Source organism: Thrips palmi, unplaced genomic scaffold, assembly GCF_012932325.1.
Source record: "Thrips palmi isolate BJ-2018 unplaced genomic scaffold, TpBJ-2018v1 HiC_scaffold_1, whole genome shotgun sequence".
Lineage (NCBI taxonomy): Eukaryota > Metazoa > Arthropoda > Insecta > Thysanoptera > Thripidae > Thrips > Thrips palmi.
The window spans coordinates 6,353,686-6,475,921 of record NW_023144620.1 but is presented as its reverse complement, the minus strand read 5'-3'; the positions used below and the strand labels follow the sequence as shown (position 1 = coordinate 6,475,921).

At 57.8% G+C, this 122,236-nt stretch overlaps 9 protein-coding genes across 12 annotated transcripts; 6 read left to right on the top strand and 3 right to left on the bottom strand.

The window, feature by feature from the left end:
• The first annotated feature begins 17,028 nt into the window (after positions 1–17,028).
• Positions 17,029–21,176, top strand: LOC117639913 (protein giant). Its single transcript, XM_034375961.1, has 4 exons — positions 17,029–17,256; positions 18,767–19,140; positions 19,245–19,362; positions 19,471–21,176. The coding sequence occupies exons 2-4, from the start codon at positions 18,805–18,807 to the stop codon at positions 20,319–20,321; spliced, it is 1,305 nt and encodes a 434-aa protein (XP_034231852.1). The 5' UTR covers positions 17,029–17,256; positions 18,767–18,804; the 3' UTR covers positions 20,322–21,176.
• Positions 21,177–21,785: 609 nt separating this feature from the next.
• LOC117643388 (transient receptor potential cation channel subfamily V member 6) lies at positions 21,786–26,111 on the top strand. Its single transcript, XM_034382254.1, has 16 exons — positions 21,786–22,267; positions 22,453–22,543; positions 22,611–22,977; positions 23,065–23,218; positions 23,296–23,446; positions 23,524–23,627; positions 23,693–23,775; positions 23,847–23,986; positions 24,065–24,217; positions 24,266–24,336; positions 24,409–24,630; positions 24,705–24,856; positions 24,933–25,042; positions 25,121–25,302; positions 25,374–25,616; positions 25,801–26,111. Exons 1-16 carry the CDS (start codon positions 21,998–22,000, stop codon positions 25,936–25,938), a joined length of 2,631 nt encoding a protein of 876 aa, XP_034238145.1. The 5' UTR covers positions 21,786–21,997; the 3' UTR covers positions 25,939–26,111.
• LOC117642671 (serine/arginine repetitive matrix protein 2-like) lies at positions 26,044–36,473 on the bottom strand. 4 transcript variants are annotated; one of them, XM_034381118.1, is made up of 12 exons: positions 35,945–36,470; positions 35,120–35,383; positions 34,937–35,036; positions 34,786–34,854; positions 34,510–34,703; positions 32,149–34,438; positions 31,746–32,068; positions 31,572–31,630; positions 31,413–31,474; positions 30,978–31,067; positions 30,503–30,645; positions 26,044–26,881 (listed from the first exon to the last, which is right to left on the bottom strand). In XM_034381118.1, the coding sequence occupies exons 1-12, from the start codon at positions 35,972–35,974 to the stop codon at positions 26,876–26,878; spliced, it is 3,630 nt and encodes a 1,209-aa protein (XP_034237009.1). In that variant the 5' UTR covers positions 35,975–36,470; the 3' UTR covers positions 26,044–26,875. The 4 variants fall into 4 exon arrangements, with proteins under 4 accessions (XP_034237009.1, XP_034236983.1, XP_034236991.1 ...); XM_034381092.1 differs by having other exon boundaries at positions 26,409–30,645; positions 35,945–36,472; XM_034381100.1 differs by lacking the exon at positions 35,945–36,470 and adding an exon at positions 35,821–35,940 and having other exon boundaries at positions 26,409–30,645.
• Positions 36,474–36,653: 180 nt separating this feature from the next.
• Positions 36,654–40,033, top strand: LOC117642702. Its single transcript, XM_034381159.1, has 8 exons — positions 36,654–36,827; positions 37,724–37,860; positions 37,944–38,208; positions 38,397–38,617; positions 38,689–38,917; positions 39,001–39,260; positions 39,334–39,477; positions 39,569–40,033. The coding sequence occupies exons 1-8, from the start codon at positions 36,809–36,811 to the stop codon at positions 39,653–39,655; spliced, it is 1,362 nt and encodes a 453-aa protein (XP_034237050.1). The 5' UTR covers positions 36,654–36,808; the 3' UTR covers positions 39,656–40,033.
• On the bottom strand, positions 39,943–42,791 carry LOC117642690 (zinc finger protein 382-like). The gene is made up of 2 exons (XM_034381132.1): positions 42,523–42,791; positions 39,943–42,437 (listed from the first exon to the last, which is right to left on the bottom strand). Exon 2 carries the CDS (start codon positions 42,221–42,223, stop codon positions 40,205–40,207), a length of 2,019 nt encoding a protein of 672 aa, XP_034237023.1. The 5' UTR covers positions 42,224–42,437; positions 42,523–42,791; the 3' UTR covers positions 39,943–40,204.
• Positions 42,792–43,119: 328 nt separating this feature from the next.
• LOC117642696 (actin-histidine N-methyltransferase) lies at positions 43,120–71,173 on the top strand. Its single transcript, XM_034381146.1, has 10 exons — positions 43,120–43,517; positions 43,666–43,764; positions 43,846–44,064; positions 44,141–44,332; positions 44,425–44,489; positions 44,576–44,634; positions 69,784–69,898; positions 70,011–70,338; positions 70,419–70,567; positions 70,756–71,173. The coding sequence occupies exons 1-10, from the start codon at positions 43,376–43,378 to the stop codon at positions 70,906–70,908; spliced, it is 1,521 nt and encodes a 506-aa protein (XP_034237037.1). The 5' UTR covers positions 43,120–43,375; the 3' UTR covers positions 70,909–71,173.
• An 886-nt stretch (positions 71,174–72,059) lies between these two features.
• Positions 72,060–113,250, top strand: LOC117654260 (probable cationic amino acid transporter). The gene is made up of 14 exons (XM_034400676.1): positions 72,060–72,190; positions 91,762–91,944; positions 96,053–96,206; positions 97,125–97,361; positions 97,452–97,660; positions 99,408–99,579; positions 99,657–99,840; positions 103,566–103,690; positions 104,206–104,354; positions 109,159–109,328; positions 109,734–109,941; positions 110,018–110,256; positions 110,343–110,470; positions 110,654–113,250. Exons 2-14 carry the CDS (start codon positions 91,762–91,764, stop codon positions 110,968–110,970), a joined length of 2,475 nt encoding a protein of 824 aa, XP_034256567.1. The 5' UTR covers positions 72,060–72,190; the 3' UTR covers positions 110,971–113,250.
• LOC117654263 (asparagine synthetase [glutamine-hydrolyzing]) lies at positions 112,738–117,364 on the bottom strand. The gene is made up of 11 exons (XM_034400691.1): positions 117,201–117,364; positions 116,803–116,934; positions 116,603–116,728; positions 116,278–116,515; positions 116,004–116,186; positions 115,739–115,914; positions 115,471–115,648; positions 115,185–115,392; positions 114,899–115,072; positions 114,668–114,811; positions 112,738–114,582 (listed from the first exon to the last, which is right to left on the bottom strand). Exons 2-11 carry the CDS (start codon positions 116,926–116,928, stop codon positions 114,453–114,455), a joined length of 1,683 nt encoding a protein of 560 aa, XP_034256582.1. The 5' UTR covers positions 116,929–116,934; positions 117,201–117,364; the 3' UTR covers positions 112,738–114,452.
• Positions 117,365–117,569: 205 nt separating this feature from the next.
• On the top strand, positions 117,570–120,016 carry LOC117654266 (haloacid dehalogenase-like hydrolase domain-containing protein 2). Its single transcript, XM_034400707.1, has 4 exons — positions 117,570–117,851; positions 118,129–118,431; positions 119,467–119,680; positions 119,768–120,016. The coding sequence occupies exons 1-4, from the start codon at positions 117,739–117,741 to the stop codon at positions 119,948–119,950; spliced, it is 813 nt and encodes a 270-aa protein (XP_034256598.1). The 5' UTR covers positions 117,570–117,738; the 3' UTR covers positions 119,951–120,016.
• The last annotated feature ends 2,220 nt before the right edge of the window (positions 120,017–122,236 follow it).

Below are 122,236 nucleotides of genomic sequence, written 5' to 3'. Positions count from 1 at the left end.
ATGTACTCTGGGGTGTACTACACCTTGCGCTTACAGCCGCTCGGCTGGCTTACAGCAGGTTACCCGATTTAGTGGCAACCTGGGATCGCCTGCGATGCAACGCCATGGCAACGCCCAGCGCCACCCTGCGTGCGAGCTGGCCAAGCCGGCCCGTCGTCTTCGCGGGAAACGAGTGGAGTGGCTCAACACGCCCAGAAACGGCCAAACGGCTCGCGACTTTCCATGTTGTTTTCCGAAAACTTGTTGGCGCGTCTTTGCGGCCGGCGCGGCAGTGGCGCGGCAGTGGCGCGGCAGTGGCGCGGCACACCCGCGGGTCGCGGCATCAGATTTCGCGCTACTGCGCTGAGCGTTCCGCGGACGGCCCCGCGCGCTGCTAGACTGTTTGTGAACGCCGTTTCGTACTCCGCCATCCGGACGGACCACACCATGAGTGCGAGAAAGACAGAGCCGATCAGGCTGCAGGTGGAGCCACCTTGATGCGGACCGGGGCGCTGCAACAGGTGGAGGTCGTGGAGGTGCAAAGCTCCCCCACCCCGCAACCCTCGCAACGCAACGCGGGCAAGTGATCTGTTTGGCCCACTTGGAGGCCACTGCGGTGGCGGGGCTGGCGACGGAGCGCGACAGAGCGACACGGCACGCGCCATTGCCGTTGCATTGGCCCGGATCGCCGCCTTTGTGTGCGCACAATGCGTTGTGTCATCGTTGCATGGCGGAGCGGGGCGAGCGGGGCCGCCACCCACTGCACGGCCATGGCAGGCACTGCAGGCACGCAGAGGGGGGATCCGGGGATTCTATTGGCAGATGCTGCTTTCTCCTTTTTGTGGCATCGTTTGGCCGTGCTCGGTCCTCCAGCAGGCTGCAGGCTCGAGTCGACAGATTAGCGCGTGTTGTGTCACCGTGTGGTGGCAGCACTGCCCTCATATTTCAACCCCATTGCCCCCTTGTCAACACGGGGTGCGGCGGACAACGCGCTGGCGTGTGCTGTGGGCCAGTGGGCCGGCCTGGAGCACCTCATCGACCCCATCCCCATGGTGGCTGGTGCCACCGCTACCCGCTTCTTATTAACCTGGCCGAAGAGCGAGAGGCGCCAGGGCGCCACCCTCTCACACACTGTAGTACATGCTGCACCTGGTGTTTCTCAAGTACCACTGCCCTCCTCGCACGACGCCCCCGCGGAGAGCGCGCGGGGAAGGAAAAAAATATCGGGTGGAAAAATAACAATTTGTCTAAGGGTAACGACCGCGGCCCGTTTGCTTCATTAAGCCGGGCTAAGAGAAAAAGAGAAAAGTTTCTTTTTTTTCACGTATATTTTTTTTATTCCGTCTGTTGATTTTTAACGACAAGACAAAGAGATAGAGAGAGGCAATGATCCCCACGGGGCACACAGCCGTACAACGCCGATCCGTACAGTCGCACAAACTACTACGCAGTGCGGGCACCACGGCCTTCCAAGAAATGCATGCAAAATAAAGCAGAGCCACTTTCCACTTGCAAGTCGCCTTGTCGCCTTCCACCGGCCGCCGCGGCCACGCGAAACGAGTCTGGTGAGTTTGCAGGCAGTGTATACACTTCGATATGTCGAAATGAATGACACATAACCTAACTTTTTGGCCGTTGGTTAGGCACATGTTTTTGTGTGTTTTTCTTTCTTTTTTAGGAAAGGGGAGAGGCACACGTTCGAAGCGAGCGAACGAGTACGTTACAGTGTGAGGAACAACCGGAAGACAGCAGCGCTACTCTCGCGAACTGACCTCATGTTGGCCGAACCCAAACGAACCACCCCCCGTGCCGCGCTGCTGCAGCAAGTCCCATGCTGCCCAGTTCGGTTCACACAAGCCGATCTGATGCGATGGCAGCGCGCTGCAGCGGGACCTTGGGTGCACTGATAGCATCTGGTGGACGACTTGATTGCCACACGGTGTGCCACACGGTGTGCCGCACGGCGGTAGTGGCGAGTGGCGGTGGCCGGCGGTCCGAGCCGAGGCGTGCCGCGGGCGGTGAGACAAGACGCGACGCAGCACCACCGCAGCAGTGTGCTGCCAGCATCATCAGGGGGGTCACCGCCTTGCCGCCGTTTCGGCCGTGAGTCACGTTGGCGTTCGCCGCGTCCGCGGAGGGTGGTGGGTGCCGCGGGTGCGACGAGGATGGCTGCCCCGGCCGGCACGGCACGCGGTCTCGCGGGGCGCGTCCGGGACTACCACCCCGCCGTCAGCCGTCTCCGTCGCGCACCTCGGCCGCTCTTGGACTCGCGGACGCAGCCCGCGGCCGCCACCGGAGCCTAGGGCGGTCGCAAGCGGTCGCAACTCACAAGACACCGCCCCGGGACCCTCCCGCCCCGCAGCAGCCGCCCGTGCTCACGTACGCCATGCGCCGCGTCGCAAGCGAGTCGACCCCGCCGCCCGGCAGTGCGAGAGAGAGGCCCGCGGGCGCCGCCCCGGACGCGGCACTGTGGGAGCGGACCGCGCCAGGCAGCCCATATTGCAGACCTGGGCTTGTTTTGCTGCCGGGGCCCCGCGGGGGCGCCGCCAGCCCACCGTGGGGCACTCCGCCCGGGGCCCGCTGGCAACGGCGCAAGCAGACTGGGGTGACTGACTGCCGGCACTGGAAAAAGCTAAGAAGGAAGACACCTGATACATTTGGCCCGTTCGCACGGGTGATAGCCCGGTCCATACTATTCTCCTAGAGAAAGGATACTTGGCGACTCCGGGAACGGGGTCATGCGCTTACTCTAATAAATTAGGCGTCAACCATTGATTCATTATGGGCCTAGCCCGCTGCCTCGCTCTTCGCCCGCTTCTCCCGCTACCCTTTCCCCAACCCGCTGCAGTCCCCATCCCTACCCGTCCGCTACCGCTACAGCCAGTCCACAGCCCCCACCCCTAACTGTCCGCTAACGCTACCGCTACCGCCAGTCCACAGCCCCCACCCCTACCCGTCCGCTACCGCTACAGCCAGTCTACAGCCCCCACCCCTACCGCCCATGCCGCCCGACGGCCAAAGGCGGCCAAAGCCAACGGCCAAGCCGACGGCCCAACGGCACTCCAATTTCGTAGAATCGCCCACTAATGTCGTGGCCGCGAGTTCGTTGGCCGGTTGACCGGTTGGCCGCTTGCGGTGCATACGTGAGCGGTGCGGCTGGGCCGGCTAGGCTGGGCTTGGCGCCACAAGCCGCCTCCGTCCACCGCTGCAGGCACAGCACCCCGTGCTGCCTCCGACATTATTTTTTTTTGTCTGTTTTGACGCCCGCCGATCCGCTGGTGGAACTTTTCACTTAAATTATTTGCGTCGCTGGCGCGGAGCCGTATTATTTTTTCACCTTTTTGTTTCTCGGAGGCGGAGAGGCCGGGGACGTCCCCTGGTACTTCATTTTTAGCCTGGCCATTCATTCGCCGCTCGACGCCACACCTGCGGGGCTGCGTGCTGCGTCGGGCACTCCAAGGAGTGCGCCAGCGTGGCCGGCGTGCGGGCAGGATGCGTCCCCGGCGTCCCTCCCCGAGGGAGTTGCACACCCGCAAAAGTGGCCTGCTTATTAGTGGGCCATTCAAACATCATCTTTTCACGCGAAAACTGCTCAATGCGCGCGTCCGTGCGAGCTTCGGTGCAACCCCGCCCTGCCGCGGCGAGTCCCCCCCCCCCCCCTCCCCCTGCACTCCTCTGTTCCGCGGCTCGCCCCGCCCCCACCCCGCCGGAGTGTGAATAATAAGCATCAGCAGGACCACCGCGCGAGTGGCAGAGCGGCATGCCGTCAGAGGCTCGAAGGCGTTGGCGCACTCGGAACGCGCTAAACCCTTGACGCATAATTTTCAAAAATCGTCGAAACGCGGCGGCGGGGAAATGAAACTGATGAATGGCCCAGCAACGTAAAGGACTCGGAGCCCTAAAGAAGAAGGCACGCGTCCAATTTCCCTTGCTTTTTCGCTTCCTTCCTCCGATCCGAAAACGCGAAGACCGGGCTTTCGGCGCCTTTGTGCAGGCCGTCGTGTCGCGGCTTCACTTTGGACACTCTTTTAGTTTGTCGAGTCACGGCCTCACGGGGCACCTGGACGATCTGGACGACCTGGACCGGGCGCGGAGTGGAGCGGTCGAGTGCTGGGCGCGTGTCTTTATGACGCCCGCGCGTCTGCGTGCGTGCGTGCGTGCGTGTGTGTGTGTGTGTGTGAGTGCGCGTGCGCGGCCAATCATATCACGAGATGATCGGAGGGCCTGCACCTGGGCCGCCGCCGCCCCCGACCGTCGACCCTCTCTGTCGCACCCCTCGGCACGCCGCGCGCGATGCGGGACCCTTCCTGGTGTCCGAGCGAGACGGAGCAGTCGCAAAAAAGTCAGGTGCAAAGGCAGACGCAAATCCTGTGCCGGCCTCTGAGGCTTTTCGGCTCGACTCGGCCACGCTCCAGAGCAGCTGCAGAAAAGTGGACGCGGGCTGACCTCGCCCCCCCCCCTCGGATTCATTTCTCAATTCATATAAATCGGTAGGTAAGAAGAATGCGGGGGGAAAAGGCCGCGGCGCGTGGACCTCTTATTCAACTGCACACGTCACGCCAGTGTACTTACTAGGCCGAAAAGTCACTCACCAGAAAATCGAGGCTTTTAATTTTTTTTCTTGGGCAAGCCTTTGGTCAGGCGTCATTGAGCTAAAAATTAATCGAAAAAGAAAGTCAGCCCCACGGTGTGGGCTCCAGATGTGCCAACTGGACACTGCCGGATCCTCCCCCGCCCCCGGTCCGTGGAAATAGTGACATATGAAAACAGCGACGCGGACCGGCCTGCCCGGCCTGCACGCGGGACGTCCGACTTCCACGAACGGTGTGTGTTGTGCATGTGGGGCTGCGTCCGGGCCGCGCGCTAGTGTGCCGACCATCGCGCCAGAGCCGTACACCGAGTGGTCGCACTCTCGGACGCGCACTCCGGCGCTGCTTCTTTCACCGAGAATCAGGTCGCCGGAGGATTGCAACCGGAACATTTCCGGTCCGGGGAAACTGGAGGACTCCGGGCCGGCGCCGCTTCAAGGAGGAGGTGGGGGGTGCAAACGGGGCTAGGAAGACGTTACAGTGCACGCGCGGCGTCTCCATGGAGGCAGGGGTTCAAATCCCGGTTCGCGGCCACCCTCTCGGCGCATTGCATATCAAGGGTGGACGCCGGCAGCTGCGGCCTGTGTATTAGGCCAGGTGTGATGGGGGTGTCGGCGTGCGTCCGTGTGCGAGTGCGTTCGCGTGTGTGGGGGTGACTGGTCAGTTGACGCCCCTCGCCGCCACAGTGGCTGCTGTCCTGGACCCCGTCCTTGATGTCCTCCACCACCTCCGATGGGTGTTTTCTGATTTCACGCAAAACCTTCACGCCGAAGCCGTAGGCATGCCGACCCATTTCTGGAGTGGGCACCGTGCAATATGTAAGAAGCTCGCCGATTGTGTGAGGAGTGTGTGTGTGTATGTGTGTGTGTGTGTGTGAGAGAGAGAGAGAGAGAGAGAGAGAGAGAGAGAGAGAGAGAGAGAGAGAGAGAGAGAGAGAGAGCAGTGAGGAGTGTGTCCTGCACACGCCCACTTTCGTCCTGTGTTACAGTCTCAAACACTTCGTGCTTTATCTAGAAATTTCTGGTGCAGTTATTTCAGAAACATTTGAAGAAATAAAATAAGGGTTCCCATGAAACAAGATTTTGTCACTGTTCCCCTCCTAAAGCATTGGGCCAGCCAGGTGGATTCGGTTCCGTAATTCGAGACGTTGTCATGTGTATGCGGCCGGCACTGCTGCAGCCTCTGCAGATTCCCTTCCTCTCTTTCTTTCGCTTCCTTTTTCCAGAACGGGGTCAGCCCGGCCCTCCGGGCACCTCCGGGCAGGTGACCACACTACCTGGTGACACCATCGCAATGGCCGCAGCGGTTGCGGGCTTTGTTAAAAAAGGAGGAAATGGATTGTGTGTGCGACAGCGCGTAAGCCTCGCGCTGCACAGCGCTGCATTGTAAGACCAAAACAAGTCATCCATCCCAACGTGCCAGCGGCCCGGCGGCCCAGCGTCCGTATCCGTTAGGCCGCGCTGTGTTCCGCCAAACCCGACAAAAGCCGCTTTCAGCCCTCCAGCGCGCTTCCAGTGTGCTTCCAGTGTGCGTCCAGCCGCCTGGAGAAGAGAGGCTCAAGCCTCCGGACCCACACTACTTCTGAATCGCAATGCGAACTGCAATGAGCAGTCGCGGAAGGCGGGACCATCTGGAGGATCGTCTGTCAAAAATTGAACAGAACTACGCATGAAAAATTAATGAAATTCCGGGGATTTGATCGCCAGTCCCCAGGATCGGAGATCAGCGCCCTTACGACCGCGACCACGGTGACCGCAACCGCATCATCCCCAGACGATCCGGCCTATGGCGCCAATCTCGCGCCGATCGCGGGATTTGAGTCAAAGTAGCCTTCCGAAATCCCGAACGTCTGAATTTCTCGGCAGATCTGCCCTCGGTCGCGATGTCGCGATCTCCAGTTACCCTGCCCCCTGACGATCCTGCTGACACACTGGCCCATTGGCCGTGCCAATCAGGGGGTCACGAAACAAAACCCATTCGGGGAAGTGCCCCCGTGCCCCAGACCACAGTGTGCCAGTGCGACACTGCGACACTGCAATACGCGCTGGGCGTGGCGCGGCAGGCTGGCAGCGACCCGGTGGCCCCGTCGTATATCACGGCCTCCTTTGTGGCGTCCATCGCCTTCATAACGAGCGGGTTCCGAGGAAGGGTTGGCTGCAGCCAATGGGGGCCGAGAGCCGTGAGGCCGAGACGGCAGAGACAATGAATCTGGGTGACTTTTCTTGTTTCGGGTAAAACCTCGCCCGCGGCCCCGTCGAGCCCCGTGGCCCTGCGGCCGTGTTGACGCGCCAAAATAACGGAGCCTGCCAGCGCGCCCAATTTACAACCCCACTGCAATACTGCAATGCATGGTGTTACGGTATTATTGCAAACACGGCGACACGCCGGGGCTGCGGGGGCTCTTCGGGGAAGCACTCAATATATTAGGCGGGGCGCAGCACTCGCGCAGCACTAGCGCAGCGCGGCGGACAATCGCTGGGAAAATGCGGCAAACGTGTGGAACGGCGAACCGCGTCACGCGGCCAAAAAAGGAACAGGGACAAACACCGAAAAAGGTTTCATTTGTTGCAAGAGAAAGGTGCACACACTGCTACTCCACACGCGAATATTTTTTCATTGGGGGGGGGGGGATTTTGTGGTTTTATTGGTTTTCAAACGAGCGAGGTGTTGATCAATAAAGCGCTACAATGGCCGAGCGCAGGACAAACACAGTGCCAGCCAATAATGGCGTCGCCTGTGGAGTTTTAAAGAAAACACCTCGCCTCTGTGAGCGTGTGTGTGTGTACTATGCGTAAAGAGAGCTTGAAGACACCTGCAGCCTTGCCCGCAGCCCGGTTATAAAGTTTTTTTTTTTTTTTTTTTACAACCGACTCATTGCCACAGCAGCAGCAGTGTGCAATAAGGTTGGACTCTCCCGCACCAATGAATATATTTTTCCGTGCACGTTTTTCGTCACGTGTATGACACACCGCCAGTAGGGGGTTGCGCTTCGCACCGCTTTCGCATAGGCATGGCACAGGTAAGCCGCGGGGCGCCCTCTGCCGTCCCTGGGGGAACTATTCCTCGCTCGGCCTACTTGTGAATGACAGGTTGTGCCGCATCCAGGCCCCGCTGGCCAGCCAGGCCCGCCTCAGGACATGTGTGGCATTTCAGAGAAGTGCTTTGTGGCCGTTTCGGAATGCACTGCTCGCTGCGCGCACCTTTTTCCGCTGCGTTTTCTGGAAGGAATTATCGAAGCACCGTTATGAGATCTGTTATACCGATTGCCGCACCCGCATAGGGAGCAGCGGAGCAGAGCGGAGCAGAGCGCTCGGCCGAATCAAGGGCTCGCGGAGAAACAGAAATCCCTTATAGAGGAACGTTCGTCTATTTGTTTTAATTTTAGAGCACACTGGTAACATCCACATTCCAGGTGTCAGCAGAATGCAACCCTGGCACCTGGTGGCAGACTCTCAAGTTCAGGATTTACAATCGCCCTAGTGCAATATTTCATTCATTAAAACACAATTACTGCATAAAGAATGTTGATTTTTTTCCCTGTTACGCCCCTGTTCCGTTGCTCTCCTAAGTTTTCTCCTTTGGCAGCAGCGCGGCCAGTGCCCCTCAGCCTTGCGGTTTCGCCACCCGTCAGAAAGAAATTTGTTATTCTGTCACCCTTTCTTCCAGCACTCCTTTTTCCGCTGCACGCACACCGCTAATGATGTTGTGTGTGGCCCCATGGGGCCCCACGGGGGCGTGGGGTCGCCGCCGAGGCCACGGGGGCGTGGGAAGACACGTCGACAAGATAACGGTTCTTCTTTCCGTTCGGCCGACAGACCGAAACCTCGTGTGTTCGGCAACCCCACCCCACCCCTCACTCAGCTCACCGCCGGTGACTTTGAAAAAAAAAAACAACAACGACTGTTACTTCCGATATGAACATTGATGCAAAAATCGGGCGTTTTTGGAGCTGCGGAGGTTTTGACCTTCCCTGGTCGTGCCCGGCGCTACCCCCTGGTCGTCACCGCTCTTGCGCCCGTGGCCCGGCAGCAAGACTCTACGAGGCACAGACCGAGCTGGCGGCCAGCCTTACGCCCCGGCCGGGCTGGCCGGGCTGGCAGGGCTGGCAGGCCGGCTGCTTTACTCTTACCTGTCCTGCTACACGGTACCACAGTGTACCACACGGACTGTCCTTTTGTTTCGTTGTGCAAGATGGCGGCGCCTTTGAGGGCTTTCGGGGGCTTTGCGCGCTTTGCGGAGAGAGGGCTCCACCAGGATGTGCACGTCGGAGGCGAGGCGAGCCGAAGGGACACGGACGGGGACGCTCGACTGAAAAATGATTTCTTTTCCTGGAAAAGGGACGAGCCCAGGCAACCGCACAAAAGTAATGATGTTGTGTTTTGCAATTTCGGTCGGCCGGCTCGGCGGGTCCCGTTAGGCCGGGCCGGTGCAGCACAACAAGTGCGCGGGAGGAGCTCTCTGTGCTCATCGTGGAGCAAGCTCGGCCTGCTGGCGCACACAAAGGCGCGGTCGTGTGCAGTGCAGGGCTTGCCGTCGGCTTGCCGGCCGTCGTGTGTGGCCGCCACTCTGTGACCACATGGTGACCACTTTGTGACCACTCTGTGACCGCGCCGACAAAGCGCACGCCACAATGCCACCGGCCCGGCCGCGTTCCACTGGAAGATGACGATAAGTAATGCAAAGAGGCCCCACCGCGGCCGGGCCCACCGACAGTGGCCCACCGACAGTGGTCCACCGCGCCGATCTCAGGCCGGACCGCCAGACTGCCTTGGCTCGGGGGCTCGGGCTTCTGCCGGCCGGTGTCGCGCCGGCGCCCCGGGCACCAAAGGGGGAACACGGGGCTCAATCAGCCAACGACCCGCCGACAACCATCCGCTGGGCATGTGTGTGGGAGAGAAAGCGTAAAGTGCGTTGACTTTATTTTTCAAGATTTTAAGATTTTTCGAAGATAATAATTGTTTTGTCGTACGTCATGTGACGGTGTCCTTGCGTCTTGCCTGCGTCGCGTCGCCGGAGAGGGGGAGGGGGGGGCGTCGAGTTATGAGGAAGGTCAGGCAGTGCTTTCGCTGGAAGGTGCCCGAAGATGCCTCGCTGCTGACGTCCATCCCTTTCCGAGGAAGTCTTCGAGAGTCGCCGCCGAGACGCGGGGCCGCCGAGACGCGGGGCGACACGAAGCAAGGCACACAAAAAAAGCCGTCCCGTCGCCGAGGGGCTTACCCAAATTGCGGCCCGGGTCAAGGCAGCTTGTGGCAGGACATGTGCACAGCAGCGACATTTCAAATTTATTCTGCCGTGAAGGTTTGGACGTAACGGAAAAAAAGATGCATCTGATAAATATTCACATCGGCTCATTTTCATTCCGATAGATTTCGACAGGCGCTTGCGCCGTTTATACAATTTAAAATTTGTCTTGTTTGTGTGAGTATGTGGGCTACCGCGCTTCTTAGCTCTGTCTCTCTCGCACCCCCTCGCACCTCTACGGGAGCGAGAGAGACAGCGACGAGGGCACAGCCTGCTGGAGAACTGGAGAGAGGTGCATCACGCAACGCGGAGGACTAATCCGGCCTTCTGGAAAGGCGAGTGTCCGCAGCATGCAGCAGGTAGCTAAAAAGTAGGATTCCACGTCAAGGCGGACGAAAGTGAGGAGAGAGAGAGAGAGAGAGAGAGAGAGAGAGAGAGAGAGAGAGAGAGAGAGAGAGAGAGGGGCACAGACGAACGATCAGGAAAAGAAATGCTGTAATTGCAAAACGACGGGCAAAACAAGCGTAGCTGTATTCCTAGTTCTAGTGTGCAGGTCTTTTTTCGTTTCCCTTTGGCTGCCCTTTGGCCCCACAGCGGTTCGAATCGCCGCGTGGCCCGCAGAAGTGCCCGCAAGGAGCACGAAGAAAGGGCGAACGCGGCACAGAACCGCCTCGAACGACGCAGCCCTTTGTACCCCTTTGTTTCAGACTTTGACTCCGAGAGATTCCGCGGATCGCGGACACCACAATAAACAAACTTCCCGGAACTTTCCCTCCCTCCCGCAGTTTCGAGTTTCGCCAATAACGGGGTCACGACACTGTCACGACCACATCAGCGTCACGTCGTGTCACAGTGTCGTGGCGTGGCCGGCGGGGCGAGCTCGTCTCGGTGTCCTCGTCCTGGCCGTGTTGGCTGTCATAAAACATAACAAGGGAAGGGAGCTTACTGGGCAGTGCAACACAGTGCAACACACTGCAACGCTCTGGAGCAGTGCGTCTTCCGGGAAGCAGCGTGTCCTGCTCTCCGTGGCGAAGGACTCCTCCAGCGTGGTGGCGCGTGGCGTGGTGGCGCGTCTCGGCCCGAGCGGCGTCCCCTTCACCGCAGCTGGCGGCGCCATCTCGCTGCCTCCACTAGGAGCTTCTGATCCGCCACCGCCAAGCCGGAATAGCAAAACCGTAACTCGACACGGCGCCTGACAGTGTACCCACCCAGCGGGAGGCCTGGACCAAGGGGAGGGCGACCGGGGCGACGCGGAAGCCGGGCTGCATCACCCGGCATCACCCCTTCGTCGCCATCGCCGCGGCACGCGCCTCGCCTCCCCTCCCCCTCCGCCAACGCAGCGGCCATTGCGCGCGTCGCGGTGGCGTGGCGGACTCACACACACGGACACACACGGACATACACGGACACACACGGACATACACGGACGCCGCAGAGGTCGATTCGCGCTCGCCCCACGCTAAACATCTTGCCGTTGGTCGCAGAGAGCGAGGAGAGAGAGAAAAGGAAGCACGGCGCCCAGTGCTCAGTACGTATAGGAGTGGGACAGAGACAGAGGGTTCGTCTCGGGCTTTGGACTCTACAAACGTCTCATCGGACTAGAATCAAAACCACACAGTGGTACTAGGAAGGGCTCGAGGACCCTAGAACCCAGAGTCTTGCTCGCCTCGAAGGTTCGGCGGCGGCGGCGGCATAGTCGCGACTGGTCTTACAGTGGAGCGACCCGGAGCGCCTGCAGTGCGGCGGGCGGGCCACCCGCTGGCGTGCCTCTTCGGCGGGTTGCGTCCGCGCCTGCAGGATGAGGTCATCAAGGCCGTGGAGGCCGCCATGCCGCCGAGTTGCGTGGCGGGTTGGGGTGGGGGTGGGGGCGTGGCGGCGGGAGGCTGCGGCCTGGCCTGCCATTGGTCGGCCTGGGTCTCGGCCGGGGTCGCATGCAAAGCAGCCGAGGGAGCACTACTGTTGCGTCGCTATCTCTCTCGCCTCCGCACGGGCCGCGCTATGAGTGCGAGAGAGGCAGAATGACGACAGTCTTCAGGACGAAAGACAGTATCTCAAAAAAGCGGTGCGCCGCCGCCGTGGCTGACCAGCGCGCGTTTCGCGGACCCGATTCCACTTTCCGCGGTTCGAATCCCCACGCCGGCGCGCCGTTTTCCTTCTCGCCAGCCCGGTGCAGCGTGGTGCAGTCCGTTATTGATGGCGCGGCACACTGTCAGATTGGCAAATGCGCTCTCTAAGTGGCGACAACACACGGGCGGCTGGTGGCAGTGTGGTGGCACTGCGCCGTCCCTGCTCGCTCAGGCTGCTCACCGAACCCTTGGACCCTCGTCGTTGTCGTGCGGCCAGATCGCAGATCGCACATCGCAGCTGCCACCCCCAGCCCCGGTGGCGCGTGGCACGCGTGGCATGCCCGCAGTGGCGACTCGGAACGGACCGCTCTGTCTCTCTCGCACTCGAGGGGCGTCCCGCGTGCGTGCGAGAGAGACAGAGCGACGAGGGCGCGATCGCGATAAGGCGGGGCGCCGACAGCATTTTGGCCGGCAATTTGTGGAATTAGACGAGACGGCCGCCATGATGCTCCGCCCCGCCCCGCCCCGCCCCGCCCCGCCCCGCCCCGCGCTTTCTCCTTATCAAGATGAGGCTGCGCGAGGCTGTCCGGCCGCCCCGCCGTGGGCGCCTCCATTACGACCCGCACGTCATCTTGCGGCCGGACCGCGGCCCGGCCGGGCCAAGTGATTGCGATATTGGATGGAAACAGAAAACAGCGGCGGACAGCTGCGGGGGCCACCGCACTGCAACGCCCCGCCCCGCCCCGCTCGCGCCCCGAAAATGGAAACGTCAAGGCGACTGGACACGTGTCGGCGAGGGGCGCGCGGCACGGAGCGACACTCCGGGGAGCTCGAGCTAGCACAAGGAGTCCTGTTTTCAAATCACACTGCAAGACTGCGGTGGCGGCCCGGCGGCGCGGCGGCGGCGCGGGGTGGGCTCCTCTTGTGTGTGAGCTGACCGGTGAAATGCTGAATGGCGACGAATGCGAAAGATGTGAAAGCGAATGGAGTGAAGGCGGTAAAGGCTACGGCCGGCCGAGCCGAGCCGTCCGCCAAGCCGGATGCGTTGGCGGTGCCATGGCGGTGCACTGGGCTGCGGACAGGACAGCTGGCTGACCCTTTGCTTTCGCGCATTGTCCACACACACGCGCCGCGGGGAGGGGAGGGGCTCGTATGACACACGCGGCGGGTCCTATTCCTTCCTGGTGACTGGACTTGCGCCTGCACGGCGTGCAGCGAAGCCGTCGACAAGCCGTGCTGCAGATGGACAATGTTCCAATCAAAGCACCAGCACACGGCCAGAAAAAAAAAACTTTAAAAAGTATATTGAAATAAACAGAAAAATAGTCTTTTATTATTTTTAACGTTGACTAGAATTTGCCGAGCTGCTTAGCAGCTAAAAAGGGGCTAACCCTGCATCGACCGCAGCTCTCGATAGCGAACCTCTGAGCTAGAGGACCGGCGTTCAAATCCCCACGTGTCGACTCATTTTTGTTTTGTTTGCACCAGGCCATAAGTTCAACCAGAAGTCAAGCACCCGTCCCCCCTCGAAACGGGTATAGGCGCTCCTGTTTTTCTCGCAGTTGGAAATGAACTTAGCCAGGCAACTGCTGAGCGTGGTCGCGTCGTTTTCGCGCACCGCTTCCCTACTTGGCGCGCAAGATGGCGGCCTGGCAGTGGACTGGCAGTGGACTGGCAGTGGACTGGCAGTGGACTGGCAGTGGACTGGCAGTGGACTGGCAGTGGACTGGCAGTGGACTGGCAGTGGACTGGCAGTGGACTGGCAGTGGACTGGCAGTGGACTGGCAGTGGACTGGCAGTGGACTGGCAGTGGACTGGCAGTGGACTGGCAGTGGACTGGCAGTGGACTGGCAGTGGACTGGCAGTGGACTGGCAGTGGACTGGCAGTGGACTGGCAGTGGACTGGCAGTGGACTGGCAGTGGACTGGCAGTGGACTGGCAGTGGACTGGCAGTGGACTGGCAGTGGCACTGGCAGTGGACTGGCAGTGGACTGGCAGTGGACTGGCAGTGGACTGGCAGTGGACTGGCAGTGGACTGGCAGTGGACTGGCAGTGGACTGGCAGTGGACTGGCAGTGGACTGGCAGTGGACTGGCAGTGGACTGGCAGTGGACTGGCAGTGGACTGGCAGTGGACTGCATGGACTAGTGGACTGGCAGTGGACGGCTGGCCAGTGGACTGGCAGTGGACTGGCAGTGGACTGGCAGTGGACTGGCAGTGGACTGGCAGTGGACTGGCAGTGGACTGGCAGTGGACTGGCAGTGGACTGGCAGTGGACTGGCAGTGGACTGGCAGTGGACTGGCAGTGGACTGGCAGTGGACTGGCAGTGGACTGGCAGTGGACTGGCAGTGGACTGGCAGTGGACTGGCCGTCCGCAGCTCGCCACAGCGTGCCACAGCTGTCACGGCACGTCACGGTGATGTCACTCACTTAGGGTGGCGTGGCACGGCCCGGATTACAGTAGCGGCGGCACCTCTGACGGGTTCTTGGCCCCACAGCCCTACCTGTGCCCTGTGCCCCGGCAGCGCGGCGGCCGCCCCGCAACCACCTTGCTTGCCAGCCTTGCCAGCCCCCCGCGCACGGCGAGCACGGCGTCATGCGCATACCTAGCCGCAGGTCCAGCATGTCCAGCCACTCCGTCTCTCTCCCACTCCCGAGGTGCCCCACAGGCGCGCGAGAGAGACAGAGCGCCGAAACGCCGTCCCGCCAGCCAGGCCAGCCCTTCCTCGAAGCCGCTCCGCTCGCCACTATTGCGAAGGGAGGGTCACTGCGCCAGCCGAGCAGCGCAGCCAGGGCAGCCACCACACTGCAAAGCACTGCAAAGCACTGCGAAGCACTGCGAAGCATGTCGCCAACGCGAGCACAATGTGTGGACAGCTCGTCCGTTTGTTGTTTCGCGGCGCTTTGCGCAGGAAAAGAAACAACAAAAAAACGCACGGCCGAAAAAAACAAAAGAACCGCGTGCGCCCCTTCCTTTTCCTTTTTAGCCGAGAATAACGGTAATTTATGGAAAATGATTCCGCATGGCTTGTGGCAAAAAACAACAAAAACAAAAGGAAAGTCAGTTACGCCGCGTTACGGTCGCTCACTCGTGGGCTACAATAGGACGACGGGGACCGCGAGTCGATGCGATGCAGGAAGTGGCAGCACGACGGTGAATGTGTGTGTGTGTGTGTGTGCGCGCGAGAGAGAGAGAGACAGCGAGTGTGCGTGGGCGGGGGAGCGTAAGAAGAATAATTGTGTGTACAGAGACATGTGCGCGCCCCGGGGCTGGCTGCCTCTGGCTGATGGTGCTGCTGGCCTCGGCCACGGCGGCGAGGGTGGCCGCCGGAAGGGTTGTCGACGGGGTCCGCCAATCAGAGGGGAGGACGGCGATGACGAGGAGGAGCGGGATGCTACCGGGATGACAGCGCGGTCTGTCTCTCTCGCACCTGTATAGGGGCGCCCGACGAGTGCGAGAGAGAAATTGAAATTGAAATTGAAATTGAAATTGTTTATTTAAAGATTATATACAATAGGGCTATGGGAGCCCCGTTCCCGTACATAATCTGCTCTCTTTAAAAAAACTTAATAGACATATAGAACAAAAACAAAAACATATTTAACATAAATAAACCTATCTTGCAGCTCAAAACGGAGATATATACATCAACTCAAGAAAAATATCAAAAACCTAATCATAATCACAGCAGGCTAAGGCTCCCAGAGACAGAGAGACCTCCCGCTGGACACCCGGTGGCGCTGCGCCGCGCCAGCCGCGCGACACCCTGTAGCACCTCGGTGTCTTGGGTGTCCCTGCCACGGCGCGGCAGCGCGGCCGAGTGGCCACGCCCCGTAATGAGCCGAGCAGCAGACTGATGCCGAGAGTCGTCTTCGGCGCTCTGTCTGTCTCTCTCGCACCTATGCGGGACGCCGCGTGAGTGCGAGAGGGAGAGAGGGACAAAGTCGACCCTCGGAATCACTCTGCAACCGCGAGAGAGGAGAGGAGTCGCCGCGCTGCAATCCGGAATCTGGCCGGGGACCGGTCGGCGATGCGGTCGATTCAATTTATTTCGAGAGCGAGGGAGCTGCGCAGGAAAGCCGAGGGTTCGAGAGCAACACCGTCGTGTGTCTCGATATTTGGTATTGGCCCGAGTGTGCTGTCTAGCGATTCGCAATCGCCGCCCGTTGGTTTGCAACGCGTGCTGTAAGAGACGGTCGGGCCGTTTGTGCGTTACATCGTGTGCGAGACACTGCAAGACCCAAGCGCGGCTACACACTGGCGCGGCGAGGTCGGGGCGGCCGCTGCACGCCGCGCCGGCACCGCAACCAAAACAGGGAAGAGAGATGGAGACGATAAAAGGAGTGAGGGAGAGAGAGGGACGGAGAGAAAAGAACAAGAAGACACACGAGACGTCGCAATTTTCCGCCGAAAGGAGCACGCTCACGCAGCACTGCCTCCACTCGGCGCCGGATTCGGCAAAGAGTAGAACACAAGAGAACTAATGAACGCACTCGGACGCATCTGTCGCAGGACAACAACACATGGACTCCCATGCTCGGACTGACTATACGTAGCTCATGCACACTTGCCAGCCGTGGCGGTCCAATGGAAAGAAGGCGTAAGAAGTGTCTGATTTGCGCAAGATCGGCAGAAGTAAAGCCCTGTTTTTGGTGGGCTTTCGAGTGGATAAGGATGACAGAGAGAGACAGTCCTGCCTCGCAGCGTCCTCGCACCAGGGAAGGGGTTGTTCGGCAAACTGCCGAACCGAGTCGAGCCCAGCCGAGCCGAGCGGATCGCAGCCGAGTCGAGCCGAGCCGAGCCGAGCCGAGTCGATCGTCGTTCGGGTCTTCCACCGTTCGGCCCTTGGCCCTCAGCCCACGCACAGACAGCAGATTCATACCGAGAGTCGCTCCCGTCGCTGTCCCTCTCGCACTCATCGGCCCTGCCGTATGGATGCGAGAGAGACAGAGCGACGAAAACGACCCTCGGAATCAGTCGGCAGGTCGGCAGCGTAGACAGCGCTACGCGGCGGAGCGCACTGCACTCAGTGTGCCGGAGCCCCCCTCCCCTTCCCTCGCCCGCGCCGCCCTCCGGGTCCCCACCCCCACCCCCGCCGCGGTCCACAGGTTCGGCTGTTCGGCCGGTGCGGTGGTCAGTCCGTCCAGTCCAGTCATCTTGGCCCGTCCCGCCAGTCAGTCAGTGGAGCTCGAGAGGAGAAGACGTCTTACACAGCCGAGCCGTGCCGAGCCGAGCCGAGACGCGCACAGCGATCCGAACAGTGTCGCGACCAGTGAACAGTGAGCCGTCCGCCCGTCCGCCTTCAACTTCTAGGACCTTCGCCACCCAAGCTGGATAGATTCGCCGCAGCCCGCCCGTCGCACGGACTATGAATTTATAGGTGAGTGTCAACTAGAAACATGCATTTTTAGAAACCGTGAAAATGATGCGGGGTGGAAACGTTACTGCTTGGTTCTGGGCATCGCGGAATTGGACAGAATGGAATCAACTCATCGGGGGCATCTTTTCCTCTTTGTAGAAATTTGTTGGGTTTTGAACAGAAGACCGTTCCGGTGGGGCGTCTCGTGGAGAGCTGAACGCGCTGCCCCGTGGGGCCCGTGGGTCAGGCCAGGCTGGCGGCCTGGCGTTGAAGAGGGCGCCCGTTGCGCGCCGTGTTGTTGACCTGCTTCATGAATATGCAATCGCGGAGAAAGGAGGAGAGGCCCGCGTGGCCGGTGCGGTGTGCGAGAGAGAAAGAGCGCCCCGTTCCCGTTTCGCGCGTATTCTTCCGGTGGAGCATAAAAGGGCGCGCCGAATCGACGACCGTCGTCGTCGTCGTGTCACCGGTGAGGTCATTCCCGCGGGGGTCGGCCCGTCTCTCTCGCACTGCACGGGCGAGTCGCCTGGGTGCGAGAGAGACAGCGACAGAACGCTGTGCGCGATTGCTCTGCTGGCGGGGGCAGCCAGGTAGAACCGCTTTACACCTGCAGGCCGGCCTCGGCCTCGAGGGTCACGATGTCGGGCCACTGCCAGGGCCAGCGAGGCCGGGTGAGGTCGACCGACCTTCCAGTGTGGCGGCGCGTTGCAACGTTGTTGCGACCGGTCCCGTAACACTGCCGGGGGTTGTATAACTGCAGGACGGTGACCCCGGCCCCGACCGTCCCGGCATAGCGGTATAGCAGTGGTGCATCATGGCCCAGTCGGGCAGCCCGGTCATCCCGGCGTTGCATTGTGACGGTGTTTGTCTGTCCGCTTGCCTCCGGCCACGCCGCGCCACGCCACCCAAAGCGCCGCACCCCGCCGCAGTCCATGGCCCCTCCCCCTCAGCCTCCGCAGCCACGGCCCGTGACGCCCCTAGTGTCAATCACGGTGCGGGGCTGCGAGGTCATCGGCGAGGTTGCCGTTAGCACTCCTTTGATGGTCCTCCCCCGCACCGCGCGTCACCGCGCGTCACCGCGGGGGACTCGACGCGCACCGGCCGCGGCGGCCAGGCGGTGCCGGAGTCCGGCCCGGACACGCCGCAGCGTCCGATTGTTTGCCGGAGGATGAGGTCCGAAACCAATGCAGCCCCGCCCCGCCCCGCCGCAGTGTGTCGCCGTGGATTAGCGCGCTTTGTCTGCCACCGGGAACATCTTCTGACAGCAGCATGACGCGTCGCGCCCTCGCGTTCGATTCGCGGCTCCGTGAGAACGTTCCGCGGCGTTCCGACCGCCAGCCGGCAGCCACCGCTGGGGCCGCCCCTTGCGTCGCGTCATAGAGTCCGCGGCAGGGAGAGCGAAGCGCCCGACGGCAGCGCGATAGGCAGCACGCCGCGCAGGAACGCGTTGCGCAACGGAGAGTTGCCTGCGCGCACGGCGCCCTCGGGGAGCACAACGACCTCTCTCTAACCCTGTGCCTCCCTCTGCTTGCAGGCTGCCCGCCAACCACCGCCCTCGCCCCGACCGCCGCCATGGAGGTGTACCAGGTGCTGGACTTCTCCAGCAACGCGGGCCACATGGCCACCATGCTGCCCCACAGCCCGGCCAGCCCGCCGGCCCACCAGGACAGGCCGAGCGTGCTGGACCTGTGCGTGCGCCGGTCCAGCCCCACCACCAGCCCCGTGTCCAGCCCCGCCAGGATGAGCCCCCGAAGCCCCAGCAGCCCCCGCAGCCCGCTGTACCACCCCTACCTCAACAACAACAACAGCAAGGCCGTGAACCACAACGACATCAAGCCCGCGGTGCGGCCCAAGATGGAGATGGACTACCAGACCAGCCTGCCCAGCCCGCCCGCCTACCCCCACGCGGTGAGTGTCTTCTCCGTCACAGAGGGCACTGTTGGCGTTTCAACAAAAGTAATTCAAGAATTCAGTTGGCGAGCGGGCTTTATAGCGAGAATCTCTGTCTACAGGAACTGCCTGACGCCAACCAGATGTCCGCCGTGCCCCCGATGTCCGTGCTGCAGCAGCGCCTGCTGCCGCGGTCCGCCACGTCGGCCTTCGCGCCGTGCTCCACGGCCTCCGGCATGAGTGCCGTCATGGGCGCCGGCATGGGCGCCGGCATGGGCGCCGGCATGGGCGCCGGCATGGGCGCCGGCATGGGCGCCGGCATGGGCGCCGGCATGGGCGCCGGCATGGGCGCCGGCATGCCCACAGTGCCCGCGCCGCGCCGCCGCCGCACGTCCTCGGGCTTGCCGGACTCACCGCTGGGCTCCTCGGACGACCGCAGCTCGACGGCGGCCTCCCCGTCGCCGTCGCCGCCCAGCATGGACATCCTGGGCCCGCTGGGCCATCTGGGCGGCCTGCCCGGACTGCACTACGCCGCCCCCACCGCGCTGCCCACCGCGCTGCCCACCACCAGCCCCACCGGCAGCCTGCCGCTGGGGACGCCCCACCAGGTCAGCCCCGCCAGCCCCGCCAGCACGGCGAGCCGCAACGGCAAGCCCACGCGCCCCTTCAAGGCCTACCCCAAGGACCCGCTGAGCCTGACCGCGGGCGTGCAGGTCGGCGGCGTGACGCTGGGCGCCGCGGAGGCAGCGCTCGGCCGCGCGTCCAACGAGGCCTACGCCGAGTTCCGGCGCCGCATGCTGGCGCAGGTGCAGGCCGCCATGCCGTCGTCCGCCAACAAGGCCAGGAACAAGGACGCGCGCCCGCCCAGCCCCACGCAGCAGCAGCCCGCCGACTCGCTGACGCACGGCGAGACGACGCCGGCCGGCGCGGCGGACAGCAGCAACGCGTCGTCGCCCGAGTCCGGCGCCGGCGGCGACTCCAAGGACGGCAAGGACGCGGCCTACTGGGAGCGGCGCCGCAAGAACAACGAGGCCGCCAAGCGGTCCCGCGACGCGCGCCGCGCCAAGGAGGACGAGATCGCCATCCGCGCCGCCTTCCTGGAGCAGGAGAACCTCAAGCTCAAGTACGAGGTGGCCGCCCTGCGCAACGAGACCGCCAAGCTACGCTGCATGCTGTACCAGGGCGCCACCGAGTGCTGAGCTCGGACCTTGTAAATAGTGTAGTTGTCTCGCGACCAGAGTCTCTCATGACTGACCCATAGACTTGAAGATGTTGACGACCGTGTTGTTTGAGATTATTATTGTGATTTTAGCGATTAGGGATCGTAGTTTAAGTTTGAGTGCCGGATTGCCGCTGAGTTTGGGCTCTGCACAGAAGAACTATGCTCACCATTAGTTTGCCATAAGGATGCTTCTTGATTTACCCTAGTCCAAAATAGTTCGTGCAGGCTCAGGCGAGGGGGTTTGATAGTGTTTGTGCGTGTATGACGTGTGTATATGTATGAGAGAATGAATGAATGAATGAATGAATGTGTGCGTGTGGCACACCCTGTCTGCCAGTGGCTCCAGGAGGGACACAACCCCAGTTATTCTTATAGTTTAAGGCCTTTATTACTTAATTTAGTAGACACACCCCTGTCGGTACGCTGTCTACTTAACTCTCTGCTGTGACCAATGGACCAAGCTTGGATTTGCCTGTGCTCTCAGAAGCCTCGGGCTCCGATGCTGTCCAAATTTTTAGTTTGTACGTTATTTTATTTCATTAGCTGGTAAGGAAGAGTGTTACTGGCACGACCGGACGCTCTCGAGTCGCACCGCACTAGAGCTGCTCTCACATGAACCGGACTGCACTCCGACGTCGAGGAGAGATCTGCTCCAAATAGGAAACAACATGTACAAAAGATCTTTTATAATTTAATTTTAGGTACTTTCTACGGGTTTAGATTTTGATAAGTATAGATAATGACAGAACTGTTTTTAAACCAAATATATCTATTTTTATTTAAAGCCCTTCAGCGAAGTGTATTTTGGTAGTGAAAGAAATATATCAGTATCTCGAAAACAACACATTTTTATTTCTCAAAAACATTTTTGCTATGCCCTCACACTTACGATCAAACCCAGAAAAGAAACATAGGATTTCCGAGTGAATTTCGGTGACGCAGTGAGACTCCTAAGTCAACATGACGCCGTGCCTGCATACACATTCCAGGAAGCGTGGCACGCGGGGGCGTTCGAGCATTCCAGTGCGGGGCGCGGCAAACTGTTGCTCGGCCGCCGCCAAGGCTGCCAGGGCTGGCGCCTTGCAGTGCAGGGCGCCGCGCTGCCCGTGCCATTGAGACGGTGCCGCGGGTCGCGGGGGTTCCCTGGTTCCCCGGTATGCCTGTTTGATCGATGTGGGCCGCGCTGCCGAGCAACAGCCACGCCGTGGCCACGCCAGAGCACCGCGTTCGAATCCCGGCCGCGCGCCATTTTCCGCCTCACTCACACTCCCCGCCACGGCCCGCGAGAGAGAAAGAGAGGGCGAGCTTCTCCACCGCGACGGCGGCGGTCGCGGCGCAGCGGGGTCAAAGCCAACACTGCATCGTCGCGGTGGCAGCTGGCGGCGCTGCGTCGGGCTGCCTGGCTGCCTACCCCGCAGCGCGCGGGGGCAGTGTGGTGACGTCGCCCTCCGAGGAAATGCAGTCGCATCCTCAGCCGCCGCCGGGAGTCGAACCGCCGACCCGACGGTCGCGACAGCGCGCCGCCGCCACCAAGTGAACCATGTTCCAGACGTTTCCGCGACGCCAACGCCTGGGCGCTCCTCGACCCGCACGCTCTTGACGGCGACCTACTGAGTGTGACCCGCGAGCCCCGCCAGCACCGCCAGCACCGCCATGGGAAACGCGGAGAGCAACGTGACCAGCGGCGTCAAGAACCAGGCCGGGCCGTCCGTGCAGGCGCTCTACAAGCTGGTGGACGTCAAGGGCGGCGGGCTGCTCGTCGACATGATGAAGCGCGCCACGCAGAACAAGCAGTACGCCGAGCTGGACCACGCCATCAAGACCAAGGTGGAGCCCTTCCTGTACAACAAGGGCAAGGGCAGGCTCATCCCCGTGCGCATCCTGGTGCTGCTGCGGAACAAGGACCGCGGCAGGCACAAGATGGTCAGTTACAGTGCAGTGCCTTGGTCACTGTTACACTGAGGCTGGTCTCGCGAGAAGGGGATGAACCGGGCGTGGATAGGCCACCCAACGGGCACCGTAGGCGCACAGGAGGTCGTTGGGTTGCCTACCCGCACGGCGTTTCCGTGACAGTTGGCGGAAAATAACTCTGCGTGGTCGTGTTGCAGTTGCCGCCGCTGAAGGCCATGGACGACCCCAGCGAGTACAACATCAACAGTGCACTGGCTCAGCTCGACGCCGAGGGCGAAACCACCAAAGGTTAGAGGAGGCCGTGTTTTGGTTTAACTGTGATTGCGACTTTGCATCTTATTTTGTACTGAAACAGACCCCGGCGGCTACCGCGACGTGTGCTGGGACCTGGCGGAGCGCGGCGCCGTGGGGGAGACCATCCTCCACCTGTGCATCCTGGCGGCGTCCTCGCTGCACAACGACCTGCTCAAGCGCCTGCTCCGCTTCTACCCCAAGCTGGTCAACGACATCTACATGAACGACGAGTACTACGGCGAGGGGCTGCTGCACATCGCCATCGTCAACGAGGACCCGTCCATGGTCAAGTTCCTGCTGGACGCCAACTCCGACGTGCACGAGCGCTGCTACGGCAACTTCATGAGCCCCGAGGACCAGAAGGCCTCGCGCACGGACTCGCTGGACCACGAGTGGGTCAACGTGACCCCGCTCACCAACTACGAGGGGTGAGTGGGGTGGGGTGGGGCAGGTTGCACTCCACGAAATGGCGTTGCTGCCGCGGCGGACCCTTGACCCACATTCCGGCCGTGCAGGTACGTCTACTGGGGCGAGTACCCGCTGAGCTTCGCGGCGTGCCTGGGCCAGGAGGAGTGCTACCGCCTCATCCTGGCGAGGGGCGCCAACCCCGACAACCAGGACACCAACGGCAACACGGTGCTGCACATGCTGGTCATCTGGAAGAACCCGGTAGCGTACTCCTTTCGTTGCAATTTTCCTTTTTTTTTAAAGGACAGTTCAAAATAATACTAATTTTGGTTTTGTAGCAAATGTTTGACGTGGCCTACGAGATGGGGTCTTCCCTGGCGGTGCGCAACGTGCTCAACCTGACGCCGCTCACCCTGGCCGCCAAGCTGCCGCGCAGGGACATGTTCTTCCACATCCTCAACATCGAGCGCGAGATCTACTGGCAGATCGGTCAGTGTGAGGGCTGCAGTAAGGGGTGTTCGTTTGTGAAGCCAGGCCTAACCTCCAGCCTAACGGTGTGTCGGCAGGCAGCGTGACGTGCGCGGCCTACCCGTTGTCCCAGATCGATACCATCGACATCCAGACCGGCAACATCAACAAGGACTCGGCGCTCAATTTAGTCGTCTTCGGGGTGAGTTTGAAGTCTGTTTCGACACTTCCGCCGACACTTCACCCATTCCGTCACCCTTCTCGCAGGACTCCAACGAGCATCTCGAGCTGATGGAGGGAGTCCTCGTGGACCTGCTCAACGCCAAGTGGAACGCGTTCGTCAAGTTCCGGTGAGATGTGCTGTTCATGGACATCGTGGCGGATTTCAGGCCACAGCTTACGCTTGCTGTCTGTCTCGCAGGTTCTACCGCCAGTTCTTCCAGTTCGTGGTGTACTTCCTCATCTCGCTGGTGTGCTTCACGCTGAGGCCCGGCCCCCCGCGAACCTCCTCGGTGCAGAACTCGACGGCCGGGATCAACGGCAGCACCATCGGCCCCACGGGTAGAAAGTTTTGCTAAACAATTAAAATTTCCAAAAAGTGGTGCAGAACTGACTCAGCTCCGGCTGCCGTGCCTGCAGACATGCCCATCGTGACCAGCCCCGTCCTCACGGCCCGGCTGGAGCAGCTCGTCCGGATGGAGGCGCTGGAGCAGCTGTTGGCCTCTGCGGACTACAACAACACGTCCGGCGGCAACGCGTCGTCGTGGGGCCCCACCCCCAACGCCACCCAGAGCACGCGCCTCGCGGCCGGAGGGCCGACCAGCACGCCGACGACGGGTGTCGACGACGACGCCACCGTGGACATGTCGGTGGACTTCGTGACGACGGGGCCGCGGCAGCACGACCCCGGGGTGAGCCTTGACTGCTTTGACTCTGAACTCGGCGGCATGTGAGAGATTCTACCCTCCCCGATCCACGCACAGCCGCTGGCGCGCGCGGAGGCCGAGGAGGAGGACGACGATGACGACGACGAGGAGTGGTGGGACGAGACGTCGGGCACGTGCCGCCTGCTGCAGGTCAACTCGCGCCAGGCCGCGGTGCGCATCATCGCCGAGGTGCTGCTCACGTGCGGCGCCGTGCTCTACATCCTGGCCGCGCTGCGTGAGGCGCGCTTCCTCGGCCTGCACATGTTCATCGAGAACCTGGTGGGTCGGCCAGTCCGGTGCCGCGGCACGCGCTGTGCCCTGTCGCGCTCAACGCGGTGCACTCTGTGTCGCAGATGACGGCGCCGTCGAGGGTCATGTTCCTGTTCTCGTGCCTGTGCATGCTGAGCATGCCCTGGCTGCGGGTGGCCTGCGAGGAGCAGAAGGAGGACATCGTGGCCGTCATCATCATGCTCACCACCTCGCCGTACTTCCTCTTCTTCTGCAGGTGGGTGTGTTCCTGTGGGGACGAGGGCAGGCGACCCTTCCCGCACTGCCCCGTGTGACGCTGCTTGTGTTTGCAGAGGGTTCAAGACGGTGGGTCCGTTCGTCGTCATGATCTACCGCATGGTGATGGGAGACTTGCTGCGGTTCGTCACCATCTACCTCGTGTTTGTCATGGGATTCTCGCAAGGTACTCGATCATGCCGCTGTTCGACGAGGCCAAACTGTGGTACAGTAATGACCACCGACCCTCCGCTCTCCATTGCAGCGTACTACATCATCTTCCTCTCGTTCGACAACCCCCTGACCCCCGACGGCGTGGACGACACCGTCACCAACCCCATGCCTTCCCCGTCAGAGTCCATAATGGCCATGTTCCTCATGTCGCTCACCAACTTCGGGGACTACTACGGCGCGTTCGAGCGCACGGACCACGAAATCGAGGCCAAAGTAGGATCGGCCCATTCACTTTTGATCCCCGCCGGCTGTGCCGTTTTTGAATGATTGCGTTGCTGCTGCAGATTCTGTTCGTGGTGTTCATGGCGATCGTGGCGATCCTGCTGGTCAACATGTTGATCGCCATGATGGGCAACACGTACCAGAAGATCGCCGAGACGCGCAACGAGTGGCAGCGGCAGTGGGCGCGCATCGTGCTGGTGGTGGAACGAGGCGTCAACCCGGCCGAGCGGCTGCGCAAGCTCATGTGGTACTCGCAGCCCATGTCGGACGGCAGGCGCGCGCTCGTCCTTCGGCTCAACCAGACGGTGGGTTCAACTCCCGGCCCCGGCCACTTTTAGTGCCATCCTCTACTCTAATTTTACTGCTCATGGAGGCATCCGATGGGCTGCCTTGCCTATCAAGCGGCACACGCCGCACGAGGATTTCGTAATTTTTAGTAAAAAGTGTGTTAGTTTTTCAGTTTTATTTACTTTTGGCATTTTCTTACAGGGAGAAGATAAAGAGGAAATGAAAGAAATCCTCGACATGAAACGCGTCCACATACGACAGGTTCGAAAGCGTCAGCTTGGTGGCAAAAGGCTCTCCACCGTTCCACCCAGTCCAAAGAAAATTGATCTCTCCCTGTAGTATTCTACTATGTTCACTTCATTAGCTCGTCTCATTATCATGGTTGCTATCTGCATTATGAAATCGACAGATGTTTGTAAGGTGGGGGGAAATGACAACAGTAGATTCATTTCAATAGAAAAGTATAATTTTTACATTTTACAAATGTACAACTTTTTTATACAACACTGTATGAACAAGTTAATTCAGACCCTTGAAACAATGAATGAAACTACATGCTTTCATTATTTATTTTCATAGATGATGATAATTTATGATAAAAAGAGATCAATAAAAACAACTGTGCAACAGAACACAATATAGCCACTAATCAAATTAATAAGTCCCATTGGAAGAAAGATAATGGGGTGGAGGAATGGGAAGGGAAGGGCAAACTCTACAATGGAACGACTAGGCATACTCTTCGATAAAATGATAAACAAGACAGGATGTATTGCTATTCCTCAAATGAACATACTACATACCCCAAATAATATAGTGAAGAAACACCACTTTAATTCAACAAAACAGTATCACATTATTCCTAACCAAAAACACTAGCAAATAGAACGGAGCAAAATAGGGGAGGAAGAAAAGAATCTAACACAAAACATGGATGAAGTTAGTTTCTCAATTTTCACACGGAGTGCTGACAGAAGATGTTTAATTAATAAATGCAAATGTAATCTAGAATTACAAACAACAAAAAAGAGAGAGGGAGGATAAAAAAAGTAATTTCCACACATAAGTAACACTAACAGTCCTTCTTCTTGTGAAGTATAAATCAAACGGTGAGTGCATTCATCGATGTCCACCGACGATTCCATTTGTTCCAAGGTCTTGTGAGCAAATGTTTCAATCAAACAACTGTCTTTTGAAAGGTCACTTGCAGTCAATAAGAAGACATCCCTGTATGTCTGTTTCTTCTGAATATTGACAGGTAGGAGCGGTCAACAGGTTACACCTGAACAATGCCATTCACAGAAGAAACAACTAATTAATTCACATAGAAGTAAGTTGAGTTCACCTTAACAGTTAATCTGGTGCTTTGTTATGCACTTTAGTGCACTGGTAGACTTCTTTCATATCTTTTTTTTTTTCATTTGTATGTTTTTTTTTTTTTTTGCTAGCATCAGCACAATATTTTTAATGAATGTACATTTGTAACAGTTAAAAAAAGACACATAAAACAGCAGACAAGGTAAAAAAATTCTAGATATTAAAAATTTGGGAGTGATATTATTGAGGACAATTTTTACCTAGAAAAACAAAAAGCTGCTCCAAATGTACCATTCTATATCGCAAATCGAAAGAAATGGAAATAAGCAATTGGCCACATTATAACGGAGTGCTCATTAACATGTCGTTTGACTACAAGTATGCTGATGACTAGCAATTTCTTTTTTTTCTTTTCTTTTTTTTCTTTTTCTACCATTTATTCATTTTTGAAAAGACAGACATGACTCAACTTCATCACAGATAGGTAACAAGCACCACAGTATCACAACATTTAAAAACACATACACTGTAGATATCACAATTTCTGAAAAGACAGTCATTAAAGCATGTTTGATGATGTATACCAAGATCGAAGAAAGGGACAATGATTATGGGGACTACCAACGGCAATAAATCTTTATATTCCCATCAAGACTAAAAATTGAGCAAAGGCCCGAAGAAAACCACACTTTACAGGTAGTAGAGCAAATAATTTTGTGAAAATAGAATGAATTCATGACATGAAAAATCTATCACAGATAATAAAAGATAAGAAAAGACCTCAAAAAATTTGAGCAAAACAAATTGATAGGGAGGGAAAATTTGAAGGGTCCAAATTGGGGTGATAATGTTCACTTCATCACGTAACAAATAAATAGACACCCAAAAGTCCAATAATCATCAGACATAAAAAACATGTACTCCTTCATAATCATAGCATGTATGAGAGAGGGGATCTGACACTCAAAATCCCAGTTCTTTAATTCATTTGTTCATATTATGGGCAAGTTTTAACGAGTTTAAAGAAGAGTTTCTACAAATAATGAAATAAGAATTGACCAGGAGTATCACTGTACGTTAGCTCCTGACAAGAAATCATGCTACTCTTTGCCACAGAAACATCTGACACAATTATTAGATGGTTGATAAGCCATCAAAAGAGCTATCACACACATGCATTTTCATTCAGACATAGTTAATGTGGAGGAAACGATGAAGTCATTCTGAATGGTACCTGGTTTCAACATCACACAAACATGTGCAAGTGGCAGTAATATTTACAGGGCTTCATACACTGTATAAATTTTACATTAGTAAGTAAAATCGCGTTTTAAGTTAAAAATATGTACCAAACAAATACTGAATCCAGCCTCAAATAACTACAAAGCTGCATCATACTAAACTTGAACATGAATGGACTGGGCATTAGTTCTTTTTGTGGTAACTCTACACAGGCAGGATACACTAATTGGAAAGGACAAGCCGAAAAAACATTTTCCGGCACAAAGTGGAAAGAGGGTATGCAGGAAAGGATGTGGCAAAAGAGTTAAAGAAAATTCTCATTCTGTGACTGGTTTTATCAAACACCCCCCTGCCCATCAATTATACTTCAGATGTTTGAAAAATTTAAAGAAATTGTCATTAAGATAGATGTTGTAGTCTATCTACATCTATTTCTGGAAACCCAGCATAGTCGCTGGATTCGTATTACAATGAAAGATACTGTTGTGGCACTTCATCACATTGAACATTACAGAAAGGCTAGAACTGAGGTAAATGAACACAGCCATCTCGAAGTAACAGGGAACATGCTTTGCAACGTAAAGCACAGATTCAAGGTCACTGCACATCAATTTGTATACCATTGTATGTGATTTGAAAAAAACAGACCCTACATATTTTAGCATGAAATGGAACAACCTAAGATGAAGTACCACTGAATGGAATCAATAAGTTGGTTTAGAGTTTCATTTGGTTCACAGCCTGGTCAACACAAGCTACATCAAGAATAAGGGAAAATAGCTGTTTTGAAGCATATCCAGGGACAGTTTTCTTCCAAATTCCAAAAAACACAACACTTTTAAAAAGAAATTTGAATGGAAATAATCAGGTACTGAACATATTTATGATAATTTCACTGAATGAAGGATTGAGTGGTTAACAAACCTGCAAAAGAAACCCTACACAAATCACAGTTGCATTTACACAAATGTAGATTCTTTTAAGAAGTGCATGTTAACTCAAAATCAATCATAGAACTCTTACAATTAAAAACAAAATAGATGAAACAATGTGGAAGAAATGTCTCTAATATCACACAATCATGATTGAGAACCAGAATAGGTGCTTCGGAATATTTTTGATTGTAGATCCAAAACGAATAAAGCGGCAATAGTGATGAAACCCCTTGTGTCAATTCAAAGGCAACATCTCCACATTGTTCAACTGTTTTGCCCATCTTTTTCAATCCATTTGATACAGAAAAACCCCACTAAAAATTGAGACATAATAAAAAAAAAGAGTTGGTGGAAGTAACATATTATGAAAAGTATCATGACCCGTACATTCTATTTCAATCAACAGCAAGTTAAACAAAACACTTTCAACTTGGTGATAAAATACTACATGCAACTTAGGTTTTCAAATAAAAACCTGAAATAGAAATAGACCCTCAGATATCACAAATAAGATAAAAATTGAAAGTAAAACTGTTAAAAAGGTATACAGTTAGATTTACTAGCAGACACTAGTTAAATAAAAAAGGTAAAAAATAGGAGAACAAAAAGAAAATATCACAGTATTTTAGGTAGGTGGAGAATGTCCAATTTTATCACACCTCCAAAACCAACTAAAAATTTGGGGAAAAGATACTAGGAAATATGTAAACAAGTCAATCTTACTTTACGAAGGCGATCCAGCTTTCACATACCATATAGGTTCATAATAAAAAGCTTCTTTTCATGAAAACGAAAAGCAACTTTCATGATCTAAAATGCGAATTCGGGCTAAGTATACTTTGGAGTACTTATGAGCAGAAAGATCCTTCCTTTTTTCCCCCTTTTAGCTGATTCCAACTAAAAGTGGTACACAATACTGGGTACATAGGAAATTTTAAAGTTTCAAGTAACAGAAGAAACAATCAACATGTGTTGTGATTAGTTCCTGGCATTTTTTTTTTTAAGAAAGGAAATATGAAAAGCAATCAATCAATCAATCAGTCAATTTGAATTTTGCATCAAAGATTCACTAAAATAGGAACTGAATACAACGGGATGCGAACACACAGCCCTTTTCAAATAGTACAACTTTTAACTTTGCTTGTTTGGAAATGCAAAGCTCAACAAACAACTGTGACAGTTTGTTTGTATGTTGCTTTGATAACATTTTTTACTTAAAAGTAGCAATGTAAATCAAGACAGATATAAAACAGAGAATACTCAATATCTTTGAATGAAGTAGCTGGTTTGTTTGTTAGCCCACAATGTGTACAAAACTTACCACTTATAATGGGCTGTTCTAAGCCACAAGCATGCAACAGCACCATAAACCTTAGTAAGCATAATACGTAATTAAAATAACACAATACCTGCTTTTTTCTCCCAACAGTGATGTTGCGTTTAAGTTTCACCTTTTTCGGGCTGTCATCACTTTTCTTGCCTGTCCCAAGTCTCATATGAATTGGTAATTTTCCACCCATCTTCAGAGAACTGCTATCTTTTGACGACTCCACTGCAAAGTAACACAATACGTAAGATAATGAGAGATGCCCTTAAAAGTCATATTTGCTGTTACAGGAAAAAAAAAATTGATGGTTGGAGAAACATTTTCCACAATGATTTCAAAGTACAAATCCAATACACAAAATTTGTTTAAAAATAAAAATCTATACATTGAGCAACAGCTCATTGGGTTTCAAGTTCTACAAATCCTACCTACTCCATCACTATATAACACTTTTAAAAAATGTATTTTTGGACAAACACCAACGTTAAATAGAAGGGAAAATTTGAATAACCAGCAGATGTTAAACATTAGCAGAGAGCGAAGGCAATCCCGCACACCTTTTGATATGGTGATGTTGATAGCAGGCTCCTTCTGCTCCGCTGCCCGTCTTAAAACCAGCACTCGCCGCCCATCACTCTCTTGCTGGTCTGCAAAAAGGCAGTAGCGTGCACAAATAGAACACACATGACCACATTTAAGCAACACACCAGTTTTCCCAAACATTCAGACTAGAGCTCTAACTTGCATTCTCTCTAGTATAATTCAAAGATACTAGAAAATTACACAGTGATATAAAACTAGTATCAATACTGTCTTGTAAATGGGCTTTTAACCAATGGCAGCTCCTTAAACAGTTAATCTTAAATCTTTCAGGTACAATTCATGAAAAATGACATTTGCTCTGAGGCACTTGCACACCAAACCACAAAAAGAACATACATCTTTTTCTAAACAGGGAAGTGAACACACAAATATGGATATTTTAGAATTACCTAGATTATCTTCAAATGGAGATCTTGTTCTTCGGCGATGACTCTTATCTCGGCGAGGTTTCCTGGAAGGTTCATTGAAATATAAGCTCTTGCTAACCAAATGGAAGTATGAAACAGACTCAGTAAAATGGAAACTTTTGGTTTCATGGGATTACTCACACTCCAACTCCTTGGAGAGCCGACTGGAGAAGTCGCTCTGGTACTTCTGGGCAGTTTGTCTGAAAAGACAAGATTATCATTATTGTTGACGTAATTGGTTTACTCTGGATATTTATAGGGCATTCAAATAAAAATATAAAAGCAGACAAAAAAAAAACAACAACAGATTTTTACCTTGGTTAGCCTTTCAGCTCGTCTCCTACTCAGCTCAGCACGAAGATCGTCTGACTCATTTGATTTTCTTTTGATTGAAGATTCTTTTCTCGATGATTTTGGGGGACGGGCTTGAACAGTACCCTTGGCTTGGCTTATTATGTACTCTTTAAGTTCTCTATTTGTTTTTGGCCAATTGTCTTGAGGCTCCTCATCAGGCTGAAGTTCATCTCCACTTATGTCACTCACATAGCGTTCCTCCTCAGCAGAATCTTCATCCCCATTTTCATTACCAGGTGGTGAGCCCGTTGTACTTGTGGGATTTTCATCATCCTTCTTGGAATCTAAAAGAACAGTAAAATTGTTACATTCAACAAATTGGATCAAGTAAATAAAGTTGATAATGGATCCTGAAAAGACTTACCAATGCTATCTTCGGGAATGTTTTCTTTACCACTGCTGCCACTTCCAGAAGGCATGTTGAAAGTGCGTTTGAATTGAACATTGCTGACTGGAGCAGGGGTCTCCACATTGTCATCCTCTTCTTCTTCCTCTTCCTCCTCTTCTTCATCTGACCAAAGGAGGTCAACTCCACCCATCAGTTCTTTGTCCAAAATGCTTTCATCAACCTCGCTTGCTTCTTTCAATTCACGTTCCTTTTCCTTTTCTATGTTTACTTCTACTTCAGTACTATCTATTTCTTGTTCCTCTGCATCAGCAGGCTCAGAAAGCATATTACGAAGGCGTATCTTCTTACTGGATATTTCAACAGGGCCACCAGATTCAAATTTCCTTCTTCTAGCTTCTAGAACATTACTTGAGTTCTGATGAGATTCTCTCTTATGCTCTTTCTTTTCCCGCTTAGCACGTCTTCGTTCTTTCTTTTCCTTCTTTGTGAGTTCTTCTGAACGGCTTGCTACATTTGGTTCACTTTCTTTGGCTACATCTTTCCTTCTAGGTAGCACATTTCTTAGATCACTATGAGACCTCTTTGACTCAACATGATTTTCACCCAGAGGATGAGATTTTCTTCCTCTGTTTCTCTCTTCAGATTTAGTTTGAGGCAAACGCTCAGGAGAAGGACTGAGGCTAATGCTGTCGTTGGGACTCGTATCCCTGCCCGATGCTGGAGCAACCATATCCTTGTGAGGTGAGAGAGATCTCCTCAACTTGTGGGCATTGGGAGACACCCGTCGAACAGGGCTCAAAGCTTTGCTTGTATGGTGGCCCCGAGAATAAGACACTGGAGACCTCTGTCTACGAGGTGAAGGAACACGCTGAACAGTTCTTGAAACAGAAGGCAGAGGTGAGAGCTGTCTTGGCTTATCTCTGACACGAATAGGTGATGCTGGAGCTCGGTTTGATGATTTGGCCGGAGAGAGTCTGAAGGAAGGAGGAGACACACGTCTTGGAGGTCCAGTGGTAGGTGCAGGAGACCTCCTCCTTAAAGTGGAACGAGGTACAGGAGAGGGCGATCTATAACTTCTTTGAGGTGAGGCTCCTCTGTGAACTGGAGGTGGTGAGTACTTTCTAGCCGGTGGACTAGGGGACCTGCGAGCAGGGTATGCGTCTCCATAAGGTGACCTCCGCCTTGGTGACAGTGGTCTTTGACTAAATGATCCCACTGGACTGCGGTTCCTTGCTGGCGAAAGTCTGCTCCAGCTTGGAGACCCGGCCCGCCTCCTCGGTGAAAGAGGCCGCCTTCTTGGAGATATGGACCGTCTTCTTGGTGAAATGGATCTCCTCCTCGGAGAGATGGATCTCCGCCTTGGGGACACTGATCGGCGTTTAGGCGACAGTTTCTTCACATAGAGAGGCGAGCGCCTGCTTCTTGGTGATGGGGACCGCCTCGGGGACCGCGACCGAGACCGCCTCGTCATGTACAGACGGCCTCCTGGCGACCGAGACAGACTCCGCCTCAGTGGAGGCAAGCGGCGGGCAGGACTCGCGGGCCGGCGCTGGGTGCCCAGTGGGGATCGCGACCGGGAGCGGGAGCGGCGCACGAGCCTCGGAGACCTCGACCTGCTCCGCAGCGGAGGCAGCCTTCCTGGCGAGCTGGCTCTGGGCGGGAGGTACAGCGGGGACCTCCGAGGCGACCGGAGAGGCGACCGGAGGGGCGACCGCGAGCTACGGCGACCGACGTAGGCTGGCGAGCGTGCGGTAGCCGCGTGGCTTCTTGGGGGAGACCTCCGGGGAGAGCGAGACAACGACCTCCGGGGCGACCTCCGGGGCGACCGCAGGGGTGATCTTGACTGGATAGGCGACCGAGACCGAGATCGCGGAGATCTGGATTTCAGAGGTGATCTATACCTCAGAGGTGATCTTGAGGTTTGTGGAGAATGCGGTCTTGCAGAAGAGGAGTGCTTGTGAGGTATATTGGAGCTTTCAGGGGACGGGTCCCTGGACACAGGATCATAGCAAAGTGGAGATCTTGACTGAGTTGGTGATGGCTTTCTTTGATGAATCTCATTCGATTCAGGTATACTTTGATTGGCTAGGCCACCCACTTTGTCAAAAGTTAAACTGTCATCAGCAACATTGTTTTCATTGTCTGGTCTTTCTGTTTTGACTTTTTCCTTCTTGATTTTTTTCACATGAGGCATTTTCTCCACATTAGAATTATCTTTGGCAGATAATACTGGTTTCTTGTCTTTGGGTGCATCACTTATTTCATCTTCAAGCTCTTGCATCAATCGTTCCAGGCTAGTGTCACCCTAGATAAAACAAGAATATTATTAGCAAATTACTGATGTATCATAAGACCAAAGCTGATAGTAAAACTTACCTCATCTTCATGTTGCTGCGCTGAGACCGGATCAGAGTCTTTCTCAGACTCATTATCAGTGTTCCCACTCTTCTTTTCTTTTTCTTCTTCATCTTCTTCACTTGATTCACCATTAGATCCAGCCTTCAAGTCAGTATCGTCATCTGACTCATCTGACTCAGAATCATCATCAACTCGTCTGAATTTGGCAGGAACTAAAACCAAAAGAAAAATGTTTTATAGTAACACTAAATTTAAACATTGTCAAAATGTTCTCGGGTGTACCAAATACAGTACCTTTCTCTTCTTCATGAAGAGTAGAATCAGCTACAGTACTTCCAGAAAAGGTAGGATTTGATTTCGGTCCTGCAAACAAACATTCAATTATCTTTTAAATCCACTTTCATTTCAGTATATTGAAATAAAATAGTCACAACAAAAGACTAACCTTGACGCAGAGTTTCTTTGGATGTTTCGGGTTCATCAGGTACAGTAGGAACTATAGTAATAAGATTGCTATTACCTGAAGGTCTAATTGGAAAGAAGTTCTGCAAACAAAAATTCATTTCATTAAAAATAAAATTAACGCCAAGACCATTATAAGAATACGGAATAGAAAAATAAATCTAACCTGATTATTATTGTGATAAGGGGTGAAATTTCCTCTACCCCCTCTAGTTCCTCCTCTGCCACCTCTCATGATACCTCTGCCACGACCCCTATTCTGGGGTGGATGAAGGCCGCCCATGGGTTTGACTCTGGGACCTCCTGCGGCATTGTTGTGTGTGGTGGGAGTGCTTCGGCTTGGTGCCAATGTCTTCTTTAAAGTTGAAAGTGCAGCTAAACGTAATGCATCCAAATCCAAATCATCGTCATCATCTGCAGGAAATTCCATCTAGAGAAGGAAAAAAGAAAATTATTGGTTAATGCACACAAGAGCAGTAGCAGAACAGCGAAAGGTCACACTAGCAGGTTAACTAAGAAAAGTAAAAGGGAAAATAAATCTTGTAAACAGTAAACACGCAATCGTAGGATGAAAAGTTAATCTGGATAAAGGGAGCTTCCAAGAGATGATTAACCGTAAATCGCAAACAATCTGGTTGAAAAGAGAGAAGCAAGGACAACACATAACAAGACAGCCAACGGTGGCTGACGATTGAACAGAGAGATTGGGACCGTACATTCGCATTTTCAACAATACGAGCAAAGTATTCGATAAAGAACGAGCAGCAGAAAGGAGAGAATTAACGCAGATTGAGTAAAACTAGTTAAATGCGTATCGGTACGCAGCCCACTTTCGACACAAACAACGGCCTTATTCTGATCTCTAACCGTAATATTTTGAGGCTTTTCAATTCGGGTTGGTGAATATCAATACGCCAGCAATCTTTAAAGGACAAAGCAGGCGTAGCAACCCACAAACGAGGCTTAAAATGGGCACCAAATGTTTTCTCACCTTGATTTCTGTCTTGATTTTCATCGCCATTTTGTCTTTCTTCCGTTTTCTCGAAACAACTGCAGTGGCGCCCTGCGGATATCTCACTACTGCCGTCACTGCCTATAACGTACCCCTTATTCGCACGACAAGTCGATTCCCCGTTTCCTTTGAAGGGGCTGTAATTTTGATTTGTAGTTTCATTTTCTGGAAGGATATTTTTGAACGAACTGTGAGATTTATCTGCTGGAAGAAGGAGGCCACTTTCAGTGGTCGTTCCTTGTGATTTCGGCTGGAGCCTTGGGTGCGTCTGGCAAGAGGCAGATCGTGTAGTAAACGTGAAATTGGGGCGAGGGGCGAAACAACTTTGAAATTTGAGAGACCGGGCCAATAAACTGTTTCGCGGGAAAATTCCCGCCAGGAGGATATGTCGGGACCTCGGACCTCCTGATATGTTCAAAGTGTGGTGACCTGCATTGCGCCATGCCCCGAGTCCCCTTCTCCTTTTTTCAGGAGTGAGTCACTAGGAACACGCCACGCTCGTCCCGCGTCCCGTCCGCGGCCCGTCTGTCCGCTGAGCCCGTGGTTTCGCCGCCGCGCGCGGACCCCCTCCGCGGTGCCCCCCGCGACGCCCCTCACGCCCCCCTTCCCCTCCCTGGCGCCGCGGTCGCGTGCGAAGCGCGTCAAGATGGGCTAGTGGAAGGGGAAGGGAGGGGACCGGGAAGAGTGAGGAGTGAGGCAGCCAGTGCGGCACCTCGGATGCGAACGCTGTTCCTTCAGCCGGCTGCCCGACGTGGTTGGGGGCTTGGCTCGGCTCACCGGCGAGGCGCAGTCGACTGTCTCACTTGACCGCGCCCGACACGAAGCTCTAAGCCCTCCGACACCATGGCACAGCCACATTACCGTGAGTATTCCGCTTCTGTAGCCCAACAGAACCCCAGGAAGCTGCGTGACCTACAGCGCTGGCCACAGGGAAGTCCCGCCAGTTAGTAGACTGACCTGTGGATCTGCCATGGCGGCTAAGGTGCCCGATTCCCGATTCCGACAGTGGCTGTCATCTTTGTTGTCCAGCCAGTACTATCCTGCCTGTCCCTGCTGGAATAGCATTCCACCAGTGTGACTGTGATTCACATGCTGATGCAACTCAGCAGCGCTAAGCAGCGCGTGGGTGGGGCGAGGTGTCCGATAACGCATGCGTTGCAACTAGTTGCAACCACCGGGAAATAGTGTTGACCTTCGCGGGGACCGCGTCTCCACGCCGCGGCCGCGGAACGCCTCACGAAACGCCCCTCGACGGTTTCGGCCGGATTCTTATTTTAGCGCCTTGCTTGTGCTGCAGGCTGCAGGGCGGTACCGCGTTGCCACTCTGGGCGCGTTCGCGTGTTCGCGTCCGCGGCTTTTGAAACGCCGCCGCCGTTCGGTTTTCCGCTGGCCAGGCATTCCCCGCAACAGATGGCGATTCGGCAGTCAAGGCGTTCGGCCCGTGTCGTGCCGGTGTAAACAGCACTGGCTGGCGGCGCTGGCGGCCTCGCCGTCGACACGAGAGCCATGACGTCATGGCACCGGGCCGCGAAGTGCGGCGTGCGAAATTGCCGCCAAGCAGTGCGCGGCGGACACGGCGGAGGCGGAGTAGGGACGCGTTTCGGACGCGGCCCAGGGGGGCGTCGGCTCGCGCTCACACATAAGCAGCTGCTCTGGTCACCCACCAAAATAAACAGTCGCCGGTTCTCATAGAAATGAACGGGTGACGAAAAGGGCGTGGCTGACTGACGGGCATCTGTGTCGTCGGCATTGTTACAGAGCTCGAGACCCCCGACCGCATGGAGTACACCTTCCTGTCGGTCACCGCGGGTTCGATCCTGTTCAAGGTGCAGGCTGCCAACGACGCGCACATCGCCCTCACGGCCGGCCCCAACGAGACCGGCCCGCTGTACGAGGTGAGCCGGGGTCGCGGGTTCGCGACCCACCCGCCACCGCGTGCTTTTCCTCTTTCGCTGCTAAAAGCCGCTTTGTCCTCCAGATCTTCATCGGCGGCTGGGGCAACAGCAAGTCCGCCATCCGCAAGAACAAGCAGAAGCCCGAGGTGGCCATCGTGGACACCCCCGGCATCCTGAGCGCGTCCGAGCCGCGAGGCTTCTGGATGCGCTGGATCCACGGCGACCTGGACGTCGGCAAGGAGGGCCAGGCGCAGCCCTTCTTGTCCTACAAGGACCCCGAGCCCTTCGGCATCGGCCACTACGGCATCTGCACCGGCTGGGGCGCCGCGGGCACCTGGTACATCGAGGGTGAGTCGAAGAATCACTAGGACCTCGCCCTGGCAAGCACCGCCGCGCGTGGACCGCCCGGAGGGTAGGCAGCCCATCCTACGTCAGGGCTTGCGCGGCGGAGGATGGAGGCTCTCTTGGGCTAGAGGCCTACATTCCCTTCGGGGCAGTGTAGGGCTGGCGACTACTAATGCTAATCTCCTGTGCAGACGGCGACAGCAGCAAGCGCGTGGACACGGAGGACAAGCTGGAGTACAACTGGCACCACGTGCAGCAGGGCTGCCTCAACGTGGAGGTGTGCAGCCCCCACAACGCGCACTTGGCCCTCACCTGCGGGCCCTGCGACTCGGACCCCATGTACGAGGTGCTGCTGGGCGGCTGGGAGAACATGGCGTCCGTCATCCGGTACCGCAGGGAGAAGCCTGACAAGGTACTCGTCCTGGAGCAGCGGGGCGAAGTCCGTCTGAAGTGAAGGGAATCTCACCGCGTTCACGTCTGCAGGTGCGCGCCAACACGCCGGCGCTGCTGAGCCAGGGCGAGTTCCGGCGCTTCTGCGTGGCCTGGAAGAACGGCCACGTGCGCGTGACGGACGCCACCGGCAACGTCATCATGGAGTGGATCGACCCCAGCCCGTTCGGCATCTCGCACTTCGGCGTGCGCACGGCGTGGGGCGCCAGCGGCAAGTGGAGGGTGTGCTGCGCGGAGCGGCCCGACTTCTACGCCAGGCCGTGTGAGTGCCACCACCCTTCTTTCTCGTAGAGGTGACGAACTGCTCGGCATCCGACTGCAACGAGTCCTTCCCTTCCGTTCCAGCCGCGCCGCCGGCGCAGATGGCGGCGGGCGCGCTGCCGGGCTGGGCCGTGGACGGCGCCAAGGGCTGCGCCACGTGGGTGGACTGCAGCCACGGCGTGGTGCCGCCCAACGCCGTGCCCGCCGGCTTCGACAACGGCGAGCAGCTGTACGTCGGCAGGGCCCGCCACGCCGGCGACATCATCCCCGGCAAGGTCCAGCCCTCGCACCAGATGTGCTACGTGCCCTGGGGCGGCGTGGAGCAGGCCAAGACCGAGTACCAGGTGAGGTACTCTTCGGACGCCCACTAGCATTTTTGGATTTCGGACTGACCCTTGATTCTGGCGGTCCGGCCAGGTCCTGTGCAACTGCGAGCCGGTGTGGCTGCCCGCCACGGACGGCCGCATCCCCCCTGGCGCGCTCCCCGCCGGCGAGACGGAGGGCGTGGAGCCCCTCTTCGTGGGCAGGGCCACGCACAACGGCGTCATGTGCGTCGGGAAGGTAGGCCTCGCTTCCAGGCTTCCAGGCACCGACTCCGCGACCATCTTCGGCCTGTTAAAGCGACCGGTCACTCATTGGCCTTTGGTTTCAGGTGCAAGAGACGCACGCTGTGTGCTACATTCCCTACGGCGGCAAGGAGCTGGCCTTCAACGAGTACGAAGTGCTGTGCGCGCAGTAGCTCCTAAATCCGACTTCCAACGGTTGCTTCCAAACTCAGTATTGCAGATTTCTCAAGCTTCTAGATCGTAATTGCGCCCGGTGTGTTAGTCCAAAATTTGGCTGGGCGGAGAGAATCTCTTTAAACCGACTAAATGTTTGTTTGTACTTCAGTATTTTAAGACTGCTCTGTTGAACATTAATTTGTGCACAATCATGATTGCGGGCAATTTGTGTGATGAATTAGAATTTTTGTGTCGCTAGGATTGCCTTTGTTTCAAACAGAAATTAATTGGCACATTTATTGTATATTTGTTTGTATATGCTTTATTGAGATGAAAATACCATTACATTAATATATACTTTGTACAAATTTTGCAAATAAAATGAATGATACTGACCTAAAATAATTTCTTGTACTGCAAGCTAGTTTTATCACAAAAATTTGAAACAGCAAGAAGCTGATTCAAAATATTAGGTGGGGCAGAAATACTATACACTCCTCAGTTACAATGTGATACCTGTGCACCACCCTTACAAATCATTATTATCATATCTATTCATTAAAATTCTAGACCTTGTCAACTTCACCTTTCTCACTGTCCACACATTTATCATGGTTTTCAGGTTCTCCACCCTCTGTAAGACTTTCAGGAGAGTCAACATTATTTTCCTCTTCCTCATCACTTAAGTATAAAGAGAATGAATCACCACTTTCATCAGAACTGTTGGAATTATGTGTACATTTAACATGTCTCTTAAGGGCACCTTTATTTTTGAAAACCCTCCCACATTCATTACATTTATTTTCTCTGCTTCTAGTATGGGTTAGTGAATGGTGCTTCAATGCAGTGAGAGAGCTAAACGCCTTATCACAATCGCTGCAAACATAGGGTCGTTCACCAGTATGAACACGAACGTGCACAACTAGCTCTGCTTTTCGGGCAAATGATTTACGACATACTTCACACACAAATGGTTTTTCACCAGTATGTTTTCTTAGATGGTCCTTGTAATGTGAACTCATGTAAAAGCCACAGCCACATGCCACACATTTATATGGTCTTTCAGGAAGATGTGACTTCAGATGATTGTTAAGAGCCGATTTGGAATAAAAACCCTTTGAGCAGTTTTCTTCAGTACAAAAATAACTTCTTCCTACATGCTTGCTTTGATGAACTTTCAGACCATACAGCCTTGCAAAACGTTCTCCACATACATCACAAGAGTAAGGTTTCTCTCCAGTATGCCTACGGCGGTGCCGTATTAACACTGTAGATGTTGTGAATGACTGACCACACCATTCACAAGTGTAGTCTCTTGTACCAGAATGCAGTTTCAAATGACGTAGAAAGTTTGAATACTTTGCTTGACTTACACCACAAGTTTCACATTTGAAAGCACCATCCACCACATGAACTTGTTTATGCTGGGTAAGTGACCGTCGAGTTGGGCATCTTTCCTCACAAATAAGACACTGGAAGGGATTATCACCATGAATTTTGAAAGCATGCATTTTCAGCATATGTTGCCGAGGAAAAGATATTGGGCATTTATCACAAGTAAATTCTCCTGTACCCTTCAACTTTGAGAGGTAGTCATGGCTTTGCATACCCAAGTTTGAATCCTGTTCATTATCACTCTCGTGTCCATCTCCATCACTTGAAGATAGCCTGTCATGCAAAGATTCATGTGTTGCAAGTGAAATTTCATCTGAAAAAGTTTCGTTACAGAGAGAACAGGCTAGCAAACAACTAGGAACAGGTTCTGAATCATTATTAGGTAGTTCTTGTTTCATACTATTGTCACTTCCAATGACTTCGACATCTTCATTTAGTTCTGTACGACTACTTTCATCCACTGTTTCATTGTTTACATCAACTTTCAAGACTTCTATCATTTCTGTCATATTTTGCTCATCACCTGATACAGGGGGAACATGGGAAGTGTTAACTGAAATGTCATCACTATTTGAGACAATTATACCAGGGGTATTGGGTGCATCATAAGAGTCTCCCTCCTGTTTAAACTCCATCAAAAGGTACTCTTTGGGGATGCATATCATATCCGAGATCATATCTTTTGCAGCAGTGGGGTCACTCAAAACAAAAGGTGCATTGTTATCATGACATTCTTGACTTTCTAACGGATCAGTTTCAGAAACCATGCATTCTGGTGTCATATTAGAAACATTTGTTACACCGTCAACAAATTTCTTGGCCTTGCAGCTGCGTTGCACACTGCTCAGATCCTTTAATATACATTTTTGGCGAGACTGCAGCACATTCTTGACAGGTTTCACATTTATACGTTTTCGTTTTGGTGGGTGTAGATTTTTAAGACTAGCATGCACATTAGAAAGAGATGTATCTCCTTTAATATTTCCCATTAGATGTTTCTTGGCATGTGACTTCAGCAAAGAGCGTGATGGGAGCCTTTCTTCACACGTTTCACATTGAAACGCATTTTCTTGGTGGACATCTCTAAGATGAACGCGAAGTGAATGTAGGCGAGGTAATGTTAGTGAACAGATTTCACATTTGTACCCATCTACCTTTTCCTGGTGACTGTTTAAAGATGTCTTCGGCATTCTTTCTTACAAATTTGAGAATGAGCGTAACGCAGCTCTCCGTAAATCAAAACGTCTTCATTAACACAATAACTCCGACTCTCTTTGTGGTAAGATCAGAGGGAGGCGCAGGTCATATCTTTGATAATCTCATGATAAGAAGGTATGAGATAGCAGACACGCAAAGACTAGCCACTTACTAGGTCCTATGTGCCAGAATGGATGAGAAAATAACCTGTAAAGATACGGAATTTTTAAAAGAAGCCATGCTTGCAGAATGTTAAATGGATTATGGATACAATTGACAGCAATAGACCTACCTGAAATGCCAACTGTGTTCCTTAACCAAATCAGGGGTATAAATGAAGTTCCTATCCTGAAGAAAATATCACTTGACAAGCAGTTAGAATCATTGGACTCAACCACATAAACTTTAGTTCACAAAAAAGAGGAACGGGGTAACATTAAATTGAGAGGAAACTGACAAAACCTCACAAATTCCACAACGGCATTTATCGCCATAACATGAAAACATAGTAGTGATAACACGCCCTGCGAATAATCACCACGCAGTTGCACTCTACTCTACCGCTGCTGCGAATAGCTCTCCCAACGGACTATACGACCCCCACCCACGTTGCGTTGGCGGCGTTGTCGTCGTCTGCTGTCTCTGTCCCTCTCGCGACCGGCGGGATCGCGTTACCTTATAGGGGTTCGAAGGCCCGACAGAGCGCAGCACCGTCGACCCCATTAAGTTGTCGCTTGTTGTCCAAGGGATTTGTAAATTCCTTCGCTAAGCATTTTACGCTATTACGCTTATCGGGGTTGAGTTTTTGATGCTCAAGTGATTTTAGAGAGCTCAGACGACACATGTTTCGGCATGTCAGCGATCTTTAGTCGGCGGCGTCGTCTGCCCCACTGCTCCGACGATGTGACAGTACCGTGGACAATCTATTCTCGTAGTTCCAAGGGTGGCCACCACGCCTGGGCAGGCGGCGCTGAGCTTTGCCTTCGAACCCCTATTGGCAATTGCATCCGGACCATGGGGGGACATTAAATTCAAAATACTGACAGCACGTCGATTTGAAGTAGTTGTGTCGTTGTCGAAAGCCACGGAGGCGTGTCGGCTGGTCACGGTTCGCTGGAGACACGTTTCATTCAAGTTTTGTGAACATGGGGAAGAAATCTCACAGCAACGATGCACGGGGTAAACAAAGTAATTTTTCAAAGAATGGACTGCAGACGACAGGAGTTAAGAAGCTGCCCCCTCATAAAAGAAACGAATTAAATCAACTTCTGGATAAAATTTTAAAAGGTATCTAGTCGTGTCATTAACTGTATAGTTAACTGTTGCCTGTTTCTCATGACGGGCACTAACCTATCATAATTAATCATCATTATGTTGAAAACAATTTTGTTCATGTTGATTCTTGTTGTCTCCAATTTTGCATTTGTTTGTCTAGTTAGTAGCAGTGTACCTGAATCTGCTAACATATCCAAGGAATGGGAGGCATACCAGGAGATCCAGAAGGTGCTCAGCAAAGTGAAGCTGATAGAAGCAGGTATTTAGGCGTTGCTCCTCTATTTTAAAATCCTGACAGACAGTCAAAGATTTTTATGATTTATCATTGTATGTTTTTTAGATCTGCAACAGTCACTTCCATCAAGGGCTTCAGCTGTAGAGGAATTTTTATCTTGGTTACGAAATAACAATGTTGAATTTGACGGACTAAAGATTGCTGAATATCCTGGTTTAGATTTTGGTATTGAAGCAGAAAAAGATTTTAAAGAAGGAGACATGATGATCGCTGTTCCTCGCTCTGTAATGCTTACTGTTGAAAATGTGCACCAGTCTCCCTTCAGTAAGTCTTTTTGTGTTTTTCATTTTCTTTTGCTCAACCAGTTGCTTGTTAATTGTCTGTTGTGTTTTTGTTCTAGGGGAACTAGCGACAAAGGATCCTTTAATAGTTCATATGCCCAATGTTGCATTAGCATTGCTTGTGTTACTTCAGAGGCGTGAACCGCTCTCATTTTGGAAACCATACATCAACATGCTGCCGCAGAGATACACTACTGTGTTGTATTTTAGTCCTGATGAAATAGTCCAACTGAAAGGTTCTCCAGCCTTCGGTAAGTTTAGTATTTTTGTCGCTAGCTTTTTATAAATTATTTTGTAAAATTTTAGAAATTTTCTTATTTTTCCTCTTCTTTTTCTCTTGTAGAAATGGCTTTGAGACAATGCAGATCCATAGCAAGACAGTATGCATATTTCAGCAAACTATTTCAGGTGCAATATGTTTGATATCAGAGACAATGCATTTTATAAAGCACTTCTGTTGTAATATAGCTCTCATTTGTTTCTATCTTTTGTAGAACGCAAATGATGAAGCAAGTTCCATCCTCCGAGAAGTCTTCACATATGAGGAGTATTGGTGAGTTAGTGTTTTACAGTTCTTCTGCTTTCAGAAAGTGCATGATCATTTGTAGAGCAGGGTCAAATCAAGGGCTAGATCACTGTCAGCACACAGTTATTAACATTTATTTCATATCTGCAACATGTAATTTTATCTTGGACATAAACAGAAATTCTGATCCACTAACAAGTGGTTTCACATGTAATTTTAGAACGGTCAATGAGGATAAAATTTTGAACCTAAAAACTTTTTGATTGTATCAGATGACAGCTAATAATATTCTTAAATTAAATTACTTCCTAAGTACTTTTAATAATAAATTATACATACATCTCTATTTTACATCATATGCATTTATGTACACAGTCATCACTGCAGAATCTGTTTCTTGTGGCTTTCAACCTAGATCATACATTATAATACTGATAACAAACATAAAATTTGAAAAAGAAGATTTTCCTTGAAGAATACTCTTTGAGTGTTTGATGACAAACACTAATATTTCATGAATGAGTCTTGTCGCCATGTAACAGTTTCTACAGTTGTTATTATCACATTAGAGTTGCACAACTTACTAATGGTGAGTTCAAAACCAGAGAGCATAGCTGCTGCTGATGCACAACATTTAATTTCCTTAAACTCAGCGCCGCACAGCAGGGTGTCCCTCACTTGAGTATCACAAATGTTGAGCTGTGCTGTGCCTTGGATGGTTGAACTTCCTTTACCAGGAGACATCACACCTCACTCACATTTTTAGCCTCTTACTTTTCAACAGAAGAAGTACAGCTCTTGGCCATAAAGCTACACCATAAAAATGGCAATGTTGCGCAGATGAAAATTCTTGCATGATTTCCGTTTCAACCTCCGTGACCAACGTAAAACCTTTGCTCATTTTCATCGCGACTGTCCGATGGCGGCCACGGTGCATCTAATCCATGTCGTCCTCCTGGAAGGTCTTCCTGAGGGAGCGCCACAGGTAGTAGTGGCGGTTGGAGGCGGTGTTGGAGGTGGCCCTGGAGCTGAGGTCCTTCTTGGAGTAGTAGGGCACGGGCCCCGAGTGCTGCATGGGCTGCACTTGGCTGGACTTGCTGACGTTGACCAGCACGGGGCTGAGGGAGCGGCCCCGGAAGCTGCCGCGCTGCAGCTGCTCGCACAGGATGGCGCCGCGGGCGCGGATGAGCGCGCGCTTCTGGCGCCAGCGGAACACGATGAAGATGGTGAGGAAGCCCACGATGGCCAGGCCGCAGATGACGGTGCTGGCGATGATGGCCGACTTGACGCCCGACGGCAGGGACAGCCTGTCCAGCCGGTCCGGCCGGTCGCTGTGCCGCACGTTGTCGCGGACGCTGTCCACCACGATGGCCTCCTCCACGCTGCTGCTGACGCCGACCTGGCGGATCTCGCCCACGTGCTCGAGCACCACGGCGTCAGGTCGGTCGGGGATGGTGTCCGTCATGGCGACCGTCATGGCGTCCTGCGCGTCTGGCACGTGCTTGATGACTAGGTACGGGTTGCTGGCGTGCGCGGGCGGCTCGGGGAGGCGAAAAGTCGGGATGGGGTAGGGTTGCGGGGGCGGCGGGGGCGGTGGTGGCGGTGCCTGTGGCTGGGGGACGACGACCCTGGGGGCGCGGCTAGGGGCGGCCGCGGCGACGGGGACGGCGCTCCGTTGGTGGTGGTATCGCTCGCCCGGGTCCGCAGGGAGCACGATGCCGGCTGGCTTGACGTTGACGAGGGACAGGGTAGACGCGGCCTCCTCTGAGTCGTCTGCGGCCTCACCGGCGCTGCTGTAGGCGAAAGGGTACTTGGGGACCTCGTGGAAGGAGCGCAGGATGTTGACGCTGTCCTTGCGCTCGGCGGGGGCGATCTCCTTGGGCACCAGGTCGATGGGCTTGGCCTCGTCGGCAGCCTTGCTCGTCGCGTTGCGGTCGCTGCGGATGAAGTCGGCGAAGTGCAACTGGCTGGAGCCGCGCTCGCGGTGCTGCAGCAAGTCCTCCAGCGTCATGTTGCGCTCGGCCAGGATGCGCGACAGGCGAGTGGAGCTCTGCTCCGACTTGAGCAGGTCCAGGATCTCGTCGCGCGAGGCGAACGTGGTCGACGTGGACGGAGAGGTGGAGGCCACGGACGGGGCGGGGGCGTCCGTCGTGGTGGTCCGCTCCGAGGAGGCCTGCGACTGCGAGACGGTGGTGCCCTGCTCCAGCGCGCCGCGGCTGCGCGCGTCCGCGATCATCTTCTCGACGGAGATGACCTCGGGCAGGGGCAGCGCGAAGCGAGTCGGGGGTAGCAGTGCATCGCGCTCACGCTCACGCTCACGCTCGCGCTCCTTGTCCTTCGCACGCTTGTTGACCAGGAAGGGCAGTCGCGGCCGTTCGGGGGCGGGAGGCTCGGTGGTGGTCTTGGGGCGCGTCGGGAGGGCGGCGGGCAGGCGGCGGGTGCCCGCCAGTGTGGGCGGCAGGCGGCGCGGCCCCGTCGACGCGATGGGGATGAGCGGCTTTCGCTTCTCGGCCTTGTCCTTGTCCGCCTTGTCCAGCTCGTTGGCGTGCTGCGCGTGTTGCGTGCTGCTGCTGGTGGTGTTCTGCTCGGTCCTGCTCGGCATACTGCCAATCTTCCTCTTGTCCAGCGCGTTGCCTTCCTTGAGGTCCAGCGTCTCGTTCTCCAGGCGGAAGTGGTCCGACGTGTTCTGGAGAGTGGCGGGCTGCGGCGGCAGCGTGCTGGTGGTCGTGGTGGTGGGCGGCGTCATCTCGGGGCGGTCCAGGGCCTGCTCGCCGCTGGCCACGAAGCCGTGCGTCCTAAACTTGTTGGCGATGGAGCCGGGCGAAAACACCTGCGCGTCGATGATCCTGTCAGCGGGCGGCAGCCACGCCGGCTTGGACGCGGCCGCCTTGGAGACCCCCATGAGGCGCGGCGTCGTGATCTCCAGCGAGTCCACGTTGAGCGGGTAGAAGTCGCGCGGAGGCAGCGTGGTGCCCGCCGAGGTGCTCGTCGTGGTGCCGGCCGTGGTGGACGGCGCCGCCGCCTCGGTCCTGCTGGTGGTGGTCGTGGTGGTTGTGGAGGTCGTGCTCGAGGTGCTGGGGCTGGCCGTTGAAGTGGCGGCGGGCGGTGGGATCCGCCTGGGCTTGGACGTGTGCGTGTCAGCCGCCTCCAACGCGATCATGGCCATCATGGCGGGGTTCATGGGGTCCAGCGCGTCGGCCTGCGTGGCGGCGTGCCCCTTGGCTTGCTGCTCCGCCTTGACGCGCGCCACCACCGCGGGCAGCCGCCGTGGCCGCGACGTCGTCACCTCGGGCTCCGGCTCGGGTCGCGAGGACGGCGACGGTGCGGCGGACGGGCGCGGCGTGGGCGGCAGCCGCCTGGGCTTGGACGGCACGAAGCCGTTGTGGCGCTCCGTGGCGGGCTCGTCCTCCGCGTCGGCCGCCGTGCTGGAGGCCGCGGAGGGCGCGGCGTCGTTGGCGTGGGCGGCTTGGCCGTGCGGGGCTGTGAGCGCGGACAGCGCGCCGCGGTTGCCCTTGAGCAGGTCGGACAGCGACAGGTTACGGTTCTGCAGCAGCTCGCTCAAGCTGAGCTGCCCGGCGGTCTGCTTGAGGAGGGACTTGAGGTCGGACGGGGACGCGACGCTGGGTTGTGCGGCGCCCTGCTGCTCCGTCGCTGCGTCGATGTGCCTGGCCTCGTCCTCGGCGTCGGCGTCCTGCGCGGCCTCGGTGTCGGGCCGGTGGGGCCGGCGGCGGCGCTGGCCCGGCTTGCGACGTCGGTGCTCCTCCTCGTCGTCGTCCCTGCCGGGCTTCTTCCGCTTGGCGGCCACGCTGGCGTCGGCCTCGACGTCGTCCTGGGCCTGCGGGCGCAGGCGCTTGCGGGTGTAGCGCCGCCGCTTGGGCGGCAGGGCGTCCTCGGGCACCGCGTCGTCCTCCGCGGGCTTGGCCGCGCCGCCGGCATCACCCTCGGCGTCCTCGTCGTCGGCGGACGGCTCGGCCGCGGCGGAGCCCACGCGGTGTCTCCAGCTCTGCAACACGCGCATCCAAAGTGAATACCAACCCGTCGAAACAAGCCTCGCTCTAGCACAGCCAACTCCCCGTCCCCTGCCGCTACTTTCTCGGGATTTGCGCGACAATCGAACTCTCCGAATCTCTCTGCAGCGGACAAAAAGTAAAGCCGCGTTTAAATGTGTCAACTCGTGCATGCCGCTGCCGGTGCACTGTCACCAGCAGCGGCCCGTTGTCTTTTTTTCGTTTTCGTTTTTTCTCCTCCAAGTGCTTGCAAAGCGGCCCGGTCTTATCTGCCCTGTTCTCTCGCGGTCTGCCCGCCAAGGGCCGCCAAGGGCCCGGCCCGCATTGTCTGTCGTATGACTCGCCGGCCGCGGGCTTTGGCGTGACCCGCGGCCCCCCGCGGCCCCCCGCGGCCCTCCCCCCGGCCATTGTCGTAAAATCACAGTAATAACAACCAGGCCGGCTTGGCTGGCGCGGCCCCGCGACGACACGACGCCGCGGTGATGAAAAGACGGAAAATCTGGGCCGTTCTGGGCCGGGCGCCCCGGTTATTGAAAACACTTTGATCCCGAAGTGCGGGGTAATAACAATGAAGTTCGCACAAGGTAGCAGACAATGCGTGGCCGGGCCGCTGGACTCACGCTTCTCGGTGGGCCCGCGCAGGAACATGAATAATGAAATTATCACTTTCTGCTTTGCTGTATTGTTGTAGTACACGCGGATGAGGGAGCCTCCTGCGCGCTTCCCGCGTCAGGTTCGGCCCCTTTTTTTCGGCAGGAGGCGGAACACACTCACACACTCACACAAATACAAACAGCCTGCACACGCTCACTCACATTCCCGTCGCACTATTTTTCTTGCCGGGTCTTTTTACGCTTCTAATTGGCTCGTCCGCTGTCTCGCTGCACACTTTTCTCGCCACTCTCGCTTTCTACCGCATCTGCCCCCGTAATGAGCTGGTCCCCCCCCCCCTCCACCCTCTGCTTGCGGGATGATTAAAGAATTGAAGGTTGTAATAATTGTTTTGTCGGCTGGCTAGGTTTCGGTCGGCCCCTCCGGGCCCCGCCCGAGGCGCGGGGAAAGCTCAGCGGCTGATGGACGGATCGACCCTCACTAATCGACTAATCGATGGAGATCGAGCGCCTTCTTTTCTTTTCGGATCAGCTCGCGGGGTTTTCCTCCGGAGCAAGAGTTTTTGCTGTTTTTGTTTACCTTGTCGTACTCCCGGTGCAACGCGCTGAGCCCGTCCTGGGCGCCCGTCGCGTCGCCGTCGGCCAGCAGGTCCAGCCCGGACGCCAGGGACTCCGTCAGGGGCCCCGCCTGGGGCTGCACGGGGCCGCTCAGCGCCAGCAGCAGCACCGCCACCCACACGCCCCCCATGGCGCCCCCCATGGCGCCCCCCATGGCCCTGCAACAGAGAAAAGACACAAGTTGAACCACCGCCACAGTGTGAACATGACCGGATTTTGGGGGTGCTGTCAGAGTCTCTAGCGTCCGGTTAAGAAAAGGACTTTAAAAATTAAGGTAACAAAGAAATGGAAGTGCTCGTTGCTCGTTTTCAAATGAATTTTCTCATTGTGCAACGCCTGCAACGAAAGACACACAGACCACTAAAGTCCGGTGTTGTGTACACTGTTGGCCAGGGCGGCCAGAGCCGCCGTGCCTGCGGCCGCGGCCAGCTCTTGTTGTGTTACACGTGATTTCTCATCGCCTTGGGCGTTGACGCCCCATGTGGTGCGGTGTTTATGTTTTTTTAACGCCCCGTCGGCCCCGCCAAGCAGTCGTTCTGCTGTTTCGTAAAGGAACCGGAAAGCGATAGAGAGAGAGGGATTGAGAGAGGGAGAGGCAGAGAGAAGGGAGATGAAAAAAGGGAAGGCAAATGAAAGGAACGATACGGCACGTGGCCCTTGCATCACAATGGCGGGGCCGCGGCGTCATACGTATCATAGGCCACAAGGCGAGGCCATCATTTCCCCGAAGGGGGAGAAGGGCCGAAAGGGGCGACGGGGAGGCAAAATCCTCTTGTTTCGTAACGAGACAATGCGAGGTCCAAAGGGCGTCTCTCCGGGGCGGAGGCGTCCATGCATATGCGTCCTCGCCGTCGGCCGCGCTGTAAACATGACGTACGCCCCATCAACGTGTCAGGGGAGTGCGTAGTGTTGTTGTTTTTCGATCGAAGGAAGAAAAACAACAACAACGACGAAAATAAAACCGATTCGATACCGCGCGCGAAGGGATCCCGATCGGTATCGGCGATGTTACGTGCCGCCGGACCTGCTTCACGTCGGCCACGTCGCGACGTGGAAGTGTTCCGGGACCCTCCGTCCCTCACCTTCGCCCCCCCCCCTCCTCTCCGCGGCCGGCGGTGTCTTGGAAAGGGAAAGTAAGAGATGGAGTTGAGCCGCGAGGCGGGCGCGGTCCGGCTGATCTCTCGTGTGTGCGCGACCATATCACTGTGTGTGTGTGTGTGTGTGCGTGTGTGGGTACAGTGTGAGTGTGTTGTGGCGTCGGGGCGAGGTCTTTATTGCCCCGATCGGCGTCCAATGGCCTGTGGGTGACGCTTTTGAAAAGGAAAAGAGGAGGGGGAGGGGCGGTGTGGTACGTGCCACGGGTCGTCCATACAAGCTGGCTGCGAGCGACGCGTCGCACACGTGCTCGACGCGAGTACCGTTCATTAAAGCGTCGTTACGGTGTGGGTACGTCGTGCGCGCACTGCACGCACTGGGCGAATTTGGCGCGAAGCGGTTATTCAAGATCGTCCGGAGCGAGCGAAACGACTTGCGTCGTGCCACCGTGTGCGCACACATGGCGTGTAGAGTCCTTAAGGACTCTAGCACGGTGATGCTGGTGCACTTTTATCGACGTCGGCCCAGCAGAAAAAGTACGTATTTGTAATTTGCGGCAATTTTTTTTCGCGTATATGATCCTTATTGCGCGCACTATGCATATGTAGGGCGGCTGCATCGGCGGCAACGTAATCGGCCGGTAATCGCAGTGTAGTTGCTTCCAAACCGGCGGCCCGTTTCCGCGTGCGGTGCGGCGCCGCCATCAGGCCGCTCTGTTTCACTCGCACTCGGAGGTCGTCCCGAAGGGGTGCGAGAGAAACGGAGCGTGGCCGCTTTGTAATGTTTTTCGCTATGACTTCATCCACCCATCTGAGGCGACGAAAATGGTCTCGGTGCGATCCGCGATGTGGTGCGTGTTGTGTAACACCCCGTCGGTGTGAGGTGCGGTGTGGCTCGCCGTCCTGCCGAAGGCGCTGCCCGCTGCCCGCCCCGGACCAGGCGAGGCACTGTCCATTCCATTCCCCGATGGCCACGCCGCCATGCCATACCGCCTGGACTCGCCCAGAGGGAAAAGCGGACCAGTTTCACATCCTTCGGCCACAAACAGCTGATGACTGGGGCGGGGCGGGGCGGGGCGGGGCGGGGCGGGGCGGGGCGGGGCGGGGCGGGGCGGCGTCGCAGTGGCGTCGCCGTCGTCGTCTTCGCAGCGGCACAGGCTACACGACCGGCCGGCCGCTTTCCAAGTGCCTCGCTTCGATCGGACGCCAATCAGCGGCACAAACCACTTTACTTTTCGCGCGTCGATTTCGCTCAATATTCCAGCGAGGAGAGGCAACTCCAAGATCAAGTGCGCACTAAAGCCCCTCCCCTTCCCGCAAAATCACACTACATTTAATACCATTAAAAATACATGTAAAGATCACACGAAAATATCAATATCTCGCAAAAAAAAAAAAAATCGCTGAAAATTGCAAAATTTTTTTCCTAAAATTTGAGCGGTACGCTAGAAAAGTAATTCGGAGTTGCTGCCCCCAGAGGTGACGCTCCGTCGTTCGTTCCCACGAACCAGCAGCGGCCTTGAGCCCCGTGACTGCGCGAGCGGCGTGAGCGCGTTTGTTCTCAGAAGCGAACGCACCTCGGGATCGCGGCCTAGCCCGTCGCTCTGTCTCCCTCGCACCCCCGCGGGCGGCACGTGCGGGTGCGAGAGAGGCCGAGCGTCGAAACGCTGTTGAGTGGCTGCCTTTTCTAGCCGGCGCGAGCCATTCCAGTGGGCACGCCTGCCGAGCCTTTCCAGCGAGCGCTGCATTTGGAATCCCTTTGAATGCAAACGGCGTGGCGTGCCGGCCGTGCCGCCGTGCCCGTGACACTGTTGCTGGCTGCGTTATGGAGTCACACTGCAATGTGTGTATGGGAACGCCAGCTGCCCCACTGTAGGGCACCGAGTGGCGGCCGCAGTTCACATACGGTGGCGCGTGGCGCGCAAACGACCGGGCCGCGCGGCCGCCGGTCTTGGCCTCCTGGCCTTGCGGTGGAGTGCCGACACCTGCAGCGCCGCCCCCGCGCCCCGCCACCGCCGGCCCCACCGCGCACTGCACCGGGCCGCCGGACCACCGGCCACCGCACTGCCAGACGACGGGCACGCGCACGAAAGAAATTGGAAGCAAAGATCACACATCCAGCGACCAAACCTTGGGTTTGAATTTCAGATGAGGCACCCTGAGGCAGCCGAGTCAGCAGCCTGCATGTCCTGTCCCACTTTTTCTGTCGATTGTTGACTGCGACGGTTCCACCCACGCGGGCCCGATTCCACGACGTCGCAAAACAGTTTCGCAGTTGGAAGTGTCAACAAACACTGCTTTTCCCTTTCTGGTGGATGTTTTCCAGTGGCGCGCACGGAGCACGCCGTCGAGAGCGGCGCGTTGACGCACGTGCGCCGCGTGACCCCGTTGCAGTGTAGGGAAGCCGTCGCTCCTTCCACGTGATGTAGGTGAACGGGGCAGCAGGCTGCTCGCCCTGTCTCTCTCGCACTCGTAAGGGTCCGAAGGGGCGAGAGAGAGACAGAGCACTGTTCGGAATGCGCTCGGCGGGGCGCCCGCCGAGTCGGGGGTAGGCAAACCCGCAGCGCAGCACCGCGGCGCGTGCGGCCTGCTCAATGGAAGTTTGAACGTTTTGGCGCGGAATGTCCCGCCCCCGCCGTCCTGTTCGGACAATGGCACGTGTGTTTGCCGCTCGCTGACCGCGGCGCCGTCCCGATACCTTTTGAAAGTGAAAGCCCTTTTCTGCCTTGCCTACGGCCTGGCCGCGTCCACCGCGTCCCGGGCCTCCTTGTTGTCGGCGGCGTTGGTTACCGCTGCCCGCGCCGCCGGCCGCGCCCGGCCCCGCCCGTGCTTCAGGATTGTTTGCTGTCCCAAGTCGAGAAACCGCATATCAACGGCGGTGGTGGGAGCTGCGGAGCCGCGCGGCGGCGGCTGCGCGCCCCGGGCGCTCCTCTCGCTCGGCCAGCTGGCGGTGCTGGATCGTGTCGAAAAGCAGCGGCGCCAACAACGGCGAAAACGGCAAGTGAAAAGTAGCCGGGCGATGCGCGGGTGTTCGAACCCGCGCGCGCCACGCAGATTGGCGGCGCAAGTCCGCGGCGCATCGCCTGCAGTCTGGAGTCCGGGGCCATAAAGGCGGGCCTCCGGTCTAAAGGCCGTGGCCAAGCGATGCGTCTCGCTGCCGGCCGCCCAGGACGGCTAGTCCGGCCGGCGCGCGGCGTGGGGCGTGGGTGAGACGCGGCGAGTCATCCTGCATTGAACGGCAGCCAATGGCGGCGCGGGCACGGCCTGGACAGCCCCTTATCCCGGGGCAGCGGGCCGTGGCCCTGCCGTAACGCGTGGCGCGGCACGGCGCGGCACGGCGCGGCACGCCATAACCTGCCGCTCGCGATGACGGCCACGCCGGGACTGAATCCCAATGCCGGCCGATAGTTTCCGAAGAAAGGGAAGGAAAGTCCGGCGGACGGATACGGGCCGCGGTTCCGTTTTCCTCTGATTTGGTGGCCGTGAAACGACCAGCGACCAGCCCGTCGACGCCATTTCATAAAGTCCGTCCACGGCAGGCGAAAAGGGCCCGGGTCCTTCCTGTGGGTGCTGGCTACACTGCATTGTGGTGCACGGTGGGCCACCGCATGTCCCATTTCATCAGCCTCCTCCTGGGCCTCATGACCGCCATCAGCGTGCCCTATCTCGCCGTGCCCATCGCGTTGCCAAAGAAGCCAGTCGCCTTCCGCCTCGGGCTGGGCCTTGGGCGCCTTGGGCGGGCTGCGGGGCTGGGCGGCGGGGCGCGCTTCGCCCGAAGCTGCGTGGGGTCCCCGCGGGTCCCTCCGCTGGGTCCCTCCCTGCCTCGTCATAGTCGTCATCGCCGCCCGCCCTCCCACTTACACTGCTCGCTGGTCTGGACCGCGGCCCGGACGGCCTGGACGGCCTGGACGGCCTCCAACGTGCCGCGGGGTGCGCCGCCGCCGCCGCCTCCTCGCTGGCGGCTCACTCTGTCCGGCCCCTGCAGCCAAAAAGAAAAAGAAAAGTGAGAACCCCGGCAATTGTTTTTGTTTTTTTCTCGCGCGTGGACCGCGTAGCCGCAAGGCGGCGTGCCTCAGTTTGCGGTGTACGTTTCCAGCATCGCAGCAGCGCTATCGTCGATCGCTGCAGCACACGTGTGTGTGTATGTGTGAGTGGCGCAACGCGCTGCCGAGGATGGCATAGGTCGCCGCGGTGTGGCGGCATGGCCCGGCCGGCCGGTGCGTGAGGCTCGCCGCGCCGCGGTCGTCATACGCTGCACCCCGCGCCCTCCTGTTCGGGGCGATGACCGGCCCCGTCTTGGCCGAGGTGTCCCGCGTGCCGACGCGGGGCGGTGGCGGTGGCTGCCGGGGTGACGCTTCCTGGCGGCCTTCCAGGTGCGTGCCGCCGGCGCCAGCCAGCCTCCCCGCAACAAGAAGCTCGCCGTCGTGCTCGCGGACGGCGAGGACGTGACTTAATTCTGTGCCGGCCCGGGACCAGTGGCCTGGTCTGGACTGCCGGACCGCATCTGCGTGGCGGGGCGGGGCGGGGCGGGGCGGGCAGGACCTGTGCAGGAAGGTCCGTCCCGGCCTGCAATCCAGGAGATGAGCAGCAGGCGGCGGCTGGGGCGGAACGACAAAGCTCTTCCTAATCCCCCTGAACGAATGCTCCGTTTAATTAAAACCAAGCAGTTAGCGACTTTCCATGCTTGCCCGTCGGCGAGTATTGATTTCCTGGTTTCAATTTGCATCCAAACAGCCGAAATGCAACAAATTTACCAATCCTAAGGAAACGAAATTTTTATGGGCCGGTGTTGTATCTGAAGCTGCAGCTAGTTAACTGCAGCTTGCACTAAGTGGACACTCGTGTCGCTGAGGCGTTCCGAGGCGGGCGGCCCTTGGGTCCCTTTGGTGTCGCATCCGCGTGGTGACGCAACGACGCTGGCAGGGAGCCCTCCCCGCGGCCGCATTACACGAAAAAGATGCAAATGAGACGTGAGGTTAGGTGAGCCGGTCGTGGACCCCCACCCCCCACCCCCCACCCCCCTCCTCTCTCCGAGTCGCGCCAGTCGCGCGCGGCTACCCGTGCCGCCACCGGAACAGCACCCAGTGAAAGTGATGCGGGGCAGGTTTGTCGCAGCATCACGTGGCCCCCGCAGCGCCACGCCACTGTCACGCCCTGCCGCACCTGCCGGAGCGCGCCGCCAGCGTGGTACTGTCGCGCTGCTGCGCGCGGCACCCACTCCACCACGACGCAGATGGGCTTGGCTTGCTCCGGGATTCGCACGCGCGCGGCCGCGCGGCCTTTACCTCACCCGTTGGCCCTTCCGGTCGGCTCGCTGGCCGGCACCTCCGCGTCGCGCGAAGCAGCGAAAACGGCGGCGCTTCCTCACTGCCATAAATTCGGCGTCGCGGCCAGCTTGTAGGAGCGCCGCGCGACACCGCGCTGCTGCTGCTGTAACGGCAGCGAACAATCTCTTTGAGAGGAGGGGGGGGGGCTGTGGACGTGTAAATGATGCCTCGCTTCGCCTCGCTCCGAGGAGCACGGTGTACTCGGCACGACGGGGTGCTGCCGGGGCCGCCGATAAGTGCTTCGGCGGTGCCGGTGCAGCGCTGTAGCGGCGGTGGCGCCCGCCGGAGGTCGCCCAGACAAAAGGGCTAAACTTTTGTTTGTTGGCGTTCGTCGCGTCGCGGCGTCGCTCTGGGTGCATGGCGGCGTAACGGGCCCCGGTGGGGAGGGGGCGCCCCTCCCACGGCGCTGTTATCTGCTATGACGGCGGCCGTCAAGTCGCCGACGAGGTGCGACGACTAATGAAGTGATCGACGGGCTGACGGACTGTCTGCCCGCGCGGACGGCGCGGTGCCCAGCCACTCGTGAAAGAGGCGCAAAAACAACCCGCGGCACGGGGGAAAGAAAAAGAGGCGGGAAAACGGGCGGCCGCGGGGAAGCAGAGGAGAGCCGATAAAAAGGAAACAGAATCATTCGGCGACGGTTCTGCATGGCAGTGCGGCGCAGTGCGACCAGAAAGAAAGGCTGTCGCGTTGCGCAAGGCGGGCGGGGCGGGGACAGGGTGACAGGGAGGCAGGGCGCACAGTGGGCCAGAAGACCGGTGGTGGCGGTCGAAATTCCGGACGCGTTTTGAGCTCCAGAGTCGCTGACTGGGACTCGAACCGAACGTGTGACCCCACCATGCTCTTCGAACGAGGAATCCACTGATGGGGTCACAAGCTCGGTTCGGGTCCCATTTAGCGACTCGGGCGCTCAACGTGTCTAGAGTTTTGGTCGCCTCCTCCGGTCTTCTGGCCCACTGTGCGGCCACCCAGTGCGGCGTGCTGCTGCCTGCAGCGGGTCCGGCGCGGTGACGGCGACACTGTGATGCCCGCTCCGCACCGCCGCGAGCGACGCCGCGACGCGACGCTGTGGTTTGCGCCGCGCCGCGCCCCGCCGATGTCGCCGATGTCATGTCGCGGCTGCGGCGCGCTGCGCTGACCTCGGCCAGGGGTTGTGCCGTGTTGTTGCGACACTGTGATGGCCGCCGCAGCCGCAACCGCAGCCAAGCAGCCAAGACAGAAGATGCGGGGCCGGGCGGGGCGCCGCCTGCATGTGTCTATGGGACGTTCTGGGACGACGCCACACGCGGTCGTCAACAAACCCGCAGCAAGGGGAGGAATGACAACAGAAAGTAGCGACGTCACTGGTGAAACGAAGGCGTAAAGCTACACCTTTCGCTGCTCTCGAGGCGTGTAAAAGAGATCCCTTCAACGCGTTTGAACAAACAGGAGTTGTCTAGGCACTTGAAGAAAAGCCTTAGTGCCAAGTGTGGCCCTCCCGACGAGTCTCGAAATTTTTTGTTTTCGTCTTGCTGCCGCCCATTTTAATGTTTGGAATGTAAGCTAGCCGTCCTGGCGGGGCGGTCCGGCGGCCCGGCGTCCGAGTCCGGAAGGTCCAGGTGGTCCGGATGGGTCGGGTCGGATCGGCGGCGTCCCGCGGCGTGGCGCGGCGCTTCCTGCCGGAATGAGGCTGTGAGGCAACGCGATGGCAACGCGATGCGGTCCGCACCTGGCCAGGCCGCCCATCCCCGACACCTTCCCTTTTTTTTTGTCGCCCCTTTCCGCGCGTAATCGAGTTGGCGATGTTGCGCCATACCGCCCCACCCGGCCAGGCCGCGCGTGAGCGAAATGGACCACCAAAAACAGACAGTGGTCCAGTGTGTCAGTCAGCGTCCCTTCGCTCTCCGCTCCGCCAATGAAATGCTTTCGATTCCTTCCTCGGCGACACTTTGCTACTTTGTCGGTCGGAGAAGAGCGGCTGTTGATCCCGACGGGACGTTTATCGCCGTCCGAGAGAGCCATCGTAGCTGTGCGCGTGTGTGTGTGTGAACGAAACGGAAAGTCGTAATGTCCATAGCGATCGTCGGCTCGAGAAAGTGCGTGGCCGTGTCGCCGTCGTCGTGATGCTTGGAAGGCCTAGAAGGCCGGGACGGGCGACGTCGTCACGCCGCTGTCCAGCTGTCCCGTGCAGGCTGCCCGCCGCGCCTCCACCGCCACGCCCCGGCCCGCCCGTGCCCGCCCGGCGCGGTGCAGCCGCGGTGCAGCAGGTGGCCCATATTGGCTCGGCTGTCGCCGACTCCAGCAGCGAGTCCTGGACAGTCCTGGACAGTCCTGGAGCATGCATGGCAGTGTCTCGGTACTCCAGACTCGAAGCACGACAGCGGCCTTGTAACCCAGCCTAACCTAACCTAAGAGTGCGCGCGGCTGGCGCGCGGCGCATTAGTCTATTAGTCACGGCCGGGCGCGGCGCGGCGCGGCGCCTCCCATTTCACTTTTCCCCTCGAGATGAAATGAGATGCCAAAACGCAAGAGGATAGCAAGTGCCTGCAGTGCAGTTTCGCGTTCGCGTCTTCGCGTGTGTGTCGGGGGAAAGTGCCGATTCCTCCCCGACTCCCCGGCACTCGGCGCCAACGCGATGCAGATAGTGCTGCTGCAGCTGATTGTGGGCACTGGATCGTGCATGGACGGCGCCCCGCCACGCCGGGTGCATCGCCCGGGTGCATCGCACTGCACTGCACTGCAGCGCCCGTGGTCCACGGTGCATCACCCCTAGTCGATTAAAGAGGGGTCCACAATCCACAAACTAAGACCTATGGAGAGCGCGCAGCAGTAAAGTACGAACGGGGCCAGAGAGTGGCAATGCTTCTTTCTTTACTTTAGCTTGACAGCGCTCTCGTGGAATGCGAATTCCCGGATCTGCTCGCACTTTCTTGCCGCCGCGGCACGCCGACACGACACGACGCGACGAGGCCCAATCATGCAAAACCCGCGCGTCGTCCTCATCGCCCTAACGAAGTCCCCCCTCCAGGGCCTGCGGCGGCGCGTGGGCGGAGGTCGTCGCTTCTCACGACGTCGCCGTCGTCCCTTTGTTTTTGGCGCGTCGCGTGCCGCCCGCCGGAAGCCGCTCCATTTGTCCGGCTACTACGCGCTCGGCTCGGCGGCCGGGGCGCGGCGGACGCAGCCAGGCGGTGTGGGTGGCCGTCGGCGCCGTGGCTCTGCTTTCCCGCGCCCCGGGGCCGCCGTCGGGCGCCACCGCGACGTCGACGCACTCCTCGGCGGCGACCGGGACACTTCGAGGACCGTCGCGTCTCCGCCGACCGACCGTCCTGGAGGACCCCCCGCGGCCAGTCGCCCGGCGAAAGCAAAAGCAAAGCAAAGCCCACAAGCGGCGCCAAGCAGGCGTGGCCGATACAGCCAGGCAGGCAGGCAGCCCCGCGGAAAACAAAAGGCCGTCCTCGGAGGAGAGGAGGGCGCCCTCCGCGCCGCGTCGTTATCTTCATGACGTCTTCTTTCGTCTCCATCCGGGTGCGGTGCCGTGCCGTGATGCAAGCGATACCACCGCGCTATAAACCGGCCGCGGGACATCGGCCGTCACATCTATTGTGTGTGTGTGTCCGTTTTTTCTTTTTTTTTCCAGGAGGCGGGGGCGTTTTATAATCCATTGACTGGGTGCGATAGTGAGCCGCCAAGGTCGCGAGGGTGCAAGGGAAACGAACAATCGGCCGGGGGTCCTACACTCTACTGCTACGATGGTGGCGGCCGGGGGGGGGGGGGAACGTTTTAGTACCGATTGAAGCGGCGTGCTGGGTGGTGCATCTCCCCGAGGTCCTCCCCTTGTTCTCCTTCTCTCTCGTCACGGTCCTACCTACACCACCGCCCTCGTTCCTCCACTGCAAAAATGGCCGTACTTTGATACAGTGGGGCGTCACGTAACGCTGCCAAAGCCGTCCGTGTACTACCCGCGACAATGCTCAGTGGCTGTGTGTGTGTCTTTGTGTGAGTGTGTGTGCGTGCGACTCTGGGCGCCGCGGTGGGTCCTCCCAGGGAAAGTAGCAAGCAGGCGGCAAGGCTGGGCAAGGCTGGCGAGACGCAGCAGCGCGCCGCTAACACGCCCAGTTATGTCACTCGCTCCACAAAATGACAAAGTGACCAAATGCACCCGCACGCTGCACGACGCATGCACTCGCCGAGTGACTTTCTCACACTTTTGCTTTTACGCAAACGCAAAACGGGTGCACTTTTTGTTCTGTCTTTTTGTTTTAGCAGTGGCGATTGGCCAGGGGGGCCCCCCGGACAAGTGCTTTCTTTCTGTGTTTGCTTTTCGTTCCTCCTCTCTGCTTCTCTCCTGATAATCATGACCCCCCGTGGAGTAAGCAGCGTAATTGTTACCTGCTGCAGCGTGCTGTGCCATTCTGTCCGATTGTTTCTGTGTCGGCGTGTTGCCGTGCCGTGCCGTGCCGCGCCACGCCGTGCCGCGCCGTGCCCCGCTCTGCCGTGCCGTGCTCTCATTGAACCCCAGCCTCCATCGCGGAGATACTAGCAGTGTCGTCACCGCGGTCCGCGGCGTGCGCCCGCGCGCTTTCTCTCTCTCGAATAACACTGCGGTCTTTATTTTACTAATCCCCCCCGGCCGGCGTACGGTGTGACGTCATCGAGGGCGTCCTCGTGACGTCGCGACGCGGCGATACCTCGCAGCGACCGATGGGTCGATGTGAAACTCGAACCTGCGGGTCGTCCGAGTTGTAGGAGCCGGCGGCGGCGCCCAGGAATGCACGCCCCTCGCACTGGCAGCTGGCTGATTCCGAGCGACGCCCTGTCTCTCTCGCACTCGCGGGCCGCCGTGTAAGGGTGCGAGAGAGACAGAGCCTCGTTGGCCCGGAGAGTGATGGGTCCTTCGACGAAGAGGGCCTGATTGTGGCCGAGGCCTGGGTGGGGTGAGGCGCAAGGCGCCGACCCGAGGGTCAGCGGTGCAGTGTGGTGAACAAGGGAAGTCGGCACGTCGGGCTGGGTCACTCAGTGCCTTCGCCGTGGTGCCTTACTGCCTGTGGGAAGGGCCGGGCGACGATGAGTAACGACGTGAAGGGCCTTGGGCCCCCCCGACGCCCTCTGGCCCTCGGCGGTGAGAAAAGGTACGGCACGGCGCGCGTCGCGTTGTTTGGTTTGAATGGGCGGCCCAGGCACGCAGGCTCCGCGCACCGCGCTCAGCCCTCGTCGTGCGCTCAAGTCTCCGCGCCGCGCTCGCCGCCCGCCGGCCAATGGCGGCGCTCGCTTTTGGCGGGAATTCGAAATGCAAGAGTGCGATTGGCTGGCGCGGCGCCGGCCCTGATCCACTCGTGTCGTCGTCGGCGGTGTCACTCGCGGCCTTCCCTCTGTACTACACCCACCTGAAGCCGAAGCTGCGGCCCGCTGCCGGTAAATCCAGGTGAAGTCTCGAGGCGCTAGTAATCCAGCTCGACGCACTCACTGTCACTCACACACTCTCACATTCACTGGCACTCGTGACGCGTGACTGGCGGCGCGGCCGGCGTGCGTGCGGCGCGTGGACGTCGGACGACGATGTGGCGCGCGCAGCGGTCGCCCATCTACTCGGAGTGCATCCACTCGGCGCCGGCCCGGCCGCTCCACCGCTCCTCCAGTGCCCCTCCCGTGCACTCCCGCGCGGGCCGCGGGTGCGGTGGTGGGGGCAGGGCCTACCTCAAGCAGCGTCCGCCCGGCCGTCTGCAGCCGCCGCGCCGCCGCGCCCGGCGTCTGTTCGGCCGCCACGCCCGCCAGACCGTCGATACGCGAGCAGGGGAGTCGAGGCCGCGAGCTTCTCATAAAAAGAGAAAAGCCTTTCTCCGCGGTGTGGCGCGGCGGGGCGGGGCGGGGCGACTGCACATGAGGACCTTGCCCTCCACCACCAAGGCTGCCGCGCACGCCGCGCTCCAGGAAGGATGGATCTCCGCGGCCGCTCTACCTGGGCCTGCCGGCCTGCCGGCACGGAGACGGACATGTGGGTTTGGCGGCCTGGTCGATGTGGCGATGACTTCCCCGACGTAGCGTTCGATCCCATCCCATCCCGGTTACGGGGCCACCGCTCTGCAAACACCTTTCGTAACGCCGGCTGCACTTAACGGATGGCCGTCGAAGGGGCAGACGGGCAGGCTCGTACGCTCTGTCTCTCTCGCACCCCTGCGGCACGGCCGAGGAGTGCGAGAGAGACAGAGCGACGACAGCGCTGTCCGGAATGAACCCGATGCTCGCCGATGCTCCGCGCATGCATGATGATGCGGATACACTGGTACCAGGAACAGCACTTGAGCAGTGCCGCGGCGGTGCCCAGAAAGAAATCGGCGCCGAATTGTGAAACGTGACGCAACGGACTGGCGGACTGGACGCCACGCGGCACCACGCGCTGCCCTGCGCCATGGGCATGTAAGTTATATCCCACGGCGCGCGCTTTTCACTCGCGTTGGACCTGCCTCCCGCTGGCCAGCAACCTGTCTCTCTCACCCGCACGGGACGCCACATGAGTGCGAGAGAGAGAGAGAGAGAGAGAGAGAGAGAGACTTGGCGTCGCCCCTGGGGCCGGCCGGCCGCTGCACACTTTGTTGGGCTGGACGGCCGTTCCGGGTGGGCGGCGCGAGGCGGGCAATCATCGCCCTGCCGCCCTGCCACTGTGAGGCGGCCTGATAGTGGCCGCCCTGGCCGCGCCTTTGCGAAGGGAGCGCGCGCCACACACTGCAAAAAAAGGAAAAACCAACAAAAATATTGCGGCTACCTGGATGGCAGCAATGGTTGGTTTGGACCGACTTTATGGACGGCCACTGCGTCCTATCCAGGCTGGTTAATCGTACTCCCTCTGCAGGGCAGTGGTCTCTGAACCTTTCCTTTGCGCTTGGCGCTCGCGGTTGGTTGGCGGGGTTGAAGGAAGCGAGGACCCAGCCGCCAAGCGCCTGAAAACTAATAAAGGCGTGCGCCCCGCCGCGCCGCGCCATTGTGAAGTGCAAATTAACGAGGTCCCTCCTCGCCGCCCCGCCCCGCCCCGCCTCGCTGCGGCCGCGGTGCAGGTGCACGGCGTGCATGGCGTGCTGCAGCGCGGCGCCTTGGTCCGCAAAGATTGTGCTCGGGGGCAACCGCACGCGACCAGTGAAAGTGAGGGGGAGGGGGGCGGCGCGGTGGGGGCGGGGCGGGTGGAGTGAAGGGAGTGCCAGTGGGGGCGGTGGGGGCGGGGCGGGTGGAGTGAAGGGAGTGCCAGTGGGGGCCCGCGCGGCCGGGCAGGGCTCGTCTTTCTTGCTTTCTATATGCATATTACCGCGCGCGGTGTAACCGTGTAACCGCGGACGGCTTGGTTGCCATCGTGCATCATGAGGGACTCGTTGTGCGGCGCCACGCAACGGCCGTGCGAGTGCATTAGCAGCATTAGCGGCGCGATGGCCTGCCCGGCGCCCAGCTTGTCTGCCCGGCCGGTCGGTGTGTGAAGGGACGGCGCCGTATTCATTATTGTGACGTTGACGAGCGCGCCGCGCATCTTCACGTTCCCCCGGCGGCGCGCCCGGCGGCGGGGCGGACTGATTCCGAGAGTCGCTCTGTCTCTCTCGCACTAGTGGTGCGTTCCCTCTGGGTGCGGGGGAGACAGAGCGACGAAAACGACTCTCGGAATCAGTCCCAGTCCACTGGTCCTGCTGCTGCCGTCCACTGCCGTCCCGCGCGTGTCGGTTGTCCGTTGTTCGCACGCCGCAGCTGTTTCCCCCGGGGACATTAGTCACCGTCCGGGCGGACGGCGGCCGGCCCGGGGCCCGGACACACGCGCGGTGGCGGTGCAGAATTAATTGTTGTTTTTGTTGTTTAGCGACAAGAAGTGCGCCCTGTGTTCCCGCGTCGCGCAGCGGGGCGCCCGCCCCGCCCGTCTTCGAAGCGCCTGCGAGCCGACGCGTAGGCAACCCGATGCACGGGAGTCTCGCGGAGCTGCCTACCCGGCGGTCCGCAGGCGTTCCGTCCCGTCCCGTCTGGTGCGGTGGCCGCCGCGCCGGCCGCTTCCTACTCTCGCGTGGTCATCCTACCCCCCCCCCCCCCCCCCCCTTTCCCGAGAGGCCGGGGAGCCCCAGGAGGCGCGCAACGAGCAACGAGGCGCCGGGGAGACTTGACTCGCCGCGGCGGCGAAATTGGCGTGGGAAGTGTCGTGGGTGCGCGGCGCTGCTCGGCGTTGCCCAGCGGTGCGTCTTCTGCCGTCTGCCACGCTGTTACGGCGTTACGGCGTCGTTGTGTCTGTCCCCCCCCTCCCCCCTTTCCCCAACTATTTCCTCTCCGCCCGCACCCTTCCAACCTGGTTCATTTTCAACGAGGAAACGTGAATTAAACTTACAAAAAAAAACAAAAACAAAAAAAAACAGTACATTGAGAGTGTAGGAGCACCCCCGGCCAATGGCAAGGTCCGCGTCGATTAGAAAAACGGAAAGAAATCCACCGCAGTATCAGTGGCGTGTGTGCGTGCGTCAGATCGCCCGCGCGCGCGTCTGTGTGTGTGTGTGTGTGTATGTGTGTGGATGTGTGCCGATGCGAAAGTGTAGTGTTTGAGGCGCGTGGCTGCGAAAGTGCTGCCGGTGTTGGCGGTTGGAACCAAAGTGAAGCACTAATTGCCGCGCATTCTGGGATAAGTGGCGGCTGGGCTCGGCTCGGCACGGCCCGGTCAATCGGAGCATCCCCGTCGTGATCACCGCGGTTCGGCCGTCCGGCCGAGCGGAACAAAAACGAAACCGGTCGCGCGGTCGACCCGAAGGAGGAGCACACACACACACACACACACACACACACACACACACACACACTCCGGCGCCGGCGCCGTAAACATATGAAAGTTGAGGTCGTTCTTCTTCGTCTTGGCCGATCCTGGCCTGGCCAGGGCAGCCCAGGTTTGAATGGCGGCCGGAAAAATGAAGCGCCCAGGAAGCGGACCGGCGGGAAGTGGGAGAGAAATGCCCTGGGAAAGGCGTCATTTTGCATAAAGAAAACGAATTACTAGGGGTACGCGCCGTTTAGTGGGCGCGTAGTGTGGCTGAGCGATGCGAATTTGTGCACTTCGGACTTTGCTTAAGAAATGTGCAGCTTGTGGGCTCATATTGAGTGAAATGTAGGTCTGGGGTATAAATGGAAGTGATTTTCGTTATCAGCACACAAAAAACTGTTGGGATCAACGTCAAACTCGATTCCAAAATTTTGGTCCAAAATTGGTCAAAATTCGGTAATGCGTGAGTTTGGGAAAAATTTGGAAGTCATTTTTGAGTTCAGCGCACCAAAAACTGCAGGAAACAATATAAAACTCGATTTGAAAATTTTGGTCCAAAATGACCTGATTTGGGATGAAAATATAAGTCTGGAGTCGAAATAGAGGTGATTTTCGTTATCAGCACACAAAAAACTGTTGGGATCAACATCAAAATCAATACAAAAATTTTGGTCAAAATTTGGTCAAAATTTGGTAAAGCGTGAGTCTGGGAAGAGTTTGGAAGTCATTTTTGAGCTCAGCGCACCAAAAACTGCAGGAAACAATAAAAAACTTGATTTGAAAATTTTGGTCCGAAATGACCTGATTTGGGATGAAAATATAAGTCTGGAGTCGAAATAGAGGTGATTTTCGTTATCAGCACACAAAAAACTGTTGGGATCAACATCAAAATCAATTCAAAAATTTTGGTCCAAATTTGGTCAAAATTGGGTAAAGCGGAGAGTCTGGGAAAAATTTGGAAGTTATTTTTGAGTTCAGCTCATTAAACACTGCAGGAAACAATATAAAACTCGACCTGAAAATTTTGGTCCGAAATGACCTAATTTGAGATGAAAATATAAGTCTGGAGTAGAGATGGAAGTGGTCTTCATAATCAGCACTTCAAAAACTCCAAGAATCAATATGAGATTCGATTGAAAAACATTGATATCAAATTGATCAATAATGGGTAAAGAATGGGTCTGGGTTGGTCTTCATGGATCACTCTTTGTCGTCACCAATACCCTGATGCCACACTAATGAGATTCCTTCAGTCGAGTAACATTCCATTGCCACCATTGAATCGCTTACTTAGCTACTCGTCTGATTGACTCACTATTCGATACATCTTTTTCTTCAAACTACTGAATTTACAAATTTATTAGTTATATTTGAGAAGCCTTTTGTCATTCTTTCATTTTAAACCAGTGAATTAGACAATATAGACTGGAATATGTAATCATAGTTTATATTAAGTGACTCAGTTTAGGGCAGGCTGATCTGAAGCATTCGACGGAGAACAAGTTTTGTCAAACTCAGTGAATCGTCTCATAAAGTCAAATGCAGACGCCACTTGTTGCTCAATACGCCAACATAATTTACCTTATTCATGCCTCGTGATATTTTATCTTGAGGGTAAAAGAATACAGTATAGTATTAACATTGGGCTTGCATTCAGAGAGCCAGCTTTTAAACCATTACCAATACTTAGTTTCAGTTGTCGGACACAAGCTTTGGTGAAGTGAAAGGAATCGTGTCATTAAATCCAATTACCAAGTCAATCACAGCTCAAAACCTAAATCGTCTCATTAAACCCAATATCAGTTCAAAATCTGTTAGCACTAAATATATGGATTATTAATTGCACTAATTACATCTAATTATGGATTCTTTTGATCAATAGATTTTAGTACTAGAATATTAATGTTATCTTGCAGCATTGCAATAGAATGTTATTTCCCGAGACAAACCAAGACAATTAACATGTCTTCTAATTTCAACAGAAGTTATTCATGCATTTACCTGATCAGATTTTCTATGAAATTTAAAAATAAGGGCAGTATCAGAGAGAATAAAATCAGTAGATGCACACAAAGGCAAACATTCTATTTACAATCCACAACTACACTCACAGTGCACTGACCTGAAGGAAGATTCCCCTGTGACGGGGGAGGGGGGAGAGGGGAACGAAACACGCAAACCATTCTCACATTCAGTTTTCGTATTTTCCTCTGTTGACACTCCGGAAGGGTTTCAATCATTCTAGAATGTTAAAAAACTATCTCAGAACCTATTTGAGAACCCCTTTGCTCTTTAGTTTGTTTATTTGCATAAGTGCCGTCCCGTCTTGCAGACGGCTTGCAAGCGCGGCAGCCGGTATGAGAAATTGGTCAGCCAGACACTGCTGCCAACCTAACCACGCTAATTACCTAGTTCAAAACGATGTTTTGAATATTTCAAACGATGATAATTGTTAATCTGAGATAAACTCCCCCTGTAGGATGTTTAGGAGACACCAGGTGTGAAATTTGGATACTATTCGTTCAGTAGTTGCTGAGAAACGTGAGTGATTACATACAGACGGACAGACAGACTCACGACCAGTCACTTTTTGGAGCGCCCAAACACGGCAAGGGCTTCGCTATCGCTCAGCCAAAAATCGTGTATTGAGTGGGTTTTGAGAGAGGAAAGCTGGACTGTTCTTATGTTGTCAGGTTTTGAAAAGCCATCAGCGTGTGTAGGAGAGAAATGCTTTATGGCAGAAAAATGATTTTTGGCGGAGAAATGCTCATTGGCCGAAAAAATGCTCTCTTGGTCAGGGGCGCTCTTTGAGGCGTCGCCGCACCTCGGCGTCAAAGCCATGTGCAGTGCGGGTTGCTTTCCATCGCGTGCTGGGTGTTTGGGCGTGCGGTGCGCGGCGGGGCGCGGCGGGCACGACCATTGGGACGCAGTGCGAAGTGCAGCCTGTGCAGCCCGTGCAGCCCAGGCGGAGCGAGGCGGGGAAAGCGCAGCACCGCGCTGCAGGCTGCGCCGTATCACGCTCTCGGGGCACCTGCCTGCACTTGCCGAATGGACACCCTAAGGCAGCCGAATGGACACCCTAAGGCAGCCGAATGGACACCCTAAGGCAGCGGTTCCCAACCTTTTTCGGATTTGTAGCCAAAAATTTACGCGACCCCCAGGAAAAATTTCGCGACCCCACGCGACCCCTCCTTTAGCATGCCTTTGATACGGAAAGCGATTATCTGCCTTAGTTTGGGAGCAGTGTTGCCGTAAAGTTGATCAAAACGATCACAAATGTCTGTGAAAAGTCGTGTCTTGGGCCGACTTTAAGGTTACTGTAAAGTGAAAAAATGTGAAATATCATTTTTCTAAATAATTGTGGCATCAAGTTTGTATTTAGGTTTCAGGTTGCTTACTATAAGATGAACTTAAACCCAAAGTTGAGGCACTCAACTCCCATTATTTTCTGAGTTATTGAAGTTTACGTAACAAATTTAGTCGTTTACTAAAAATTCTCCTTGCGATGAACCAAAAGTTGTCGAGACTTGATTTTTGTTTTACAAGTTCTTTATTGATTTGCCTATCTCGTAGCAAAGCCGGATTTCCAAAATTCCAACATGAAACAGGAATTCTTCTCAAAAAACACAAAAAAACACCAAAAAATACCAAAATTTTACCAAATTTAAGTAAAAAATTCAAAACGCATTTTCCAAACAGAAATTGCAGCTTATCTATGCATATATTGTCAAATCCGGCTTTGCTAGTCTGTTTGCATGTCCATTGGGCCTTAAAATAAAAAATCACACCTCCGTAAACTTTTTGGTTCATCGCAAGGAGAATTTTTAGTAAACGACTAAAATAACACTAAAACCCTCATAACTTTGGAACTAATGGGAGTTAGGAGTCCAGTCTGTGGCTGTAAAAGTTTTTCATAGTAAGCAACTAAATCACCAAAAACCAAAGCACTGCCACCTATACTTTAGAAGATAGTTTTTTCACCTTACAGTAACCTTAAGCATCCACTGCATCTGATCCGAGGCGGTATTTCGTCCTCCCTCAACGGGCAATTGGTCTTTGGACCTTCCTTTAGCATGCCTTTGTTACGGAGTGCGATTATCTGCCTTAGTTTGGGAGCAGTATTGCCGCAAAGTTGATCAAAACACGATTTTTCAGACATTTGTGACCGTTTGGATCAACTTTGCGGCAATACTGCTCCCAAACTAAGGCAGATAATCGCACTCCGTAACAAAGGCATGCTAAAGGAAGGGTCAAAGACCAATTGCCCGTTGAGGGAGGACGAAATACCGCCTCGGATCAGACGCAGTGGATGCTTAAAGTCGGCCCGAAACACGATTTTTCACAGACATTTGTGACCACCGCGGGAAACCACCTTCTAAAATGCCGCGTCGCCCGCTTCGCCCGTGGGGCCCTGTCTGGCCATGTCGCTGCACCGCGCTGTGAGCAGGAAGCTGCGGTGCATGGTGCGGTGCAGGGTGCGGCGCACGGTGTGGTGCATGGCGCGCGGTCTCATCAGGAAGACACGCTGGCCGGCGCCTTGCCGCCTTTCCGTGGCCACATTGCGTAAAGCGACGACGGCTGGCTGGCGGTTCACGGTGCTTTACTAGGTGTTCCTCGAGTCGTTTCGTCGCTCTCTCTCTCTCGCACCGCACCGCCCTGCGGGACACCCCTGAGTGCGAGAGAGACGGAGCGACCCTTCGGAATCAGGCTGCCGCGCGCGGTGCTTTACGAGGTGCTCGACGAGGTGCTCTAAGTGGCGGTCTGGATGTGTTGCAGCTGGGCGGTGTCCACCGTGATGACGAGGCAGAACACGGTGGTGACGGCGGACGGGTCCGGAACGACGCAGGCCCTCATCCCGCTGTGGGACATGTGCAACCACACGGACGGCAAGGTAAGTCAACGTCAACATTCTGCACTCTCCTTTTCCGCACCGGGACCTTTCGGCCATTCTGCCATTTTGGTGGAGTCAATGCCCTGAATGACGTGCTGCTTCTTCCTCGCAGCTGTCCACGGACTTCAACGTGTCGCTGGACCGCTCCGAGTGCGTGGCGTGGCGGCCCGTGGCCAAGGGCAAGCAGGTCTTCATCTTCTACGGCGACCGGCCCAACTGCGAGCTGCTGATCCACAACGGCTTCGTGCACCCGGGCTCGGCGTGCGACGCGGTGCGCCTGCGCCTCGGCGTGGCCAAGGCGGACCCCCTGCACGCCGAGAAGGCCGCGCTGCTGCACCGCCTCCGCCTGCCCGCCGCCGGGGACTGGGAGGTGGTGGCCGGGCCCCAGCCCGTGCTGCCCAGCCTCAAGGCCTTCGTCAGGGTCTTCAGCATGGACAAGGGTGCGTACCGCTCGGACCTCCACTTCAACGCCAAGGCCTTCTTGGACCCGTTCTCACTTTTGTTCTCCTCTCGTGTGCAGCCCAGCTGGACCACTGGACGGCCAGCCCCAGCGTCGAGTCCCTGCAGGAGGACACCTGCGCCCTGGACAAGGCCCTGGAGAAGCGCGCCTGGACGTTCCTGGCCATGCGGATCAAGCTGCTGCTGGCCGCCTACCCGACCAGCAAGGAGGTGGGTCCCCGCGGAGCGCGGTACGCGCGGTGCGCCCGGCGGGCAGGCAACCCATCGGCCACGAGCGCGCGCGTTCTGCCTACCGCACAGGCGCTGGGAGCGCCGCTTTCGCGTCTCAACGCGACTGTCCTTTGATTTCTCCCCTATGGACCCCTCGAAACGATAACATTCTCCTCGTCGGCTTTCAGGACGACGAGGCCCTGCTCGGCGACGCGGGCGACGCCGTCGGCAAGATGAGCCCCTGCACGCGCCTGGCGGTGTCGCTGCGCCTGGAGGAGAAGCGACTGCTAGTGAACGCCCTCGCCTTCTGCGACGAGCGCCTCGCTCGCCTGGAGGCGTGAACCTTCGCGCCTCACCGCCCTCCGCGCTCCGCCCTCGCTTTCGTGTTTCGACCGTGATGTTTCACGGGCCGAATAACTTAACTCGCACTGATGAGTCGACGTGAAGTAAATTCCACTATTTTTCTGGTGTAAATCGATGAAGTAAGGATTGAAGGGACCCCAAGAGGACTGTCGTGTAACGCAAATTATATATTTCGGATGCTTCTGACTTAATGTTTGTTCGTTTGTTTGTTTTTATTTTCAAATAAATGTTTTTTGTGTTAAATATTCACTTTCATTTCTTGCAATCCCTCCACATCTTTTCCACTGCAAGACCAGGAGAAATGGAAGCTTAGGGCTTTGAACTCCAACGCCCGACTTCGGGGTCAACCACTGCAAAAGCGGGAACGCTGACAGGAAAGGACGTCTATCGCGCCGGGATGTGGGCGACTCCACCGACACTGGATGGAGATGAATGCCGAACCGGGCCGCCCAGCCCAGCCCGCCTGGCGCGTGGGCGTGGGGCCGCGGGGCCGCGGGGCTGGCGCTTTGAACACCGCCCCCGCGACCCTTTATGAATGGAGAGAGTGGCGTGGCGGAGCGTGGCGCGGTGGCGCGGCGGAGTGGGCACCGCCCTGCTTCGCGCGTCCGCCGCTAGAGGCGCTGGCTGCGCTGGCGGCGCTGGAGGCGTCGCGGGGTCCAGTTGTGCAGGCGACCCCGCCCCGCCCCGCCCCGCCCCGCCACGCCACGCCACACCCCCTACTGGCCTGGCTAGGCGTAGCCTGGCGGCCTGGCGGCCTGGCGGGGCTGCGTCGATACTCGACCGCCAAAATACGCGTGCTCCCCCACCCCCCGCCCCCTCGGCTCCGCGTCCACCGCCGCCTCCACCCCCTGCGCCTCGGCGGTGCCCCGGCGGTGCCCCGGAGGGGGCGCGGCTCTGGCGGCGCCGAGCAGGGAGCAGGGCGGCCAGTAGGCGTCGAGCCCTGCCGCGCAGCGTCCGTCCGCCGAGCAGCGCCGCGACCCGCAACGCGCCGAACGCCGCACCGCTGGGCTTGAGCGTGCCGAGTGCTCCGCCGGGCGGCAGCGCCCAGGGCAGCGCCCAGGGCAGCGCCCTGCGCCAGCGGAACCCTTCGCGCGCGAGTGTGTGCGTGAGTGCGTGTGTGTGCGGGGCGTGCATGTGGCAGGCACGAGGGCGGCAGTGGGCCCCGGCCCGGGCCCACGCGCTCTGAACGCGCAAGCCGAGGGGACTGGCCGGTGCTAATCCAGGCTTAATTACTGCAGAGTCGTCGACGACAACCACGAGGTGAGTGAGACGCGCGGCCGGGGGTTGTCGAGAACCACTTGCACCTCGCCGTCAACGAGGCGTTCACGTCGGCCGGCGGTCGGCCAAAGTGGGCGGCCGCCGCCCCCCGGCGGGCTTCGAACCCGCGGTCCCCGGAAGGAATTCTAGTTGCCCGAAGCAGACCGGAAGCCCCGCCGTCCGCCGCGACGATCTGGCGGCCGGGCCTCAGCCGAGCGACCGGGACTGGCTTGTTGCCGGCGGCACAGGCCCAGGGTTCACCGCCCCGGCCTCAGCGGCGGAGGGAAAAACAGAAAATGATTTATGCAGCGCGAGTACTTAGGCGCCAAAAACCGCGGGGGGAAAACGGCGCCCGCAAGCCCGGAGCGGCCAACACCCTCCTCGGCCGCATTCTTGTTTCCTCCACTCCCTTTTCTTTCCCGCTTTTTGTGTTGGTTTTTCGGCTTCCATCCGCGCCGAAGCTAAAAGCGTGCGGCGGCGTGACCACGCGATTCGCGGACTCGGCGCCGCGGTCCGCCGCCTCCACGGCACGGCAGGCGGTGGCCGTGGTGGCCATGCGAGGCCCGCGGCAAGGAGGGGCCGAGCCTCGGAGCCACAGGCTGCTCGGCGGCGAGGCCCCGCCGTGGTGCGCGGCCACCCTCAACGACGTGGGCGCGCTAAGACGGGGCGGACCGGATTACGCACGCCAAGTCCGGCGTCAGACTCCAGGAGTGGGAAGGGAGGGGGGGTGGAAAGGAAGCAATGAATACGTCATAGGCCCAGGCCTCGGCGGCCGGGAGGGCCGGGCAGGCTCCACGTTTGAATGCAAATGGAATTCATCCCCGGCTGCTGGGAGTGCCATCGCCATCTCGGGCGGCACCATCATGGCCAGCACCGCGGCCAGCACCGCCGGCAGCGCCGGCAGCGCCGCCAGTGCGCAGACAGGCGAAAGAAACAAAGAAAAGAACACGGACTCGCAAATCCCCCGAGGCTGGTATTTGAACCCGCGTCAGTCAAAAGAGATAAAAACCGCGGCGGGGAGAAGGGGAGATCACGCGGTAGCGCGGTACGCTGGAAAAGTTGACGCGCTGGAGGAAGGTGTGCGGGCAGAGCCGCGAAGCGCGTGCCGCGCCGCGGGGGAAAAGAAAAACAGGAACAAGGGGGCTCCCCCGGGAACGGGCGGGGATTACGGGGAGCGGCAGGGCATTATTTCGGCCCCCGGGGACGCGCGGGGCGCGGCGCTGGCGTGGCGTGCTGCACTCCACTCGCTGCAGCGCTGCAGCGCGGCTACAGGGCGAACCGCTAAATGATGCAGTGCCGGAGGCGTGATTGGAAGCCACTTGGACTGCGAGAAAGGACGCAGCATCGCGCCAGCCGGTCCCCGCACACCGCTTCCGTGTCGGAAGGGTTGCCCACCGCAGCCCGACTCGACAAAGTGCCAGACCCAGGAGTTGCATTCACGGCCCGACTCAAAAACAAAGTCTGGTCCTCGGGCAACGACAGTAGGCAACGCTAGCATCGGGGGGATGGTGGCAACCCTGTACTGCACTGGCTCCACCGTGCCCAGCGCAAAGGCCGCCGCCTTCGCCGCGTTCTGGGCGCCACTCTCGCCTGTCCGCTGTTTCTGCCTGTTTCTGCCGCGCTTTCCGGGGAACCATCGCAAACGCGCGGAAACAAAGTTGCGCGAGGCAACGCCATGGCGCCATGGCCGGGGCGAGCAAGGGGCAAGGCGAGGCGAAGCGCGCCGAGCGGCCCGGTCGCGGCGGGACCAAGACCAACCAAGACGAGGCGAAGGCGAAGGGAGGCTCCCCCTCGCCGCACTCTCTTCCGCGCTCCTGGGCAACTTCAAGGAGGGGAGGGCCGAGGCCGGCCGAGGCAGGGGCGGCACAGCGTAAATGGGCGAATGGCCACGTGCTCGAGCGCGGCGTGCGGGTTGTGGGGCGAGGACCCCATGTGGAGTCCTCCCGCACGCCGCAGGCCGCACGCACGTCGGATGGGGGTCAGTGAATTTGACCTGCAATTGCCCACCGGCTGCGCCGAGGGCTGCGCGCGGCCCAGGCCAGCCCGGTCCAGTCCAGGCCCTGGCGGTGGAGGGGCCGGGCACCCGGACGGGGACGCTGGCTGCCGCGGAAAAGCAGGGTTGACGTTAGTGACGCTGGCTCGTCGCACTGGCTGCAGCGGACAGGGTGGGGACTCGCTGACCTGATTCCAGCAGGCACCTCCCTTGGCCACTGGCGGAGACAGGGCAGTGTCTAATCGGTGTATCGATACGGTGCCGCACCTTTCGCCTGGTTACACAGCAGCTTGCCGGCGGATCGCCTCGCTTATCCATCGGGCGCGTTTCGCAACGTGGAGTTGGACGCCGACGGGGACTGGAAGAAGGAGGGGAAGGGGCACTCGCCTGCAGCAGGGACCGTCGGAATGGCTCGGCGGCAGTGGGGCGGCAGTAGGGCGGCAGTAGGGCACGGTGTTAAGCAGGGCGGTGTATTTGCGCGGCACGTTGGCGTGCGCTGCCGCTGTAATGCCCAGGGCCTCGGCTCCGTCCTCGTCCTCCGTCGCGCGCATAACTTCTTATCGCCGCCAATAAGGGAGGCTGTCACCGCCCCGCCCCGCCCCGCCGTCTCCGTCCACGGTACTAAGCTCGCCGACAGAGATACCCCCTTCCTCCCGCCCTGGCGTTGTTGCTGTCCTCTGCCCCCCGCCTTCGAGTTCTCGAGGGGATTGGGGGGGGGGGGGTAGAGTCTCGCTTTGACAGCTCTCCTCTCTTCCGTGGTGGAGCGAAAAATGCGCGCGAAATGGAGAAAGTCGAGCGTGGCGATGACGGCGCACGTGTGTGGGCGAGAGAGAGAGAGAGGGGGGGGGGCGTGTGAGCTCGCTGGCATGCCTGTCAGCGCGTGATTGGGCGGGGCACGGCGGCAGTCAGCCTCCCTTCCGTCGGCGGGAAAGCGCGTCGGAAGGGAACGCCAGGAAGTAAAAGCAGCGCCGCTGGAAAACTCGAGGGGGAAAATTGGACGGAGGGTGGAGGGAGAGGAGCTGGGGGGGGGGGGGGCGGTTTCTCATGTGTGAGCCGTTGCTGGTGAGATGGGCCGATGGGCCGGACGGAGGCCGCGGTGGGTGGCGGTGGAGGAGGGCGTGGTGGTGGAGGCGAGGCGAGGCGCTCTCAGACCCTGTTTACGGCCTCACTGCCGCGCACGGTCTCACGGCCGCGTCGTACGACGGTCCGGTCCGGTCGGTACAACGGAACGGCGAACAGGGTCAGACTCCCAACGCGCCCCCTGCAACCTCAACCTCGGCAACAGGGCTTTCGGCTGCCGGGCGAAGCGGCAGGCCAGCTGCCTGTCTGGCCAAGCCTTCCCAGCGAGCCTCGCTGGCGAAAGTAAGACGATCGGGGTGCACGTTTATGGACAAACTTGTGATCGGGGGTATTTCACCGAAAGGCTTCCCTGAGCGGGGCGAGTCTGCTGCTGTTACTCCCGGCAAGCTTGTCCATGAGCCCCCTGCCGGTGCTTGTCCCGGAGTGCACTCCAGCAGTAACCTGAGCTGCAGCATCATTAGCAGGGAGCTCGGAGGCCAGCGTCCAGCGAGGCGCCGAAAGCACGGGCTGGGGTGGAGGAGAGGAAGAAATAAAATCAACGCGATAAAGAAAATTTCTGCGAAAGAGGGCACCCCGGCGAACCGGCCCTCTTCCCCGCTGGCTTGGTGAGCCAGTGGTTATTGCGTCCGGTTTGATCTGCACCAGAAAAAAGACAGGCGGAACACCGCTTTCAGGATTGGATGCGGCCAAGATAATGCACACACACACACATGCAAAGACACACAGACACACCGCCGGAGCCACAACGTTCACTGCACTCCGGAACCGGTAACTGTTTGAGAGGCGCCGGCTTCCGGGCTGGCCCGGCCTACGGCTTGGGCCTAGGGGTCGACTCTACCCCGGGGCGCGGCCGTAAGCGGGGACGGCTGCCTTGCCGGGGACGCACGAAGCACCGCGGTCCCCGCCGAGGTCCCCGCAGTCCCGAGAAACGATGCCTCGCGACGCCAAATCGATTCACGCGCCGCTGGCAGCGTCGAGGCGGAGATGAGGCCGTGGGGAACAAGAACAAGGGGAGTGGTGCAGCTCGTTCCATCCGGCGGCATGCCGCGGCGTGCGCGCACCCGGCGCACTGCACAGTGTACTCGCGGCCGGAGGTCCCTCCTTAATCCGCTGTTTAAGCTCGGGCACGATAGGCACACACGCGCTCTCATTATCATGCATTCCAGAGCAGCGTTCGAAGGCTTTTGCTCAGCACTACTCTCCAAAAAAAAGCGATGATCGAAGCGACTGGCTTTCTCTATACTTTCACACACATCCTTTGTCTCTACTCTAGCTCAGATGGACACCCCAAGTTATTCTTCTGTACCTTAATTAAAATCGAGTTCTTGAGAGTGTACTGGACAAGTTCCCGAATGTCGGCGCGGCTAGCTAATATCGGTCTCCAGTCCGAAGTCTCCTGACTGCAAACTCCAGACCGGTGGACTGGCCATTATTCCAAGTTGGCCGAGTGACGAGTGTGCTTCGCGCTCGGCATCTGTGGCCCCGAAGCCCGAAGCCCGAAGTCGAGCCGCCCCGCGCCTCCCCGCGCAGCCCGGTGCCAACTCGCTTTCCGGGGCCCTGGCGTTTCCGCCCGTGATTGCCCCCCCCCCCCTCTTTCGGGCCGGAGCCGAGCCGCGCCACAATCGGAAGGCGGTGCCCCGGACCCGCGCGGACCCGGAATCCCCGGAGCCGAGCTTAAATATTAATTTGCACAGATGTGAGTAAGGTTTACCTTGCGCGGCCTGGCGACCTGGCGACGCGGCCCCCACCGCGTCCGTACACTGTGCCGCCGTACCGCTGCTCCTTTGGCGCGGCAAACGCGCGCTTTCCGCAAGCTTTGCCACGGCCCCGCCGAGGAGCGAGTTCAAATACCGGCTGCGGTGGCGGAAGAGGGAAAAAGTGGCGCACCCTTTGTAGCAGTCGTGCGCTCCCGCCGCCGCGACCCACCCCCACACTAGGGGCCCCGGTTTCTGTGCCCCTGAAAGGGGAGCTCGATTTCCGTATCCGTATATCAATAAAACAACTCATCTGAATCCGTTCAGACTTTTCTTTTTGTTGTTCTGACGGTATGATCGCTTTGTTTCAGCTGATTTTCTTTTCCTTTCTGGGAGTCAGTTGAGAGCAGGAGACGGCCAATGTTTGGAAAAGGACCTCCCCCCCCCCCGGCCCCGCTACACCCCGTCACGCCCCTGCCCTTCGACAGGGGACTTTAAGTTGACATCCGGACCCTTTTCCCTCAAATCCCTGATCCCCGCCTTTTCGAACACGAAATGTCGGAGGGTTTCGAGCCCGAAGAGTCTCCCGAAGGGCACGCCGGAAAGGGCCACACACACACACACACACACACACACACACACACACACACACACACACACACACACACACACATGCACGCACACAGAGTGGGGGAGAATTGGCCCAAGACGTCCGAGACAACCCTCTTCCGCGTGTACGAATCCTGTCTGTGCGCGCCAGAGCGCCAGGGCGCCTGCGAGGAAGGACGTAGGCAACCCCCCCCGTCTCCTCGTCTCGCCCGTGTGCCGGGTGGCCTAGTCTGCGCATGACAGGGGCTCCTCGGGGAGAGCGGCTTGGCCGGCGGGGAAGGGGAGGGGGAGGGCGCGCTGCAGAAAAAATGTCGGGGGTGGGGGTAGCAGTGGTGGACACACCCTGTGTGAACACGATGAACCCGCGAGACGGGCCTCAAGGCCTAAAGGAGCAGCGAGTTGTAAAAACACATGAGCATGGCGGGACATCGCGGACCGCGAGCCGGGCCACATGTTGCACACACACACTCACGGGCGGACACACACACACACACACACACGGCCGGGCGCGGCTGCTCGGTGGCCCCGGCCAGGCCCCGCCAGGCCCGCCATGCGACGGGCGAGCAGGCAGCAGGCCGTCAGGGGGCGGCGCCGCGGCGGTCAGCACGCGAGCGTGGCCGCGGACACACGAAAGCAGCCCGGCCCTTGGCCCGGCCCGGCGGACAGGAACGGATGGCGCCGCGACCCACAGCTGCTACTAGATTCCTCGTTCCCTCATTTCATTTTTAGGGGAAGCTATTAGCGTCCGGGCTGCCGCTGGGGCGACAAAGAAAAGGCCCGCCCGAAAAAGAGGGGGGGGGGAATAATCCGATTGCCGAATCGGTCCGGCCCGACCGGCCGAGGATCGCCTCGGGGACTCTGCTCTCTTTTCCGGGCATACAGTCAGCCTGCGCCCGGCCTGCGCCCGGCCGGCCGGACCACTGGAGTAGCCTGGAGCAGGCTGGAGCAAGCTGGAAGGGAGTTAGCGGCGTAATCCCGCCCTGCCTGTTCCCTGTTCCCGGAGAGTTTACAACAAAAGCTGCGGCACTGCCCGTCAAGTGGGGAGTGGGTCTGCGGAGGCGGCCGCGGCGGGAAAGCGAATGCTCCGAGGGCGCCAGCGCCGCTGTATTTCGAATAATGAGGCCGATAATGAATGCGATCGCTGCCAGGCCCGGCCGGGCCCTGCAGGGCTGCCACCACAACAACGACCCAGAATTATTAAGGCTTCCGCGCAGCGCGCCGCGGTGCTCCGCGAGCAAAAGTTTCTTTTTTTTAACCATCCGGAAAAGCGCAACATTTTGCGTCGTTACTCCACTCACGTGCATTCCCCGCAACCCACAACATGGCATTCTCCGGGAGCGGAACGGGAAGTGCGGCAGCAATATGGGGGCGGAGCGGTAACTAATTCCGACCTAGAAAGCCCAAAGCCTCCCCAGCTCGCCCACCCGTGACGAGTAGGTGGAGGGGGAGGGGGCTGGAGAGGGTCGCGCACGGGAGCAACGCATGTGGCGCAAGCAGTGTTTCCACAAATAAAGTAAACAAAGAAACGGCCCGCCTATCGCACGGGTGCTGCGTTTTCGCCGCACCGGCCTTTCGTATGAGCGCACACACACACAAACACACACACACACACACACACACACACAACAAAACACACACAAAGGTACACCCTCAGGAACCAGCCCATGCCTTACTGCGCCACTGTAAGCCATTTTTGTAATTTCACGTTTGTTTTCAACGTCGGTGATGGTCGACGGACGCGCGTTTCAGCACGCGCAAAAGCATGCACTTTTGGGGGCGCTCTCTTTCGAACACGGATTTCGGCAGTCTCCCGTGTGTGCGGGCCGCATTAGCATAACTCTGCATCTCTCCGACTGTGCGCGCGAAACGGTGGCAGAATCTCCGCAGCGCTCGGCACGGCCCGTGACGTCATTCCTGGAAGCGGCCTCGACAAGAAGAAACAGACGACGCCAACGGTGACATCGATGACATGGTAGTCGATCATACTTGGAGTTATCGATACCGTGGTTGGCATCGGTGACACTGTGTCGCGTCCAGTCCAGCAGCCAGCCACGCAGCCAGCCACGCAGCGACCGGTCCGCTCGAAGAAGGAGTCTTACGCCTTATTTCCTTCCACCACAGTGCGGCTTTGCAAAATCATCCTCCATGCAAACGCCATGGAGCGACGGCCGTCCAGCCCACCTGCCACTGCTGTTTTTCACCCGGCATTGTTTTTTGGCCGAGCAAAAAGAAATAGAGAGCGCCTCAGTCCGTCGACCAACACGGTTCTTGGCAGTGAAAACAGACGAGGCGGGGCGTCCTCGCCATCGTCACCGCGAACAACAACACCGTGGGGGGAATGGGGAGGGAGGGGTGGGGGGAAATCTCGCTAATGAATTATGAAGCCCCTGCGGCCGCCGCGACAGACGGGCGAAAAGAGCGCCGCCCCACCGCAAGCGCCGGCGCTGTCGGTCCAACCGACTCCACCCCACCGCACCGCCACGGCACCGCCACGGCCGGCTGGCAGCGGGCAGGCCGCCCGGACGGGGCTGGCAGCCAGGCCAGACCACCCCGTCGTTTAAAGGACGACGCGATCCACCCCGTCTCTCCACTTGCATATAAATAGCCAATTAACGGCACCCCCTGCGGGCTGGCCCGACCGGCACCTCTACTGGAAACGGCAACAGTCCGAGTCAGACGAGAAAGCACCTCTTCGGAATCATTTTATTTTGTTTTTAGATAAGCCTTGAAGACGGCAGAGCGAATGGCGGTTAAAAATGACAAGGTGGGGGTGGATTTGAACCCGAGACTTTGGAGCTGCGACAAGCGCCGCGACGTCATTGGCTCACGGCTCCAACAGACGGTGCTGAAACGCCCGCGGGAGGTGAAACACAGCACGCGCCTTAGGCGTGCCGATAGCAGCGTGAGGGCATATTTGTGTATTTTAAAATTCCCCTCGAAAAGCGAGCGCAGGCAAACAACAGCAAGGAAGCGACACGCTTCGCAGGTTTTCTTTCGCTTCCCGGGGACCGACAGGGGAGATGCACCAAGGAGAGTACGCTCGAGTAAAAGAGGATCCTTTTTTACTTTATTTTATACCTCCCTCCCTTCTCTCTCCTCTGGCAAGTCTTTGCACCGCAAACGCCGCGTCGCCCGCAGCCAGACAGACGCGCCATCAGATTCTGCCTAACATCGCGCATTTAACGTTCCTTCGTTTTCAAGTTTTTGTTGTTTTGTTTTTTGTCTTTTGTTTTTATTTTTTCCTTGTGGGCGTAACCGCGGCGCGCTGTCGTCATCTTCAGTTGTTGTAATTTGATTTTGGCGCGCCTGCCCGTTTCTGCTCGGGATGGGCGGCGGTCTTAATTGAATTTCTCGTTGTTCGGCTTTTACTTAAGGACGGCGGGTGGCGCGGCGTGCTGCTAATCGTCGCGCCGCCGCCACCACACTGCTGCCAACCTCGGCGGGCCATCATCGAGTTCCGAGACATTAGGACAGTTTGGAAAAGTTCGCCCTCATCGATTATGCCTGCCGGGAAACAGGCCGCGTCAACGCGAGGCACAGGTGGCATGGGGTGGCCGAAAGTGAAACAGCGAGAGAACGAAAGAAATAAAAACAATAACTGTTTTAATGTTGGCAGTTTGAGTCATGCAGTTGCGCCAACCAACTGCACTGCTCATTATGCTTTCGGAGTATCAAAATTTTCATTCGCACCACTCCGCGCTACGTGTTTTTTCGTCGTACACGTTTCGCCAGGACTTGGGTTGACTAACTCATTTCTCCAGGCCTCACTTGACAAAAAAAGTCAAGCGATGACTCGGAATCTAGTCACTAGGGTAGTCTGGAGATTTCGCATGTCTCAACATTACCGTGTGAAAGAAAGACGGGAGCAGGAAGGGGTAGAAAAGGGGGCGAGAGGGAGGGGTGCTGTTGTTGTTGCTGATCAAGGACCAGCCGATTAGGATCAGTGGGCACCATGAAGCCGCGAAGCCGCGCGAAGCCATAGCGGATCCGGGGCGTCAACGGGGAGGGGCTGCGTGAAGCAGGCAGGCAGGCAGACAGGCGGACGGACAGGCAGGCTCAAAGGGAGGCAGGGCGGAATCACGCACTCCATGGCCTGCACAACACGGCGGCCGGGGGCTTGGCTGCCGCATGCTGCCGCAGGCCTGCTTCCGATTGCCTCACTCCTTGCCTCCTTTCAGGCAGGCGGGTTGGGTGCGGCGCTGAGTTGCGCGGCTCGAGTAGCGCGTCTACGTCTACGCCAAGGCCGGCTGGTGATTCACCGTGGGTGTGCCGCCCCGCCCCGCCCCGCCCCGCCCCCTCCTTGGCCAGATCGATGGTCTTCCACCCCTTCCACCTTAATAAAGAGCATTCCACAGTGTGCCGCAGCGGACGACAGCAAAGGATGTGCTGCCTTCCACTTCCACGGCCCGCGGCGGAGCAGGCGAGCAGCGGCTGCCGAGCCAAGGCAGCCCCCAGCCGCCCCAAGCCAAGGCAGACCTGTCCCGTCAGCTAATTGCCTTTATCCTTGTCTTGTCCTCCGCGACTCGCTTCGCGATGCTTCGCGACCCCGTGGCAGCACCAGCCAGCGCCAGCCACGGAGTCAAGCGCACTGGTAGTATCAAATCGTGCTGTTTCACAAAAAAGTCAGAGGGACACTTTATTGAAAATTCCAGTAACATTCGCGTCAACATTTGTGAAGGAAAACATGTACCGAATGTCATAAAATGACGACACAGTCATTTGTTTTGAAAGTGCGCACTAAAAGTTTAATGTCATGCTCCGGCTAGGACTCTGGGAGTCCCGGGGCATTGGCGCAGGCGGGTCGGGGCACGGCGAGGCAAACGGAGTGCGGGGCGCAGGACGAGAATAAAATCGAGTCCTCGTCTTCCGGCCTGGCCTGCGTCGCCTTGCGTCGCCTGGCGTCCCACGGGGGCAAACCGGCCTGATTACAAAAGACACGGCGCCGTTACAATTTTACGGACGTCGCTAAGAAGGCGAGGGCGCGTCGTCGGCAGCGTCTTTTCCCTGTCGGTTTTTCCCCCCTTTGTGCCTTTTTGCCGGCCGTCCTCCTGGGGCTCGCGTAGCGTGGGTTCGGACACAAGCCGCTGACAACAATTTCAGCAGACGATGCCGCCTGCCTCTAAACTGTTGGCAAACTATGCGCGCGCCTCGGCGGCCGACGGGGCCTCTCCTCTCCTCAAGTTGCAGCACAACCCCCTGCGGCCGCCGCCGCGACGTCGCCGCCGTGAATCTTGCGGCCGCCCCGCCCCGCCCCGCCCCGGCACTCTGCCACTAAGAGCCGGCTTCCGCCGCCACTGTGATAGGCAGCATTCTAATTCACAGCGAGGCCTAATTCACTTTGAGCGGTGCTGAGGAGGCGAGAGGCGAGGGCGAGGAAGGCGCCATGCCATGCCGTGCCGTGCCCTGCCCGCCGCGCTATGGGCGCCATTTCGTATGCAGGCTGCGAGTGCCGGCCACTGCCTCACTCCCAAGGAACGCCCTGGACTGTGGGGGCCGCGGCCAACTCCGATCAGTGCCCTCGTCGCCCCGTCTCTCCCGCACCTCCACGCGGCGCGCCGCGAGCGCGAGGGAGACAGCGACGGGACACCAAGCCCACGCTGCGGAGCGTGCCCGCGGGAAAGTTGATACCCAGAGCGGTAGTGCCAGCACAGCCCAGGGCCTCGAGGGACAACCAGAGGGCTCCGCCGAGGCCGAGGCCTGGATGTAGGCCACCGGCTGCACTCCCTGTTGCACGGCCGCGCCGCCGCGCCCCGCTTGGCCCGCCGAGCCCTGGGCCCTGGGCCGTGCCGTGGGCCGTGCGGCCGCGGGGCCCTGCGAACCGAACTTCGACCGCTTTCGCTCTTCGGGTGGCGCGGGGCCCGCGGCGGGGCCGCACCCTTGGCGGGCCGCGGGGTGGGGCGTATCGCTCATCCCTGGGGTCGACCTCCATTGCGGGCATCCCAGGGGATGCACAGTTTGCCGAGGCAGCGGAGTAGGGCCTTTATCCGGCCGGCCTGCAATTTATGTGCATTTATCACGTGTGTGGCGTTTCCACCCTCTTCTTTTTTGGGGCCGAAACATGGAAGCGTTAAGTGTGGGCCGGCCGGGCCGGGCACGCCACGGCGTCGATACACTGGATCCGCTTTGGACGGCGCTCGCTCGGGGCACCGTGACCCCCTCCTCGTCCACCGGAATTATAAATTCATGTCTGTCCAGGGTCCACCCGGCCGGACGCACTGCCCACGCCACCCAGACCACGACCACCCCCACGGACCCACACGGCGCACTCAACATCAGCCAGTCAAATGGCATCACTTCATATCCGTGTTCCCGTGGGGGATTTCAATCCATAGAATCCGCATTAAGGTTAATTGCAAGCAGAGTTCCGACTTCCGGCGTCTCTCTCGTCTTTAACGGCCAGCCACTGAGCATACGGAAGAACGACGTGCCGAGTCGTAGCAAAACCAAAAAGACGTCACTACACTGTATCGAGGAATCGACTTCAAAGAACGGCACGCTGTTGGACAACTACTTATTTTTTCTAGTGCAAGGACGTATAGTGCGCCGGAATCGGGGAATCAAGCTTTGCAGCGGAGGGTGCTTGTCTAGTGGCCTCTTCTCCTCGTCCGCCTCGAGCTCGTGCTCCCCGGTGGCCTCCTGGGTGATCAATTCACCGGCGGTAACCCGAGCCAAGCCGAGGCAGGCTGGCTGTGGCTGGCCGTGAGACTTCCCCCCGTCCCTCGCGACCCGCGACCCGGGCCGTGGGGATGGGGATCCTCCCTGGCTCGCTTCTGGCGCACGGGCCATCACCAGGCTGGCCGCCCAAGATAAGACGCAGTGGCGGCCTAAAGTCAGGCCAAACGACGATTTCTACACATTTGTTACCGTTTTGACAAACTTTGCTGCAATACCGCTCCCAAACTAAGCCGGATAATCGCACTCCGTAACAAAGGTGATCTAAAGGAAGGCTCAAGGAATACCTACCCGTTGAGGGAGAACGATTAGCCACCTTAGATCAGACGCAGTGGCTGCCTAAAGTCAGGCCAAACGACGATTTCTACACATTTGTTACCGTTTTGACAAACTTTGCTGCAATACCGCTCCCAAACTAAGCCGGATAATCGCACTCCGTAACAAAGGTGATCTAAAGGAAGGCTCAAGGAATACCTACCCGTTGAGGGAGAACGATTAGCCAGCTTAGATCAGACGCAGTGGCTGCCTAAAGTCAGGCCATACGCCGATTTCTACACATTTGTTACCGTTTTGACAAACTTTGCTGCAATACCGCTCCCAAACTAAGCCGGATAATCGCACTCCGTAACAAAGGTGATCTAAAGGAAGGCTCAAGGAATACCTACCCGTTGAGGGAGAACGATTAGCCACCTTAGATCAGACGCAGTGGCTGCCTAAAGTCAGGCCAAACGACGATTTCTACACATTTGTTACCGTTTTGACAAACTTTGCTGCAATACCGCTCCCAAACTAAGCCGGATAATCGCACTCCGTAACAAAGGTGATCTAAAGGAAGGCTCAAGGAATACCTACCCGTTGAGGGAGAACGATTAGCCACCTTAGATCAGACGCAGTGGCTGCCTAAAGTCAGGCCAAACGACGATTTCTACACATTTGTTACCGTTTTGACAAACTTTGCTGCAATACCGCTCCCAAACTAAGCCGGATAATCGCACTCCGTAACAAAGGTGATCTAAAGGAAGGCTCAAGGAATACCTACCCGTTGAGGGAGAACGATTAGCCAGCTTAGATCAGACGCAGTGGCTGCCTAAAGTCAGGCCATACGCCGATTTCTACACATTTGTTACCGTTTTGACAAACTTTGCTGCAATACCGCTCCCAAACTAAGCCGGATAATCGCACTCCGTAACAAAGGTGATCTAAAGGAAGGCTCAAGGAATACCTACCCGTTGAGGGAGAACGATTAGCCACCTTAGATCAGACGCAGTGGCTGCCTAAAGTCAGGCCAAACGACGATTTCTACACATTTGTTACCGTTTTGACAAACTTTGCTGCAATACCGCTCCCAAACTAAGCCGGATAATCGCACTCCGTAACAAAGGTGATCTAAAGGAAGGCTCAAGGAATACCTACCCGTTGAGGGAGAACGATTAGCCACCTTAGATCAGACGCAGTGGCTGCCTAAAGTCAGGCCAAACGACGATTTCTACACATTTGTTACCGTTTTGACAAACTTTGCTGCAATACCGCTCCCAAACTAAGCCGCCTAATCGCACTCCGTAACAAAGGTGATCTAAAGGAAGGCTCAAGGAATACCTACCCGTTGAGGGAGAACGATTAGCCACCTTAGATCAGACGCAGCGGCTGCCTAAAGTCAGGCCAAACGACGATTTCTACACATTTGTTACCGTTTTGACAAACTTTGCTGCAATACCGCTCCCAAACTAAGCCGGATAATCGCACTCCGTAACAAAGGTGATCTAAAGGAAGGCTCAAGGAATACCTACCCGTTGAGGGAGAACGATTAGCCACCTTAGATTAGACGCAGTGGCTGCCTAAAGTCAGGCCAAACGACGATTTCTACACATTTGTTACCGTTTTGACAAACTTTGCTGCAATACCGCTCCCAAACTAAGCCGTATAATCGCACTCCGTAACAAAGGTGATCTAAAGGAAGGCTCAAGGAATACCTACCCGTTGAGGGAGAACGATTAGCCACCTTAGATCAGACGCAGTGGCTGCCTAAAGTCAGGCCAAACGACGATTTCTACACATTTGTTACCGTTTTGACAAACTTTGCTGCAATACCGCACCCAAACCAGAACTCCTTTTTATTGGTATTTCATAACTTACTTTTAAACCAGTTATGAAAATGGGAACACCTTGCAATGCGATTAGCATTGGAATTTTTATTCTTCATTTTTATGACTTCTCAATTTCTTTTTTATGGCGGTTCAAAGCGCACACTTCATGCTCCGCTTCCCGCCCGAGTTAATAATTGACCGTTGTGGCTGCACACTGCCGATTCGGGCGATGCGGGCGCGGCGGGACACGGCGGTCTTTACAACAGGTCCTGGCGGGGCTGCCGGGACTGCCGGGACTGCCGGGGCCCAGCACCCTCTCAACAGGTTCAAGAGCAGAGTTCCGTCCAGACGGGCCCACCAGCGCCACGCCCCACCGCCAGGGGCCCCACCGCCAACAGGCCCCACCCCAGGCGGAACCGAGACGCCCCTCCTGATCCTCTTGGAGCGGTCAAACGTGACGAAGAGACGATTCCGCCCCAATGCGCGGGTTGTGGGTTCAACGCCCACTCAAGAATTGATTTCTCGAGGGTTTTTGTTCGGCGCGCGGGCTGAGGCGCGGGCCCACCCACTCGCGATAGGAAGGTCATCCCGTTGTTGACTCGGCTTGATCGGCTCCGCTCCGCCGGGATGGCCCCGTAACTAAAGATAACCCTCGCGCCCTGCGCCGCCCTGCCCTCGCCGTCAATGGCAACGGGGCCCGAACGGCCGAACGGGCTGAAAGCGGCGGTGGGCGAGCACGGCGTGCACGAGGAGAACCTGCCGGTCGCCTGCCGGGCTGCCGCCACCGCGCTGGCCACACAGTCGATCTGTGAGTGAGCGGACTGACGGGGTCCGACCAACCGCCAATCGAGGGGCCCGGCGGGCTGGTCGGACCGAGGCATGCCTGGCACGCCGGCCGGTTGAACCGAAATGAACGGTGCGGCCCCGACCTGCCCTAAGCACGGCGTGGCGTGGCGTGGCGCGGCGTGGCCATGCTGGACACTGTTCGGCAGGGCACGCTGACACCGCGCCACGCCAGGCACGGCAGCCACGGCGCAGCGGGGAGGGGCCGAACCACGCTGCGTGAGCCAAGCCAAGCCGGCGCGCCCGGTCGATGCCGACCCCTCTCTCTCCCTCCCCCCCCCTCTCTCTCTCTCTCTCTCTCTCTCTCTCTCTCTCTCTCTCTCTCTCCGGATTTCACACCCTTCGCCCGGCCCGTCCACATGCCATCTGTTCCAACCTAGTTTCCTTGGCGGGTGCACCTGCACGGTGATGCGTCGCTGCGACCAGACGGCCCCGAGCCACGCGGCCTGCCGCCTGGTTCCCCACAGACCGTCTCTCTCGCTCTCCGTCTCACATACGGGCGCGCGAGAGAGAGCGAGAGAGACGAATCACTGCTCGGAATCAGGCTGCTGCTGGAGTCCTGACAGAAATAACCCCCGCGGCAAAAGGAAAAGCCGTTTCTTTTTTACTCGCCGAAACTGCCATATCCCGCACGCCAGAGTGGAGCTGCGACGGCGGCGGCATCACGGGGAAGGTAACGGGAGTCGTGAAAACACACTCTGCGCCCTATGCTCTTTCCGGCAGCACATTTTTGCTCTCTTTGAGGAAATCGTTTTTCCAGATATTTTCCTCTTTTTGCGATCGGGTGCACGACTGGAGGTTTATATTCGGAGGCGTGGCCGGCGTAGTGGTCCTTTCAAATAACAAAGTCGAATCGACGACAACACCAAGCAAGTTTTCATTCTTTTCCCTGGGAATCACTGGGGGATACGGCACTATTAATTTAAAAAAAAAATTTAGACGAGTCATATTTTTTGACAGTGTGTACCCCTGTGAGGCAGACCGAGTCGGCGGTCTGCAGTCACACAGGGCCCGGGCGGCGGCAGCGCGGCAGCAGCATAGCTCGGGACGAAGGTCGGATGTGACTAACCTGAGTGCATTAATTAATTAATTTGGCCCACGCGGCCGAGGGGCCGTGGCCGGGCGGCCGGGCCCAGGCTAGGTCACACCCACTATGACCCGCCGCGTCGCCGCGTCATCCCTCCGGAACCAAGACCCGAGTGTAGGCGACGCGAGTGCCCTGCCTGAGCCACCCGATTCTCTCTCGGCCGAGCTGGCGGGCTTTTAAAATGGAGGGTCGAGCGACGAGCTGAAAACGGATTTTTTGCAACAGAAAAATCCATCCGTTGGCTTGTTCTTTTCTGTTCCGTCATGACAGTGTGTCTGCTGCCGTTCGGATCATCTCTCAGCAGCGGCGCGCAGCTTTGACGCTAATCAGTGCCAGCCAGCCAATTAGAGATCAAGGCCCCCCGCCCCATCTTTCTCTCCCCCTCGCCCGATCCGGCCCCAAACAGAGACAGAGACAGGTCTGTTGCTCAGGCCTCACTGGCGCAGTAATTAACGACGTGGAGCCAATCAGAGGCCCGCATTCCAGGGTTCCAGGGTCCCAGCGTTCCAGGGTTTCAGTCCACCGCACGACAGGCATACAATGTCGGACGCAGGTGCTCGTCCCAGGCTGTGGGTGTGGGTTCGATCCCCGGCGGCGGCAGCGTTTTCCGCGCGTGGGACCCTGTGTCACAGTGCCTCTTGTCCGTCCCCGGGCGTGGGTTCGAGCCTCGGCGCCGGCGGCAACATTTTTTTCGTCAGTGGAACACGGAAACGGCTCCGCGGCTGCGGTGTGTTTACAGCGCTCCCGAGTGCCCTTCCCAGCTTTCAGCCCGAGGCCCCGGGCGTGGGTTCAAGCCCCGGCGGCGGCGCGCGCTTTTTCCGCGTGTAGTGCCCGCAGGTACCGACGAGGAAGGCCCCACATGTTTACAGCGCCCCGCAGTGGCACTGAAGGGATCACGAAGGACCCGAGGGCCCAGGGGGCGAATAGTACGCGCGCCGAGTCGAGTAGTTAAATCGGAAGCCTCCCCGGCCGGTGGAGTGCCTCTTGCCGTTGCCATGGCGACCAGGATTCCCGGTCCAGGCGGCCAATCAGGCCCGAGGAAGACCGAAGAGGGGCAGCCGAGAAACCGCACTGGGTCGGCCGCCGACTTACAGTCGACCAGTCCCATCACTGTCTCTCTCGAACACCCCGTGTGAGAGAGAGAAAGAGACAGAGCCGACGTGCGGAACTGACGTGCCTTCCCATCGAACACCGAGTCAAACTTTCCCGAACTGCCTGTCGCTACTTTTCCAGTGGCCCAGCATGGCAGCGGCACTCGCGATTCGCACGCTCAGTTCAAAATTCAATCTACCGGAGCCGTCAATGAATGGAGCGCTCTCTCTCTCTCTCTCTCTCAGTCGCTCGGCTGGTAATGACTCGGACCTCTCTCTCGCACGCTAATCCCCGAGGCGTGAAGCGGGCCGGATGCAAACGAGCCGCGCCGCCGGTCAACACAGCGAGGCAGCGAGGCACACGGCAAGGCAACACGGCGGGGCGGTGAAAGCAAAATGAAATGGTGTGGCGGCGGCGCCGCGGCGCGCCACGCCGTTGGTGGGCGAGAGGGCATTTTGAAGGGAATCAAAGTTTGACGAGGGTTCTGGGCCGCCGCGCGCGGACCGCAGGCTGACGGCAAGGGGGCGCCGCGGAAAGGAGGAAGGTTCGAGGCGTCGGGGCGCGACAAACACCACTGCACTGCAAGGCTCCATGTTGAGGTGTTGTTTGATTATCGGAAACTCGAAAAGCCCTCTCCCCCTCCCCTTTTCTCATTTTCTCCCCTTTTCAAAGCAGCGCGCCGCGCAGGTGCCACTTCCTGTCGCCCGCCACCCGTCTTTTTTTTTTCAGAAAGGCGCGAAACAAAACACCGAAAGTAAGGACTTTAAAAAAATGCCGAAATAATAGAAAATAATTCGTCTCGCTCGCGCTATTATTCTGCAGCTGCGCAGAGGAGGAAGCGGAAGGGGGGGGGGCATGGCGTGGTGCGAAGTGGATCAAAATTGGGACACGTGAGTGGTTTTAATCAGCCCGGCCCTCTGAATCAGCCCAGCAGCAACGGCGCCCTCTCTCTCACACCCTCACGGGCGCTCCGCGAGTGCGAGAGAGACGCGAAAAGCCGAATCGCCGGGTTTTCCGGCTGCTCTATGCACTGTCGCTGTGCACGTTTTGGATTCGCTGCCCCACATAGCCGCCGGCGCAGCAGACCGGTTCCACACCGCGCTGTCTCTCTCGCACTCCTGCGGGGCTCCCCACGAGAGCGAGGGAGACAGAGCGACGAGCGGCGCTCCATCCGATGACGCCGATCGCTTTGTCTAATTGGCGCCACTCCCGCTGTTTCATTCGCCTCTCTGTCCGTCTCTCTCGCTCTCTCTCGCTCTCTCTCTCTCTCTCACTGTGCCAGGGGCCGCCAGCGGGGGCGAAGGGTGAGCTTGCCATTAGTCCGATTCCGCACAGCCGCTGTCTCTCTCGGACGGCCCACGGAGCGCTCCATGCCGTGAGTGCGAGAGAGCCAGGGCGATGAAAGGCCTCTTTGGCAGCGCGAGGAGCGGGCCAGGGATGGCAGTCGGCGGGCACGTGAGGGAACCCCGCGCGGCGTGGGCCGTGGGCGCCGTGGCCGTGGGCGTGGCGGTGCAGTGGTCCGCGCCGGACGCCTGCGGGCGGCAGCGCGCACAACAGCTGCGTGGTGCCGGCTGCCTACGCCGAGTTCCGCGGGCGCTCCGCGACGCCTCCGCGCCCGGGGACACCTGTCTTTCTCTCACACATCGCCCACAGCACCCTCTGACTCACTCGCCGGTGCGCAAGTGAAAGACGCCGTCAGAACCATGTCAGAACCATTTTGACGTTGGAGTGGACTCGCCCCGGGTGTTCGGCGTGCCGTTGTCGCCACACTGGAGGCCGAGCGGCTGGCGTCCAATCCGAGGCCGCCACTCCCGCCCAAGAGCCCCACTAAAAGAAGGCCATCCGGAGCGACGACCTCCTCGGCCATCCCGACGGCAGTGGGCGGCCACCGAGCGGCCACCCCTCCAGCTCTCTCATAGCGCGCGCCAAATGAAAACGAACTGCCGTGTCCGGGACGGCGGGGACGCTGCGTGATGTCGTGATGTCGGCGTGTCCCGCCCCGCCGCCTCGCCGCGGGGGCTGCGGGGGCCGCGGGGGGCGCGCCTCGCCGAGCGCCCTCGCTGTCTCGCCGCGGGGGCAGCGCTAGCCGCGCCGGCGACAAGAGCGAGGAGGAAAGAACAAATAACACACGAGGCTGGCTGGAGGCGGCAGCGCCCCAGCAGCGCGCCAAGTTTGAAAGGGCATGTTGACCCGGCGAGGCGTATCGACGCGGAGGGCCTGTGCTTGTTGCCATATCCCCCCTTGTGTGTGAGTGTGTGTGTGTGTGCGTCTGTTTGCGCACCACGACGCCGCGTTCAGAGCGCCACGCCTGGGAGGCTGGCGGCAATTACAGTTTACAAGCGAAGCCGCCGCGGCCGCTCCCGACGAGAGCAGTGCGGAGTGTGCGCTGCCGCCACTGACACTGTCGCCTTGTTGTGCAGATGAAGCTGAACCTGGCGGGGCTGGGCCAGGGCCTGGGCGGCCTGCAGCAGGTGGACCGCGCGCAGCTGCGGCGCGACGGGCTCACGCTCTTCGGCAAGCTCATCCGGACCAAGAACGTGGAGGGGCTGCAGGGCGAGGCGGAGCCGCTGGGCGCCATCCAGGACGAGAAGGCCAAGCTCAAGGTGAGTAGCAGACGACATCGACGTCAAAACGACCACCACTCAGTCGGACTACTTCAGTAATTTAATAGCCAATGCCAGGTTGAAATCTTTGACAGCACAAAATTTAATCCAGTCCGGGGATTCGAACCCGGCACCTCGTGCTCGGCGCGCGGTCACGCTCGCCACTCGGCTGCGAGGCAATTTCTCCACGCGCGGCATCTGCATAATGCACTCGATGGGCCGCATGCTCCGCTCCGCCAGTCAGAGCACGCGCGGCCAGCCAGCTAGGTCACGCGTGGCAGTGGCGTGGCGGGCCTGCCGGGAAACAAGGCGCGCAAACACGGGCGTGAGGGAGCGAGAGAGCGCGCACGCGGCTCCCATGCCAATCGAATCGCAATGTGAGTGTGCCAGCGCGCCAGCACCGCGATCCACTCCGGCCGCCGCAATTGCAATGCGAATGTGTTGCCACAATCTACGCTGGAGAATCTCCAATTCCGATCGCAATGGCTCTCTATTTCTGACCGCGGCCTCCCGCTCCGCTTCCCGGAAAAACTGCCATCTGGAAAGCTCTGGCGGCGAGACGGTGTCGTGGGGGCCAGCGAGGCCGTCGGCCCGGCATCCCTTTGTCGCCCCACCCCCTTCCCTCCAGCGCGGCCCCGGCCCGCTCTGGATTTCCATTGTCGCTGCCGCCAGCGCAGCGCGTCGTCGCGCCCTCCAGCAACAGTTTCCAGAGAGGCTCCCGGAAAACTCCAGGATAAGTTCCAGACTCCATCAGCCGGCCTCTCCAGGACCGTCTGGCTAAACTGGGTTCCAGGTTCCAGCGGACGACGAGGGGAGCCATCAGAGTCTCTTACGAGCTCCGACTACTCCCGTCTGACTCCAGGAGCCCCCTCCCCTACGGGTTTGACTTGGGCACACGTCAACGGAACAGCACACACGTCCCTGCCCCGGCCATGCGGCCCTGCCTCGCCCTGCCTCGGCAGTCGAGCGATTCGCTCCGTCTCTCTCGCACTCGCGGAGTGTGCCGTAGGGGTGCGAGAGAGACAGCGACAGCGGAAGGCGAATGGAAACGGACTAATCAGAGCCCCGATCACGTTTCGCTCCGACGCCGCGCCGCGGGCAAAACTTGGCTGTATTTCCCTTTACCTTTTCCCAGCCTTTCCTCACATGGCCGACATGGCCGGGTGTGTTGTTCTCGTCGCTCGCGTCGCTGGAGGCGGGGCCATGCCACGCCACGCCGCGCCCCAGAGGGACAAGCAGGGCAGCATACACAAAGTCCCCGACTGGGTGGAAACTTTCCCCTGCGCTTTACAAGGCAACGTCGTTTCCCCTGCTTTCCAAAAGGTACCCCCTTTCAACGCAAATGCGAATTTCAGCACGCTCCACGTCAGCGGGCTTCGCCGTGCGAATTTCAGGCGGGACGGTAAATTTTGATGACGTCGAACATTATTTAGAGACGCTGTAAAATTCTTAGCAAACATACCGGTGAAACTTTCCCCGCCCCGCGTCAGGCACTCCCGGCAAAACAATGTCGAGATCTCGAACTCGAACAACGGCCGCTCCTTGGCACCCTCTCACTCACAGCAGCAGCCCGATTCCGGAAGTGCCTTCATCGCGCTGTCTCTCTCGCACCCGCGGGGCGTGGCGCGTCGGTGCGAGAGAGACAGCGCGACGAAAAGCGCGGTTGGGCCTGCAGCGCTATCACTGCGTGATTCATCGCAACGGGAAAGGGAGGGGGAGGGGGAGGCGAAGGGAGCGGCAGGTGTGGCCGGCCGGTCTATTGTTTCACGGCAGCGCCGCCCTGGGAGAGAAATGTGCCCATTACTGCCATCGAGAGGGGCAGCGGGGAGAGGGGCGGGGCAGCGCGGGGCAGGGAGGCAGGCCAGCGGGCCGGACAGCCCCGCAGGCCCGACGGACATGTCCACTCAGGCCGACCCCGCCGCCTGACCGCACACCAGGTCAGCGCGCGCGCGGAGGGGTGGGGGAAGAGGGGGCGGGCTGTACTTACTTAGCCAAAGGGTAGCGGGCGGGATGCATCTCTGGCGTGGCATCAGTAACCCCGTCGCCCGTCGCCCGGAGGCGAGGGTGCGCCGCCAATGCCGCCAAAGAGGCACCCGAGCGCCTGTGGGGTAGGCTGTGCCGTCGGACCCGGGCGTTGGGCGGCACTGCCTACGCCGCAGGCGCCGAGCCCCTGCGAACCACAGGATAGGCCGTCCCGCCGAACACACGTGTTCAACAGCACAGCCTACCCTCCAGGCTGTGTGGTTGAAACCTATTTCTTCCTCACTATCTTCCTAGCTGTCCGCGGAGCAACAGTTTCTTATTTTGTTGTTCTTTTTTTTTTCGTCAGTGAATCCGAACGACGCTATGATCGACAGCTGTTTGGTTTGGACGACACCGACATCGCATGATCGCGTGGGGGAGTTTCACTTACTCGGGTGGCGACACTACTGGCACGCGGCGTGATCGGCTTTGTGTTGTGTTGGCGCGCCTCTGCGTGACTCGCGGCGCGACACACACACACACACACAGTGACGCGGTGCTGTCGATGCAGCGCTCGTCTTGAATGGGCGCGCCACGGCGCCACAGACCGCAGCGTGACCGCCGTGTTCGTGCAGCCCCTCATACAGTGCAGGGCGCGGACTGGGCGCGGGAATAATTGATGCTCCCCGCCACCCGGATTGAGCGTTCCGGGTGAATCTTTGAGAAGGGTCAAGAGCGCAGCGCGGCGCCGGCCGAGCGCCTATTTTTACGGGTCGCTTCACTCTTCTCGCGCTCTAGTTGCGGCGCGCGGGGTGGGGCCGGCGGGGCGCTGCACGCGGTGGGATGCGAGGTAGAGGCCGGGCAGCGCCGGGCAGGCCTCCAAGGCCGTGGCAGGGTAGGCCTTTCACCACAGAAATAGCCTGGCCGCCTGTCCAACAGCTCCGCCCTCCTCGCCCCGGGCAGGGCCGGGCAGGGCCCCGCAGGGGGCTGGCCCGGCCCCCCGGGGCCGCCGGCCGCCACATCATCTTCTCCAGCATGCAGGCGGTGGCGGTCCCGGCGGCTGCAGCGCTGATGAGGCACTGAGGGTCCAGGCCTGGCGAGGCCTGGCGAGGCAGGCCGCGGGGCGTCCGTGCGGAACGGCGGCAGCGGGCGGAGCATTGTGCTGCCAGCGCCACAGCACGGCCTGGCACGGCCACGGCCTCACAGTCGGCCAGCCGCACCGCCGAAATGAAGTGCCGGGCGCGGCGGCGCGGCGCCGGCCCCTGGCAGCTCCAGCCGCTCCAGGCACTGGCTCCGGGTTTCAATCCGACCATGGCACGCCACCATGCCCGCGCGCTGCTCCTGCTTCTCCGGACCAGTGGCCAAGCCTAATTGGCGCGCTGCCCGGAACAGCGCTCTCTGCTCTCCGGAGAGTCGGGGCCCTGCCCTGGGGTCCGGCCCACCCCGCCCCGCCCACGCCACTGCGAGGCCCCCGGAGCCTTCCGGACCGTTTTCCCGGCCTGTTGACGTTGACCGCGCCGCGCAGTCGTTGTTTGCCTTGCCGCCTTGCCGCCTGTTGGCCTGTTTGCGGCGCGGCGGGGGTTTTCGCGGTGCCGTGGCACTCGGTGCTACGCTGACCTCCGCCGTCCGCAACGCGGCGACGCCACCTGTCGGCGCGACGGCGCCCCGAAGTCGCCCCGACACCGGTGCTAACTCGTTTAGGGCAGACCGGCGTCAAGAGCAGTGCACCTGCAGGCTTATTCCGTTGCTCTGTCTCTCTCGCACCCACGGGCCGTCCAGCTGCGGTGCGAGAGAGACAGAGCGCCGGAGCACCGCCGTGGGGCGTTGTACGACGCGCCCTCCGTGGACTAACTAGCGCGGCGCCCCGAGTCGCAAGTTTTCGCGCCGTCGACGTAATGCGCGCCAAGTTGCTGCGCAAAACGGCTGCATTATTCATGGGCCGTGCATCCGCGGCGTATGGCGGACGGGGCGGGGCGGGGCGGGGCGTGCGTCGTTGGCCGCAGATGTTGTCCGCCGGACGCTTTATGGATTTTCAATACAGCCACCACTCCGTGACCCTCGGCGGCCTCGCCCGCCCGGACAGCCACGTCGACGAGGACGTCGAGAGCAAGCAGCACTCAGCAGACCTCTCCTCCCGTTGTTGCAGAAATGCCTGACGACGCTGGACTTGACCTCGCTGGGCGTGGGGTCGTGCGTGGGCACCGGCATGTACCTGGTGGCCGGCATGGTGGCGAGGAAGATCGCCGGCCCCGGCGTCGTCATCAGCTTCGTCATCGCGGCCGTCGCCTCCATCTTCTCCGGTGAGTGGGCCTTCCGTCGCTCTGTTGTTGTTCGCGAAGAAAAGCAATCGAGTCAGAGCCACAAATAAACGACGAGGAATCATTTTGGAGAGGGCCGCGACTCCGGCGGCGGCCCACGCTCGCTCGGCCGCCGGGCCGCCCAACCACCAACCGCTCTTGTGATCGCAGTAATCAATCCGCAGTCACATCCCCCGCCCCGCCCCGCCCCGCCCCGCCCCGCCCCCGTCGGGAACGTTTTGCCGCGACTCTGGCGTCCGGAACCGAAATGGCCTGGCGCGCTGGCGGGGGCGGCTCTGGCTCAGCTCTCCAACTGTCGAGTGCCTTATTTTCCCATTCCGCCAGTGGCGCCGCCGACGTGGACCCCGACGCCATGGCAGACTGATTCCGAGGAGTCGTTCGGACGCTCTGCCTCGAACGTACTCATGGGGCGTTCCGTAGGGGCGCGAAAGTTCAGAACCCAGTCGAATCCAGGACGACGCGTGGTTAGGCTAGGAGCCGGGCCGGGCGGAGGTAGATTGCGACACTCGACGCCGCTATCTGCGCGCCGCACCGCAGCCCCTTGGTCGCCGCCGAGGCCGCCGCGTCGCCGCGTCGCCGCCAAGCTGTTGGACCGTGTGATTGCCTGGCTGCGCCGGGCCTGGGCCGGGCGGCGCGCAAGAGCGGAGGACAGGAAAAATGGATTAGAAAAGCGAGTGAGACGGCGGTGCGCGGGGAATTTAAAATTGGCGCGCGGGGTCGTTCCGGCTGCTCCACGGCCCGCGGCGCGTCGAAATGCGTCCGGCGGGACGTCTTGCTGCACGTGACAGTGCAGTGGCGCGAGAAAAAAAAGCCGCTTCCGCGGGGAGTCGAACCCGGTCGTCACGATCGGCCCCCTGAAAGGCGGCCTAATGCTGATGGCTCTGCCCGCTCTGCCCACAGGTGCGTGCTACGCAGAGTTCGGCGTGCGCGTGCCGCACACCACCGGCAGCGCCTACATGTACTCGTACGTGACGGTGGGCGAGCTGCTGGCCTTCGTCATCGGCTGGAACATGGTGCTGGAGTACCTGATCGGCACCTCGGCGTGCGCGTGCGCGCTGTCCGCGTGCCTGGACGCGCTCGCCAACGGCGCCATCTCCAACTCGCTGCGCAACTCAGTGGGCAACATCATCGGCACGGGTCAGTCGCCAGAGAAAATACTGCGACGCGGGTTCGAACCCGCGCCCACGGTTCCAAAACCGACGAGTTTATTTTTCCTCGTGCTTGCAGGTCAACCGCCTGACGTGGTGGCGTTCGTCATCACGCTGCTCATGACGCTGCTCATGGCGGCCGGCGTCAAGAAGTCCCTCGTCTTCAACAACGTGCTCAACGCCGTCAACCTGGCCGTCTGGGTGTTCGTCATGACGGCCGGCCTGTTCTACGTCGACTCCCGGAACTGGTCGGACCACAAGGGCTTCCTGCCGTACGGCTGGTCAGGGGTGAGTCGGAGTCAGGGCACTGCAGCGAGTCGCGGAGGAGAGAGGACTTTCGGGGCTGACGCGGTCCGCGCTTTATTAGACTCATCGCTCTATCTCTATCGCATTTGAAGGCTTCATATTCCGGGCGCGTGCTTTATCCACCCCTCCCATTCCCCCGCGGCCTACACGCATTCCGTCACTGAAAGGAATTCCTTGTCGAGAATGAGAGAGCCCTTTTAAAGCCGTCGATATTGTTCGCAAGTGGACGCGGGGGGAGGGGGAGAGGCGAAAAAAGGGGCAGGCGGGCAGGGGGCCAGCAGGCCGCTTCCTAGCAGCCCTCTCGTCGCTCTGTCTCTGTCACGCTCACGGGGCGCCCCGGAAAGGTGCGAGAGAGACAGAGCGACGACGCTTCGGCATCGGCCTGGCCGGGCCTGGCCGCGAGAGGAGCCAAAAGTGGTTTGTCATCGACGGCGCGCGGCTGGTGGCGAGGGTCGTTTTCGACGCTGTCTCTCTCGCACCAATGCAGCGCGCCGCGCGAGTGCGAGAGAGACAGCGCGACGGAAGCGTCTCTGGGAATCCGAGCGCGGGGGGTTTCTCTTTCCCTTCCCGCCCCTTCCTGATATCGCCGCCTGACGAGTTTTTCACTCTCCGCTGCACAATGGTTCGCGCAGTGCGCCGGTAGGATCCCTTGCTGCACTGCCATTAGAAGTGCTGGCCGAGGTCGGCAGACCGACGAAGACCCTCCACGCCCGGGCCGGCGGTTCCACTGCGCAGGGCCGATATCCGTGCGGGGCCGCACGCGCATAATGAGTAGCTTTTTTATCCGGGCACGCTCTTGTGTGTGCATGTGGGCGTGAGGAGACACCGTGTGTGTGTGTGTGTGTGTGTGTGTGTGTGTGTGTGTAACGCGCCGTCCTCTTCTCCAGCGTTCCTCGTCCTGCATCGCGCCCCCGAGCGCCATGCCCGCGCTTCGCTCGCCTTCGCTGCCGGGCGCCTGCCTCTGCCTTCCGCACTGCAGCGGGCACTGCACGGCGAGCCCCTCTTGTCCCCCGACGCTTTAAAATTAAATTCCTCCCCCTACCCGCCTCTCACCGCCGCGCGCCCTCAGCCCCAGCCGGCCCCAGCCCTCGGTCCCGGGTGGAGAGCGGAGCAGCAGAGAGCAGAGGCCGGGCCGTGGTGCTCCAGGCTGCCGAATGCGGGCGGTCCGCTCGCTCTGTCTCTCTCGCACTCGCGGGGCGTCCCGTATGGGTGCGAGAGAGACAGAGCGACCGCTCGACGGAGATGCGTCGCAGTTACGCCCCTACGGCCGCGTCACAGCGCCGCCGCCGGCCCGGACATGACATCCTCGGGCGGGGCGGGGCGGGGCGGGGCGGGCGGCCCCAGGGAATTAGGCCTTTGTGGCGCGGCCGCCGACCACGCCCCGGTCGCCCCGCGGCCATGGCAATGGGTATTACCGACTAATGTGTTGCTCACTTTTAATCCCCCCTCCCCCACCCCGGCCGGGCCGGCAGGCTTAGCGCGTCCAGGGGATGAATAAGACATGACGGGCCTGTTCGCCGCGAGTTGGCCGAGTTCTCAGGCAGCGGCAGCTTGGCGGCAGTGTGGCGGCAGCGGCCCCCGCCGGGATCGATACCGTCGAGCGAACCGCTCCCATTTCTGAACGCTTTCCACGTTTACGAAATGAAAATCCATGGGGCTTCCTGCCGGGCGGCCTCCTTGATCAATGCAGGATGAATAATGCACGTGTTTGCTTGCCCGCGTCTCGCAGGTGCTGACCGGCGCGGCCACCTGCTTCTACGCCTTCATCGGCTTCGACATCATCGCCACCACCGGCGAGGAGGCCACCAACCCCAAGAAGTCCATCCCGCTCGCCATCGTCGGCTCCCTCGTCATCATCCTCGTCGCCTACGTCACCTCGTCCATGATCCTCACGCTCATCGGTAGGCCCAGCAGCAGCGGAAACGAGTTGAAACGTGAGGAAAACCCGGAAATGAAACAAACCCCTTCCTCTGCGCAGTTCCCTACGAGTTCGTGGACAAGGACTCGGCCCTGGTGGAGATGTTCGGCTACGTGGGCGCCAACAAGTGCAAGTACGTGGTGGCGGTGGGCGCACTGGCCGGCCTCACCGTCTCCATGTTCGGCTCCATGTTCCCCATGCCACGGATAGTGTACGCCATGGCGCAGGACGGCCTCATCTTCAAGTGAGTACAAACCCAAATGCAGCTCAGGCGTGACAGTCGAAGGCAAGAGTATGACAAACTGCGCGCCCCGCCGAGGGCACTCGCTCATTCGGCGCGGCAAACGACGGCCATCTTTCACCGCGCTGCGCTTTGCGTCCCCGCGCTCTTGTTTTTGTCCTTGCTTTTTTGCGGCGCGCGCGGAGCGCGGAGCCCCGTGTTCGCGGCGGCAGCGGGCAGCAGCGACCAGCAGCGACAGCTGGAGTGTCAGATTAATTGAGGGGGAGGGGGCGGGGCTGCAGCAGACTACTGTACAAACACGAGTTGTTGTCCGCGCGGCCGGTGCTGCCTGGATTAACGAACGCCACCGATTAGCTCGGGATTAACTCGGCGTGGCGGTCCGACCTATTCGGACCGGACCTGGACAGTTGGTGCCGCGGCCCGGTCCAGGGACAGCAGGGCGGGGTTGCCGTCGGTCCGTCTCTCTCGCACCCACACAGCACGCCCCGTGAGTGCGAGGGAGAGAGAGAGAGAGAAACATCCCTGAAAGCGCACCGGCAAAAGACAGAGCGGCGCGCGGTGGCCGGACCGGCCCCATTATTCATGGGTCGTCCTCTCTCTCCCCCCCCCCCCCGTCTCTCTCTCTCTCTCGCTGGCAGCGCGGAGTGCGGCATCGGTGGCATTCACGGGCCGCCCCCACCGGAAGCCGCACTGGCCGCCGCAGGCCGCGGCAGCTAGAAGGGCCGCTGCAGGGGTGGCTGCAGGGGTGGCTGCAGGGGTGGCTGCAGGGGTGGCTGCAGGGGTGGCTGCAGGGGTGGCTGCAGGGGTGGCTGCAGGGGTGGCTGCAGGGGTGGCTGCAGGGGTGGCTGCAGGGGTGGCTGCAGGGGTGGCTGCAGGGGTGGCTGCAGGGGTGGCTGCAGGGGTGGCTGCAGGGGTGGCTGCAGGGGTGGCTGCAGGGGTGGGTGGGGTGCCGGAAATCCAGTGCTGGACATTTCCATCATCACGCCGACTAATGGCGCCGCCGGATTGGCTGCACACTGGAAAACGGTCCTGGAGGCCTGAAGTGCTGGGAGTGCTCGAAGGGCTCCTGGAGGAGGGCCTGGAGGGCCTGCAGGCTGATGGGGGCTGGCTCCGCGTGTCCCCAGCGACTCCCGGCGCGGCACGCCTTGGCATTAGGAAGATGACTCGCTCTGCTTTCTTTCCCGCAGCGTGACAGAGACAAAGAGAGCCCTCAGCGGCTCTCTCTCTCCCTCCCCCCTCTCTCTCTCTTTACCCTCTTGAACTCGTTTCCTCTCAGAGTGGCTCTCGCTGCTCGGCGCGCAGCACGCAGCAGGTCTCTCTCTCTCTCTCTCTCTCTCTCTCTCTCGTTCTCTCCTTCTGTGTCCCTTGTAACGCCACAGGCGGGGTTCAGAAACCATAGCTGTCATACCCAGCGGCGCCTTGTGTGTATGACTCCGGGACGAAAGAGGGGGGGGGGGCTGCGGTTTCCCTACGTCAAATGCAACACACTGTCAGGCTGGCAGGGCGCAGGGCGCAGCCCTCATGCATTCAGAGAGGAGGACCTGTGTTATTATCGCCCACCCTTTGGCGCGACTTGTCTCCGCGTCGCCCAGCCACCACCCCTTTCCCTTCGGAGACCAGGGTCCGTTGGACCGTCCGTGCTGCACCGGACTCTGCCGGACTGTGCCGCATGCGGGCGGCAGAGGCAGCGGAGCCCCCGCCCTTTCATCAACAAAATACGACATAATCGCAATAAAACTTTTGGAGATTCAGCCGCTTTTTGACCAACTTTGTTAAGCTACTGCTCCCAAACTAGATGCGGTCAAAGCCTTCCCGAGGCGGCGCATGAAAGAGTAGGGTCTTGAGAATACTAGGGCGTTGAGGGAGGTCTTTGACCGCAGCTAGATTGGACGCAGGGGTCGCCTAAAGTCAGCAAAAACGGCGACTTTCCGCGATTCAATCACTTTTGAACAACTTTGTTAAGCTACTGCTCCCAAACTAGATGCGGTCAAAGCCTTCCCGAGGCGGGGCATGAAAGAGTAGAGTCTCACGAGTACTAGGGCGTTGAGGGAGGCCTTTGACCGCAGCTAGATGGGACGCAGCAGCCGCCTGAAGTCAGCAAAACCGAGTACTTCCGGAGGCCAGCGTGGTGACGGTGGGAACGATCGTATCGCCTTGGGTGGCCGGTCTTCGCTTTCGCTCCGCCCGTGCCGAGTGGCAAAGGGAGGGGGTGGCCGTTTAAAGGGATGTAGTCCCTAGCAGCGTAGCAACAGGCTCCGAGGAGGCGGATGGCCAGCTCACGGCGGCTTGCGGTCCGCGACGACGGTGGGGTGTCGGAGTCCCAGAGTCCTTCGGGGGCGGCGCCAGGCGCAAGGGCTCACGAGGCGCGGCCGTCAGGGTCCTCGAGGCCAAAAAGAAGGAGGGAGGGCGATTTGGGAAGGCAATCAGTGTAGGCACCGGCCTGGGACCGCGGCACGCCGCCGGGGACCAGGCACGCGGGCACGCCATTGGTGCGGGGGCGCCAGGCCAGCCCGCGGCAAGACAGGAGGGGGGGGGGGGTGCTTCCCTCGCAACTTCGCAGCTCCAGCTGGCTTTTCGCCGGTCCGTGTCGGCACATATTTCACTCTCATTTCCCGTGGAACAACAGGCGGGGTTCGGGAGGGGGGGGGGCATTGTTGCGGAGTGGCGGCGAGGCGAGCACGGCGGCGGCCTGACGACAGCGGCCGAATGAAAGAGCCTGGCAAATGGGGGCGCGACTCGAGGTGCAAAAGCACAGGCAGGGGGAGGGGGTGGACAGCGAAATGGGGAAATGGCTGAGACAGCCCCAAAACACTTGTTACAACAGCAGGCTGCCTCCGTCTCTCTCGCACTCACAGGGCTTCCCGCAAGCGCTGCCATTATGGCGGGGTGGTGGCGTGCTGACGCGCGGGCCAGCGCGGCGCCGCTCTGCATGTAGGCGGCCGCGCCGCCGCCGCTGACGAGTTTGCTGGCAGAGAAATTGGTGGGAAAATCAACTTGTCGAGTTGTGCCCCCTCCCCCTCCCTCCCGCTCGGCGCTGCTGCTGCTGCCCGCGGCGCGCGGCCAAAGTTGTAAACGGCGTCCGAGGAGCCCCTCTGGTGGACAGCCCTACACGCCAATCGGCCAATCGGCTGCCCGTCGATCACTTTGCCGCGGTCGGGGACTCTAACTGCCCGCCGGCCGGGCCGGGCCCCCGGAGCGCTCCGAGCCCTTGAAGCACGGCCCTATGCTTCTTCCCGCAGGACGGCTCGCAGGGGTACCAGTGTACCACCCACTCGGGACTCGGCCGCTAAGGGGCTCGTTGCCAACTACTGGCGGCCGCTTAAAACTTTCGGCCGGGGCTCTCGCCCTCGCACCGGCTGCAGCCCGGCCGGCAGGGCCCCTGATTGGAACCGCGGTGTTCCTTGCGGTGTCGCGGGGCGGCGCGGGGCGGCAACAGATAGGACGTCACAGCGGGGGCGGCGAGGGCCCCGACGACGGCCAGCCCCGGTTCGGCCCCCGCAGTAACTTTGGCGCGACAGTGCTGCCAACATCGAGTGGGCACGCGGCCACACCACAACGGCAGCCAACTGGTCAAAAACGAAAATGAAACTGAATAGGGGTGGGGGCTCCGATCCGACTCGCCCCGCCGCCGGAGAGTGTGAAACCGAAACCGACATCCGAATCCGAGCGGCCCGCGGTCGCGGCCACGCCACTGCTAACCTTGTCTCGTTTCTCTTCTCCGCCCGCAGGCAGCTCGCGCACGTGCTGCCGCAGACCGGCACGCCCGTCAGCGCCACCTTCAGCTCGGGGCTGGCGGCGGCCGTGGCGGCCCTCGTCATCCGCCTGGAGGTGCTCGTCGAGATGATGTCCATCGGTGAGTCCAAGGCCCTGAGGGCCAGGCGCCCAACCTCTCTGCACTGGTTGGCAGTGTCTCTGCGGACCGGGTTCGTGTACAGCAGCACGCCTACGCCGGACCCGGCAGCAGGTTGGCCGGGAGAACTGAGAACCAGACACTGCTCCCTTCCGCTCCGCGTCCGGCCGAGTCGGGGCAACCCGGCGCAACCCGCCGTGGTGTTTAGCTGTCCGCTGGCTGTCAAGCTCGCTGTCCGCCCTCCGCCCGCCCGGGTAGGGTAGCCTTCTCGACGGCCTGCTTGGCGTGCCGTGGCGTGCCGCGGAAACTCCGGTCGCCGCAGCTGCTGCAGCTGGTCCAGGGGAGGGGGCGACCAGATGCTACCCCAGCTCCAGTTCCGGGTCACGCAAGCGCCACCAGCGGCTGGCCCTGATGGCCCCGAGAGCCGACGAGGCGATCATCGGAAAAGTGTTGGTCGAAACAAAAACGGCGGAAGCGAACTTTTGCACTGATTCTCTCTCTTTTTTTTTCTCTGGCAGGCACGCTGCTCGCCTACACGCTGGTGTCCACCTGCGTGCTCATCCTGCGGTACCAGCCGCACACCACCAACCTGATCGACCTGCTGCCCGAGTCGCTGCGCACGCCCATGCGGGGCTCGCCCACCAAGGACACCGTCGCCAACGGCCAGGTGCGTCCAGAGCCCCCCGAGAGGTGGGGGACGGCTTGGGCACGGTTCGGGGCAGCCCCGCGGGCCTCGAGCCTCGGCGTTTGGGGTCAAGTGGTCGAGCCCTTCGGTGCCGGCACTTCGGGCGACGGAGTGAGCGCGCGAAGGGGTGAAAGCCCCCTTAAAGAAAACACGTCACCCGCTGACAGAGTGACCGCACTGACTGCGACGCTAGGCTGTTATGCCTTCAGGATGGACTGTGTAAAATGACTGACTGTCTCGAGCAGCCACTTACCCACCCACTCACACATCAAAAGCGTTGGAAGTTTGGCCGCCGCCCTGTGGACAAAGCGAAGCCCTCCCTGCAGGACGAAATCCTTTCCTTGTGGGCCGGGTCGGCCGGGCCCTGCCCTGCCCTGAGGGCCGCTGCCCTATCAGTGTGCAGGAAGGACCTCGGCAGCCGAGGGCCGGCCGAGGCCCCCGCCGGTAAAGCCGCCGGGGAGGCGCAAGTCCCTCGGCCGGCCTCCGCGTCGGCCTCCCCGGCCTATAATCTGAGAGTGACCTCACCTCCGCCCTTTCCTTGGACCGGCCCGAGCAAACAACCACCTTCCTCTCCTCGTCCTCCCCGGCCGGCGTCCTTTGCCGGGGCTACCTGGCCGCCTTTTAATGCGACAGTATCAGCGCCTCGCACAAGCGCGCGGGAAAGGGACATTTTTCATCCGAGATAATGAAGATGGCCGTCGGGGTCGGGCCACCTGGCCTGGCGGTAACGCCTACTAAGCCACTGATGATCATCTACTAAAACCACGAAACAGGAGACCTTTTTCTTCCTTTCCTTTTTTCCTCGCGTTCAAAATCCTTTGTGATCCTTCTTCCTCCGGGCAGCCCGGCTCAGCTGGGCGACGCGACGTCGTCGCACCCCTCGGACGCACCAGCTCACGACAGCCCCATCCTTTTCCGCGATCTGCCCAAAGTTCCGTCCGGTTGCACACAGCGGGGGTGGAAAGGGAGGGGGGCAGACCGGCGGCCTGCGACGCCCCGCCCCGCCCCGCCCCGCCCCGCCCCGCCCCGCCCCGCCGGGCCGTCGAGGACAGTGCAGAGTGGTGCTGGAGCTCGCCTGGACGGTCCTCGTCCTGGCCGCCAAATCGACACGCAACTGCCACCGGAGCGCTATCGAGTCGCGGGGATTTTGGCCGCCGCCGCGCGGTGGACGGTGTGGACGCGGACGTGGGGCGTCGCCGCTCCAAATGGCACTTGTGTCCACCGTGCGGGCCGGCGAGTGGAAGGGAAGGGGGCGCCCCTCGATGCCGAACCCTCACACAATAATACATCGGCCGACCGCCGTTTGTTTGGTGTGTTGACACTTGGCGGCGGCAGCGCGGCAGGGAGAAGCCGCAAGCCCGCAAGCCGCAGAGTGGTGGTCCAGCACAGCGATGCCTCTCTGTCTGTCTCTCTCGCACTCGCGGGGCGTTCCCTTGGGGTGCGAGAGAGACAGCCACTGTTCGGATTCGGCCTGCAGGCTGATGGGGCACTGCGAAAGGGGGGGGGGGGGATGGCATTGCCGTCACGGGGATGGATGGGGAGGGAGGGAGGGCGCGGTTGGTGATTCAGGCAAAAAGACGGCTCGTCATAAAAAATGAAATCAATGGTAGCGGTGATAAATATTTAGCACGCGCGGAAGGAAAACCTCACAGAATCAATAGACGGCCCCGCACAATTACTAACTGAAAGCAAAACAAAACCCGCTCGCTTTTCCGGAGGCGCGCGGCAAGCACGTAAGGCTGTGCGCAAGAAATGATTCCCCTTTCATTATTCGACGGCGGCAGCCCTGCGGCCCTGCGGCCCTGCACACTGGTGGCACACTGGTAGTACAGTGGAGCGGCGCGGGGGCGGCGCGGGGGCGGCGCGGGGGCGGCGCGGGGGCGGCACCAGGGCAATTCGCAAAGAGGAGGACGGGAAAACCGCCGCCGCCACAACGCCCGGGCGGAGCGCTCTTCTCGGCCCGGACGCGCGCCCTCGTTGCGGGATAAAAGTTTTCTTTCGTTTTTTTTTTATCTGCAAGAAATAGTTGCGGCTGTCACTTTAATTTCGCCCCGCTCTTCCCCGCCCCCGTTCGCCGCGCCGCCCCGCCCCGCGGTCGCCCCCCGCGGCGGGCCGCCGCCGAGAGGCGGGAGGCGGCGTCGGGGTGGAGGCGGAGCGAGGGACCAAAACAGAAACAGAACAAAAACTTAAACGGGGCGGCGCAGCGCAACACGGCGGCGGACCGGAAACGGAAGCTCATCACGGCGGAAGCGGCAATCTGGGTGCCTCGCCACGCCACTGCAACTTGGAAGGGCAGGGCGGCGGCGCGGCGGCGCGGGGCGGAGCTTGAGATAAGGCTTATCCCCGGGCTCAGCTGCGCGTACATCAAGAGCGTTTCCCCGCGGAACGCAGCGCAGCGCCACGACCCGCCGCACCAAGCCGGGGCGCGGGGGCGTGGGCGGGGGCGGGCGGAGGCGGGCGGGGGCGGGCGGGGGCAGGTGAACAAGGGTATGGGCCCCAGTCTCCACCCCCACACTCCGCATGCTGCTGCCGGCCCCCGAGCCCAGGGGAAAATAAGAGAGGAGGGGCCTGCCTGGAATTCCCAGGAATGTCCTGGAAATTCCCTGGAACGCGCCGGAATGCTCCGCGGCCCCGCCGTGACGCAGCCGGGCGCCGAGTGCATCGTCACTCCAGCCGGCCTGACAGTGGGGTGGATTCCAGGGCGACTTTTCTCCTCGTCGGCTCGTTTTCAAGTGGGCTTCCGCGCGCGCTTCGATTCCTCGAAGTGAGAGTGAGGCTCCAGGACGCCGCGACCGAGAGTGACTACGCCACTGGAGCGGCTGCGGAGTCGTGCGGAGTCCCAGGGGTGGCAAATTTCGTCCCCCACGAGGTCAGGTGGAATCGGAGACCGGCCAGGACGCCAGGACACGCGAAGGACGACGAGCCAGCCGACCTGCCGCCGGCTGATGCTCACGTTCGCGCGCTCGCGGCGAACAGCCGCCAGGAGGGGGGGGGGGGGGGGGGGGTTGCCAAGTTTAATGGGTCTACGTCCCGGCCGTCCCGGGGGCACGTGCTGCTCCAGGCCCCGCCAGGCCGCCCGATTCCTCGCAGTGTCGTGGCCCCGTCTCCCTCGCACTCACGGCGCGCCCGGCAGGGGGCGCGAGAGAGACGGAGCCACGACACACTGCGCGGAATCGGCGGGTAATCCAGCCGGCTTCAAACTCGCGCAGCCCCACTGAGGACGACTATGCAATTAATTTAACTTCGATGCGCGCCACTCGAAGCGCAGTGTGTACAGTGTAGGGCGCGCGCGCGGTGTCCCAGGCCCCCGATAAATCTGCGTTACTTCCAGCCAGCGCGCCTGGAAAGCGTCTGAAAACCGTTCGCGTGCCGCGGTGTGTGTGTGTGTGTGTGTGTGTGTGTGTGTGTGTGTGTGTGTGTGTGTGTGTGTGTGTGTGTGACCGTGCGAGTGGTGTGCTAGAAATGGCTCCCACGGGTTCAAGATGAGCGTTTCATAATTACCGTATCGACCGACAGGCGGCGCCACCCGCCTTATGCCCTGCCCGACCGGGCCCGGCCCGGCCTCCCCCGCGAACGCCACGCCACGCCACGCCACGCCACGCCACGCCACGCCACGCCACGCCACGCCACGCCACGCCACGCCACGCCACGCCACGCCACGCCACGCCACGCCACGCCACGCCACGCCACGCCACGCCACGCCGTCAGACCCTCCAACTTCCGTTCCGTATCGAAACTCAAGAAGCCATTATTACACGGACCGGTAACCAACAAGTTAAATCAAACTCCCTTCCGCGCGCCGACACACGCTCACACACACACGCACACACACATCGCAGTAAAACGGCGGGCCGCACTCCAAAGTTGCGTCGTCATAGTCGACCCGGGTTGCCCGCGGTGCGCCGCCAGGAGCGGATCCCCGTCGCGCCCTTTATTGACACGGCCCGGAAAACAATGACAGTTGGCTTTGCGGAGCACAATGAGGTTTTCAATTAACGCGCCGCCGGCCAAAATGATGTGCCCTCCTGATTCGCAGTCAGACAGTCAATCAGTCTGTTCGCGTGGAAAATGAAAACGACCATTCATTGGCTGCGCCCGCATTCGGCATGACAGCGATGAAATTCCAGCAGGCCGTCGGTTATTCTGTTAATTTCTCTATTGGTGTTTAACGCTCGTCAGGGTCAGTTTCCTGCAGTGCTTCGTCTCTCTCTCCGCGAATGACGGAAAATGGAAACAAAAGGCACTGCGGACTCTTGGTGTGCGAGAGAGCTGGAGTGGGAGGGGTCGCCGCGCGCTCACATGTGGATTGGACTTGGTGCTTGTGGCCTAGTTCGCCAACAAACCCAATCTCGGCAGTCCGCGATTGGAAAACGACGAGTGCCGAAGGACGAGGAGGGAAAAGGGAGGGGGGGGGGGCAGACGGCGTAGGTGCGGCGCGGGGGACTCGGAGGAGTCGGGGACAAACGCCCGGGCGCCGTCGTGATGGTCCTGGTCTACAGCTCACCGCGGCTGCATTCGTTCCACTCGTTTGCGCGAGCGCTAAGCCACGACGCGTGCGTGCCGTGCGTGCTGCGCGTGCCCCGAGAGCGGCCCGTGTGGGCTTAGTTGGATAAGTACCGCGCAAAGCCTCAGCCGACTGAGTTGCAAACTCCCGCCGACTTATTAAAGCAACAGTGGGATTCATCAGGCAGCGCGGGCCGGGACTACCCCACGCCCACGGCCTCGCGGGCTTCCCGCGCGCGGAGTATCTCCAGGCGGTTACTAACTCCCTTTCTCTCTGCTGCAGGTGTACTACGGCAACACTCTGCACCCCGACCAGCTGAAGGCGTCGCTTGGCGGCCCCACGGGCTCCATGGGCCCCATGGGCAGCGCGCAGCCCAGCGGCGCCCCCGGGCCCCCCGGCGGCTCCACTGCCAACCAGAGGGTCATGGTGCGGAGGGTCACCAGGAGGTACTCGTACGTGTCACCCCGTGTATAGTAGCGCGTACCACGCACAACTAGCCCTAGGCTGTAGTCCTACACTGTTACCAATCAATCTTTTCCACTCATTTCTCTCACTTCTGATCAAACCTCATGGTTTTGACCTCTGTACTACTTCTTTGCAATTCACTCTTACTCTCAATCACCAACTTGCCAGGCGTTTTTTCAAACAGTGTAGGCGAGCCCTTTCCGGCGTAGCCGTAGTGGCCCCAGTGGCCCTTCAGTCCCTTAGGGCACAAGTGGCGTAGCACGTAGCTGCATGCGCAGGGTGCACTCAGCCCCGCACAGCAAACAAAGGGGGCGCCCGGCCTGGCTGGCCCGGCCGCCCTGAACACAGACGAGGACAGAGAGAGAACGCGCGCCTTGTCCGTCTTGTTGCAGCTCCCCCGACAGCGACGACACCCTGCCGGGCGAGGACCAGGAGGAGGACTTCTCGGGGCGCGACGACCAGTTCCTGGTGTCGGACCGCAGCGAGAACAAGTTCTACGGCTCGGTGCACGGCGCCTCCAGCCACTCGGGCACGGGGCCCATGGCCGGGGTGCAGGCCGCGGTGGGGCCCAGCCTGGGCTACCTCAGCCGGCGCCTGCAGGTGGGGTGGCCGACGACTCCGTCGCACACTCGCACATCGGAAACAGAAAAGCAAAGCAACTGCTTCTCGGTTCCAGACGTTCACCTACTTGTGTCCCGCCATCTTCCCCTGGGTGGACAACGGCCCCGCCACGGAGGAGTCGGGCATGTTCGTGATGAAGATGGTGGGCGTGCTGTACGTGCTCATCTTCATCTTCGACCTGATCGTCGTGAGCGCCACCAACAGCGCATCCAGCGCCACCACCTTCTTCCTCGTCGTCTTCTTCCTCGCCATCCTGGTCGTCCTATTAATCATTTCGAGGAAGCCGCAGAATAGGTGGGGGTCGCTGCTGACCTTACTATATCCTAAAAGGAAACAAAACAAACAAAAACAGAATTAATTTTGTTTTCCGCGTTTGACAGAAAAACTTTACTCTTCATGACTCCCGGACTGCCGTTCGTGCCGGCGATCGCCGTGACCGTCAACATCTACCTCATCTTCAAGCTCTCCATCCTCACCCTCGTCCGGTTCACCGTCTGGATGACGCTCGGTAAGTCGGCGCAGTTCAGGAGGCCGCCAGGGCCGCGTAGAGTCGGACTCTAGGGCCCCAGGCAAGCGCCGCGAGGGTAGGCAAAAACCCCAGCGCAGCGCACGCGTGCGCCCGCGCGGCCTACCTCGCAGGCGCTCTGCCCGGCCCGCAGCCTGCATCCATCTAACCCTCTTCCCTGTGCAGGCTTCGCGATGTACTTCATGTACGGCATCAAGAACAGCTCGCTGGAGGAGCACACGGAGGGCGACGAGCCCAGCATAGAGCTGTCCACGGACCTGCGGGCGGCGGCCAGCTCCAGCACCAGCCCCGCCCCCGGGCCCGCGCCCAGGCCGGCGCCCAGGCCGCCGCCCCCGGGAGCGCCTGCCTCCAGCAGCTCCTCGACGAGCCGCGCGCCGCCGCCGCCAAGACCCGTGCCGAGCAGGCCGCCCGGACTCCAGGCCCAGGACTCGCAGTCCGCCCTCTTCATGCCCACCACGGCCTTCCCCACGTGGGACGACTAGGGCTGTCTCTGTGTTCCAGCGGCGCCGGGGGAGAGGGGAGGGGCGAGGGACGGTACCCGAGGTACCCCAAAAGCGAGCGAGTACCGGCTAGGGCCACTTTTCCTCTTCGTTTTTCTTGTTCTTTTGGTTTAAGTTCGTTTTTGGAGTCGACTTTTAACGTCGGCAGAAATGAATTGAAATGAGCTGTTTTGACTTGTATCGAGTCTACTCAGGTGTAACCCAACGTTTTTGTTAAAAAATCAAAACAAAACAAAAAACAACGACCTAAGGGTGTCTTATAGTTCTTCAAATGATGCAGCCTACACTCCTACCAGTTTTGGTTACCTATGCTATCCACCCCATACCTCAGCAGTGCACTTTTAATTGAGATCAAAATCAATCATCCCTGCTTCCATGAATAGCATGTTGAGTACTTTCTAGTACTCGCCCACTGTTACTGTTGTCCCATGACAGTTCAGTCTGAAAATAAGTCTGTAAACACTTGAACTGCCTTCAGTTGACGTTCTGTACTTTTGGAATTGTACTGATTGATGAGAACATATCACTAATTTTAATGTTGGACTCATTTGTGATGTAGTGATGAAAAATGAAACTATGGAAATGTAAAATCATTAGAAGAAAATTTTTTATTTTGTAAAATTGATTTTAGTTCTTCCAGACGTATATTTTGTTGACACTCTAGAATTCTAGAGATTTTGATGAGAGATGTTTCCTCTTTTTTATGAACTGTACTCTAATTTTAAGTTGACTTTTGTTTAGCCTGGCCCTGCAAAACTAAAGACAAGACAACTGCCCTGATTGTTCATCTCCCCCTGGTCACTGCGACTTATAGCTATTGTAAATAAACAAAAAATGTTTTAAATGTACAAAAGAATTAGTTATAAGTGTCAGAGTGTCATAGTCGCCCCATACAACCATCAAGTACAGGTTGCAGAGGGGCTTTTGTATTTTGTGATTTGTCAGCAGCAAATGTAATAAAAAATCAGAATTTATAAATGTTATCCTACCAAAAATTTTAATGTTATTGCTGTAAGCTAAGAGATATCAAATAACCATTGATGGTACACCGTACCCTATTGAAACGTGATAAATAAATGTTCATGAATACATGACAGCCATTTCTAAAGGGAGGTGTTGTACCTTGCTAGTCCTCTGAACAGTGTCTCCATCAGCACAAACTGCATTCAATGTTTGTGAATGGCATAAAGCATTTGTACCATATATGTAATGACTACAGTTCTCCAAAATAATCTTCAGAATCTCAGTATCATAGGTCTTTATTCCCTTAATCCTTTGTGACGTTGGTGGGTAGAGTTATTCAACTCAATTTATTTAAATTGAGACCATCAAGATCAATGAGCATTAATATTTTTCTATCAATCCAGATAACACACATGCAATTTCCAAGAATGCATGTGCAGAAAAGGCAACATTGAGTAATCACTTGAATAAAGAGGACAATATTCAAACAAAGGAAACATTTGTACATCTCCAGCAGAATATGCAAATGTGTACCTTTGAATCTAAAATTAAAGGATATCAAATAATCAAGTAATTCCAAATTGCTGAGAGACAAAGTGTTCTACATGGAGTGAATGTTTATATGTATGTATGTATGCATGCATGTATGAGTGAGTGTGTTTGATGTTGTTATTATTCTGTTTCTTACAATGTTCTTGACCTTGTGAGATTTCTTTAGAATGAAAATGGAAATGTATCTGGGCAAGAGAGGAAAAGCTGGTGATGAAACAAAATGCAATAATTGTCTTTACTTTAAATTAAAGATATACTTTATTTTGTGAAAATTGTTGCAGCCTCTTCTTAAAATATTATTATTGTACAAAAACATTTATTTTGAAGTTGCTTTGTGAATGGATTTGTAAGAAGTAATGAGTAACACATTATTGAGCACCGCTGATGGTGGTGCTGATTATTGTTCATTGCATTATCAGAGTAAATATCTGAAAGAATGAATTTTAAAGGTTCAATGGAGTTCATCTTAAGAAGTATGGCATTTCATTGTATCATTCCTTCTTAGTGTAAATAAGAATACAGAGACTAGATATAAAGTTCACCTGATTTTGTTTGTAAGGTCTTGTTTCATAAACAATCTTCATAAAATTTTATGGCCTATCTACCCCACAAAACATATATTCTGTTCTTCTTTCGTCTCCTAGCTATTTCATATGTGCTAAATGTAAGTTTAGAGAAATAATTAAGACTGTGGGCAATTGCGAAGAAAGATGAACATATGACTTGAAGGAAAAGAAGAAAAAATTAGACTACAAAGGAGATTCCTCTCTTTGAAAATGTACAGTGTAAGTCACACAATCAAAGATTGCCACGACAAGTCAAAAAGACACCTACCATTGACATAAAACAGGAGGGGTTTTGACTTTACAGCAATGTTTCGAAAGATTCAACACCAACACACATCTGTATCACAGTGCTTAAAGCAATTGCCAAATCTCTTCTTTGCATGTATGCTGTGAAAGCATGCATACCCTTCACCATACAATAATTTATATAGGAAGCGTTTAAGTACTAAGTTATGTAAGCTTTGAGTTGAGCTTGTTGAGATCTTGTACACTCTATCTATTCTTCCCTTAGATTCCCATTCTTCTCTGTTCTATTTCTAATTTACAATTGAACAGAAAGCAGAGTGGCTGTGGCCGAAAAAGGAAGCAAGGGGTGAGATTTACTTCATGAGGAAACATGTGATCCATTGATTTATGATACAAGGCAGCCTAGATAAATGTCTTCTATAAGTATTTTCTTTTTTGAGAAAAATCATTGACAAACGCGCACAGAAGGTTTCAAACCTCACCTTGAAATGGACTGCAGCTAGATACAAAACTGAGGAAGTTTAAAGTCACTAGGACCTCTTCTTCTCTCCCCTCCCCCCTTAAATACCTGATAAAATTAGTGCCACTCTGCTTTACTTTCAGGAAAAAAATCCATGTCTTTTAGACATATTAAAAAATTCTTCTTACTATACTCTTTAACCACCATCTAAAAGCTTTACTTGTTAAAATATTAACTTTGACGGAATGCATCAAATGTGATGACATTGGTGATCATTATTGTTAAACACCACTTACATTTTAGGAACATTAATTAATGTGTATTATATGTGTTGTAAATAAAAGTTACAAGCAAATATTTTTAAGTTTACTTGATTTTACATGATAAGATTGCAAATCTTATACATTGTTGACGTTTTGTTTATAGAACATTGTTGACAGACGAATGGCAAATTTTGTGAGATTTTGGAAGGATACTGGATACTGTTTTGAAAGCTTGATTATACAGATGTATTAATTTGAAACTTTCATGAGAATAAAAATGTTACATTGTACAATGAGTGTTGAGGTCTCTTCAAAACAGGTCAACAAAACTAAAATTGTAGAAGGGGCTGAGTCTCCATCTGCCATGATTTCCACAACTTCCCTAAGACTTACCATTAATTTCTGGGATAATAATTACTTTTTCTTTTCTGCAGCATAATGGCTGATGAAGCGAGCTGATGGGTCAGACACATTCACCCAACGGGGCATCCAGAAATAGGGTGTTAACGACGATTGTTTTGGGAATTTCTTTTCAAACATGACTCTGGAACAGCAAACAAAATTATTTTAAAGGATTCTATTTTTCCAATTAACTGTAAAAAGAAAACTTCTTGTTCCTATTTTAATACCTGTAGTATAAGGCTTCTCTCGTTTTGGGGGTGCAATTGGGAAACAGAGTTTTGGCATCTTCTAGTGCAACATCTATTTCCCTTTTAGCTACTATCTCCTGAATCACTTGGAATAAAGACTTGCGAATAGATGCAACACCATCACTGCAATATCACACACAACAGTTAAAAACATAAAATTTCCAGAACTTGCACCAACTTTTAATTTATAGACATCCATAATCAGGCTACCTGAAAGCTTCTTTGTGTCGCCACAAAATGTTATTAGGCAGCAAGCCGACACCATCAAATGCTGAACGCAACAGGTGTTTCTCCACACCATCCTTCGGCTGCAGCAATTCTGGAGGAAGGCTGAGCATGTAGTTGGTGAACTCAAGATCCAAAAAGGGAACTCGGAGTTCCAAACTGGAACAAAAACCAAATAAAATGTAGTAAACCTTTGAGAGAAAAAATTTCCTATCAAGATATTGCATGTTTCTCTTATATCATTATGGGTTGTGTAATTAAGACAACTTACCTCCAAGCAGCAGTAGTTCGGTCCGCACGCAGACCATCAAAGAGATAAATGTCTTTCAAAAGTCGAATGCTTTCTGCCCGAGCTTCAGCAGTTGATGGCGCATCTCTGAAATAAATATACCCTTGAGCTAACTCATCAGCTCCTTCACCACTTAAAATAACAGTTGTGTCAGTCTCTTGTTTGATAGCCTTCGCCACCAAATACATTCCTGATTAAAAATAGAAGTTCAATAAATGAATGTCTCCAAATTACGATCAGCCAATTTAAAACCACTTTCTACACCTACCAATAGATGCACGGACTGTGGTGATGTCATATGTTTCCAAAGTGCCAATGACTTCATCAAGTACATTTCCCACATCTTCTTCTGTGAATGTAATTTCGTGGTGCTCTGATCCAATATGCTTTGCAACTTGCCGCGCTGCTACTATGTCTGGACTATCACCCATACCAATTGAAAATGTCTAAAATCAGGCAAAAAATGTTAGCTCCATACACTTGTGTTTTCCTCACTCCAATTAATTAAAAAAAAAAACATGATAGAGTAATTTTACCTGAACAGGGTATGGCAGATTCATAGCTTTCGCTTCTTTGACTAACAAAGCAGCCACAAGACTCGAATCAAGTCCACCAGACAATAGGCAGCCTACTCTGCGGTCTGCCATTAGACGCTTGCGAACAGCAGATGTAAGAAGAGTTCGGATGTTTGCAAGAACATCATTTTTCAACTCTGAAACGTGAACAAGGAGATCTTAGTTAAAGAATGTTTAACAAAAATTGGGAGTCCAATTCACGGTATATTACAGAAAGGTAACTTACTGTTGTAGGGTACAAATGGCCTAAATTTGGGGCGCTCAAGACTTCCAATTTCATAGAAGCGTTCTTGTCTCAAAAGTTTAGCCCTTCCATCCTTATCAATGGAATATTCTTCAAACACCCCAGGAGGGAAAGGTTCCAATGTGAATTTTGAACCATTTAGCTCTTTGGTAATTCCTATAAGACCTAAAAGAAAATAATAAGAAAATTAATGGATAGATAAATGATTTAAGTTGGACACAGTACAATTTTGTGAACTGGTTCATTATAAGCATACCTTTTGCTTCTGAACACACTCCTAAGACACCAGTTTCACTGTAGAGTCGGAACATAGGTCGAACACCAAAGGGATCTCTAGCCAAGTAAACTTTTTGGTTGCCTGAATCAACTAAGCAAAATGCAAACTCAGCATCAAGATTGGTGGTTGCCATTTCAATTCCACCTTTCCCAAAAAGGTGAAGAATGGGTTCAACATCACATCTAGTTTCTGTAGGAAACCCAAAATCTTTAACTAACTGCAAAAATGAAAGGAAAAAGGTGAAATGTAAAACTAAACAGAAGTATATACACGTAAATACAAACATGAAAGTTTTCATATGCACCTCATGGCAGTTATAAATTTCTCCATTGCACATCAAGGTGAGGTCGGGCAAGCAATGCAACTTCATGGGTTGCATACCATGCACACTGTCAACGATCTTGAGTCGGTGGAAGCCCAAACAGGAGTGCTGAAAGCATCACAAATAAATTAAAACTAGCTACACAAATTGACTAAAAATTCAAAATATAGCAATTTACTTACGGCCATTCGACAGTCAGCCTCCACCCTCCAGGCATCAGGACCTCTGTGTGAAATTTTGGAGAAGACGGCATTGCTGTGAACTGCCACATCAGTTTCAATGCCAAACAAGGCCCAAATCCCACACATTTTCACCTGCAGACAAAAGAAAAGTAAAAAAGTGTTTAAGGTTTTATTGGTTAAGGTGGCAGTACAAGTGACGCGTTTCCTCGTTCGACAATAAAAGCACTTTTAAAAATAGGAAGCACAGGGTCCTGGTCCTCACTCCTCACGGGTCCTGAACAAACGCATCTTTTTCTATTTTTACACACTCGCGGGGGTGGACCTCGTCTCCAACATCTGTGACCATGAATGCGGCATCATTCTGAATGAAACAGACGGTGATTTTGCCGGGGACTTACACAGGATCGTTGGTCCTCCGAGTGTCACAAACGAAATCCTTCGAAAGGGCCGAAAATCAAGGAGCGACACCGGAGTGTGGCGCGTCGGTCCTGGTTCCACCCCAACCACCGCGACACTGCGGGACGGCCGCCGGCGGCTGATGCAACGCGGCAAGTGGCGGCGGCGGATCGAAACCTAAGCCTCGCGCCTCGCTGTCCGTCCCGTCCACGTACTCAGTGTATTTTATTTTCTTTTTTTAACGATCTGCTTGTCGTGTCATTTCGGCACGACTGAACGCTGAGCGAGGCTGAGAGCCTTCCGACGTGGAGGGCACTTTGAAAGTTTGCGCTGCGCTGCTGCAGCTGATGCGAAATGAATGGCACGGCGTTTGCAAGTCGGTGCATGATTCGCTGCAGTTCTGAACCGCCGGCCGCGGCCGACCAATCACAGTGGCCGGAGCGGAGCCTGGATGGCGCTGGAGTTGTATGAGAAGCATGCCCATTCATAAATTCATATTTAGTGCCCAGTCAAGTTTTAAACAGTTTTAACCGTAGTAAAATGGCCAGTGGGACTGTACGGCGTCTGCGCCTCAAAACGGTTCTCATTGACCTGAGTGGAACGTTACACATAGAAGAAACTGCCATTCCAGGGGCACAAGATGCCTTGCGTAGGTGAGCAGCAGCTGTGCTGTAGATGTAAACAGACACCATCAGGCAGACGACATACAGTTTGTTTCGGTCTCATTCATCCTGGGAATTAACCCGATATATGTAGCGGTTTGGTGTTACTTAGATTCCCTCTGATCAAGGGGATAAAGTGTTTGGATTACTGTTAGATGTCCTTTCCAAAACAGAAAGTTACTCCCTGCTAGAGGTCCTGTGTTAAGGTTATGTGTATCGATAGTTTAAAGTTACAATGTTGCTAGTCTGTCCATTTTATTGCTTTCAGGTTACAAGATGCGAATCTCCAAATTAAGTTTGTGACTAATACCACTAAAGAATCCAAAAGACGTCTCTTCAATCGTCTCGCCGGTCTTGGTTTCCCAGTGAAACAAGACGACTTCTTCACCTCACTCTCCGCCGCTCACGACTTTGTTAAAAAGTCTCAGCTGAAGCCTATGCTTATCATTGACGATGCAGCAATGGAAGATTTTGAAGATGTCAGACCTGCAGAGGGTGCTGAACTTGACTCTGTTGTCATAGGCCTTGCTCCAGAACTTTTCAACTACGAAAAGCTCACTGAAGCCTTCAGGTACGCAACAACTTTTATATTTCATGTCAATCATTTTCTGTTTTTTTTTTTTTTTTGTTTTCTTTTTGTATAATTACATAATTAACTGAAAGATGTAGCACCTTGTTATCTTATCAGTCTGTGGTCAGTTTGAGTTTTTTAAAAAGTCGTTACTTTAAGAAAAAAATATATCAACGTCGCTTATCTTAGTTAATTCCAACTGAAGTGTCGTTGCCAGGCGGTGAAACAAGGGACGTCCCCCTTCCCTTCCTTCTCCCCACCCGTCTTCACAGGTGCAGACTGTAACACCTACTTTGCATTGCACTCGGAGTGGCAAAGGAAAGTGCAGAGTCAAAAACAACTACTGATTAGGAGTTTGAATCAAGGGCAAGTTCTCAAATCTCTCTCCGCTTCCTTCAAGTTCGGACAGAGGGCCCTCGCGATTAACGCCGACTTGCCCGATTCCGTGGGATATCAAGTCTGGGGCCGGGGGACAGCACACTGACTCCGAACAGAGCTTTCTTGGCTGTGTCTCTCTCGCACTCGAGGCGCTGCCTGCCCGCCGGGGTGCGGGAGAGAGCGCCCAGGCATTGTTCGGAGAATCAAGCTTGCCTTTCTTTGCATGTGTACCCCGGGCCTGTCGCGGTCGCTGCCGCCACACTGTAGCCAGCCCGTCACCGTCACTCGGCGAACCAATATTGAATCTAGGCGGAGTGCGGAGTGGCCGGGCTGGCCCGCGTGGCAGCTTGACAGCTTGTCTCTGACTGCCCGACCGGCGCGGCGACCGGCCCGGCCGCGGCACAGCGAACACCACGACAGCGCTGTCCGTGGAATAGATTATTTTTGCTTTTTTTTGTTTTGTTTGTTTTGTGTCTGGGTAAGGCTGCTACCCGTGCTTCAGTATGTACGCGCGTCACTATCACAGTGCCACACTGCCTCGGATGTAAATTGGGTTGCCCGCCTTGCCGGCGGGGCGGGGCGGGGCGGGGACTTCCCTAGAGCCGCGGCGGCCCCGCTTCGCCACGCCCTGTGATGGCATCTGTTCTCGTTCCGCAGGGTGCTGCTGAACCCCGGCGCCAAGCTCGTCGCCATCCACCAGGCCCGGTACTTCGCGCGCAAGGACGGCATGTGCCTGGGGCCCGGCGCCTTCGTCAAGGGCCTGGAGTACTCCGCCGGCGTGCAGGCCCACACCGTCGGCAAGCCCTCGGCCGCCTTCTACCGCGCCGCGCTGGACGGCGTCGACCCGGAGGCCGCCGTCATGATCGGAGACGTAAGTGCTCGCTCTGTCTCTCTCGCGCCCTCTCTAGGTGCGAGAAAGACGACCGCGAGTCCTCACTCTGCCTTCCCTCCCCTGCAGGACGTCCAGGACGACGTGGCCGGCGCGCAGGCCCTGGGCATGCGGGGCATCCTGGTGCGCACCGGCAAGTACCGGCCGGGCGACGAGCTCAAGATAGACCCGCCGCCCGCCAACGTGTGCGACGGCTTCCCTCAGGCCGTCGACGCCATCCTCCAGGAACTGCAGGAACTGCCCGTCAGCTGAATCTCGCCGCCACCAGTATTTGATGAGAATAAATGTATGATGTGTCCCTCGAGACTGAAAGCACGAGCGAGCAGTGGTCCTTTTCGACAGAGATGAACCGTCGCTACTCCGTGCGAGAGAGAGCCACTGGCGCACGGGGTAGTGCTGGAGCAGCGCGTGTCGCCGGCGCGCCGGGCCGCCGTGGCGGTTGGGTGGCCTGCCTCCACGGCGCCCGCCGACCGGGAGGCTGTCTCGGCATCTCGCCGTTGGGATGAACGCGACGCGGGACTCCGCCGCCCGCATCGCGCATCGCAGCGCGGCGCGCGAACGCGCTCTTCCCACAGTGCACTCCACGGCGCGGCGGGGTGCGGCGGTCGCGTGCGACCCCCGTGCCGCTGCCGCCGCGGCCGAGGGGTGGTCCCCGCATCCTCCTCACCTCACTCGACCCCGCGACGGCGGTCTCACCCCTTCGCTTTACTTTTCCGCCGGTCGGGCGCGCGGGGGGAGGGGAGGAGTCGAGTGCGTTTCCGGACGGGGACGGGGTGGCCGCCGACCGCGCCGCCGACGCGGCCGCGAAGCACCTGTACGTCGTGTTTGCTTGTCTTCCTGTGCGAGCGCGATGTCCAGCCGGCTGCTGCCGAGCCGTGCTCTGTCTCTCTCGCACTTACGAGGCCACGCCTGGGGGTGTGAGAGAGACGGCGCGCCGCAAGCCCGTCCGGAATGAGACTGGAAGGGACGGTATGGGGTAAGGAACGGGTTGCCTTATCAGCGTGGGGACACCTGCACGCCGCCAGCCCCGCCAGCGCGCCGACTGCGAGGGCAGCGTGGACAGCGTCTGTCTCTGTCGCGCACTGCTGGCGGGGCGGCCCGCAAAGGGTGCGAGAGAGACAGAGAAGCCGCCCGGAACCTCGCCATCGATCACGGCGGCCCGCACTGATATGCGCCCGGCTGAATGGGCAAGTCGGCATGCATGAATGCACGACGCGTGGATGAATTCAATGCAGGCAATGAATGCAGCAGCGGCGGCGTTACAAACGACGTGGACATACGGCCGGGAAGTGGTTCAGTTACGCGGCGGCGCGCGGCGCGTTCGGGTTTCCTCTCTTTCCTCATTTCCCATTCGCCAGGTCTTGGTCGCGGCCCGCACTCCGCACGTGGAAAAGTCAAGTTGCCGCCCCGCTGCCCCGCCCCTCCGGCGGCGTGTGGCGACGTGCAGTTGGCAACTCTACTTTCACGCGCGCCGGCCGCGGGACGCCCCCACTGCCGCCCCCGGGATGTGATGCCCGCTGCCCGCTTCGTTTGTATGCGAAGCCGAAGCCGACGACTTTTCTCACGGCTCAAAGTACGCGTCGCGCTCGCACTCCGATTGAGGGTTGTTGGCTTGGCTCGCGGAAAAAGTCCGTTGCCACCCGCATGCCGGGGTGCGTCTCGGCCGCCGCCGCCCGCATCGCCGCATCGCCGCGCACCCCGAGGAGTGCACCGCCGTCGCTCCGTCTCTCTCGCACCCCTGCGGCACGCCCCACGAGTGCGAGAGAGACGGAGCGACCCGCAATCAGCGCGCGATCGCGGACTCGCGGACCGTGCCCACGCCCCGCGGCGCCGCCTGCATTATTCGCCGCGGATCGCTACCGGTATTGCCGCCTGGGAAAATGGAGGGGGAGGGGGAGTTGCGAGATTTTGGCGCGGAATACACACTCGGCACCAGACTGTTGCGAAAGGCATGCAAAGCTGGGCCGCACACAAACCCCACCGTAGGAAATGCTTCGACAAACGCAGTGCTGCAACCTGAGAAAAATTTAGTTGGGAGTCCACTGTGCTGGCGAGTTGGGCGTCGTCTGCTTTATTCATACGTACTCCACTCTCAAACTCGAAATTCGTTATCCAAAACTAATCTATGTTTTTGTTGTGACGTGTAAAGTCCTGCCGCGCTAGGTGTGCACTGCCATATCTCGCGACGGCTGCAATGCGACACCTGGTTCGAAAATGCGCAGTTTCTGTCGCGATTCGTCGCGTGTTATCGCCGCGGGCCCCGTCTGCAGTGTCTGCAGTGGCGGTAGCCCACTCGGCGGCCAGGGCGTGCACCTTGAGAGGGAAGGGAGCGTGGACGCCCCTCTGCCCCCCCCCCCCCCCCCTTCCCGCGGCCCCCAGCACGCCCCCAGCCCCCTGGCCCGTGACCGCGCCTCGCCACGCCGAGCCACGCCGAGCACGCCAATGTCAAGCAAAGGACGCGCCGGGCCGCCGCCGCCACTGCCGCCTGCCGCCACAACACAACGGCCCGGTGCGCACCGCGCCGCACCGCACGGCGGC

What these genes read in the sequence shown, in the direction of transcription:
- LOC117639913 (XM_034375961.1), top strand. Translation starts at nt 18,805, where the DNA reads ATGGAGGTGTACCAGGTGCTGGACTTCTCCAGCAACGCGGGCCACATG. An exon ending in CGCCCGCCTACCCCCACGCG is followed by an intron (nt 19,141 to 19,244) that starts GTGAGTGTCTTC and finishes CTCTGTCTACAG; the next exon opens with GAACTGCCTGACGCCAACCA. An exon ending in CTCCACGGCCTCCGGCATGA is followed by an intron (nt 19,363 to 19,470) that starts GTGCCGTCATGG and finishes GCGCCGGCATGG; the next exon opens with GCGCCGGCATGCCCACAGTG.
- LOC117643388 (XM_034382254.1), top strand. Translation starts at nt 21,998, where the DNA reads ATGGGAAACGCGGAGAGCAACGTGACCAGCGGCGTCAAGAACCAGGCC. An exon ending in CGAGGGCGAAACCACCAAAG is followed by an intron (nt 22,544 to 22,610) that starts GTTAGAGGAGGC and finishes GTACTGAAACAG; the next exon opens with ACCCCGGCGGCTACCGCGAC. An exon ending in CAGCACCATCGGCCCCACGG is followed by an intron (nt 23,987 to 24,064) that starts GTAGAAAGTTTT and finishes CCGTGCCTGCAG; the next exon opens with ACATGCCCATCGTGACCAGC.
- LOC117642671 (XM_034381092.1), bottom strand. Translation starts at nt 35,974, where the DNA reads ATGGCGATGAAAATCAAGACAGAAATCAAG. An exon ending in AAATCAAGACAGAAATCAAG is followed by an intron (nt 35,384 to 35,944) that starts GTGAGAAAACAT and finishes TTCCTTCTCTAG; the next exon opens with ATGGAATTTCCTGCAGATGA. An exon ending in TCCATTTGAAGATAATCTAG is followed by an intron (nt 31,068 to 31,412) that starts GTAATTCTAAAA and finishes GCCTTTTTGCAG; the next exon opens with ACCAGCAAGAGAGTGATGGG.
- LOC117642702 (XM_034381159.1), top strand. An exon ending in CGACTTCTACGCCAGGCCGT is followed by an intron (nt 38,918 to 39,000) that starts GTGAGTGCCACC and finishes CTTCCGTTCCAG; the next exon opens with CCGCGCCGCCGGCGCAGATG. An exon ending in AGGCCAAGACCGAGTACCAG is followed by an intron (nt 39,261 to 39,333) that starts GTGAGGTACTCT and finishes CGGTCCGGCCAG; the next exon opens with GTCCTGTGCAACTGCGAGCC.
- LOC117642690 (XM_034381132.1), bottom strand. Translation starts at nt 42,223, where the DNA reads ATGCCGAAGACATCTTTAAACAGTCACCAGGAAAAGGTAGATGGGTAC.
- LOC117642696 (XM_034381146.1), top strand. Translation starts at nt 43,376, where the DNA reads ATGGGGAAGAAATCTCACAGCAACGATGCACGGGGTAAACAAAGTAAT. An exon ending in TCTGGATAAAATTTTAAAAG is followed by an intron (nt 43,518 to 43,665) that starts GTATCTAGTCGT and finishes TTGTTTGTCTAG; the next exon opens with TTAGTAGCAGTGTACCTGAA. An exon ending in CCTACCCGACCAGCAAGGAG is followed by an intron (nt 70,568 to 70,755) that starts GTGGGTCCCCGC and finishes GTCGGCTTTCAG; the next exon opens with GACGACGAGGCCCTGCTCGG.
- LOC117654260 (XM_034400676.1), top strand. Translation starts at nt 91,762, where the DNA reads ATGAAGCTGAACCTGGCGGGGCTGGGCCAGGGCCTGGGCGGCCTGCAG. An exon ending in GGGCAACATCATCGGCACGG is followed by an intron (nt 97,362 to 97,451) that starts GTCAGTCGCCAG and finishes TCGTGCTTGCAG; the next exon opens with GTCAACCGCCTGACGTGGTG. An exon ending in TCGAGGAAGCCGCAGAATAG is followed by an intron (nt 110,257 to 110,342) that starts GTGGGGGTCGCT and finishes CGCGTTTGACAG; the next exon opens with AAAAACTTTACTCTTCATGA.
- LOC117654263 (XM_034400691.1), bottom strand. Translation starts at nt 116,928, where the DNA reads ATGTGTGGGATTTGGGCCTTGTTTGGCATTGAAACTGATGTGGCAGTT. An exon ending in GCCATTTGTACCCTACAACA is followed by an intron (nt 115,915 to 116,003) that starts GTAAGTTACCTT and finishes TTCACGTTTCAG; the next exon opens with AGTTGAAAAATGATGTTCTT. An exon ending in ATCTGCCATACCCTGTTCAG is followed by an intron (nt 115,649 to 115,738) that starts GTAAAATTACTC and finishes GCCTGATTTTAG; the next exon opens with ACATTTTCAATTGGTATGGG.
- LOC117654266 (XM_034400707.1), top strand. Translation starts at nt 117,739, where the DNA reads ATGGCCAGTGGGACTGTACGGCGTCTGCGCCTCAAAACGGTTCTCATT. An exon ending in GCACAAGATGCCTTGCGTAG is followed by an intron (nt 117,852 to 118,128) that starts GTGAGCAGCAGC and finishes TATTGCTTTCAG; the next exon opens with GTTACAAGATGCGAATCTCC. An exon ending in AAGCTCACTGAAGCCTTCAG is followed by an intron (nt 118,432 to 119,466) that starts GTACGCAACAAC and finishes CTCGTTCCGCAG; the next exon opens with GGTGCTGCTGAACCCCGGCG.